Source organism: Urtica dioica, chromosome 9 (genome assembly GCF_054948205.1).
Source record: "Urtica dioica subsp. dioica isolate 48M chromosome 9, U.dioica_male_clone48M_v1_H2, whole genome shotgun sequence".
In the NCBI taxonomy this organism is placed as follows: domain Eukaryota; kingdom Viridiplantae; phylum Streptophyta; class Magnoliopsida; order Rosales; family Urticaceae; genus Urtica; species Urtica dioica.
This window is the reverse complement of record NC_142764.1, coordinates 11,561,991-11,706,169: the sequence shown is the minus strand read 5'-3', so window position 1 is coordinate 11,706,169 and position 144,179 is coordinate 11,561,991. Positions and strand designations below refer to the sequence as shown.

The window sequence follows — 144,179 nt, the reverse complement described above, 5'->3', positions numbered from 1 at the left end:
CGATTAGCACGACTTTATTGTGCGTGTCTTATTTTCTCGACTTACCAATGAAGGCGCGATCGATTAGCATGACTTTATTGTGCGCGTCTTATTTTCTCATCTTACCAATGAAGGCGTGATCGATTAGCACGACTTTATTGTGCGTGTCTTATTTTCTCGACTCACCAATGAAGGCGTGATCGATTAGCACGACTTTATTGTGCGTGTCTTATTTTCTCGACCTACCAATGAAAGCGTGATCGATTAGCACGACTTTATTGTGCGTGTCTTATTTTCTCGACCCACCAATGAAGGCGTGATCGATTAGCACGACTTTATTGTGCGTGTCTTATTTTCTCGACTTACCAATGAAGGCGTGATCGATTAGCACGACTTTATTGTGCGTGTCTTATTTTCTCGACCCACCAATGAAGGCGTGATTGATTAGCACGACTTTATTGTGCGTGTCTTATTTTCTCGACCTACCAATGAAGGCGTGATCGATTTGCACGACTTGGGCCTCGGGGGGCCTCGGTGTTACGTTTGTGTGACCGGGTTTTCCGTGGACGCTGGCTAGACCAGATACGTCCGGCGGGCGCGAGCCTTTGAAACCCATTTGAAACTTGCTGCCTTTCGGCTCACGAGCTGGGCGGCGAGCATGGATCCGTTACTTAACTCGAGGACTCATGTGGAGTCTGCACGAGGAGTTACGTGAAGAATCGGCACGAGGAGTATCGGTCGACTCGCGGATTCGAACTTGACTCGAGGAATGGACTCATCTCGAGGGGTTACGTGGAGAGTCGACACGAGGAGTATTAGTCAACTCGTGGACTCGGACTCAACTCGAGGACTCATGTAGAGCCTGCACGAGGAGTTACGTGATAAGTCTTTCCTTTGGACCTCCGGCCTAACCATCGGCCCCTTGAGACTTTGTTATATTATTATTTGTTTTCTGTTTCGAGAGAGTTGGCCCAACACGTTTGGGTGAGCTGACGAACCGAATCTAAAGACGTTTGGACGAAGTGATTAAGTCGCTCCAGATCGACTAGACGAAGTGGCGATCTCGACAGACGAGGCGACGAGCTCGACCATGCGAACTTGACCAGGCGAGGTGGCGAGTTCGATCGGGCGACGTGGCGAGCTCGACCAGGCGAGCTGGCGGGCTCGACTAGGCGAACTGACGAGCTCGACTAGGCGAAGTGGCGAGCTCGACTTGGCGAACTGACGAGCTCGACTTGGCGAAGGGGTGAGCTCGATTTGGCGAACTCACGAGCTCGACTAGGCGAGGTGGCGAGCTCGACTTGGCGAACTGACGAGCTCGACTTGGCAAAGGGGCGAGCTCGATTTGGCGAACTGACGAGCTCGACTAGGCGAGGTGGCGAGCTCGACTAGGAGCAGTGGCGAGCTCGGCTAGGAGCTCGACCAGGCGAAGCGACGAGCTCGACAAGAAGCATTGGCGAGCTCGACTAGGAGCTCGACCAGGCGCAGGGGCGAGCTCGACTAGGAGCCGTGGCGAGCTCGACTAGGAGCTCCACCAGGTGAAGTGGCGAGTTCGACTAGGAGCTCGACCAGGCGAAGTGGCGAGCTCGACTAAGAGTAGTGGCCAGCTCGACTAGGAGCTCCACCAGGCGAAGTGGCGAGCTCGACTAGGAGCTCGACCAGGTGAACTGGCAAGGCGAGCTCGGCTTAGGCGAACTGGCGAGCTCGGCCTAGGCGAACTGGCGAGCTCGGCCTAGGTGAACTGGCGAGCTCGACCTGGCGAACTGGCAAGGCGAGCTCAGCGTAGGCGAATTGGCGAGCTCGGCCTAGGCGAACTGCCGAGCTCAATTTGGCGAACTGACGAGCTCGACTAGGCGAGGTGGCGAGCTCGACTTGGCGAACTGACGAGCTCGACTTGGCGAAGGGGTGAGCTCAACTTGGCGAACTGACGGGCTCGACTTGGCGAACTGCCGAGCTCGATTTGGCGAACTGACGAGCTCGACTTGGCGAACTGCCGAGCTCGATTTGGCGAACTGACGAGCTCGACTAGGCGAGGTGGCGAGCTCGACTAGGAGCAGTGGCGAGCTCGGCTAGGAGCTCGACCAGGCGAAGCGACGAGCTCGACAAGGAGCAGTGGCGAGCTCGACTAGGAGCTCGACCAGGCGAAGGGGCGAGCTCGACTAGGAGCCGTGGCGAGCTCGACTAGGAGCTCCACCAGGCGAAGTGGCGAGTTCGACTAGGAGCTCGACCAGGCGAAGTGGGGAGCTCGACTAGGAGTAGTGGCGAGCTCGACTAGGAGCTCCACCAGGCGAAGTGGCGAGCTTTACTAGGAGCTCGACCAGGCGAACTGGCAAGGCGAGCTCGGCTTAGGCGAACTGGCGAGCTCGGCCTAGGCGAACTGGCGAGCTCGGCCTAGGCGAACTGGCGAGCTCGACCTGGCGAACTGGCAAGGCGAGTTCGGTTTAGGCGAATTGGCGAGCTCGGCCTAGGCGAACTGCCGAGCTCGGCCTAGGCGAACTGGCGAGCTCGACCTGGCGAACTGCCGAGCTCGATTTGGCGAACTGACGAGCTCGACTAGGCGAGGTGGCGAGCTCGACTAGGAGCAGTGGCGAGCTCGGCTAGGAGCTCGACCAGGCGAAGCGATGAGCTCGACAAGGAACAGTGGCGAGCTCGACTAGGAGCTCGACCAGGCGAAGGGGCGAGCTCGATTGGGAGCCGTGGCGAGCTCGACTAGGAGCTCCACCAGGCGAAGTGGCGAGCTCGACTAGGAGCTCGACCAGGTGAAGTGGCGAGCTCGACTAGGAGCAGTGGCGAGCTTGACTAGGAGCTCCACCAGGCGAAGTGGCGAGCTCGACTAGGAGCTCGACCAGGCGAAGTGGCGAGCTCGACTAGGAGCTTGACCAGGCGAAGTGGCGAGCTCGACTAGGAGCAGTGGCGAGCTCGACTAGGAGCTCCACCAGGCGAAGTGGCGAGCTCGACTAGGAGCTCGACCAGGCGAAGTGGCGAGCTCGACTAGGAGCAGTGGCGAGCTCGACTAGGCGAACTGGCAAGGCGAGCTCGGCTTAGGCGAACTGGCGAGCTCGGCCTAGGCGAACTGGCGAGCTCGACCTAGCGAACTGGCAAGGCGAGCTCGGCTTAGGCGAATCGGCGAGCTCGGCCTAGGCGAACTGGCGAGCTCGGCCTAGGCGAACTGGCGAGCTCGGCCTAGGCGAACTAACGAGCTCGACTAGGCGAACTGTCGAGCTCGACTTGGCGAACTGACGAGCTCGAAATCCCAACAATCCGTTACTCAAATCGAGGACTCGTGGAGTCTGCACGAGGAGTTACGTGAAGAATCGGCACGAGGAGTATCGGTCAACTCGTGGACTCGGACTCAACTCGAGGACCCACGTAGAGCCTGCACGAGGAGTTACGTGATAAGTCTTTCCTTGGGACCTCCGGCCTAACCATCGGCCCCTCGAGACTTTGTTATACTTTTGTTTTTGTTTTTGAGTTGTTTTTGATTGAGCATTGATCCCTGTTATCCCCCCGAGTTTCTTGCGTTTGTGAGACGAAGGCCAAGAAACTCTCGTGTTGGAGGTATACAATAGTGTGCGTTACAACAACTATTTATTGCAATAAAGGGGATCGTTACAGGTAGTCATGGCACTTGGCCTTCTTTTAAGAAAAAGAAAATTATATTTTTGAAATAAAAGCGATCACGAGGTCGATCGAGTTCGGTTGTGAGTTTAAGGGTCGAAGTAACGACAATCATAGCTTGCTAGCAGATGCGACGAATTCCTTGAGATCCCCACCTCGAATTAGGGAATCAATTTGCTTCCTAAGTTGGTAGCATTCAGTGGTTGCGTGTCCGTGATCTTGGTGATAGTCGTATTGCTTGCTTCTGTCCCACGTCGCGGGACCCGTCTTCAGCGGGGCCGGGGATCCTAGCTTTTCCTGGTGTAAGCTCAGGATCCGGTCGGGCGTTGCGTTGAGAGGGACGAAGGATCGCTTCGGGATTGGGATGGGAAGGCCATTAGGGGCTCGACCTTTTCTACGTCTCTTCCTTCGCGAGCTGGGAGCGGCGGCCGATGCGGTGAGTGTGGCGGCGCGTTTCACTTTGGGTGCCTCGCTCGCGATCTCGCGTCGGTCGTTGAGCTTTTCTCTCAAGTCGAACTTGTGACCTTCTCTTTGAGAATTGAGGCGGTCTCTCAAGTCTCCGGAGGCCGTCCCTATCACCCTTGGTAATGGCGTGTCATTCAGGCGACGCCCTTGATGGAGGCCGCGACCATCGACGTTGTCATCTTCACAAGGGTTTTGGACGCGGACGGTGAGCTTGGAGCGTCCCTTTCGGGACCTCGAGACTGAGCGTCCTCGGGTATTGCGTGAGTTTTGATGCCTTGGCGTGGTCGCCCGAGGGTGTCCCCTCGAGGGCGCGTGCGCGTGCTCATCAGAAAGTTGACGTCTCGGCGCGGTCGCCCGAGGGTGTCCCCTTGGAAGCGTGCACGAGCGTCCCCTTTTGTGAACAGCGTGGTCGAGGTTGGCCTCGTGGTTGACGTCGTCGACGTCGTTGGAGTCGAGGAGGTCGGAGACGAGCGCGCCGGTGATGCTGTGGCGGTCTAGGAGCTCGGCGAGCCTCCGAGCCGCGTCCTCTCGGACTGCGGCCTCGGGGTCATTCGCCGGGTCTCGGGGCTGGCTCTCATAATCATGAGGTTGCCCTTCGAGACGGCGCGCAGAACTTTGGGGGTTGTGCCTCGAGCTAGTCGCTCGGGCGCCCATGGAGGTGACGGGCAATTGACTCATCTCTCGAGAGTTTTGCCGTTGAAGGATGAAGAAGAGTGGTAGAGGGAATGCGTCGCCAAGGTCGAGAGATCCCCTCCTTCTAGCGCCAAAATGTTGTCGCCGTTTTTCGGACAACGATTTAGGAGCCGCGGGCGGTTAGACCCAAGGTCGGACCGAGTGGTCTCGCCCGGGCTCGAGCGTGTCGGACTTGATGGCCCAAGTCGTCCCTTAGCTGTTGGAAACGTCCACTTCGCCCAAGCACCTGAAAAACAAGCGGGGAGGCGTGAACTACAAAGGGAAAACAGGGGGGGTGCCCCTGTTTTCCTCTCCGACGCTCAACATTAGTCGGGTTGAGATGGATAAAAAGGGGTTTGAGTGTTTAGGGGCCAAGACTTGAGAGAAACGAGCAGGAGGTGAGTTCGGCAGCGTTTTTGCACTCAAGAAATGGAATTACCTCTTTGAAGAGGGATGGCCTCTTGTATATATAGGCGGCCAAGGGACCATTGGCCGAGAATAGCATGGGTTCGGTCCTTGGCCGAGGATAGCCTAGGCTTGGCCGAGTATAGCCCAGGCTTGGCCTAGTATAGCCCTTGGCAAGGGATAATGCAGGTTGACGTCAGTGGCATGTCCTTGGCAGAGGATAATGTAGATCGGTGTCAGCAGTATGTCCTTTGGCAGAGGATAATGTAGGCTGGCGTCATTGGCGTGTTCCTTCGCCGAGGATGGGCCTCTGACACCGAGGTCGAGCTCGACCAAGGGCGAGCTGACGAACTCGACTACGGGCGAAGTGACGAGCTCGACCAAGGGCGAGCTAACGAGCTCGACCGAGCGAAGTGACGAGCTCGACCAAGGGCGAGCTGACGAGCTCGACCGAGCGAAGTGACGAGCTCGACCGAGGGCGAGCTGACGAGCTCGACCGAGCGAAGGGACGAGCTCGACCGAGGGCGAGCTGACGAGCTCGACCGAGCGAAGTGACGAGCTCGACCGAGGGCGAGCTGGCGAGCTCGACCGAGCGAAGTGACGAGCTCGACCAAGGGCGAGCTGACGAGCTCGACTAAGGGCGAGCTGACGAGCTCGACTAAGGGCGAGCTGAGGGACGAGCTCGACCAAGCGAAGGGGCGAGCTCGACCAGTCAAAGTGGCGAGCTCGACCAAGCGAAAGGCGAGCTTGACCGAGTGAAGTGACGAGCTCGACCAAGGGCGAGCTGACGAGCTAGACTAAGGGCGAAGGGACGAGCTCGACTAAGGGCGAAGGGGCGAGCTCGACCAAGGGCGAGCTGACGAGCTCGACTAAGGGCGAAGTGATGAGCTCGACCAAGGGCGAAGGGACGAGCTCGACCACGGGCGAGCTGACGAGCTCGACCAAGGGCGAGCGGACGAGCTCGACTAAGCGGAGCGAAGTGACGAGCTCGACCAAAGGCGAGCTGACGAGCTCGACCAGGGGCGAAGGGACGAGCTCGACCAAGGGCGAGCTGACGAGCTCGACCAAGCGAAGGGGCGAGCTCGACCAGGCGAGCTCGACCAAGCGCAAGGGCGAGCTGAGGCCGAGGTCGGCCTCGCGGGGCCGAGCTCGGTTTTTGGGCCGAGGCTGTCGGGCCGGCCCTTGTCCGAACAGGCCCACTGGTCGATCAATGGCCAGGGCAAGTCTGACCGCTTTTTCCCCTATGATTGGTCGCGATTGGGGCTGGGCCGATAACACTTCTCATATTTTCTTGATATTCTAGCTAAGTAGAACGGCTGTCCATTTATTTTTCAAATTTTATCATTTTAATATTCATAGCAACCATTGATCCCCTACGACGGATTTAATGAAAAGAAGAAGAGATTTCTCATTAAATTCCATCAAAGGGAACAATTTCGTGACTGGTATGTCTCGAAAACGTACCGTTTCGTGACACGAAATCCCCATTTTTCGTGATAGGAACGTCATGAAATCCCCATTTTTCGTGACAGGAACGTCACGAAATCCCCATTTTTCGTGACAGGAACGTCACAAAGTCCCCATTTTTCGTGATAGGAACGTCACGAAGTGCACAATTTTCGTGACAGGAACGTCACGAGATCACAATTTTCGTGACAGGAACGTCACGAGATGCGTACCAATTAACCGAACTCATGATCTACTTCGCTCATTTGATCTCGTTTGGTTCTCATAAATTTCCTTCTAGACTCTTAAATGAGTTGTTTTGGGAGGACTACCAACGCTATTAATAAAAAAATTCCAACATTAAGGAGAAACTAGAGTTGAAAACGACATGTCGGACGACATGACGTTCAACCTCATTCACCTATGTTCATATGTTTAGAGTACTTTAAATTCTGTCCCTTTGAGATGATGAAATGAAATGGGACAAATGAAGTATGTCAACAACATTTCACGATACAAAACACATTAGTTCGTCAAGATGTTCTAGGTAAGTAGAACTCACTTACCATTTATCCTTCTCATATTTTTTTGATATTCTAGGTAAGTAGAACGGTTGTCCATTTATTTTTCAAATTTTATCATTTTAATATTCATAGCAACCATTGATCCCCTTCGACGGATTTAATGAAAAGAAGAAGAGATTTCTCATTAAATTCCATCAAAGGGATCAATTTCGTGACTGGTATGTCACGAAAATGGTAATTTCGTGACACGAAATTCCCATTTTTCGTGACAGTAACGTCACGAAGTCCCCATTTTTCGTGACAGGAACGTCACGAAGTGCACAATTTTCATGACAGGAACGCCACGAGATCACAATTTTCGTGACAGGAACGTCACGAGATGCGTACCAATTAACCGAACTCATGATCTACTTCGCTCATTTGATCTCGTTTGGTCCTCATAAATTTCCTTCTAGACTCTTAAATGAGTTGTTTTGGGAGGACTACCAACGCTATTAATAAAAAAATTCCAACATTAAAGAGAAATTAGAGTTGAAAACGACATGTTGGACGACATAACGTTCAACCTTATTCACCTATGTTCATATGTTTAGAGTACTTTAAATTCTGTACCTTTGAGATGATGAAATGAAATGGGACAAATGAATGTATGTCAACAACACTTCACGATAACAAATACATTAGTTCGTCAAGATGTTCTAGGTAAGTAGAACTCACTTACCATTTATCCTTCTCATATTTTCTTGATATTCTAGGTAAGTAGAACGGCTGTCCATTTATTTTTCAAATTTTATCATTTTAATATTCATAGCAACCATTGATCCCCTACGACGGATTTAATGAAAAGAAGAAGAGATTTCTCATTAAATTCCATTAAAGGGAACAATTTCGTGACTGGTATGTCACGAAAACGTACCCACCTATGTTCATATGTTTAGAGTACTTTAAATTCTGTACCTTTGAGATGATGAAATGAAATGGGACAAATGAATGTATGTGAACAACACTTCACGATACAAAACACATTAGTTCGTCAAGATGTTCTAGGTAAGTAGAACTCACTTACCATTTATCCTTCTCATATTTTCTTGATATTCTAGGTAAGTAGAACGGCTGTCCATTTATTTTTCAAATTTTATCATTTTAATATTCATAGCAACCATTGATCCCATACGACGGATTTAATGAAAAGAAGAAGAGATTTCTCATTAAATTCCATCAAAGGGAACAATTTCGTGACTGGTATGTCACGAAAACGTACCGTTTCGTGACACGAAATCCCCATTTTTCGTGACACGAAATCCCCATTTTTCGTGACAGGAACGTCACGAAATCCCCATTTTTCGTGACAGGAACGTCACGAAGTCCCCGTTTTTCATGACAGGAACGTCACGAGATGCGTACCAATTAACCGAACTCATGATCTACTTCGCTCATTTGATCTCGTTTGGTCCTCATAAATTTCCTTCTAGACTCTTAAATTAGTTGTTTTGGGAGGACTACCAACGCTATTAATAAAAAAATTCCAACATTAAAGAGAAATTAGAGTTGAAAACGACATGTTGGACGACATAACGTTCAACCTTATTCACCTATGTTCATATGTTTAGAGTACTTTAAATTCTGTACCTTTGAGATGATGAAATGAAATGGGACAAATGAATGTATGTCAACAACACTTCACGATAACAAATACATTAGTTCGTCAAGATGTTCTAGGTAAGTAGAACTCACTTACCATTTATCCTTCTCATATTTTCTTGATATTCTAGGTAAGTAGAACGGCTGTCCATTTATTTTTCAAATTTTATCATTTTAATATTCATAGCAACCATTGATCCCCTACGACGGATTTAATGAAAAGAAGAAGAGATTTCTCATTAAATTCCATCAAAGGGAACAAATTCGTGACTGGTATGTCACGAAAACGTACCGTTTCGTGACACGAAATCCCCATTTTTCGTGACAGGAACGTCACGAAGTCCCCATTTTTCGTGACAGGAATGTCACGAAGTGCACAATTTTCGTGATAGGAACGTCACGAGATCATAATTTTCATGACAGGAACGTCTTGAGATGCGTACCAATTAACCGAACTCATGATCTACTTCGCTCATTTGATCTCGTTTGGTCCTCATAAATTTCCTTCTAGACTCTTAAATGAGTTGTTTTGGGAGGACTACCAACGCTATTAATAAAAAAATTCCAACATTAAGGAGAAATTAGAGTTGAAAACGACATGTCGGACGACATAACGTTCAACCTCATTCACCTATGTTCATATGTTTAGAGTACTTTAAATTCTGTCCATTTGAGATGATGAAATGAAATGGGACAAATGAATGTATGTCAACAACACTTCACGATACAAAACACATTAGTTCGTCAAGATGTTCTAGGTAAGTAGAACTCACTTACCATTTATCATTCTCATATTTTCTTGATATTCTAGGTAAGTAGAACGGCTGTCCATTTACTTTTCAAATTTTATCATTTTAATATTCATAGCAACCATTGATCCCCTACGACAGATTTAATGAAAAGAAGAAGAGATTTCTCATTAAATTCCATCAAAGGGAACAATTTCGTGACTGGTATGTTACGAAAACGTACCGTTTCGTGACACGAAATCCCCATTTTTTGTGATAGGAACGTCATGAAATCCCCATTTTTCGTGACAGGAACGTCACGAAATCCCCATTTTTCGTGACAGGAACGTCACGAAGTCCCCATTTTTCGTGATAGGAACGTCACGAAGTGCACAATTTTCATGACAGGAACGTCGCGAGATCACAATTTTCGTGACAGGAACGTCACGAGATGCGTACCAATTAACCGAACTCATGATCTACTTCGCTCATTTGATCTCGTTTGGTTCTCATAAATTTCCTTCTAGACTCTTAAATGAGTTGTTTTGGGAGGACTACCAACACTATTAATAAAAAAATTCCGACATTAAGGAGAAATTATAGTTGAAAACGACATGTCGGACGACATGACTATCAACCTCATTCACCTATGTTCATATGTTTAGAGTACTTTAAATTCTGCCCCTTTAAGATGATGAAATGAAATGGGACAAATGAATGTATGTCAACAACACTTCACGATACAAAACACATTAGTTCGTCAAGATGTTCTAGGTAAGTAGAACTCACTTACGATTTATCCTTCTCATATTTTCTTGATATTCTAGGTAAGTAGAACGGCTGTCCATTTATTTTTCAAATTTTATCATTTTAATATTCATAGCAACCATTGATCCCCTACGACGGATTTAATGAAAAGAAGAAGAGATTTCTCATTAAATTCCATCAAAGGGAACAATTTCGTGACTGGTATGTCACGAAAACGTACCGTTTCGTGACACGAAGTCCCCATTTTTCGTTACAAAGAAGTAACGAAATCCCCATTTTTCTTGAGAGGAACGTCACGAATTCCCCATTTTTTGTGACAGGAACGTCACGAGATTACTATTTTTCGTGACAGGAACGTCACGAAGTCCCCATGTTTCGTGACAGGAACGTCACGAGATCACTATTTTTCGTGTCAGGAATGTCACGAAGTCCCCATTTTTCGTGACAGTAATGTCACGAGATGCGTACCAATTAAGTGACATCAAGAATCTATTTGGCGTTGTTATGAAATCATATGAATTGTATTTCATATAGTCACATCCAAAAGAGTATAGAGTTACTTATTTAATAATTTATTGGCTCCTATACGTACGTATAAAACATAGACCATGTCTTCGTGACGACCTTGTTACACAAATTCTACAAAGGAGAATTAAGAGTCACACCGCCATCACAAAGACATTCCAAAAGAATACACTTCACCCTATTTATAAGATTTGGATCATTAATCACTTCTCATACTTTCAATTCTCTTCGTCTGACTCAACATTGTTTGCGATCTTTAATGCCCCGTGCTTGTACAACTCGGTTGCCATCTTCTTTCTATACATGGAAATATTGTCTTGATGCAAACTACTCACCGGAATCCCATGGATCATAAATTCGGCGGCCTTTACGCAAAACATGCCACAGTCTCCCCTGTTCATGGTTGCTTACTAGTATTAAATATACATCAAAATAGAACATGATAAACAATTATGAGAAGAGATCTTACCCATTGGATTGTTGTGGCATAGGCGCTATTACTATTTTAAATGGCTCCGAGTTGCCATCTGCCAGACCGACGACGCCGAACACAATAGGGATAAAATCCGCCATCATCCGTATGCTATCACGAACATTGCGTGCATACTTCGAGTCCATAGAGTCGTATATTGTTAGCGCTCTACGGCTTAGGGAAATTACGATAAGGAGCCAGTGGTCCGGCACATGGACAGGGACGTAGATAGTGTTAACATCTGCCCATGGAGTGTTTGCAAAACCTGTTTTTTTTTTCGGCAGTTATGTAGTCAAGCACAACTAAATGGTCCGTCCAATCAAACGCGTCCTTGTTCTTCGCTTTGGACCAAGCATCATGGCATCGGGTGAGCATTGGTAGAAAGTACGAGTTGGTTGTCGTAAACGGCTTTCGGACATTTCCATACTTCCCCTTCTTTCTCAAGTAGTAGAAAATGACGTCCATATGCTGCAAAATAAAAAAAAATTCACAGAAATCAGTGACATATAAGTGTTCACTTCGTGATAATATTGTCACCAGATTCTTATCTTCATGTGGTGACAACAACACAGTTTCTGGTAACAATGTTGTCATGTAGTAAATATTAACAACAAACAAATAAATGCAGTTGACTATTGAGTATGTAGAATAACAAGCGATATCCAAGTGAATTCATTCAGGAATCCAGGTTCAGAAATTCATTGTCACGACATATAGAATTTATTACATGAAGTTCAAAAAACCAAATAAAAAACACGTCACAAAAAATCTAGAAAAACCATGGTTTTATCTATTTACATTCACACAAACAAAAAACAATCCGAAGTGCAGTGGTGTTTGTCATCCTTGGCTCTAAAAAACCTGCTTGGTTGGACGTACCTCTCCCGTAAGCCACTCAACCGGGGTACACAAAGAGTAAAACCAAGTCTTCGATGTAATCTCAACCACCGTAAAATGGAACGAGGGAGATAAATCCTCTTCTGGTGACTTGTACTTCGGACTGCTGAAAAATCACAAGTATTAGATCTCATTTTTATTTAAAATTACCAAACAATATATGTAAGAAGGAGAAAGATAATTACGCATTTTTGTGATTCGATTTAAGACCAACTTTAATCCATTTAGCCATTGCTGAAATATCTCCTTCAGAAATCTCGTCTTTAGGGTAGGAGAATGGATAGACTGACGGTGGCCGAAGTGGTCGTGTGAACCTCGTAAACACAGCCGGCGCGGGTGTCGGTGTGAAGACCGCTGGCGCCCTCCTATGGCGAGTAGGCTTTTCATCTGATGATGAAATCATTATGAGCTTTCCAGAAATCTTCAACAACGAGGAATAGACCTCATCAGCCGCCTCTGGACGTGGCATAGGCGTTTTAGACTCCTGGGTCTCTTCGGCTGGGGTTTGGTCCTCGCCGCCATCAGCTTGCGTCTGGTTCCCGTCTACTTCTTTTGGCCCTTCATCTTCGTCGTCTTCACCATCATCTTTTTTCTTCTGAAGATCATCTTCTTTGCAGTTGCCTCCATCGGATGGTTGATGTTCAACATTTTTCTCGGTTTCTTCGTCGTTGTTCAAATCTTGCTTGTCCTTATCATCTTCCTTGTTCTCTCTTTCTTCTTCTTCTTTTCCTTGTTGCTCTTCAACATCGCCGTCCTTCATGGGAACATCTGTCCCATTGTTCTCGGGCTCTTCCTCTTCGTTCATATTCTCTACCTCCTTCACCTCCTTTTCATATTTTTGGAGGTTGACAAAATCATCTTCCTGAGAGACTTGTACTTCTTGCTTGTCCACAACCTCTTTCAAGGTTGCCGAAATGGCACGCATTTCCGTGGACAACTGTTTCTTCCACTTCACAAACTCAAATCTGAAATCTTACAGATCATTTTCCAAGGCAGATAAGCGAATCTACGATGTACACAAATAGTTTTGTATTAGTGAGAATAGATTCACAAATTAAAGTTTTTTCGTCACAGTAAAGTCACGAAATCAAGTATGTTCGTGAGAATAAAGTCACGAAATCAAATATTTTCGTGACATTGATGTCACGAAATCAATTATGTTCGTGAGATTAATGTCACGAAATCAAGTATATTCGTGAGATGAAAGTCATGAAATCAAATATTTTCGTGACATTGATGTCACGAAATCAAGTATGTTCGTGAGAATAAAGTCACGAAATCAAATATTTTCGTGACATTGATGTCACAAAATCAAGTATGTTCGTGAGATTAATGTCACGAAATCAAGTATATTCGTGAGATGAAATTCACGAAATCAAATACTTGAATTCCTGACTTTCATGTCACGACTATACTTGATTTCGTGACATTAGTCTCACGAATATACTTGATTTCGTGACTTTACTGTCACGAATCTATTTTATTTCGTTTGTTAAATGTCACAACAACATTACCTCGGTTGTTGATGTGGGGCATCCATACACTTTCTTCTTCCCTTTCTTCTCAGAAGGGCTCACAGCAGTCATCGCTGACTCGATTTCACCACCAATCGGCTCGAATTCAATCTGGAAAACAGATTAATGTGAATAATAAAAAAAAAATAGAAGTTAGTTAAATGTGCATGTTCTTATCAATCCATACCTCTTGAAATTGAATTTTTTGGAGTTGAGACTCCAAGACCTTCCCTGATTTAGTAGCCCAACGCCTCATCAACGGCCTTGCATGGGCATCCAGTATCGTGGCAAAGTCCAGGGCCACGAATCGTGGTATGCACTCATAGCTCCAAATTTGGAGTGGGAGCACAAAACCCGATAAGTGGAGTTTTGGGTTCTTACCATCCTTGATGGTCTTGGCCTTGCTCACAAAGCCCTTGACAGAATCTAGAAAGAAGTCCCACGTGTCGTTTCCCCATGGGTAGTTGTTGAAAACCACCGGGTCGTCCACCATTTTTATGTAGCTATCGCATGGGAGGTTGACGGTCTTCTCGGCCGCCAAGAGTACGTTGTAAAGAAAGTGGAGGAGAAGTAGGCTCACTCTCCTCTCATCTGACCACTTCTTGCTGGTCTCAAGGACTGCAGCAATGTTGGCCCTTTTTCGGCCAAGCGCACCATTGCAGAAGGTGTCTTGGTATAGCCCTCCCTCAACCATGTTGGCGTATCGTGGCTGCTCTGCGCAGTCGTCGCTGAATTTTAATCCTGTGATCAAAGAAAAGTGCTCTTTGGTGAACTTCCGGGGTTTCCCACCAATCTCCATGACCAGAGATTCGTCTGATGGACAGGCCCCGTCATTAAATCTCGATATCAACACTAAGTGACTGATTATTTTGGATGATTTTGTGATACAGGGCATGTCCAGGAACTGCCCAAAACACGTTTTCTTGAATAGCTCTTTTTGGTTCGAGGTCATGCCCGTCTCCCTCTCGAACGCGTCAAAGTTTCCATGGAAGTTGAATGAATACCCTTCTTCTATGTCCTCTTCTTTTGTCTTGCGTATGAAACCCTAGAAATTAGAAAATATAAAAGTTAGAACATTAAACAAAATATATACACTCAGCTTTGTGATAACACAGTCACGAAACCCATGAATTTGGTGACATTTATGTCACGAAACTTCGTGGTTTCGTGACACAATTGTCACGAAACTTCGTGGTTTTGTGACACAATTGTCACGAACTTCATGGTTATCGTGACTTGACTTGACTATCACTTTATAACTATCAATAATTTCGTGACATAGGTGTCACAAAACCCTGAAATGTCGTGACACAATTGTCACGAAACCCAGAAATTTCATGACACAATTGTCACGAACTTCATGGGTATCGTGACTTGACTTGACTGTATCAATAATTTCGTGACATAGGTGTCACAAAACCCTGAAATTTCGTGACACAATTTTCACAAAACCCAGAAATTTCATGACACAATTATCACGATACCCAGAAATGTTTGACACAAAACAATTCACAGAACCTACATCTAATATGAGCAAGCCTAGAAAAATCTAATTTTATTACAAAATACACACAGAATCCCCAATAACATAAAAAAATGAACACTTTTGTCAAACTAACAGGAGACAATAAACATGCAAACCATGAATCAACACAAAATCAAAGTTCAAACACACAATGCAAACCATGAATCAACACAAAATCCACACAGAATCCCTAATAACATCAAACTAACAGTTTCATCAACACAAAATTAACATGCAAACCCAAAAGTTTTCATTTTTGTCACGAAATAAAAATTAAGGAACCAAAAAACTGAAATCACGAATTGCAAGTAAAAAAAATCTCACCTTGTGAGGTCTCTCGGATGTAGAAGGGACAAATGAGTCAGCATTTGAAGGCGACTCAACAACCACCTTCCTCTTCTTCTTCGGCGGCGCAAGAACCTTCTTCCATTTCTTCGCCAGGGAGTTCTCCGTTGGTGGCTCCGAGGCAAAAGCCACGCGCGGACTCCGACGCGGGGATGCATGGGTCACATGAGGTGGAGTTTCAGCCGACGATTGAGGAAGACTCATCTTTTTAGGGTTATGTTTTGGAAATTTTGGGGGGCGTTTGCTCGGCGAACTATTCTTCGTCTTCATTTCTTGGGCGAAGAATGGAATCGAGACGGTTTTAGGAGTGTTGGTTAAGGGAAGTTGGACGGTTTTTTTTTCGCTCGGTCGCTCTCTCTCTCTCTCTCTCTCTCTCTCTCTCTCCTGGTTACACTATCTCGGTCAATGAAGAAGAGGAAGGTGACGTGGGTAAGTGAGAATTGGCTTGCGTTTTTTTATTTAAATTTTAATGTTCACGGGGGTAAAAGGGTAATTACATAAATCCAAATTAATTCCCAAGTCCTATTTGTGACTTTTTTGAAAAAAATCCAAAAAAGTAAAAACCCTTTTTTTTACTCCTATTTAGGGCAATTATTCTTGTATAAATGTAATATACAACCTTTGTGTTACGTGGGAAATTCGGCAATCAATAACTACGTAATGGTTATACAATGGACACTCTAAAAATTAAGTAAATAAATTCTAATAATACCAAGAATTTAATTCCAAGCTTTCAGTGGAATAACCACATGATTTGATAAAACAAAAGATAGATAAATCGGTATTCGATCTAATTCGTGTTTATCTAGGATTTGAGTTAAGTAACATTTAATCACTTAAATATAAGTGGGCTTGAGAGAACATTTTAAATTAGTCCACAATGTGTAGTGGGCCTTGTGTTGGATGTCTTGGTTGACAAAGACAGAGACTGAAATTTTATTTTATGTACAACCTTGAACGTTGAATATTTGTTGAATAAAATATATAGTCCTACAAAATCAGATTTGATAGATATAATATTTTTTTACTCAAATAAACTATGGGAAATTGCCCTAAATAGGAGTAAAAAAAAGGGTTTTGACTTTTTTGGACCTTTTTTCAAAAAGGTCACAAATAGGACCTTAGCCATTTTTTTTAATTTATGTAACTACAATTTTACCCTTACTTTTACTTTTTAATTACAGTTCCCTATGTTTTATTTCATTTTTTTTTCTTTCCTTTTATTCATTCTTACTGTCTCACTTTCTCTCTCTCTCCACCATCTTTGTTTCCACTGAGTTTGTTTCCACTCAAGTCTTGCAGAGCAAGTTGGAGGCAGCCTATATGCAAATAAATCAAATCAACCACTATACAACTCTGTATGTACAAGATTGCCTACACTCTCTTTGCTCGCCCATCTCCAACCGTCCGATCAAAGGCTTTGTCCAAACATCTGGCTACCGTGACGGTGTTCCCATCGGACAACCGGTAATATATACATCTCACTTTCTCTCTTTCTCTATATATATACACACACAGATATATATATATATATATATATATATATATTCATCTATATATGATTAAGTTATACAACTTAATGTTGAAAAATTATAATCTCATTGACGAGATAAAAGATTTTGTTCCTGTAAGAACTTGGACTACTTTTGTGGCATCAGTGTGTGAGTGTCAATAAGACAAATTTATATATTATTTTTAAATTGATTTATTATAATTGCCAATGATGTATTCATTATATTTCTCTTCCAAAAATTAAAGAGTTTGAAACTCTAAATATATTTTAGTGGGTGAGTTTTTAACAAGTAATTTTTTTAGCTGGTGCGTGTTATTTTTTTTACCCATTTTTGTTTCTACGGTTTATTTGATTTATTTGCATATAGGTGAGTCGATTGGTGAGTTGATAAATAATCCTCAAAGAGTAGATCCGAGCCCGAGGAACCCAATAACGCGCCGGCGAGCTGGTCAGAGGGGTGTGCCGCGACCAAGTTGGAGGCAGCCTCGTCACGCGAACCGGAGAAGACATTTTCGTGTTCTATGTTTTTTGTTTTTGTTGGGAATGTTTGATGTACTTTGTCTTGGCAGTGGCTTGCTGCGAGACAAAGAGTTGAAGAAACTCGTGGTTAAAACAACTGCGAACCAAGTAATACCTCGGGGTTTATCGCGATCTGATGCTATCATTTTTTATTTTATTTTATATATTTCCGGAGCTGTTTTCATGTTTTTGGATGTTCCCACTCTTGTTTGAAGTTTCCAAACATGTGCAAGAGGACTAATCTTTCTCGGATTATAAAATTATTATATTAATTTTATTCTTTCATGGTTCATAATAGGACCCACTGGTCACGAAAGGAGCAACTTTAGTTCCATTGCTTGGTATAGATGTTTGCGAGCATGCATATTATTTGCAGGTAAATAATTTGAAATTTATCTACTCAATTTGCTGTATATTCTCTCTGGTAGTTGCTACAATGCCGCTGAAATGTATATTTCTATGCTTGCATAAAAGAGAGATTTGTCATTAAATTCCATCAAAGTATCCCATTTCGTGACTGGTATGTCACGAAAACGTACTGTTTCGTGACTTAAAGAGCTTTGTTTCGTGACAGATAAGTCACGAAATCCTTATTTTTCGTGACAAATAAGTCACGAAATCCCAATATTTTGTGACGTAGAAGTCACAAAATTCCTATTTTTTGTGACATAAAAGTCACGAATTTCCTTTTTTTTTTCGTGACAAAGACGTCACGAATTCTCAGTCAATTACGTGAAACATGCTCTCTTTTGCTCTTTTGATCTCGTTTGTTCCTCATAAACTTGCTTCTAGACTGTTAAATGAGTTGATTTGGAGGACTAACAACGCTAATACATGTGTTATCAATAAATCCCCACATTAAGGAGAAGTTGGAGGGGAAAACGACATGCCAGACGACATGACAGTAAATCTCATTTACCTATGTTCATTTGTTTTGGACTACTTGGCACTTTGTCCCATTAATTTGAAATGATGAAATGGGACAAATAAATGTATGTCAACCACACTTCACAATACAAGACACATTAGTTCCTCAATATCTACTAGGTAAGTAGAGCTTGACTAACTATGTATTTTTTCAAATTTTTTATTTTTATATTTATAACAAATATTGGTCACCTAAGACGTATTTAATAAAATAAAAGAGAGATTTGTCATTAAATTCCATCAAAGTATCCCATTTCGTGACTGGTATGTCACGAAAACGTACTGTTTCATGACTTAAAGAGCTTTGCTTCGTGACAGATAAGTCACGAAATCCTTATTTTTCGTGACAAATAAGTAACAAAATCCCAATATTTTGCAACGTAGAAGTCACGAAATACCTATTTTTCGTGACATAAGAGTCACGAATTTCCTTTTTTTCGTGACAAAGACGTCACGAATTTCCTTTTTTTTCGTGACAAAGACGTCACGAATTCTCAGTCAATTACGTGAAACATGCTCTCTTTTGCTCTTTTGATCTCGTTTGTTCCTCATAAACTTGCTTCTAGACTGTTAAATGAGTTGATTTGGAGGACTAACAACGCTAATACATGTGTTATCAATAAATCCCCACATTAAGGAGAAGTTGGAGGGGAAAACGACATGCCAGACGACATGACAGTAAATCTCATTTACCTATGTTCATTTGTTTTAGACTACTTGACACTTTGTCCCATTAATTTGAAATGACGAAATGGGACAAATAAATGTATGTCAACCACATTTCACAATACAAGACACATTAGTTCCTCAATATCTTCTAGGTAATTAGAGCTTGACTAACTATGTATTTTTTCATCATGATCTTCTAAGTAAGTAGAGTTTGACTTACCATGTATTTTTTCAATTCTTTTATTTTTATATTTATAACAACTATTGGTCCCTTAAGACGTATTTAATGAAATAAAAGAGAGATTTCTCATTAAATTTCATCAAAGTATACAATTTCGTGATTGAAATGTCATGAAAACGTATTGTTTCGTGACTTGAAGAGTTTGTTTCGTGATAGATACGTCACGAAATCTCAATTTTTCGTGACAGGATAGTCACGACATCCCCATTTTTTGTGACAGGAAAGTCACGAAATCCCCATTTTTCGTGATAGGAAAGTCACGCAATCCCCATTTTTCGTGACAGATAAGTCACGAAATCCCCATTTTTCGTGACATAGAAGTCACGAAATTCTAATTTTTTGTGGCATAAAGGTAACAAATTCCCATTTTTCGTGACAAATACGTCACGAATTCTCAGAATTTCGTGGAAGAGAAGTCACGAGATCTGAGCCAATTATGAAACATGCCCTCTTTTGATCATATCACTACTACAAAATACCCTTTTAGAGTCGCTCAAAAAGCGACGCGCTATATTTTGGGCGTCGCTTTTTGAGCGACGCATATGTTAGTGACGCCCAAAAGTTTGGCGTCGCTTATGATCGAGCGACACTCCACGTAAGCGCCACGTTGGATTGGCGGGTTTTTTTAATTGGGTGTCGCTCTTTTTTTCTGTGTCGCTTAATAACCTGGCGGCGCTCAATTTTTGAGCGACTCCAAGCTGGCGTCGCTCAAAAATTGAGCGACTCCAGCCTGGAGTCGCTCAGTCGAGCGACGCCAGCCTGGAGTCGCTCAAAAATTGAGCGACTCTAAAGACCTGGCGTCACTCACCTCCAGGTTTTTAGAGTCGCTCAATTTTTGAGCGACTCCAGAATTTTTTTTTTTTTTTTTTTAATATTTCAAAACTACGTTTACCCAATTTTCCTGCAACAAAACATACGAAACAATACTCAAACCAAGCAGAAAAACATATAGCAGCTCAAATTTCTCTTGCTAAATTTCATAATCAAGTTTTTTAACATAACAAAATAACAGTTAATACCATTTTCACAATAATTCTAGATCAATATAAAGACATTTAGACTAATTCTAGTAACTTAACGCATCATAGTTCAGTATAAAGACATCAACATACCATCCACAATAATCCTAGCATAATCTTGTCGAAGTTCGTCCATGTTGGTATCACTGTAAGTTTGCAACGATCGCAACTGAAATCAAAATAAATAAGCATATGAATAAACATACATAACATATTAAGAAACTCTATTAATTAGATACTTACATGTGCGAGGGTATCACGGAATGATCTCCCTCTAAAAAAATCTCTCATCATTAGTAAGACAAAATATCCGCACTCCGTACTTGAAGGTTGTTTCGGGCCCTATGGTAAAATACATCATTTTTATGAACATGTTTATATTAAAATTATGTATGTTTTATAGTACCTTTTCCTTATGCCAAGCGACCTTCATTGGCACGTTAAAATATCTTCCAAACGCTCTACATAAGATAATTCTAATAAGTCTAAATGCACAATAGAATTGTAGTTGAAAAATGTCATATACGATAAAAAAAGTTACTACTTACGTTGAGAGGACGGATTTGAGATCACTCGGAATAGCATGATGAAGAGGATCAAAATGGTACACATGACCATCTCCGTCCATGACCAAAAGTATCCAATGCCTCCTAAATAAAAAAAATTCTTAACTTATAAACAATTTGAAAAAAAAATATAATAACTCATTAACGAACTTACGAATAGTTCCATGGCATAAGCAACATTTGTATTCCTCTCAAAGCATCCAACCGAGATGCAATATGATTCACTCGATCATCGAAGCTCTTAGGTCTAACATCGATTGCAACTTCCACCGGGTTCACAAATCGATATTCGGTTTGTTGATTATTCGCGTACAAGTCCCTAATCAATGAACAAGTTATATACGATTTTTCGTAATTAAAATAAATAGTTTTTTTAAGTATACATACCTCATGTATATCATAATAGTTGTGGCTCCAATCTCCTCGGATGCTAAGAACTGTTCAATATCTTCTTTTAAAACCATTAAATCCGCAGGAGTGCCAAATACTACAGGATCGGTGTCCATAGTGTATAAATGATCGTCTGTAGTGTTTGCCACAATATCCAACAACGTCGTAATTGGATTAGCAACATCTTGAGTGAGTGGGACAGTCGGAGGAGGAGGTGGGTGAGATTGTGGTTGCGTTCTAGGCGCGATCGGAGTTGATTTGCCTTTCTTCTTCGAGCTTCGCATGAGAACCTGCATACACTTTCAATTACATCTATAGTAATATAATATAACCAAAAACCAAAAACTAAAATATACTTACTTCTTCATCATCTGGTATAACTAGTCTCTTTGGCCATGCAACAATAGATTTTATCGCGTCGGATAGAATCACCATCTCGTCATCTACAGGAATGGGAAGTGGATCGTTCATGTGCTTGTCTTCTACAAACATCACTGCAACTCTGACATTTTCTGCATCTAGACGCCTCGTGTGCATCATGGGATTCGGGTTCTCATCGACCATTAAAATTCCCGATGCGACGATATTATCGATGTTCCCAATTGCAAGCAAACAAGTAGTTTCCTAAAAGACAATAAACAATAATTATATTCTATTTGACCGCTATTACGAACAAGTCACGACAAATGTACTAACCTTAGTAGATGGAGTACGTGTCGCATTTTCAGCAATTGGAGATGGCACGTACGGCTCGGCTCCATGTGGATTAACGGGTTTTTTGGGTCTCTTAATCTTAGATTTGCGTGGCGGCGGTTGTGGCGAGACACCTTCGGCGACCATAAAGTCTATTAACTCATCATCTGTGAAATCCGGAGGATTAGGAGAAACAAAAGGTGTGCGAGGTGATCCTTGTTCTTCGGATTCTGGATGTGGAACCTTCTTTTTCGATCCTTTGGTCGCCTTTTGTTTTCGCATCACTGAGGGACCGGGTTCTTCCGTACACGTCTCCTAGTTTAAACAAGATAAAATTTATATTTTTATTTGATCCATGATAGGAAGGATATACCAAAACTACTTGATTTTATTACCTGACGTGGTTGTGAAGTTTGTGGTGTTTGTGATGCAAACAATGGAGAACTAAAAGACGGAGGATTATGAGAAACATGAGGTGTGTGAGGTGGTCTCTGGTCCTTCTTTTTCGATCCTTTGCTTGCCTTTTGTCCGTGCCCGACTGAGGCTTCGGGTTCTTCCACAAACGTCTCCAAGTTTAACGATAGTAAAATTTATATTATTATTTGATATATAATAATATGATGTACCAAAACTACTTGATTTTATTACCTGATGAGGATGTGGAGTATCATGTTGTTGCGGCACCTGATGAGGATGTGGAGTATCATGTTGTTGGGGAGTATAGTGTGGTTGAGGCATATGAAACTGAGAACTGAAATCTCCATGATAGGAAGGAGCTTGTTGCCATTGTTGAAAAGGAGTACTAAAATCTGGGGGGAACTGAAAAGACGGTCCCCTGCTCCAACCTTCTTGCCTCTCTTGCTCTAAATTTCGTAGTCTCTCTTCAAAAATCTTTCTTTTTTCTGCGTATTGACGAACTTGCTCGGCGAGAAGCTTATTTTGCTCTAGAATCGCCATGTGATGTTTTTGACTTTGAAGTTCTGCTTCCTTTCTACTTTGTGAAGATTTTCCCCAATAGCTAGTCGGTGTTGTGGTTCCCCCGACACCTCGCACACGTCCGCTGTACTCGGGCTTGTTAATAGCCATTGACAAAATATCAGCCCTTCCAACTTCTTGTAAACCTCCTCCTTCTTTTAGTGCATTTAGCCGAGCCTACAAAACACATATTATTAACACATATTATCATTTCAATAAATCATTCGAACAAAGTTCACAGTTTACTCACAATTTCTTTTTGAACGGCTAGTGCATCATCTACAAGCTCTCCTTTGGCATTTCTGTGTGACTCTATCCAAACCAAGGCACGATCCGGTATAGTTCCCTCTGGATGCTTCTTCCTCTATGTTAAGAACATGAATTATAGTAAATATATAAAAAAATGGGACGATACATATACTATTTATGAGAAATAAGATACCATTTTCTCTCGTAACTCCGCGTATGATGTTTGCCCTAGTCGATGTGGAGTACTGTCTGTCTTCTTTCTCACTTGTTGCACTTTTCGAAGTTCCTAAGTCAAAATGTAAATTTTTAGAACTAGATTGTATTTAAGAAAAATGGTTACATAATAACTTACCGCAAATTCCGAACTTAGCCGCTTCTTCACATATTTGATCCAATCATCTTTTGGAATACCGTACTCATCTTCGTGAGACTCTGCAAAACTTTCCGGATTAATGTCTTCTTGAACGTTATCGTAGATCTCGCGTGTCAACCTATTCTTGAAATTACGCCACATTTTTCCAATTTGTTTCATTGCCTCATGTCGGTAAATATCGTCGATTTCAAAGGTTGTCTGAAAAATGAGTGTTAGATACTAAACAATTATGTAAACATCATATAAATAGTTTTATACTAAAAGAAAAACTTACATGAATATCGGTCCACATTATGTTCTTAAGGTGGAGAGGAACTTCGCGCCAATCATCGTAAAGAATGGACACTCTTCTAGCTTGAACACCCAAAAAGCTTGCAAAGCTTCTTGCCTTATCACCGATAGGCGCTCCATACTCATCCACGTCAACTTCGAGTATAGTTCCTTGACTCCTCGCATGTACTATTATTGCCGGGAGTTTTGTTGGACCTCTTTTTGCTCTCTCATTAGGCGTAGCATCATCGGATCCGGAAGCTTCATTGTCGGACATTTTAAACCTGCACAAACAATCAAATAATTATTAATCGATAATAATTCTATAATAACATCATACTGTTCACGATTCTCTTAAACAAATTAACTTACTTCATCATATTTTTAATCTACATAAATGCCCTCTCCATTCTCACGTAAATACAATAACTCCTCGTTGTCAACCAGGATATCAGAACATAGACCTTTGATAGGAGTTAACGTTTTAGCTAAAATATCATCATCATGCCCTTCATCCTGAAGTTCATTTGCGTAATCTTTACTCTGCGTAGCGAATACGTATGACCATCTTGACTTGCTATGACTACGAACATAGAACACTTGTTGTACGTGTGTCGCCATCACGAACGGTTCTTTACGATGACCGATTCTATTTAGATCTACCACTGTAAATCCATTCTTGTTCACTTTAACACCATTATTACTCTAAACCCAATCACACAAAAAACCGGCTGACGAAAGGACACGTAATCGATTTCCCATATCTCTTTGATAATTCCGTAGTATATCATGTCTGAATATATGGGATTTGTGTCTTTTGCACTCGATATCTGCATAGTCTTCGCAACCAAACTCACCCCGCTATTCTGTGTGACTCTCTTACGATCACGTTCCTCTGTGCTGAACCGTACACCATTAATGATGTAACCTGAATGCTTGATAACTTCTGTACTCGGTATTTTTGATAAACAACGAAGTGTACGAATAGCATCGTTCTTTGTCAAAACTCTCTCTTCTAACCATTTTGAAAATCTGCGCACGTGCTCGTTTTGTATCCATTTCGGAGTCTTATTTGTCGACGTATGTTGCAATAAATTCATGTGTTCTCTGTATTTTAAGATAAGAAGTTAATATATATATATATATATATATATATATATATATATATAGAAGACTAAAAATATATGAAAATATAAAGTATGATAACTTACTCGATAAATGGCTGAACTAAATCGGAGTTCTCTAAGATCATATGATGCGCTTGCAAAAGCTGTGTATAGGAAACCGAACAAACAACCCCATTGTTTAAGCCTTTACTTGTAACACTATCTCGAACAACATCAGTGCGAAGTCCAACAGCTTCCAAATCGTGCAAGTATTCAGAACAACATTCCACAGATTCTTCAGCCAAGTACCCTTCAACGATACATCCTTCAGGCCGATTTCGATTTCTTACATATCCTTTTAACACTTGGATGAATCTCTCAAAAGGATACATCCATCGAAGATACACAGGTCCGCACAATTGCAGTTCTCTCACCAAATGCACTGTAAGATGAATCATTACGTCGAAGAATGATGGCGGAAAATATTGCTCCAATTTACACAACGTGGTCACAATGTCAGATTGAAGCTCGTCAAGTATCGATGTATCAACAACCTTGGAACAAAGAATGTTAAAAAATGCACAGAGTCGTATAACGGCATCTCTCAATCCGTCTGGGAGCATCGACTCAATGGCCACGGGCAAAAGATGTTGCATCAAAACATGATAATCATGAGACTTGAGTCCAAAGACTTTCAACTCCTCCAAAGAAACATAACTTCGGATGTTAGCTGCATATCCCTCGGGCACCTTAATATCAAACAATGTTTGACAAAACTTCTTTTTCTCCTCTCTTGTTAGAGTAAAAGAACATGGTAGTAGATATGTACGATTTCCATTCTCCTTCGGAGCTAATTCAGTTCTAATTCCCATATGAACCAAGTCTCGCCGTGACGATATACCATCTTTTGTTTTTCCCGGAATGTTAAGCAGTGTAGAAATGACACTATCGCACACATTCTTTTCAATATGCATGACATCAAGATTATGACGCACAAGTAGATGCTTCCAATACTCTAACTCGAAGAATATCGATTTCTTCTTCCAACTTCCTTCGTCGTAGACTACTTTCTCCCCTCTTTTCCTCTTTACAGACGTATCACTCTTCGGCTTTTTCACAATTTTTCCCAGAGGCCTAAGTTTCATCTTCGACAACATATTAAAGGTTTCAACTCCTGACAATGGCTTTTTAACTGTATGAAACTCTTTTTTTCCATTAAACGCCGCTTGACATCTGCGAAAACGATGATTTAATGGTAAAAAGCGTCTATGATTCATATACACAACTTTTTGCCCATATTTCAGGTATTCACCTTCAGTATCGTCTGCACAAATCGTACATCCCTTAAAGCCTTTGACAGAATAACCAGATAAATTTCCATAAGCCGGGAAATCATTTATGGTCCATAACAGAACAGCCCGAAGTGTGAATTCCTCTTTAAGATGTCCATCAAAAGCTTGGACACCATTTTCCCACAACAACTTCAGTTCGTCTATCAATGGAGCCAAATACACATCAATGTCATTACCTGGTTGTTTGGGACCAGAGATAAGTAGAGATAACATCATGAATTTGCGTTTCATGCACAACCAAGGCGGGAGATTATACGTCACAAGAACCACGGGCCAACAACTGTATCTACTGCTTTGTAGACTATGTGGATTAATACCATCGGATGAGAGAGCGAGACGAAGATTTCTATACTCTTTGCCGAACGTCGGCCACTTTGAGTCAACATGTTTCCAGGCAGGCGAATCTGCGGGGTGTCGAAGCTTTCCATCATCGATCCTTTGGTTAGCATGCCAAGTCAAACTTTGAGCGTGCTTAGGATTTCGTAATAATCGACGAAAACGCGGAATGATTGGTAGGTGCCACAATAGTTTTACAGGGATTTTAGATTGCTTTTCTGTATCCTTTTTCTGCTTCCACCTAGAAGCTTCACACATGGGACACTGCTCAAGAGTTTCATACTCATTACGGTAAAGGATGCAATCATTTGGACATGCATGAATTTTCTTATATCCCAAATCAATAGCCGCTAGAGTTTTTTTTGCCACATATACAGACGAGGGTATCTGATTATTTCCTGGCAATATATCTCTTAGCAAGCCAAGAAGTTCTGAGAACATAACATCGCTCGATCCGTATTTGGCTTTTAAGTTGAATAACCTTATTAAGGTTGAAAGTTTGGTGAACTTGACACAACCAGGATATAGAGGAGTTTCGGCGTCACTTAAAAGAGAATAAAGCTCGTCGGGATTGTCTTGAAGTTCACCTTGCAAATCATTAACCATCTCAGCAATGTAAGGGGCGTCAACGTCTTCTTCATCAGAATTATCTTGAACGACAACATTATGTTCTGCCACATAATTTTCCCCATGGTGTATCCATATCTTATAGCTTTGATCGATACCCTTACATATCAAATGTTCTTTTAGGGTAGTAATGTTACCAAAGCTTAAATTCCCACATTTGACACACGGACATGGAATTCTCTCTATGTTTTCACATACACTAAGACAATGGTCCAAGAACTTTCTCACACCATCCACATATTGGTTTGAATCTCTACGAGCCGACATCCATAACTTATCCATAATAAAGCTATACACAAAAATAAAACCCAATTAAAAAAAAAGACATCTAAACTACATAACATATATGATCATCTCAACACAACAAAATCACACACAATTCACGTGCAAAAAAAAGCGACATCTAAAGTCTAACCTACTAGGAAACATAACTTATTTAATCATTACAAAACAACAAAATTCGCACACAATTCACACACAATTCATGTCCAACAAAGAAAAAACGACGTCTAAAGTCTATAAACTACTAGTAAACATAACATATCGATACATATATCAAAATCACAAAAAATAATCATTTTATATTATCTAGTGACACACAATTTTCAAGCGACGCCCAATATAATATGTACAAAAAAAAAATTGACATTTTATAAAATAAAATAAAAAACTTACTTGGATGCTAATACGGGCGGCGGCGGCGACGGCGAGTGAAAACCGGATTAAAGGCGTCCACAAACTAATGAGAGGCTGAAAATATGTAAAACAAATTTAATAAAATGTTTATTAAAAAAAAAAAAACTCTACCTAAGCTCGACCCGACGACGGCGACCGGACGAAAGAGGGGCGGAGGGACCGGCGGCGACTATGGGCGCGGGGACGGCGGTAAATAACAACAAATGCACATCCTTCACACCGAAATCAATAAAAAATAACCTAAGAATCTTAATATCATGAAATAAAAAAAAAACAAAAAAAACCTAAAAAAACCCTAAAACTAACCTCTTACCCGTGCGTCACGACCGAAAACGTTCACCAAAATCACGACGCCGGCCGGAGTAGAGTGCTAGAAATGTGTAATGGTGGTGGAGGTGGTCGGTGGAGATGTGTAATGGTGGTGGAGGTGGGTTTCAATGGAGGTATTTGGGGGTTTTGGAGAGAAAATGTCGAATGAGGAAGAAGAAGTGAGAAATAACTGTGTGCGAAATGTACTTATGCATTTTTTTTTTAAAGGGGGGCGTCGCTCGTTTTTTGAGCGACGCCAGGCCACGTGGCCCAATCAAATTAAAATGGCTTAATTTTAATCATTTCCACGTCAATCGAGCTCCAAAAAATTATGTTATGCGTCGCTCAAAAATGTACCCGACGCAAATATAGCGACTTCTAATAGGTATTTTGTAGTAGTGTATGATCTCATTTGGTCCTCATAAACTTGCTTCTAAACTGTTAAATGAATGGATTTGGGAGGACTAACAATCCTAATACATGCGTTATCAATAAAATCCACACATTAAAGAGAAGTTGGACGGAAAATCGACATAACGGACAACATGACGTTAAACATCATCACATATGTTCATATGTTTAGACTATTAACATTCTTTTCCCATTTGAAATGATGAAATGGTACAAATTATGTATGTCAACAACACTTCACAATACATGACACATTCTTTCATCATGATCTTCTAAGTAAGTAGAGTTTGACTTACCATGTATTTTTTCAAGTTTTTTATTTTTATATTTATAACAACCATTGGTCCCTTAAGACGTATTTAATGAAATAAAAAAGAGATTTCTCATTAAATTTCATCAAAGTATCCTATTTCGTGATTGAAATGTCAAGAAAACGTACTGTTTCGTGACTTGAAGAGTTTGTTTCATGATAGATACGTCACGAAATCTCAATTTTTCATGACAAGATAGTCACGAAATCCCCATTTTTCGTGACAGGAAAGTCACGAAATCCCCATTTTTCGTGACAGGAAAGTCACGCAATCCCCATTTTTCGTGACAAATATACACGAAATCCCCATTTTTCGTGACATAGAAGTCACGAAATTCTAATTTTTCATGACAGATATACGTGTCAATTACATGAAACATGCTCTCTTTTGTTCATTTGATCTCGTTTGGTCCTCATAAACTTGCTTCTAGAATGTTAGATGAGTTGATTTGGAGAACTAACAACGCTAATACATGAGTTATCAATCAATTTCCACGTTAAGGATAAGTTAGAGGGGAAAACGACATGTCGGACGACATGACGTTAAACCTCATTAACCTATGTTCATATGTTTAGACTACTTGACATTCTTTGTCCATTTGAAATGATGAAATTGTACAAATTAATGTGTGTCAACAACACTTCACACTTATGTCCTCATAATCTTCTAGGTAAGTAAACCTTATTCACCTGTGTTCATATGTTTAGAGTATTAACATTCTTTTCCCATTTAAAATTATGAAATTGTAATCTTCTAGGTAAGTAAACGTCATTCACAATGTACTGTTTCGTGACTTGAAGAGTTTTTTCGCGACATCTACGTCACGAAATCCCAATGTTTCGTGACATGAAATTCATGAAATCCCCATATTTTTCGTGACAGAAAAGTCACAAAATCCCCATTTTTCGTGACAGAAAAGTCACAAATCCATTTGTTTAGTGACATGAAAGTCACAAAATTTTATTGTTCCGTGTTATTATTTATTAAAAACTAATTTCATAAAAATAAAAAATGTGTCTATTTTATTAATTATTTATGTGTGTACTTTATTATTTTCATGAAAATTAACACAAAATTATTTTAAAAAATAAAAAATGTGTCTATTTTATTAATTATTTATTAAAAACTAATTTCATAAAAATAAAAAAATGTATCTATTTTATTAATTATTTATGTGTGTACTTTATTATTTTCAAATTTTTATTTGTATTATTATAGTAACCATTGGTCCTCTACGCCGTATTTAATGAAATAAACAAGAGTTTTATCATTAAATTCCATCAAAGTGTCACAAAATTCTAATTTTTTCGTGACATAAAGGTCACGAATTCCCATTTCTCGTGATAAATACGTCACGAATTCTCAGAATTTCGTGATAAAAAAATGTGTCTATTTTATTAATTATTTATGTGTATTTTATTATAATATATAAGGACAAATAATGGAGAGAGAGGTGAGTGGTACCTAGGATAGTCTAGTGGTAATTCCACATCACCTCCTGTGTGGAGGTCGTGTGTTCAATCACCACTGCAGCCTAGCTGCCTTCAAAAAAAAAAAAATGGAGAGAGAGGTGGGTAGGTGAGAGTGAGGTCCATGAGACATTGACATTTACAAAAAGTAAATACATAAGGATATAATGGTAATTACATAAATGAAAAAAGTGTCAGATGTCCTATTTGTGACCTTTTAAAAAAAAAATCCAAAAAAGTCATTTGCATTTTTTTTACTCCTATTTTGGAAAACTCCCATAAACTATTTGTTGTAAATTATTGTTAGTGATAGGTTAAAAATCAATTTTTTTTTTGTAAAAACCGTGAAGCATGTAGGTTTGAAAATAAATCGCTAGTGCCCTATTTAACCCGACTTAGAACAATTAATCCAAGAGACCACACAAATATCGCACAAACCCTCTGATTTTCGCATATTCCCAATATTTTAGGGTTTCACATATATTTTGTTTTCTTTTTGAAATTTCTAATGGATTTTTTTTAAAGATTTTATTTCGAGTTTATTGTGTTTGTTTAATTTAATATTTCATAGTTAATTTTTCATATTCCCAATTTAAATAGAATTTATTAAGTATTTTATTTTATTTTTATAAGGAATTCTTGATTCCAAGCTTTGATTTTGAGTTGATATAATTTTTTTGAGGGAGGGCTTTATAGTTGATTTTGAGTTGATATAATTGATGAAGAGTTAGTTTTTTTTTTTTGGAAGTGTCAAAGTGCACATATGCCTATTTTTGTTATCATGAGTTGATAGAAAAGACACGAATATGTGTTGTAATGAAATAAACAATATGCACATTAGTGTATAAGTGTTGTATGAGATTTCAATTTTATGTATGAAAACTTTTTATCAAGTTTTATGTTTATTTATGAATACCTCAATTTGTCTCTCATTTTGCAATCCATCTCTATGCACGAAGCCATGGGAGTGAGAGGGGGGCTCCTCAATTTTTCTTTTTTGCATTTTTGCCCATTTTTTATTTTATTTTTACATTTTTTCACCCTCAAAATTTACAAATCAACCCCCCTTTAATTTTTATGTTGCGAATTAACCCCCTTAATCTAGATTCCTGGCTTCGTCCCTGTCTATATATGAAATGATTTACTATATCGAAAAGTCAGCGAATATGTTGTGTAATGAAATAAACAAAGAGAAATTGCCTCATTTGCCATTAATTTTATAACATTTTCACATTTTTCACCAAAACACTAATTTGGCCCAAAATGCCACCGAGATGTCAACATTGTTGACATAGAGATGTCAACAATGTTGACATCTCATAATGAATGGAAAAAACAGATGTCAACATTGTTGACATAGATGGTGGTATTTTGGGATAAATTAGTGTTTTGGTGGAAACTGAGAAAATGTTATGAAATTAGTGGCAAATTGAGCAATTTCTCAATAAACAATATGCACATAAGTGTACAAGTGATTTTAATTATATGTATGAAATCAAGTTTTATGTTCATTTATGTATGCCTCGATTTTCTCTCATTTTACAATTTATCTCTATATAGTAAATGATTTACACATAGATAATGGTAACCCATCTTTTCTTATTCATTTGCGATATATCTTGTGTGATAAACGGTTTACCGATCAAATTAGAATTGTAACGAGCTTAAATATCAGGGCTTTGCTGCGGGGAGTTAGCTATTTCATTATTGATAAATAATAATAATAATTATTATATACTTATAAAAAATATGATAAGTATCATATTATATGGTTTATACATTAAAAAAATGCTAATGTATGCGTACATATACACAGGGTTTGCTTTTAGTTGCCAAAAAATCATGAAGTATTTCTTCACGAAATAATCAATCAAATAAGCTACAATTTAATAAATAAAAAATTAGAATGTTGATAATTTAAATTTAGATGGTATTTGAATGTATGATTATAAGTTACATCGTTTAAATTGTCTTTAATATACATGTTATGTATTTATATGTATTGTTTTTATAAATGAATATGGAATTACTAAAAGTGTACTGAGAATGTTCAACTATATCGGTTTAAGTAACTAGTTAAACAACTATTTGCTGGTGCAAGAATAATTAAGCAAGCAATCAAACAGCAGAAAAACAATAATGGACACAGAGATTTAGTAACCTTTTTCAGTGATAAAGCAACTACTCAGGAGGATTGAAACATCCGGTGGTGGAAAACAATTCACTATTATAAGTAGAGGTACAAGGACTCAGGTTTGCAGATTTCCTCTCAAATAGCTGTCTCCTACAATATCCGATGAACTGCAATCTAAGCTCCCCTTAGATCTGAAACTCACTCACTAGGACAAAAAGTACTTTTGGATGCGACATTCTCAGGCGACAAAAAGTTCTCAATCACTCCAAGTGCAAGTCTTCCTGTTATGGTCCATGTTGTCGGTCGTTTTCGGAAAACCCGAGACGCCAAGAAGACGCGCCGTTCAAAGGGCCGATGGTCAGGCCGGAGGTCCTGAAGGGCGGCAAGCCTTCTATCACGAGTCGACTGACAAGTCCTCGTGCCAAATCCTCACGTTCCTCGAGTCGAGCCTCGGTCGCTCCTCGAGTCGAGCCTTGAATTGTTCCTCGAGTCGTTCTCCTCGAGTCGAGCCTCGGGTCGCTCCTCGAGTCGCTCCTCGAGTCGAGCCTCGAGTCGTTCTCCTCAAGTGGAAACCTTCATATTTCACGTGGCAAGAATGGTATTCGAAGACCCCTAAAGGCCCGCAAGAGTCCGGCAAGACGAGCCATTCGCCGCGCGCACAGCACGCTGTGCCGGCCAGCCGCGCAGCAAGCAGCGCGCCGCGCCAAGACGCGCCCGCGCCGCGCGCTCCATGCGCCGCGCGTCCTGCGCCGCGTCCAGTGACACGCGCGCCGCGCCAGATGACCCGCGCGCCACGCGCCGCGCGCCGCGCGTTGTGCGCCGCGCGCGCCGTGCGCCTCCGCTTGATGCCACACGCGTTCCTAGTCCCACATGGACGAAAAAGAAGCCTTCTAAGGCCCTCAAACACCTATAAATACCCCCTCTCATTGAGGGGAAATCCATCCCATTCATTCTCAAGGAACTTGAGACTTCTCTCCGCTTCTCTAGATGCCATCCTTGGCCTGAAGCGGATTCTTCACGATTTCTCGCTCTCGGAGATTCTGAAGCGCTTTCCGGGGACTCCCGAGTGCCGCCTCTCTTGATCGAACGATTAATCTTGAGCCCACGAGCGCTCTAACGGTTTTCGACTAAAAATCGCCTACGCGTCTAGCACCCTAGACGCGTCCACCATTTCTGACAAGAAATCGCCTACGCATCCGGCATTTCCAACTAGGAATCGCCTACGCGTCCGGAATCTCCGCCACAACAAGGAACTCTTGACTTAGAGTCTTCCACGTCTCCAAAAGAGAGAAAACACACATTCTCTCTCGCATACGCGATCTCCGAAGTCCTGAGACGCCGCCGAGGACTCCCCGCACCCCGTCTCCTTCGTCGAGTACGCTTCTCCACCAAGGCTCCGCGCCTCACACAGCGTCCTACACGCTTGAACAACGTTCTGACCTGATCCCACGCACGGGTACGTAGGCAGCCGACAACCAAGGCACGGTCACTCCTCCTCCTCACCCCCTACCTCTCCCGAGGGGCGGGTTGATCGGAGAAAACCCTAGCTCGAGACTATCGAGTTCACACTCTTGGCCCGGGTGCGATCACTTGGTCCGGCCTTGGATCGAACCGCCCGAGGTTTTAAATAGTTGTTCATTTTTGTGCGACAACATTTTGGCGCTAGAAGGAGGGGACTTCCCGACCTATTCAGCCCGAAATCCCTTATGTTCATCTTCTTCTTTTCTTCTGCGAACTCAACTTTCTCGAACTTGAGAAACGATGAGTAGCCAACCGACCATACGTTCTAAGGGCGTTAACAACCCCGATAACGTCACTGGGACCAAGAAATACTTATTGCGCTCCCAAGCGCATGGTGACAAAGAGTCGCTCCACGAAGAGAGCTCGACCCCCTCACCATCTCCATCTCCTGATTGCAGGGACGACCGCATCATGGAGTTGGAGGAGAGTGTCCGCCAACTGAAGGCGAAGAACGCGAGGTACCGCAACTGACTGGCTGAGAAGTCGAGTCAAGCATCACTCCTCGAGTCGAGTCATTCCCCTCGAGTCGAGCCTTGCTCCCCGAGTCGAGTCACACTCCTCGAGTCGAGCCTTGCTCTTCGAGACGAGTCACACTCCTCGAGTCGAGCCTTGCTCCTAGAGACGAGTCATTCTCCTCGAATCGAGCTTGCTCCTCGAGACGAGTCATTCTCCTCGAATCGAGCTTGCTCCCCGAGTCGAGTCACACTCCTCAAGTCGAGCCTTATTCCTCGAGACAGGTCATTCTCCTCGGGTCGAGTCATTCTCCTCGAGTCGAGCTTCGCTCCTCTAGACAAGTCATTCTCCTCGAGTCGAGCCTTGCTCCTCGAGTCGAGTCATTCTCCTCGTGTCGAGCCTTGCTCCTCGAGATGAGTCATTCTCCTCGAGTCGAGCCTTGCTCCTCGAGACGAGTCATACTCCTCGAGCCGAGCCATGCTCTTCGAGACGAGTCGCACTCCTCGAGTCGAGCCTTTCTCCTTGAGTCGAGCCTTGCTCCTCGAGTCGAGTCATTCTCCTCGAGTCGAGCCTTGCTCCTCGAGACGAGTCATTCTCCTCGAGTCGAGCTTCGCTCCTCGAGACAAGTCATTCCCCTTGAGTCGAGCTTCGCTCCTCGAGTCAAGTACTTCTCCTCGAGTCGAGCCTTGCTCCTCGAGTCGAGTCATTCTCCTCGAGTCGAGCATCGCTCCTCGAGTCGAGTCATTCTCCTCGAGTCGAGCATCGCTCCTCGATTCAAGTCATTCTCCTCGAAGTCGAGCCTCGCTCCTCGAGTCGAGTCATTCTCCTCGAGTCGAGCCTCGCTCCTCGAGACGAGTCATTCTCTTCGAGTCGAGCTTCGCCCCTCGAGTCGAGTCATTCTCCTCGAGTTGAGCCTCGCTCCTCGAGTCAAGTCGTTCTCCTCGAGTCGAGCCATGCTTCTCGAGACGAGTTACTCTCCTCGAATCGGGCTTTGCTCCTCGAATCGAGCCTTAAACTTTACGCACGAAGAGCCTCCGTCCGTGTCTCACGAGGCGATTTACCAAGCGAGTTGTGCATCCGCACAATGACGCGATAGTTCTCAAAGCTCAAGTGGCTAACAACTTGGTGAAAAGAGTTCTCATCGACAACGGCAGTGCTGCCAACATAATTTTCAAGTCCACCCTAGAGCGCATGAAGCTCGGGGGGCTACGTCCAACTCCGACCCAAACGCCTCTATTCGGGTTCACTGGGGATAGAGTCATGACCGAAGGCATCATCGATTTGCCGGTCACCTTCGGAACTCCCGGAGGCATTGAAGTCGTTCACATGGTCCCATTCCTAGTGATCGATCAAGAGTCGCCCTACAATGTAATCATTGGGCGACCCACGCTGAACCGACTAAGGGCCATTACTTCAACATACCACCTACTGGTGAAGTTCCCCACCGAGGATGGAATCGGCACCATGGCTGGAGATCAATCCCAAGCCAGAATATGCTACATCCAAGGAATCGATGGAAAAACCGCTAGAAAGACGGTTAACACGATCTCCCGAATCAGAGATAGCATCGAGTCGACCAAGGTCCTCCGCGAAATCCACGAAGACCTCTGCATGACACTCAAGTGCAAGGCGCCGAAGTCTTTATCTCAAACAGGGAGGGACCCCACAAAGTCTGCCAAGTCATACATGACGAGACACACCACATCAAATACACAGACGAAACACTGATCTGTCGCCTGTGGAATGCGGAACACTTGAGGCAGTACTACCAGTAGCCAGCGCTTCCCCCCATTTAATTTCTTTGCTTTCCAACATTCAATAAGGCCTACGAGCCAACATTTTAGGATTTTAAATTTTTGCAATATTAATAAAGTTCGAGGTTTTTTCTTTCAAAATCCATTTTTTCAAAGATTATCGATCATCAAAATACGATTGTAAACCCAAAAACTCGGGGGGCTAGTGACATAGGCAACGGTAAGTACGCTCAAGAAAGTACGCTCCACCTAAAGAAAGTACGCTCCACCAAAACAAAACACCTGAACATAAACGGGAACGAGCGTTCAATAAAGACGTCTCCGCGGCGCGCCGTAAGACATCCCAGAGATGCAGGCTAAAGTCGTCCCCCGCGACGCACCCAAGACGCCTACATGGCGCAACGTAAGATGCCTACATGGCGCAACGTAAGACGCCTACATGGCGCGACCTAAGACGCCTACATGGCGCACTTAAGACGCCTACATGGCGCACGTAAGACGCGTAAAGGCGCAGCCCGTAAGACGCCTACATGGCGCAACCTAAGACGCCTACATGGCGCACGTAAGACGCGTAAAGGCGCAGCCCGTAAGACGCCTACATGGCGCAACCTAAGACGCCTACATGGCGCACGTAAGACGCGTAAAGGCGCAGCCCGTAAGACGCCTACATGGCGCAACTTAAGACGCCTACATGGCGCACGTAAGACGCGTAAAAGCGCAGCCCGTAAGACGCCTACATGGCGCAACCTAAGACGCCTACATGGCGCACGTAAGTCGCGTAAAGGCGCAGCCCGTAAGACGCCTACATGGCGCAACTTAAGACGCCTACATGGCGCACGTAAGTCGCGTAAAGGCGCAGCCCGTAAGACGCCTACATGGTGCAACCTAAGACGCCTACATGGCGCACGTAAGACGCGTAAAGGCGCAACCCGTAAGACGCCTACATGGCGCAACCTAAGACGCCTACATGGTGCACGTAAGACGCGTAAAGGCGCAACCCGTAAGACGCCTACATGGCGCAACCTAAGACGCCTACATGGCGCACGTAAGACGCGTAAAGGCGCAACCCGTAAGACGCCTACATGGTGCAACCTAAGACGCCTACATGGCGCACGTAAGACGCGTAAAGGCGCAACCTATAAGACGCCTACAGGGCGCGCTTAAGACGCCTACATGGCGCACGTAAGACGCCTACATGGCGCAGCCCAAGACGCCTACATGGCGCACGTAAGACGCCTACATGGCGCAACTCAAAACGCCTACATAGTGCATCTAAAACGCCTACATGGCGCAACCAAAATGCCTACATGGCTAATCTAAAACGCCTATACGGCACACCTAAGAAGCCTGCATGGTGCATCTTGGCCATCCCTTGCGATGTGCCTAAGACACCTAAACGACGCACAAAACCGTCTCTCACAACGCGCTCTGAGTCACCACGAGGCGTTGCATATGATGACTAAATCGCAATGCACCTGAACCGCCGTACGAGGCGCAGTTCATGCCATCTTCGCCATCGCCAACTAAACACGATCACACTCACCTTGGGAGAATCCTCGTTCCATGCGAGTTAATTGAAGCTGCTCGCAAAAACTCGCGAACCCCGCCTCCGAGCAAGAACCTCGCTCGGCCTGAACTAGCTGAGACTTCGCTCCTCGAGTCGAGCTTCGCTTCTCGAGTCGAGTCAGTCTTCTCGAGTTGAGCTTCGCTCCTCGAGTCGAGTCAGTCTCCTCGAGTCGAGCTTCGCTCCTCGAGTCGAGTTTCGCTCCTCGAGTCGAGTCAGTCTCCCCGAGTTGAGCTTCGCTCCTTGAGTCAAGTCATTCTCCTCGAGTCGAGCTTCGCTCCTCGAGTCGAGTCAGTCTCATCGAGTTGAGCTTCGCTCCTTGAGTCAAGTCATTATCCTCGAGTTGAGCTTCGCTCCTCGAGTCGAGTCAGTCTCCTCGAGTCGAGCTTCGCTCCTCGAGTCGAGTCATCCTCCTCGAGTCGAGTTTCGCTCCTCGAGTCGAGTCAGTCTCCCCGAGTTGAGCTTCGCTCCTCGAGTCAAGTCAGTCTCCTCGAGTAAAGCTTCGCTCCTCGAGTCGAGTCATCCTCCTCGAGTTGAGCTTCGCTCCTTGAGTCGAGTCATTCTCCTCGAAGTCGAGCTTCGCTCCTTGAGTCGAGTCATTATCCTCGAGTCAAGCTTAGCTCCTCGAGTCGAGTCATTCTCCTCGAGTCGAGCCTCGCTCCTCGAGTCGAGTCATTCTCCTCGAGTCGAGTCATTCTCCTCGAATCAAGTTTTGCTCCTCGAGTCAAGTCACTGTCCTCGAGTCGAGTTTCGCTCCTCGAGTCGAGTCATTCTCCTCGAGTCGAGTCATTCGCCTCGAGTCGAGTTTCGCTCCTCGAGTCGAGTCATTCTCCCCGTGTCGAGCTTCACTCCTTGAGTCGAGTCATTATCCTCGAAATCGAGCTTCGCTCCACGAGTCGAGTCATCCTCCTCGAGTCGAGCTTCGCTCCACGAGACAAGTCATTCTCCTCGAGTTGAGCTTCTCTCCTCGAGTCGAGTCATTCTCCTCGAACTGAACCATTCTCCTCGAGTCGAGCCCCGCTCCTCGGGTCGAGTCATTCTCCTCGAGTCGAGCTTCGCTCCTTGAGTCGAGTCATTCTCCTCGAAGTCAAGCTTCGCTCCTTGAATCGTGTCATTCTCCTCGAAGTCGAGCTTCGCTCCTCGAGTCGAGTCATTCTCCTCGAGTCGAGCCTCGCTCCTCGAGTCGAGTCATTCTCCTCGAGTCGAGTTTCGCTCCTTGAGTCGAGTCATTATCCTCGAGTCAAGCTTAGCTCCTCGAGTCGAGTCATTCTCCTCGAGTCGAGCTTCGCTCCTCGAGTCGAGTCATTCTCCTCGAGTCGAGTCATTCTCCTCGAATCAAGTTTTGCTCCTCGAGTCAAGTCACTGTCCTCGAGTCGAGTTTCGCTCCTCGAGTCGAGTCATTCTCCTCGAGTCAAGTCATTCGCCTCGAGTCGAGTTTCACTCCTCGAGTCGAGTCATTCTCCTCGAAGTCAAGCTTCGCTCCTTGAGTCGAGTCATTCTCCTCGAAGTCGAGCTTTGCTCCTCAAGTCGAGTCATTCTCCTCGAGTCGAGCTTCGCTCCTTGAGTCGAATCATTATCCTCAAAATCGAGCCTCGCTCCTCGAGTCGAGTCATTCTCCTCAAGTCGAGCTTTGCTCCACGAGTCGAGTCATTCTCCTCGAGTCGAGCTTCGCCCCTTGAGTCGAGTCATTCTCCTCGAGTCGAGCTTCGCTCCTTGAGTCGAATCATTCTCCTCAAGTCGAGCCTCGCCCCTCGAGTCGATTCATTCTCCTCGAGTCGAGCTTTGCTCCTTAAGTTGAGTCGTTCTCCTCGAGTCGAGTCCCGCTACTCGAACAAACAGCTGGAGCAACCTGAAGAACAGGTTAGCCAAAGTAGAGACCCGCGCTCGCGCCTGGGGAATAAGGGCCGATCTTCCGAACGCAGACGAAGAAGCGTCACCAAGGCGGGAATAGCGGATGCCCCGTGAGACCGACTTATGCTTGATGCGTGGTCAAACTTTTAGCGTTTATCCCCGAGCAGTCGAAGCCCTCCGGTGCGGCAGAGCCTTCCGCCAGGTGCCACTCCGTCTTCTCGAAGCATCAGCTCGCAGCATCAACCTCCGTCTTCGAGACCTTGGAATGAGCACGCCTTTGCAAAAAGCAAAAGTGCAGTCGCCTTCCAAGCTGGCCGAGACGGAAGCCGTGATCTTCCCCTAATAGGTCACGATTACACAATCGTCGCCCTGCTAGTCACCGTCGAGTCCCATGGACTTCGGATTGAGGGTATTATCAAGCAAAATGCCATCGAAGAAAGACGTGGCCGTGACTTCACCAAAAGATCAACAAGCCGCGACACGCCGGCCCGCCTCTACACAAATGCGTGTCCCGCTTGCCCACGCATGTCCCTTTTGCTCCGGGGCTAGAGCGACGGATGCAAACGCGTCTGCCTCGCCCACGTCAAGCTACGTCTCCTATCCGCTTGGATCCTCCTCCACGTGTCGATCACACACGCGTTTCGAGAGAGACGGAAAATCGAGAGAGAGCACTAGCAATTGTGAGAATATCCTTCATAACCACAAAAGCTTCGTGATAGTGAAGCTCTAGGAAGTCTATTTTCCTCAAACACCCGGCGGAAACAACTAAAAGTTCACCGCCCGGGGCCTCCCGAGCAATGAACTTGGGGGGCTAATGTTGTCGGTTGTTTTCGGAAAACCCGAGACGCCAAGAAGACGCGCCGTTCAAAGGGCCGATGGTCAGGCTGGAGGTCCTGAAGGGCGGCAAGCCTTCTATCACGAGTCGACTGACAAGTCCTCGTGCCAAATCCTCACGTTCCTCGAGTCGAGCCTCGGGTCGCTCCTCGAGTCGAGCCTTGAATTGTTCCTCGAGTCGAGCCTCGAGTCGTTCTCCTCGAGTCGAGCCTCGGGTCGCTCCTCGAGTCGCTCCTCGAGTCGAGCCTCGAGTCGTTCTCCTCAAGTGGAAACCTTCATATTTCACGTGGCAAGAATGGTATTCGAAGACCCCTAAAGGCCCGCAAGAGTCCGGCAAGACGAGCCATTCGCCGCGCGCACAGCACGCTGCGCCGGCCAGCCGCGCAGCAAGCAGCGCGCCGCGCCATCAGGTCAGCGCGCCGCGCCATGCAGGCGCGCGCCGCGCCAAGATGCGCCCGCGCCGCGCGCTCCATGCGCCGCGCGTCCTGCGCCGCGTCCAGTGACACGCGCGCCGCGCCAGATGACCCGCGCGCCGCGCCCCCTGCGCCGCGCGCCGCTCTTTGTGCGCCGCGCGCTCCATGCGCCGCGCGTCCTGCGCCGCGTCCAGTGACACGCGCGCCGCGCCAGATGACCCGCGCGCCGCGCCCCCTGCGCCGCGCGCCGCTCTTTGTGCGCCGTGCGCGCCGTGCGCCTCCGCTTGATGCCACACGCGTTCCTAGTCCCACATGGACGAAAAAGAAGCCTTCTAAGGCCCCCAAACACCTATAAATACCCCCTCTCATTGAGGGGAAATCCATCCCATTCATTCTCAAGGAACTTGAGACTTCTCTCCGCTTCTCTCGATGCCATCCTTGGCCTGAAGCGGATTCTCCACGATTTCTCGCTCTCGGAGATTCTGAAGCGCTTTCCGGGGACTCCCGAGTGCCGCCTCTCTTGATCGAACGATTAATCTTGAGCCCACGAGCGCTCTAACGGTTTTCGACTGAAAATCGCCTACGCGTCTAGCACCCTAGACGCGTCCACCATTTCTGACAAGAAATCGCCTACGCATCCGGCATTTCCAACTAGGAATCGCCTACGCATCCGGAATCTCCGCCACAACAAGGAACTCTTGACTTAGAGTCTTCCACGTCTCCAAAAGAGAGAAAACACACATTCTCTCTCGCATACGCGATCTCCGAAGTCCTGAGACGCCGCCGAGGACTCCCCGCACCCCGTCTCCTTCGTCGAGTACGCTTCTCCACCAAGGCTCCGCGCCTCACACAGCGTCCTACACGCTTGAACAACGTTCTGACCTTATCCCACGCACGGGTACGTAGGCAGCCGACAACCAAGGCACGGTCACTCCTCCTCCTCACCCCCTACCTCTCCCGAGGGGCGGGTTGATCGGAGAAAACCCTAGCTCGAGACTATCGAGTTCACACTCTTGGCCCGGGTGCGATCACTTGGTCCGGCCTTGGATCGAACCGCCCGAGGTTTTAAATAGTTGTTCATTTTCGTGCGACAACAGTCCATACCACCACATTTGTCACATTTTCGGTTAATAGCAATTTTTTCACCTTGACAGGGGTATCGATTGACCATTCACCTTCTTTGTTTACTTTTCTTCGACCGATCGGCTTGTTTCTTTTCAACTGGTACAACAATAACATATCAACAAAGTTATATAAAATTCTTAAAAAAATTATAATGACAAGCGTAGAGTTTTAGTTTTACCATTTCCCAGGAAATAATGCTCTGGCCCACCGATCAAAATTGACTTCCTCGAGATACTTTGCCATCTCGACATCTTTCTATCTCAATTACTGAAAATGAGCTTCGAAAGCTGTCTTATTGAAGGCATAAGCGGCGGCATTGAGTTCAATGCCACAATGATTAGTCTTGAATTTAAGTTGGACATTTAGTTTAGATGATGGTAGCATGCTTCGTGAGGGATACCAGGGAACACCACTTCGACACCATGTATGACGCTAGCATGTCGATCGGATATGAACGCCAAATCTTGTACGTCTTCACCGATAGCTTCTCTCAACTTTCTTAAAAACCAAATCCACAAAGCACGACACTCGCTGTCTACGACCCCGAATGCAAGTGGATATAACTGCGAATTCGCATCTTTAGCAATTACGCAGAGCAACTGTCCACCATATTTTGTCTTAAAAAATGAACCTCCAATGATATGACCGGTCGAAAAGACTTGAACCCTCTACGACACGCCCCAATAGAAAAGAACGCGTACTTGAATTTGTCACCATCTTTCACAAACTTAGTCAAAGTCCAAGGATTCCTTAGCTCCGACATGTATAGCTACGATATACCATGTGCACATAACATTTTTGCATATGATATACCATCTCCTTTTCGAAGAAGATTGCACTCTAAATTCGAAATTATTTTTAAGAGCATATATGTGGATCTCTTGTTTCCATTGTTTCTTGGACTCAGACTCCTTCCCAAGATATATATCTTCTGTGTTACCTATTACATTCAACGGTTAAAATTTTGATAACGTACCTTTTTCATTTGCGAAGTTAAGTACATCTCATTTATATTACATGTAGAAGATATTGGGTACAGACTTAGACATTCACTAGGTTCTTCCTTGACAACATCATCGGCTGTGAACTCAGGGACTTTCCATGAATAAGACACGCAATCCGTTGATGATACTACTATAGGAGGCTCACGTGACAGTAGACAGTATCCCGAGGGTATTGTAAAATGTTCCACAAGATCTTCATATTCTTCACCTTTGTCACTGATGTGTCCATCATCTCCGTCGCTGCTGTCTTCATCACCTCCGTCACTATTTAGTTCATCATCTCTGTCTGTATACTTCATAACCTTTATACAACTCATCTTCGATACCATTGTTTTGATGGATGATATGAACATATTGTCGATTGTTGAACATATGAACATCTTGTCGGTTGTTGATGATAGGAACATTGTGTCGATCATTGATAATAAGATTATTTCGTCTCTCGTTCGGTTCAACGTGAGGAAATTCTTCATTCATCACATTTTTCCCTTTATCAACTGCTCGATATGCACTTGACGCTATGATTTCTTTCGATACAAAGCTTACACAAAGTGGAAATCTTTTACGATTTTTGTGCTTCGTATAATATATAACGTCATCATCATCCTTCAACAGAGCAGGCTCCATCGGAATTGTACCCATTGCATATGGAACTTTAATTTTTAAGTCATTCTTGAATCTGTCTATATCGATTCTCTTGTAAACCTTATCCACTTACTCAATGTAGGTCATGTCTTTCGAAACCTCAATAGGAAATATTCTCGCTTTGAATACCCATAAGTGTTCTTTTATCTCTCACGTGCCGTTAAACAACACATAAACTGCAAAAAATACAAAAAAATACATTAAAATAAGAAGATAATCTCATTCAATCAGAACCTATCGGAAACTATTTCGGATTTGGTTGGAATTGGACGGATTTCATCGGAACTGGTCGGATTTCATCGGATATGGTCGGATCTGTTCGAATTTCATCGGAAATTGTCATCCCATCGGAATCCATCGGATCCCATCGAAAATTAGCCTTCTTTATTCTTGAATTTCATCGGAAAATGTTATCGGATTTCATCCTAAACTATCGGATTTCATCGGAAATAACGTAAAATTCCCGAAAGTCTAACCTACATCTACCTACTTCTTTGATTTTCCTCAAAATATATCACTAAGTCTATAAAAGATGAATAAAGAAGCATACCTATCCATTTTTGACCGAATTCAACCAATTGGAGATACGAAATGATGAGAGAATGTGAGAGAATGAGAGATTTGAGAAGAGAACGAGAGAGAATGAATGAAATAGGTTTATATGAACTGAAATATTATTTTTTTTCGAAATTGGGTCAAAAGTCTAATTTAAGATATTTTCATACTAGTGAGTCTAACTTTGATATTTTTATAACTTTGAAGCCTACAAAATGAAGTTTTTCAAATAATACTTAGAAAATATTAAAACTCTATTAAAAGTGTTATTGTTTCTGTTACAGTATTTAGGGGGTCCTTTTTATATATATAGGATAATATCGGTAGATTGTATCTCAGCCTTTGGACTTGACTCACTGGAGAGGATTAAATGAAATTCTTTACCCAATCTATAATCAACGATATATTATGTAAAATGGTCAATTGGATATTGATTACACTCTAAATGACAAACTAACAGCTAAATGATTAATAAATCAGAGACCTAAATGTTCACAGAGTGAGAGCCTAATTCCACTTGCTACGTACAGTCATCATTCATCTCAGCTTTTATAGCCTTGCATGAGGTTTCGTCAAAGAAAGTGTGCCTTTTTATACAACTATTTTATCTTCAAACAATAACACTTTTCCACCGATGAATAATGACAATGAAGAAACAAAAGAAAAGTAAAAAAAAAAGAAAGCAGCGCTGTTGCGAGATTCTATAAATTAGAGGGGCTTAGGGACCTACACATGTTTTTTTTTTTTTTTTGAAACGTGGTCGGTACTACGGGAAAATTTTATTAATAAGCCCTCACGTAAATGGCGGAAGAAAACCGTGGTTACATCAAGGACTAATACCACGAAGGTCGTTTTCGGCTTCGTGCAACACACACGGAGGAGCCGATTCCAACCAACTGGCGCCCGTATCAAAATTACACGCATAGTCAGCCAAAACATGAGCTGTCTTATTACAACCACGCGGGTGAAAAGTAAACGACAGATCCTCAAATCTAGACAAGAGCAAAAAGATATCATTCAGAACCGTACCTAGCTCCGTAGCAGACGCTCTACGTTTCTGGATAGCCGTGATTACCTCCAAACAGTCGGATTGGATGACGACCCGGGCCCATCCCTTGTCCAAAGCAAAAATCATACCATGAAAAACCGCCGACGCTTCCGCAACTTGAGGAGAGAGGCCGAGGTGAAGCAAAATAGTCTCCGCACCTATCACCACCCCCTCGGAGTCCCGAGCCACGATTCCCAACCCAATACGTCTAGCATCCTCACGGACCCCCGCATCCACCGAAATCGCCACCGCACCAGCCGGAGGAGGGCTCCACTTGCCATGCGGAGTCCCTGCCCGCTCCTGCTTGTTGTCGGCACCAGCTTTCCGGTAGTCACGCAGGAATCCGGCCGACCACTCAAGCAGTTCCCCGGGCTTCCAAGCCTTCTTACCCGAGCACATATTGTTCCTGTGATTCCAAAGTTCCCACATAATTATCATAAAAAGTTCGAAATCACTAACCTTGAGCCCCTTCGAGGTAAGAAGCAGCATGCCGATGATATCCCCGTCGAAGAGCTTCTTCACAATGGGTTTAAACCCCCCAATCTTCCACACTTTCTTGACCCACGAGCAGCCCCACATGGCATGGAAGATGGTCTCTCCCCCCGACTCGCACACCGGACAACTTGTATCCGAAATAACATGACGTTGACGAAGCATGGTACGCGTCGGAATCCATCCCCGACACAGCCTCCACACAAAGATCTTTACCTTAGGGGGGATCCTGAGACTCCACAACTTGCTCCACCACTCCACATTCCCGGACGGTCTCGAAGGGCCTTCACCGCCATGAGCCTCCGTCACCACTCTTCACTGTGTACTCTCCGTCCTTGGTAAAGTGCCACCGAAGCAAGTCCGGGCCTCCTCCCCGGCTCACCGGAATCTTCAGAATGGCATCAACATCCTCAAAAGGGAACATTGCCTCAATAAGAGGGATATTCCACTCCCCATTGAGCTCTTTAAGTTCAGAAACCCTCATATCCGCAGGAATCGGAGAAGGGTCGCTGAGCATAAACGTCGGAGGCCGGGGAATCCACCGATCAAGAGAGACAGAAGTGGACTCCCCGTCCCTAATCCTCCACCTGGAACCCTGCAAAATAATTTCCTTACCCCAAACCAGGCTCCTCCAGATGAACGAGGCCGACGATCCGCAGGTGGCGTTCAAAATGTCTCCGTTTGGGAAGTAGCTCTGCTGGAAAACCCGCCCAACGAGACTCTCCGGCCGTCGAATAAGCCCCCACATACTCTTAGCAAGCAGGGCCTGATTGAACTTGCCGATATCACGAAACCCGAGTCCCCCCTCGGACTTGTGGCGGGAAAGCTCCGACCACTTGCACCAATGGATCTTCTTCTCCTGTTCAGTGTCCCCCCACCAAAAACTCGCGATGGCTTTGTGGATCTCATCGACGAGTCCTTGGGGAAGGCGGAAGCAGCTCGCCACATAAGTCGGAATAGCCTGGAGCACCGCCTTGATCAACGTCTCTTTGCCTGCTTGCGAAAAGAAAATACCCCTCCATGAGGTAATTCTCTCCCAGACTCTTTCACGGATAAAGGCAAAAATATCCGCTTTCCTTCTTCTCACCGTCGTGGGCAGCCCCAGGTATCTGTTGTGGCAAGAAGTGACCGACACCTGAAGAGACTCGGCAAGCTCTACTCCGTACGCTTCGTCCACCTCTGAACCAAAACATATGTCAGATTTAGAAAAATTGATTACCTGGCCTGACGCCGCCGAGTAGGTATCAAGACACCGCGCCACCTCTCCACACTCTCTATCATTGGCCTGAAAAAACAAGATACTATCGTCTGCGAAAAAGAGGTGGGAGACAACAAGGTCATTCATCCCGAACCGAGCCCCCCGAATCAGCCCTTCAGTTTCCCGCCGCCGGATAAGACTCGAAAGACCCTCCGAGCAGAAAAGAAAGAGGAAAGGCGAGAGGGGATCTCCCTGACGCAGTCCGGCCTAATTCGTCCCCGAGTCTCCCCATTGACATTGAAGGAGAAGCTCACCGACGATACACAGCTCATCACTCTGTCAACCCAGCGGGCATCGTACCCGAGCTTCAGCATCATGAACTCAAGGAAGGACCACTCCACCCTATCATACGCCTTAGCCATGTCGATCTTGAGGGCCGCACAAGAACCGTTGCCAAACCTGCCTCTAGACATCGTATGTATAGCTTCATAGCAAACCATCACATTATCAAAGATTTGGCGTACCCCCACAAAGGCACTCTGGTTTTCAGAAATAGCGAAAGCCATCGTCCCTTTGAGGCGGTCCACCAAACATTTAGAAATAACCTTGTATAAAACATTGCAAAGACTTATGGGTCTAAAGTCCTTAACTCTGTCTGGTTTGTCAATTTTAGGAATAAGCGTAATAATCGTGTTGTTGATATCCTTAACCGGCTTACCATCATTCAGGACACCCAAACAGAAATCAACAACAAGCTTACCAACAATACCCCAATATTTCTGATAAAACAGCGCCGGAAAACCGTCTGCCCCCGGTGCTTTGATCGAGTCCATGTCGAACACCGCCCGCTTCACATCTTCGTCAGAGAAAGGGAGAAGGAGAGCCTCGTTCATGGCCGCAGAAATCTTTGGCGTCACAGCCTCACCCACCACCTCCAAAGCCTCTTGCGTGGGCTGCATAGAGGAAAAGATAGAAGAAAAATAAGAGGTAATAATTTTCTCAACATTATGATTACCTTCACCCCAGGTTCTGTTGTCGTCCCATAGCCCCTGGATCATGTTCCTCTTTCGTCGTGCCGAAGCCTTGCGGTGAAAAAACTTCGAATTCTTGTCCCCACACTTCAGCCACGACATCCTACTTCGCTGTCTCCAGTAAACCTTTTCCTTCTCGAGAAGAGCATCCAACTGCCTCTCCTCACGACGGACCTCCTCCACATTGTGGCCCTCCTCCCTTTCGCTTGCCTTCCGGAAGACCTCCTTTTGTCTAGCAATCCGATCTCCCATGGCCCGCAAGTTAGCTTTCCCCCACCGTTGGAGCATCGTCTGGCAATTTCGAAGAGACTCGGCTATGCGCATATCCGTAGTCTTGGCCGGGTCCGGATCCCAAGCCAACCGAATCGTCTCTTCACACCCATCCTCCAGAGACCACGCTTCCTCGAAGAAGAAACGGGTATGGCCTCTTTGATCTCTCCTTCTCGGGAGCCCCGACGTACACAGCAAGAGGGGCCTGTGATCAGACCCCCAAAACTCAAGATGGCGGATAGACGCTGAGGGGTACAAATTTAACCAACCCGCATTCCCAAGACACCTATCCAGCCGACCAGCACTACTCCCCGGAGAATCATTGCGCCGCCAAGTAAAAGGCCCCCCCTCGAACCCCAGGTCGCAGAGGCCACAATCTTCCATCATCCTACGAAACTCCTCCATCAAACCCGGCCCTCTCGTTCTCTGACCGCTGAGCTCCGCATTAGACACCACCTCATTTAGGTCCCCTCCGACAAGCCAAGGGAAGTCAGGCCACGGTTGAAGCCTACGAACCAGCTTCCACGACGCTTTCCTCTGAGCCGCCACCGGGTCCCCGTAAAGCCCCACAAAATTCCAGCACTTCCCCTCTTCATCCGTAACCACTCCCTCCACATGAAATCTAGAGAAAGACCGAACCGAGAACCCGACGGGCTTCCTCCATAGCACCATAAGACCCCCACTCCGGCCCACGCAATCCACCGTAAAACACCCCTCATACCCCAAAAACACTCGCACTCTCTCGGCCGCCGCACTCCTCATCCTCGTCTCCGAAAGGAAGATAAGCTCAGGACTATGCGTCAACGTGTGAGAACGGAGTGTCCTCCTCGTCCGGGGGCTTCCCAGCCCCTGGACGTTCCAGAAAACGCCTATCATTGTGTTCGGCGGCCCTCCACGTCGAGGGGCGCCGCTACAGCAATAGAAGAGTTTCCGGCCGAATCCAACATCGAGGAAACAGACGGAGACAGGGTGGGGGGCGAAGCAGGAGCAAGATTCTCCTGCGGGGGCTTCACTTCCACAGGAGGCAGCAATACTTCAGTGGTTCCGTCAGACCCGTCTTGGCGAGCTCTTTTCACCTTGGGCACGAAACTCCAATTAAGCCCGGTTTTCCTCTTCGCTCCCGGATCACAGTTCTCAGTGACCACCGAAGTAGCAGAGGTGTGATTATACTTCAGCTATCCTTTACCCCCCTTTTTCTTCTTTCGGGATTTAGAAGAGGCACCTTCGGCCTCGAAAACCAAGGGCATCTCAGAGACCATTCTCCTCTCCTCCCCCGGCGGTTGAGACACCATCCACGCCGCTCCCCGCGAAGAGAAAAGGTGCGCCCCTTCAGGCCCCGAGTCCACCCGAGCCAACTTTTTCCATTTAGTACCATCTCCCTTAACTCTAAGAGCCGAGAAAGGGTTCAGATCTGTCGACACCAAGCCCGACTCCGTCGGGGAAGGAACGCTGACCTCGGGCCTTAGCAGCGAGCCCCCCTTGGCCTTAGCCGGAATCGCCCCTCTAGAGAGCAACACGGTATCAGTGAGTTTAGATTCTCCAGACGAGGCCGAGGAGGAGACATAGGGAGAAGCCTGGGTCGCCAGACAAGACGCGGCCACAGAGGTGCTAGTACGTCTGCTTCCTAGCCCAGATATCCCCCCTTGGCCCAGCGCAATAGGGCTAATCTGCGGGCCCAGCGAAATGTTGTTGGGTGAGGAACCCGAACCTGGGCCATTTGGGCCCGTCCCAGTAGAAAGGCCCAACTGGGGAGAAGCCTTAGGGTTTAAAAAAGCGGCCGACACTTGCTTATTCCCAGGAGACACAGACTTTAAAGCGCCAACAGGAATAAAATCTCTTTTTTTTCTGAGGAAGAGATAGGGGGATCATGATTGTCCGACCCTTTCCGAGGCACCTGGGTAGGAGTACCCTTCCTTCGTCTGAATCCATTATTGGCCACAGGGCTCTGGTTCCCAGGAGAAGCAGCCGTCGCCAACGGGTCCTTCTCGTTACCGGCTGGCTTCTTCGACTTCTTGGATCGCCTATCCAATCGCTCTCCTCCACCACCGGCATGACCAGGAGACTGGGACGACCCCGACGAAGAAGAGAAGGCCGGCGAACCCGGCTGACTGCTATCTCTAGCGTGACCCGAGCCGCGCCCCTCACTGCCACCGGAACCTCTGATAATGAATGACGAGTTAAGAAACCTATTAGGGGCTTCTGCTCTCAGCCACGCTCCGAAGCGGTGAGACACCGGTTCCACCACTCCTTCCTCCGTCTCCGCCGCAATGCTAACGCCTCCCTCAGCGCACTGACGCCAGCTGTGGCCCATGCACCCACACGCGAAGCAGAAATCTGGGAGTTTTTCAAATTTTATGTCGATCCACAATTTGGGGGCATTAGATCCCAACCTCACGAAAACTCCACGCCTGAGAGGTTTAGAGATATCAATTTTCATTCTCACCCGGACAAAGTGGTCCCTGCTCCGACCCTCCTTATCGGCATCAACTCGCAGGACTTCCCCAAATTGTTTCCCGATGGTCTTCCCCATTTTGGCAGACCGAGCAAGAAGGGGTAGCCCATGGAGTTGGACCCAAAAGTCAGCACTGTCAAACGAAGGGCTTATATTTTCCCGGCCGCTGGGGTCAAACAGGACCAACATCATTCTATCGAAAAGCCAGGGTCCGGCATCCAAAATTTTCACTTTGTCAGACAACAGGTCAAAGGAAAAACAGAATACGTCCCCCTCAAGGTCAGATATTTTCACATTACCAGTGGTTCTCCACAAACCCCCTATGAAGGCTTTGAAAACCCTCTTATTAAAGGATTTAGTACACAGCAGTTTCCCCAACAGGATTTTGTCGCCTGAGAAGGAGTTCTGAGCAACCGCCTCATCGGCGAAGGCAATGACCCCTTCTTCCTCGTCGTCCAGGTCTAGGGACGACCCCTGATTACAAACTTCCTCCATCAGAACCCCGACGCGCAGGGAGAAGAACCAGCCCCCAACTCCTCAACTACCGGCAAATACGAGATCACACCTATCAGTACTTTCCGAGAAAGCGACAAAGATAGGGTCACTACGCAGCAGAGCAAAAGAGCGAGGGCAGTTCAGAGAGAAAACACGTTTCTTTTTAACATTTTAGTTGCTTTGTTAAAGTACACATGTTAGAAACTAAAATTATAAAGGAATTGTGTATAACTGTCAGCAGGGTCGGCCCAAAATATTACGTGATTTTAGGCAAAAATAAAATTTGAAGCTTTTATTTTAAAAATATATAAAATATATCATAAAAAAATTAGGTTTTATACATAATAATTTTATTTTTGAGACTTTTTAAAAAAAAAAAAAAATTTAGGGCTTTTTTTGGCCTATTTTTTCATGAAATATTTTAGGCCTTAGGCCATGACCTAAATGGTCAAAGGGTAAGGCCGGTCCTGATTGTCAGGCTTCAGTATTGTCACGCTACATATTATCATTTTTAAAATTTTGTGTTAAAAATGAAATATTAAATTAGAGATAAACATGTGATAGAAACTAAATTATAAAGTGTAAAAAACTGTATTTTAAAGATGTTTTAAGAGCATCTCCAATGCTAATATTATTAGAGGTCTAGGGATATAGACCCATATGAAAACTCAAATTTTGTCATATACTCAATTTTTGGTAAATTTTAAGTAAATAACCACAAAATTTTATTAACAAAGCCAAAAAGATATTTATAGTTGTAAATAATTATAAGTAAACCATTAGAGCAACTCCAATGAGGATTGCTCATGCTTAGGTGGAACTTAGATGGAAAACAACTCAAATTGCTATTGCATTGTGGGCAACTTGAAAGAGAAATTTCATTAATTGGACCTAAAAATTAATAAAATATCAAGATTAGAACTCCTGCTTCAAAAATATCTAAAAATAAGTTTTTTTTTTCCTATTTCGGATAAAAATACCCGTTTGACCATATAACATCATATGGCATCGTACGGGCATCGTATGGTATCGTACACATCATACATATCGTATGGCATCGTACGGCATCGTATGCCATTTGTATGTAACGATGGTTAAAAGGGTATTTTTGTCCGAAATAGGGGCAACATTCTATTTTTAGATATTTTTAAAAGAGGTTTAGTTTTGATATTTTATTAATTTTTAGGTCCAATTAATGAAATTTCTCACTTTTTTTTTTAGGAAACGTGGCCGGCACCACGGCGGAATTCATTAGAAAGCCTCACTTATGGCGGAGGAATACCGTGGTTACAACGGGAAATATCATTGATAACCTCATTCATCGCGCATGGCGGGACAAGCCCCAACCACCGCGACGCCGAGGAGAAATTAAGCGCAAACCGGGCCAAAGAATGGGCAACAACATTAAAAGAACATGGAAGGCAGGCAAACTCAAGAAGAGAAAAAAGAGACTTACAAACTTTGATATCCCCAAGGAGAGTGCCGAGTTCCGTAGCCGGGATAGATTCTCTCTTCACGGTTTGAACCACTTCAAGACAATCCGATTGCACCACCACCCGGTTATACCCAAGCTCCGCCGCCAACCGAAGGCCCCCCGCATGGCAAAAGCCTCCGCTAGGACCGGTGTGAAACCGACGTTCTTCACCAAGATCTCCGGCGTGATAACCCACCCTCGGTGGTCCCGAAGCACACATCCAGTACCAATTTTCCCCCCGCGGGAATCAAGAGCCGCATCAACACAAACACTAACCATACCGGGCCCCGGGGGCTGCCACTCCGACGCCGGTGGCACGTGGTACGCAGGGGACAGCGGCCTAGGGGGGTTAGCTCTCTGGTAAGCATCGAGAAAACCCCCGGTCCATTCCACAAGCTCCTCCGGAGTCCACTTTTCCTTCCCCGTTAAGACGTTGTTCCTATGATTCCAAATCTCCCAAACCAAAACAAGAAACAACTCCAAATTACTAACCTCGACGGATTCCATGGCAGTGATGAAGAAAGAGGTAACATCGTCTCCCCGGAAAGAACTCACCAAGTCCTCGAAGTTTGTGAGCTCCCAAACTTTCCGAGCCCACCGAAAACCCCAAAAAGCGTGGCCGATCGACTCCGGAGTTCCGAAGCAAACCGGGCATTTAGCGTCGAGACAAACTTTCCACCGAACAAGGATCGAGTTCACCGGGATCCAACTTTTGCAAACTCTCCACACGAAAAGCTTGACTTTAGGCGGGATTGAGAGCTTCCAAAGGGTCTTCCACCACGTTTCGGTAGACCCCGGAGCGGAAGCGGAGGCGAGGGCGCGCCGGGTCGGGTTAGAGGCCAAGCGGTAGCCATTCTTGACCGAGTATTCCCCGTCCTTAGAAAAGTGCCACCGGATAGTGTCGGGCAGCCGTCGTCGGTAGTAGGAATGGCAAGGATGTCATCCGCATCACGCCTAACAAACATCGCTCGGACCAAGGCTTCATTCCACTCTCCGTTGTGGTGTTTAAGTTCCGCCACGCGCATGTCCTCGGGGATAGGGGGAGGATCAGAGGGAGTAAATGAGGGGGGGCCGAGGGATCCAACAATCTCCAATTACGTAGGAACTCTCCCCATCCCCCACCTTCCACCTCCAACCTTTATCGATGATCTCCTTCCCCCACATCTAACCGCGCCACATCGAAGAGCTTTCGGACATACACTTAGCCTCAAAAAGTGAACCGTTAGGGTAGTAGCTAGCCTCAAAAACTCTCTCCACAAGGCTGCCCCAGTTCCGAAGAAGTCTCCACACGTTCTTAGCCACGAGCGCTTGATTAAAACGCTCCAAATCCCGTAAACCCAAACCCCCTTCCGACTTGTGCGCCGTTAACTCCGACCATTTGCACCAATGAACTTTCTTTTCGTCTCCACTATTCCCCCACCAAAACTTTGCTATGACCTTGTGAATGTTACCGATTAGAGTCTTCGGGAGGCAAAAACAACTCGCAACGTACCCGGGAATGGCTTGGAGGACCGTCTTAATGAGCACATCGCGACCGGCTTGAGAGAACTAAATCCCCCTCCAAGAATTGATTTTTTCCCACACCCGATCACGAGCGAAGGCAAACAACTCGCAAATACGGAGGCCGGTGAAGGTGGGCAGCCCTAAGTACTTCTTGTGGCAAGGGGTAATCGACACTCCAAGGCTAGCAGCGACCGCGAGTTTGGACTCCTCCGAGACCGATAGGCCAAAGCTAACATCGGACTTAGCGAAGTTGACGACTTGCCCCGAAACTGAGGAGTAGATGGAAAGACACCGAGTGACTTCCTCACTATCTTCAACGCACTCCCGAAAGAAGATAAGACTATCGTCGGCGAAGAGAAGGTGGGAGACCCGGAGCTTGCCTCGACCGAACTTGACCCCCGAGATGAGACCTCTCCTTTCCTTGTCCAAAAGGAGCCATGAAAGCCCCTCCGAACAAAAGAGGAAGAGGAAAGGAGAGAGTGGGTTCCCTTGGCGGAGACCCTTTTCTGGCTTGATAAGTCCCCGGGTCGCCCCGTTGATGTTGAAGGCAAACCAGACCGAGGTCACGCACCTCATGACTTTCTCAACCCAAACGCGATCAAAGCCCAACTTCAACATCACCGCTTCTAAGAAATACCACTCCACCTGGTCGTAGGCCTTAGCGATATCAATCTTTAAGGCGGCGTAATTTCCGTTCCCGAACCGGCCCCGCTTCATGGTATGGATCCCCTCAAAGCACACCATGACATTGTCGAAAATTTGGCGGCCCCCACGAACGCCCTTTGATTTTCCGAGATCACCTTCTCCATGTGGCCCTTTAAACGAGATACGAGACATTTATAAATCACTTTATAAGCAACGTTACAAAGGCTAATTGGACGAAATTCATTCACTTTGGTAGGCTTATCACTTAAAATGCCATAATCATTATGGCAATGTTGCTCATATATGGTATTAATGCTTACCAATATTTTATACAAATATAATATAAAGTGGATATAAAATATAAAAAAATGTTTTAAAATAATATTATAATTGGCAACTTTTATGGATGCTCACATTGGAGTATTTTGTCTAAACAATGTCCATTAGTAATATAAAAATAATATTTTTAATAATATATAGTATTTATGATGATGTATCATGAGTGAACATCTTTTAGCATTGAAGTTGCTCTTACACTCCCATGGTATAAATGGAATGTTAAAAACATTCAAATGATCCCACATCACTATAATGACTATTTCTTTACAAAATATTGGTTATTTAGCAAATCTCTAAATTTTGGTGGTTTAGTTACTTAATATTTTGATATATTTTTTTTAATGTCAATTTTACACCGAGCATAGTATAATTTTTACGCCATATTTTTAATTTTGTTAAAATAATACTGCACTATATTTACACCAAAGAGAATATTTTAAGCATATACATTTAGTTTATATAATTTATTTTAATTATCTACTAATTTATGTCTAATATAAATATGTACACTTTAATAATTTATTAGATAATAATAATGTTTAAATATTTGATATAATTTTTAGTAATTATATGTCTAATCTAATGTTTTTAACCATTTATAAAGTCTTATGAGCTCTCGATTAGAAATGGTCTAAAGTCTAAACATTAATATTCCCATGCTTTATTTAAACTTTGAAGTGGACCGGGAAGTGGGAACCAGGTTCCTGACTGGTTTCCGGTCCGGTTCCCCAAGAATCACCGAAATATTCCGGCTTTGCACCTTCCGGTGCCGGGGACTTTTCAAAAAAGGGGGAACCGGTCCGGTTCCCATCCGGTTCCCCCGGGATTTAAAACCTTGCGTAGCACCACACACGCTCCTATGCCATTTAAAAAAAAAAAACAAAAAACATAGCACCACATTTGAAAATCAAACCATACCCCTTAATTTCTAATTATCTTCTTTCTCTCCTTTATCTCATTCTCTCCCACGCCCAAAGACAATACTACAACCAAACACCATGGCAAATTCGAAATTCACTTACTTCAACCAAACATCGCGCTACTTTCATGAAACCCATCCAGAAACCCATCGCTCGCCTTCCTCCGTCGTCCCAGTTCATCTTCGTCTCCACTTGCTCTCAAGTAGAAAGCGACTCAAACCTTTCATGTTTTTTCTTATTTCAAGTAAGAATAAGTAAGTTTCGATCACTTAAGCACTTTAATTTATAAGAGGAGTTCGTTTTCGTGAATTTTTTTTTTTGGTGTTCATAAGATTTTCCCAAAAAAAATCTTCGAATTTTTTTATCTTCGTCTTCGAATATTTTAGTATTAATGTCAAATATTTTGAACTTTTAATTTTGAAGTAGGTGTTGACATTTCGAACAATTTAAACATAACATCTTACGATTTCAAACTTTTGAATACCATTTCGAACTTGTATCATGTCTCGCACAGATTTAACATTTTTTTTTATCTAATTTATATTTTCTAACTTCTTAACAGGTTTAAGTGTGAATATATGTTATTTATTCGATGGTATTTGGGTGAACAAAGTTAGAAAAGAAGAAGAGCAATAGAGGAAGGCGCAAGATCAAACGTTTGCCATCTCAAGGTGAACTAGTTGTTCACCGCAAATGTAGTATATGCGGCGGCTGTGGACATAATAGGAAGTCATGAACTTTTCGTGGTAGTCGATACTTGGTTGCTGTTTTCTTTATTGAATTTTAGACTTTTTCGCTATTTTGTTTGCTGAATTTCAGCCTTTTTCGCTGTTTTGTTTAATGAGTTTCAGATTTTTAGCTGTTAACTTTGTTGAATTTTAGAATTTTTAGTGGTTTTGTTTGCTGAATTTCAAACATTTAAGCAATTTTGTTTGCTGAATTTTCAGACTTGTTTTTGTTTAAATTTACAAATAATTCTGCAGAAAAACAAGATAAAAGTTCATTACATATAATCTGCTTGAAACAATTCAAATACACCGAAAATGTGTCATCAAATACCTTTACATATTAACGCTTGAAACATTGCAAATTATACGAAATGTGTCATCAAAGACATCCCAAAAAATCAGAGGCACAAAAAAGCCATTTGTCATCATCTATAGACAAGAAATCAGAAACACAAAAATAGGAAATAGACTACAGATTTCTAGGTGCGTTCATAGTCTTCAACTTTGTTGTGTTAAGTGGAGTCTAATCATCAATTTTTTTAGGTTCCTTTACCCCTCTCTTCGCTGAAAAATCCAACTTTGTTGTGTTAAGTGGAGTCTAATCATCAATTATTTTAGGTTCCTTTGCCCCTCTCTTCGCTGAAAAATCCAACAACATCAAATCAGTAGGAGTCAAAAGCTGAAAATAATTAAAACTTCAAAACAATTCACAAGATGTAATCAGATTCTTCAACATCACTATAAAAAAGAAGGCAAAAGCTTTGAAACGAAAAAGAACATACTGTAAAATATAATAGGTGTACGATATGCTCACTTAGCTTGGAAACTCAAGTTTCCCTATGTTTACTATATTTATTTTATTTTCCAGGAAACTTTATTTCATTTAATATAACGAATAGTATTAGGAAATAATTTCGGGATTTCAAAAATAAATGATGACATTACAGTAATTGTAGTTCAGGAGATATAATCGCTTTTACCAAAAGCTAGGAATCGTAGCTTTCATAATATACGTACAATCTGCAAAATCGTTTTTGAAGTTTCTAGAAAAAACTATTTTACAAAACGTCACATTGGCAGTTTAATTTTTTGTAAAATAAAAAAACAGGCTTTAAAAAACGGAACCAAATTGGACCATTATGTAAAATGGTCAATTGGATATTGATTACACTCTAAATGACAAACTAACAACTAAATGATTAATAAATCAGAGACCTAAATGTTCAAAGAATGAGAGCCTAATTCCACTTGCTGGGTACTGTCATATCATTCATCTCTGCTTTTATAGCCTTGCATGAGGTTTCGTCAAAGAAAGTGTGCCTTTTTATACAACTATTTTATCTTAAAACAATAACATTTTTCCACCAATGAATAATGACAATGAAGAAACAAAAGAAAAGTAAAAAAAGAAAGCAGCGCTGTTGCGAGATTCTATAAATTAGAGGGGCTTAGGGACCTACACATGTTAGAAACTAAAATTAGAAAGGAATTGTGTATACCTGTCAGCACGGCCAGCCCTATCACCGAGCTGATTGCAAAAATAAAATTTGAAGCCTTTATTTTAAAAATATATAAAATATATCATAAAAAAATTAGGTTTTATACATAATAATTTTATTTTTTAAGCTTTTTTTAAAAATAAAAATTTAGGGCTTTTTTAGGTCTATTTTTTCATGAAAAATTTGTGGCCTTAGGCCATGACCTAAATGGCCAAAGGGTAAGGCCGACCTTGATTGTCAGGCTTCAGTATTGTTACGCTACATATCATCATTTTAAAATTTTGTGTTAAAAAAGAAATATTAAATAATTAGAGATAAACATGTGACAGAAACTAAATTATAAAGTGTAAAAAACTGTATTTTAAAGATGTTTTAAGAGCATCTCCAATGCTAATATTGTTAGAGCTCTCTGGATATAGATCTATATGAAAAGTCAAATTTTGTCATATAATCAATTTTTGGAAAATTTGAAGTAAATAACCATGAAATTTTATTAACAAAGCCAAAAATACATTAATATTTGTAAATAATTATAAGTAAACCATTAGAGCAACTCCAATGAGGATTGTCCATGTTTAGGTGGAACTTAGATGGAAAACAACTCAAATTGCTATTGCATTGTGGGCAACTTATAAGAGAAATTTCATTAATTGGACCTAAAAATTAATAAAATATCGAGATTAGAACTCCTACTTCAAAAATATCTAAAAATAGGCTTTTTTTTTTCCTATTTCGGGTAAAAATACCCTTCTAACCATATAACATCATATGACATCGTACACATCATATGCATCATATGACATCGTATGACATCATACGACATCTGTATGTAACGATGATTAGAAGAGTATTTTGTCCGAAATATGGACAAAATTATATTTTTAGATATTTTTAAAGTAAGAAGTTTAGTCTTGATATTTTATTATTTTTTATGTCCGATTAATGAAATTTCTCACTTAAAATGCCATAATCATTATGCCAATGTTGCTCATATATGGCATTAATGCTCACCAATATTTTATACAAATATAATATAAAGTGGATATAAAATAAATAAAAAAGAAATAATATGTTTTAAAATAATATCATAGTTGACAACTTTTATGGATTCTCACATTGGAGTATTTTGTCTAAACAATGTACATTAGTAATATAAAAATAATATTTTTAATAATATATAGTATTTATGATGATGTGTCATGAGCGAACATCTTTTAGCATTGAAGTTGCTCTTACACTCCAATGGTATAAATGGAATGCTAAAAACATTCAAACGATCCCACATCACTACTACAAATACTATTTTTCGGTGCGGAAGGCATTCGGGTGCGACTTTTCGCACCCAAAACTCGCACCAAATGAGTCTTTCAGGTGCGACTTGTCGCACCCAAAACTCAAACAAGCATATAAAAATTTTCGCTGATTTTTTAAAATTTGGGTCCGACAAAACTTTTGGGTGCGACTTAGTCGCACCCAATGCTTTATCAAAACTATTAGGTGCGACTTAGTCGCACCTATACTCTTAAAACATTTGAGCGGTCAACTTTCCCCCTCTTTTTTGTGAAAAACTATTAGGTGTAACTTTTCGCACCCAAAAGTACTATTGGGTGCGACTTTCCGCACCCAATAGTACTTTTGGGTGCGACTTTTCGCACCCAATGTCTTAAATTTTATCGCGGTCAAATTTTCCCCATCTTTTTTTTTAAATACTATTAGGTGCGACTTTGTCGCACCCAAAGGTAATGACACGGATCATTGGGTGCGAAAAGTCGCACCCAAATTCTAGGTCATGATATAAAACAAATCAACCGAGCCTCTCTCTCTCTCTCTCTCCGAGTTCTCTCTTTTCCCATCTTCTTCTTCTCTTGTCCGTGCGCGAGCTGTGACCCCGAAGAAGCAAGGAGGCCGCGAGTTGGAGCGGTGTCACCGAGCTGAGCCCCCGCCGCCGCCGTCGGACCTCAGGTCAGTCTCCTCTTCTTCGCTCTTTTTCTCTCTGTCCGACTCTCTCTCTAACTTTGTCTCCCTCTATTTCTTGTTGTAGGTCTGTAGACTTGGTTCGCCTCTTGCACCCCCGTCGTCGGCTCCGATCCGACCACCGAGCACCGGCCGAGAAGAAATCGCCGACCCCTCGTCCACACGACCCAGCCAACCACCGAGACTCACCACTGGACGCGCGCGCGGACCGAGAAGGAATGGACCGAGAAGAAATGTGTTTTTTTGTGTGTGGGTGTGTATGTGTGTGTGTATGGTAATTGAGTGTGTGTGTGTGTGTGTGTGTATCCCTGGTTCGGAAGCTGTGGAGCCGGACGCAAGAGGAGCGGCAACGGAGATCCGGTCCCTCTCGAAGAGAAGCACCTAAATGTCACCATTTTTTTTGTGACTTTTTAGGTGCGACTTTAGGTGCGGAAAGTCGCACCTAAATGTCGCACCCGAAAGTCAAGACTTTTGGGTGCGACTTTTCGCACCCAAGACTTTTAGGTGCGGACTTTCGGGTGCGGAAAAGTCGCACATAATGATATCTTTGGGTGCGAAAATTGACTTTTGGGTGCGAAAATAGTCGCACTCAAAGGTCTTTTTTGTACTAGTGCATCACTATAAATTTTGGTGGTTTAGTTGCTTAATATTTTGATATATTTTTTTAATGTCAGTTTTACACCGGGCATAGTATAATTTTTACGCCAAATTTTTAATTTTGTTAAAATAATACTGCACTATATTTACACCAAAGAGAATATTTTAAGCATATATATACATTTAGTTTATATAATTTATTTTAATTATCTAATAATTTATGTCTAATATAAAATATGTACACTTTAATAATTTATTAGATAATAATCATGTTTAATTATTTGATATAGTTTTTAGTAATTATATGTCTAATCTAATGTTTTGAACAATTTATAAAGTCTTATGAGCTCTCGATTAGAAATGGTCTAAAGTCTAAACATAAATATTCTTCATGCTTTATTTAAACTTTGAAGTTTAATACACTCATCATAATCATTTGGGTCTACTATTCACGTTGAAAAATAATGAAAGAAAAGTAAAGTTCGGGAAAGTGGAGAACACAAAGCAATCAATCCATCCAGTGTTTTATTTTTGGTCCAAAAATATCCATACAGGAAGAAGAAAAAACATTATGATTCACGTGGATTAAAATGATTCCTCAGAGCGGAAAGCTTTATCATCAACAATGACAAATTCATGTCGCGCGTCTTTGCCCATAAAAATATATTCCCTCTTTTTCCAATATATTGAGCAGTGAGCACTAAGAAAAGAGAAGAAAAGTATACCCATTATAATATCCGTCTGCGTTGTCATGATTACTAGTAAGTCTTAGAGTGTATATGACTGGCTTATAAGAGCCTGCGGAGACTTCGTGCCCAGGAAAGCAGTTTGGACAAGCTTGTAGACATGACAACACGAAAGAGCCAACTACCTTCGATTCTTGTGGCTCAAATTTTCATCATACTTCACTTCTCTATACTTTCAGTCACTCTTGTTGAAGCCAAAACTAATGTAAGTAAGGAAAAAAAAAAATACACGAGTTCTGTTATGCGTTTATTTCATTATGAATACAAATACTAAGAAAACGTACATATATTTATGTCGTGTAGGTTCACATTGTGTACTTGGGGGCTAATAAGTATGACGATCCAGAAGCTACCAAAAAATCCCACCACAAATTTCTTTCAAATTTTTTCCTCAGGTAATATAAATGCGAGTCTCTTGTACTAGTATTATTTTGTACACCAACACTAGTAATGGGAATACTTTTCACTTTTTGTTTTTCATTTTCTTTACTGTAATGTCCAAGTGAAGCAAAGAAGTTGCCAAGAGGTCTCTTGTATACAGCTACAAACACGGCTTTTCCGGGTTTGCCGCAAGATTAACGGACAGCGAGGCTGAATCTATTGCAGGTACAGAGGTATTGTTGGAGTCACAGTTATTAATATAAGAATGCAAATCAATGATTGTGTGACATGTTTAAAAACAAAATTGCAGAGTTGCCTGAAGTAGTCCAAGTGATTCCAAACCACATTTACAAGCTCGACACAACCAGAAGCTGGGACTTCATCGGAATTAACAACCGGTCTCCGACTAACGCATTGATGAACAACATGGGAAGAGGAACCATTATCGGTCTAATTGACTCGGGTAATAAAAAGAGGAATATCACTTTATAGTATTCCAAGTTTAAAAATGCCGATAAAGTCCCAGCTCAGTTGTTCAACAAGTTGTTTTGGCGAAATTTCAAAACCCCTATAATAAGAGAGAGATCTCTTAAAAACAATCCGTTGTTCAACAAGTTGTTTGATCCAGTAGTCAGTAGTTGAACAACCATCTTTTGAAAGACGTGTGTAGTTAGTAATTTGAAGATGGAATCAGGAATTTGGCCGGAGTCAGAGAGCTTCAGCGAGGAAGGCATGGGTGCGGCGCCGGAAGGGTGGCAGGGAGTATGCCAGGGTGGAGAGCGGTTTCCGGGGTCGATCTGCAACAGGAAGATCGTGGGCGCTCGCTGGTTCGTCAAGGGGTTCCTGGCAGCGACCGCGAACGGGACGTGGCCGCGGGGGGAGTTCATGTCGGCCAGGGACGCCAACGGGCACGGGACCCACACGGCGTCCACGGCGGCGGGGCGCCTGGTGGCGCGCGCCAGCTACCGCGAGCTGGCGGCGGGGGTGGCCCGCGGGGGAGCCCCCATGGCCCACGTGGCGGTCTACAAGGCGTGCTGGGGCAGCGTGGGATGCGCCAGCGCGGACATCCTCAAGGCCTTCGACAAGGCAGTCCACGACGGCGTCCACGTCCTCTCCGTCTCCCTCGGCACTCGGATCCCGCTGTTTCCCTACGCCGACCCGCGAGAGGCCATCGCCATCGGCTCCTTCCACGCCGTGTCCGCCGGCATCCTCGTCGCCTCCTCCGCCGGCAACAGCGGGCCCGCCTCCCGCACCGTTGTCAACACTGCGCCCTGGCTCCTCACCGTCGCCGCCGCCACCATTGACAGAGCCTTTCCCACGCGCATCACGCTCGGGAATAACAACACTTTATGGGTATTGCACTTTGTCTTCCTTTTCATTGTAACCTTAAATCTTTCTCTTTTTATTAGTGGACATGTTTTTTTTATCACTAGAACACGTGTATCGATTAATTATGATTTTTTTTTTAAATGACGTGTCATTAAGTATAGCATGCTGCGACGTATTTTCACCAAGGTTTGAGATATATACCGTTATCGTAACGGGCCTCCTTACCGCAAAGGTTTATCGTGAATTTTCCGAAAAAGAAATCGGTAGATTTTTCTGAATTAATAAATATAAAATAAGTTTTCATAAATTTTATTTTTATTTAAATTTATTTTATTTGGAATTGCGGTAAACCCCGATTTTCTCGCGGTAAATCTCAATTTTTATGAGTTTGTAACTGAGTCGGGTCGGTTTTTTTTTGTATCACGGAATTCTCTACCGGTACCGACACGGTAAGCCCCGGTTTTACAGCTATTTCACGGTTTTGTGCATTTCGCTACTGGGATTTGACGGTAAGCGATATATCGACTACCTATCCCGGTAACTCAAACCTTGATTTTCACATTTTATTTACAATTGACTCCTTCCATATTCTTTTAATTTTATGTATATCAGTAGTTCTTATCATTAGTATTCAATATTCATATGATTGTTTTAGAAAATAAGTTTTTTTAAGGTTTTTTTTTTTTTGGTAAATTTTATAGTAAAAGCCTCTTTGGTCGATGTTTATTTAATAGTCCCTCCTAATTTTTGTTTACGTCATAAACTTTTATTTGTAATACATGGACATAGGGACAATCCATTGACTCTGGAAGTGAAAAGTACCATGAAATTACATACTCTCAGCGCATTTCGTTGGACCCGAGTGATTCTTCTGCGTAAGAGGCCTCCTCCCATTTGGTTGTAATAAAGAAAACATAAAATAGGAGTTCTATAACTCAACATTTAATCCTTCTCTTTCTAATAAACTAAAGCATAGAGTTGGTTGTAATGTGTTTTTCATGAAGGTCTTGTAAGGCCGGTTCATTAAATGCGACGTTGGCAGCGGGGAAAATAGTGTTGTGCTTATCGAGCATGCGAGATGAGCAAAGCATGTTTTCGGCTTCGAAAGCTGTACGAGAGGCAGGAGGCGTGGGGCTTATATTGGCTCAATCTCGCAGCGACGGCCTTTCCGCATGTCACATTCCATGTGTTAGAGTGGATTACGAAGTTGGTACGGAAATTCTAAACTACATTAGAAGAGCAAGGTAATATAAACAAAACACAATACTGATATATTTTTTTATTTTTATAAAAAAAAAGTGGCGTTTCATTTTTATAGTATTGTTTGAATGGAGGAAAAATAAAATGAGGGAAAAGGATATTGGGAAGCTGCATCATTATGAGGAGATTTCAATTTCATTTGAAAATTGTATTGCTTAAGAAATCCATCTAATATTATACATATGAGACTTATGTTTGTGTCTAATTTCTTCTTGCTATCTCTTTTCAAGTTTTTCATATTTTTCATGATTTTCAAATACAACATAAAATTTTGAATTTTCCTCTCATTTTCCTTTTTGTCCAATTTCAAGTTTTCTCGTATGTTTTTTGTTCCAAACAAATATATATATATATATATATATATATATATATATATATATGATTATTTGAAGCTAAAAAGAAGTATAATTATATTATAGTCCCACTGAATTATGTCACTTTTTATTTATTTATTTATTTATTTTTAGATTTTGACACATAAAAACTAGTGATATTTGTTAATCTGTCTCCCTCTCTCTCTCTCTCTCTCAACTCCAATTCAAAGGACTCCCATAGCAAAGCTGAGCTCTCCGAACACAATGATTGGAAATTTGATGTCGCCACGAGTTGCAACTTTCTCCTCCAGAGGACCTAGCTCCGTCACCCCAGCTATTCTTAAGGTATTGCTAGAAATCTCAAATTTTTTTTATTTACACCACATTAGGAAACAGATGACAAAGACTTTGCCAATTGAGAAGTTTAAAGCTTGTAGAAAAAGAGCGGACTTATACGAACCCATGGCATGAGGCGAATTAGTTTTTTTTTTTTTTTGTTGGGTTTATCCCATATGTTGGGCTTGACGACTAAGGGTATAACTGCTCAAGTTATCTAAAAATAAAAGTGAAAACATGACGTGTTGCATGTTGCAACAAGAATTACACGGAAGCTATGTTTATCGACAAACAAAGCAGAGAAAAAGAGAGGAGCAATGTGGAAGAATGAAAAGAATAAAGTTATGATTTTTTATTTGGAAAGAAATTCGGCTAGTCAATTGACATAGGATTTGTCTCAAGTTCGGGATGGAGATTCTTTGTGTCGTGTTCGTCATTCATAATAGAGTGTTTCTCATTTTTTTTAACTCTCTAGATACCCAATTTGGAGGTATTATACCATTTGTGAGATTGTTCATCTTTTTATGCCATCTTTATCTATATAGATAGTGATGCTTTTCACCTTACTACTGGTTGTCTTGATTGTGGTACGTTGTTTGCTTTACTTTGTGTTTTGATTTATTGTTTTTCCTTGATTGATTTAACTATATAAAAAAAATGTTAGGGAAAATCATATTCCAAGTTATTTTTCTCCCGATATTATTTAGTGTAGTAGTTTTATTTTTATGTGGTTTTATCTATTGTACTACTTAATGAAAACTAATAAATTGCATACATTTGTAGTTCAAGACACCATACCACTGCTTTTCAGCTCGGTCACTATTTTTAAATTTTAAATGCGTTTTATAAACATATAAAAAAAATAGTAAGAAAAAGTAATATTTTAAATTGCCAAATTATATTGTTACAAGTTCTAAATTTGCCAAGAGAATTTTTGTGTGAGTTACTTCATGTAATTTGTAAAATTAAGAGATGCTTTAATTACAAATTTGCCACACACTAGGAATATGAATCGTTATAGCCACATAAATTTGTAGTGCATATATTGTATACAATTATAAGTATAGGTTGTGGGTTGTTTATGTGTAGCCGGACATAGTTGCTCCAGGTGTGGACATATTGGCAGCGTATCCACCGAAAAAGAGGAAAGTGAGGAATAAGGCATCGAGTCACAAAAAAGAGAATCATAATCATTACAGACTTTTATCAGGGACTTCAATGGCGTGTCCTCATGTTGCTGCTATCGCCGCTCTTATCAAATCTCTCCATCCCAACTGGTCTCCTGCTGCGATCAGATCTGCTCTTGTCACCACCGGTATTTTCCTTCTCTCGCTTTCACTAAGTAATTTTTATTTGAATTTGTTTTTTCTATTTCCCAAACGAAATAATGCACAGGTCGTCTGATAATAAGCATTCATTCATCTGACTAGTGTCACTACACAAGTAATTTATATATATTTAAAATTTTAACGTATAGAAATATATTTACTCATTCCCTCAGCATAAACTAATTTTTTTCAGCGTCGCAAACCGGGACGGACGGAGATTACATATCGGCGGAGGGTCCGAGTCGCAGCCGAGCCAGTCCATTTGACATGGGAGGCGGCCACGTCAGCCCTAGCAGAGCAGTGGAACCAGGCCTCATCTACAACCTCACTACACACGACTACGTCCAATTCCTCTGCTCTTTCGCCTACAAACCCACGGCCTTGACTCGCTTGACCAAATCCCAGACCACATGCGCTAACGCAACCTCTTCCGCACTGGATCTCAACCTGCCCTCCATAACCATCCCAAGCCTAAGGAGCACATCGCCCGCGACCGCAACGAGGGCCGTCACGAACGTCGGAGATCCGGACTCGGTGTACACGGTCACAGTGCGGCGGCCTCGGGGCGTTGACGTGAGAGTTGACCCGGGGGTCTTGAGGTTCAATACGACGACGAGGGTGTTGTCGTTTAAGGTCACATTTTCATCGAGGCAGAAGGTTCACGGGGATTACAAGTTTGGGAGCTTGACGTGGAGTGATGGCAAGCATCGTGTCAGAAGTCCTCTCGCTGTGCGTGTTATTAGGTTTCTCTCTTACGCAGATGTGTAAGGTAAAGACAACTTGGAAATTATGTATTTTGTCTTCTTGGATTATTATATTTTTAATTGTACTTAAAGAACAAAGGTAGGTCTTACGTTATTTTTTTTTTGAGAATGCAACTTTGATCCACGACCTCCACCACATAGGAGGTGATGTGGAGTGATGGTAAGCATCGTGTGAGAAGTCCTCTCGCTGTGCGTGTTATTAGGTTTCTCTCTTACGCAGATGTGTAAGGTAAAGACAACTTGGAAATTATATATTTTGTCTTCTTGGATTATTATATTTTTAATTGTACTTAAAGAACAAAGGTAGGTCTTACCTTATTTTTTTTTTTAGAATGCAACTTTGATGCAGTGGGGATTGAACCCACGACCTCCACACAGGAGGTGATGTGGAATTACCACTAGACTATTTTAGGTACCACAGGTCTTACGTTATTAGATTTTTTTAAAACAAGAATTTGTTGCGATTAGCCATTCTCCTTTTTTTGTTTTTTTTTAAATATTCTAACCAAAGTTCTATTTTTTTTTAAAAATAATAATCCACCAAATCCTCAGTAAATTAATGAACTAAAATGGATTATATACATAAAGATAGAATTGTATGATCAGAAAATACGAGTCTGGATTGTTTGTGTCATCAAGTCGAAAATAAATTATGATGAGGTTTGTTTTGGTTGGAGAGACACGAAATCAAGACAAACGATTTGTAATCGTTTGTTATTTGTGGATAAATTAATAGAGAGTACAAATTTAAAAGTGCGATGATATGCCATGGTTTCAACTAGAGAGGCAGAGAGGGACACGAGGGTGTGAATTTGAAATTGTTGCTTGCTTCCTAATTGGATTGGAAAGAAATCCGGAGATGAAGGTATGAAAAAGATATCACTCTTCGAGTGGGAATCGAGAGTTGGAGAGAAAATAGAGCAAAAACTAGAGGCGGGCTAAACCATTTTCATTGGGTATTTTCTACCACGGAATCGAAGAATTGTTTTACATTTTGGAAACTATAGGAAAAATTCTATGATTATAATGTTCTTAGAGTTGATTCATTTTGGTAACATGTTTCGGAATTAAAAAACTAAAATAAAATAAAATATTAAATGTAGGTCGAAATACACAGACGATTGGGATCCGTTGCTCAGGTGCGATGGTGGTCATGTTCTCGTGGATGAGCTCCCAGGGACTTAATTTCACCCTAGTTTTATTTTTTGAAGTACATATAGGTCGTTAGTATTGGAGTGTATAGAGTTAGTTCTTGTACAGCCATTAGATCTAAGTGGTTGTAAATCTAATGTCTCACATAAAATTAACAAATAATTAGCTGTTTAGCCATCTAAATTGCTAGCAATTTGGTTTTAGCCAACCTTTCGTTAATTTCCCGTAAATAGCCATCTTGCTTACGTGACAGCTTATTAATTGAATTAGTTTTACCTTTTTGTCCTTACGCTATTTTAATTAGGCATTTTTTAAAAAAAAATTCGAATTAAATATTGAAACCGAAAAGGGAAGTTTTCAAATTTGAAATTTGAATTTTGAGCAGACTTTGAAAGATATCAGCCATTAATTGTTATGTATTTAGAAATTTTCAACATTGACTTTAGGTAATTAGTTTATATTTTCGTTGCAATTCATTAGGTAATTAATTTCGAATTAATTCTTCATTCATTGATATTATTTTGTCTTCCATATTCATGATTTCCAGAATTTTCGTGCTCAAAATATTTCCAGAATTTTTCAGTTTATTTACACGATTAACTGTAAATAGGCTTTGTATTTACAGTGAATATACTGTAAATAAGCTTCGTTTTTACACGAATATACATACTGTATTTAAAAAAAAAAAAAAAAAACAGCGTATCCAGCGTCGGCCATCGTATCCAGCGTCGTCTCTCCGGGAGCGCTTGTACGGAGGCGGAAGAGAGCGCCGGGAAGGGGAAGACTGTCTCCGGTCCCTGTATGGCGATCGTGGTAGTCTCCGCGGCGAGGTAAAGGATTGTCTTTCCTCCGGTCTCTCTCGTCCCGGTCGACGCGCCTCCTCGACAGCGCTTCCGGTGGAAAAGTTTACAGTGAGATCGGCGATGAGAGACAGAAACTTACAGATCGAGGATGGCTCTTCCTTCTTCTTCTCGACGGCTGCTTCGGGGGCAGCTACTGCGTTGGTAGGAGCGGCGACGGCGGCAGGAGCAGCTGATCCGGCGGAGAAGGCGTTGAGGATGAGATCTCCGACGTTCTTCTTCTCCGCGAGCTTCGAGTAAAGGCTAGGCCAGTACGATTCCACGTTCACATTTGCGGCTTGAACAAGGGAACGGATCTTCTCGGCGGTGATCGGAATTCCATCGTCGTGGAGGATGAGAGAAGCGTAGGCACAACCGAGCTCTGAGACGGCCATTGGAGTTCGAGGTTGGTTGCTGAGAGAGCGAGAGATAAAGATTCACGGCTGAGAAATGGCAATCAATGACATTAATGATCTTAATGACATTAATGGGCGGTTATATCAGAATATTTTGTATTAAATGTTTTATTTTCAGCATGTTAATGGGCGGGAACGGTTGTGAGGTTATTTTGGTATTTTTATCTATGTAAATAAATTGTTGTGGCTATTAACAGAAAATTAACTAAACGTTGGCCAAATCCAAAATCTCTATAGCCGTGTGGCTTATATAGCTATATAACCCTAAAATTAAGTATAATAAGTTGAAGAAAAAGAAGAAGAAAAATACCAGAAGAAAACGAGGCGATATACTTTTGCATAATACTCTTTTTGGATAAGCACTGATATATAAAACATATATGTATATATATCTACAACAACTTGATAAATTTTGATGCAAACTCAACCGCTTTGTACACACCACTCATGTATTTTTACTTCATTTTAAAAATTCATGTGTATATATAGAGAAAATGGCGGCAAAACTATTTAAAGTTTTTCTCTGGATACACTTGAATACTCAATCTTTTTTTTTCGACGGGTAAAATATCCAATGTTAAGGTTTAGTATCACCGTTACTACATTCGGTGTTAAGAATGTACGGAAATCCACGTGTCAACATCGTGTGTGTGTTTGCTATTTGAAATGAGCGTTTAATATATAGAAAAACAATTGTGTCATATAATTCTTTCAAAAAACAATTAATTATTTGCTATTTTAAAGAGATTTTAAATCCCAATTTAAACCCTAAATTCATAAATCAAATCTGAATGTTATCTTTCAAATCGCGAATTCGAGTCTTTGTCTGATATTTGAACCCCAATTCGAGTCTTCGCACAACAAATCCATTTCTTCAGCTAAGTCTTCGTCTTTATTCGTCCGAGTCTTTGTGTTCCTCCTCAAATCGCGAATTCGAACTCTCCGTCTTCCTCTAGCCATCACGAATTTGAACTCATGGACGATGATAGGGTGTGCGATTGTGGTGTGCCAGTTGTTGAGCTATCGTCGTGGACCAGTGGAATCCTGGGAGAAGGTTCTACATGTGCATCAAGAAGAAGGTAAGAGACGTAAGTGACTCGTGAATCCTTTGTAAGTGTAGCTTGACATTTTTTTTTTGCGTATGTTCTTTGTCTCAGAGCGAGGGTGGATGTAACTTTTTTCGTTGGAAAGACCAAAAAATATGTGGTAGAGCTAAACAAATACTTCCAGGTCTGATCAGGAAGAAGAATAAGCTGAAATCTGATATTGGCTCACTTCGTGTTCGGGTTTTGAAGCTGCAAATAGCCCTGCGTATTCTGATGATTGTAGCTATGTTTGTAATAATTTAAAATGTTGCAGTTGTTTGAGTAGTGGTGCAATGTTTGGAATGTTGTTTGAGTAGCCTGATGAAGTAATGGTGCAGTGTTGTGTGAGTAGTTGTTATTGAGTCTGTGTTGTAATGGGGCAGTATTGTTTGTTATTGACTTTGTGACTATGATGAAGTCTGAGAAATGGAAATGAGTATGTTTTGTTATGGTATTTTGACTCTTCTGTGTGCATAATATGTGGTCATAATCTATATTTGAAGAGTGCAATGTGAACACAAGTTTGCAACTAAAAGGCATTCAAAAATGCATACACATCATCTGAACATAAGAAGTTCTTCTTCATTCAATTGAACATCAATTTGGAACACAAAAATGCCTACATTTAGGACTTTTGATTGAACATTAGAATTTCTTTACACAAAAAGACCAAAATATGCTTACACAACAGAATTTCTAAACCCTTTGGCATAAAACACTTTGTGCCCACACGACATAATTTCCAAACTAAAAAAATGCCTACACAAAATATGCATTCACAGAATTTCCCAACACAACTTCAAGATCTTGCCTTTTGTCTCTTTTGTCGTTCATTTCCTTTAACAGCCTCTGGGACTGGGTTATCCTTTTTAGGTCTTCCTCTCTTATTTGGTTTGGTCTGTTGAATTTTCATATAGAATAAATCACTTGTGAGTACATGTCAAATAAATCACACAAAATTGAATTTGAATAAATCACAGAGAATTGGAATTTGAATAAATCACACAAAATTAGAATTTGAATAAATCACATAAACACTGAATTTGAATAAATCACACAGAATTTGAATAAAAACACAAACCTTAATCGCAGCGGGTTGAGTACATGTGAGCCTTGAATGTACTGCTTGTCCACAATTCTTGCAATGATTTACTTGTCCCCTCCTCGATTGTTTCTTAGAATGCGTTAGGTCAGGGCCAAATCCAGGCGTTGGTTTGTCATTGGACTTGTTCCTCTTCTTCTTGGGTCTGTCTGGAAAAGCTATTTATAGAGGTGGAAGTACTGGATTAATGGCATATGATATTTTACCTAGCATATTTTATTAGCATATTTTACCAGCTAGTGTTGATTAACAGTGCTTTGCAACATGCTTGTGTTTCTCAATGAGCGCCAATACTTGCTTACCCATTGGCTGCACCCACTTTTCAACTTCACGCCGTTTGTTACAAAACGACACATCAACCAGAACCGTATCTTCTCAAAGAGTGTCACTATTGGCCTGTCTCTTGTAGGCATTATGGCCGAGTTGAAACTTTCACATAAATTATTCAAGAGTATATCACATTTCACTGTGGTTCGGAAATGTGATTTGCTCTGCTCGCTAGGATTTTTCTTCTCAAGCCATATGTGTGCCTTCTCATCATCTTCTTTTAGTTTACTCATTTTGTGACAAAACTCAGCCCTAGTTGTTACTCGTGCATAATCCGACAACATTTGTTTCAGCGACAATCCGCTATGCTCCTTTTTTAAATTTGCGTGCAAATGCCGGACACAAAACCTTACTTCAGCTCCCGAGAATATCTCAGCTATGCCCTTCTCCAAACCTTTCTGCCTATCACTCGTAACGGTGAACCTACTTGGATTTTGAATTTTCAAGTCCTCGTGTAGATGCCTTATAAACCATGTCCATGTCTAAGTGTTTTCTTTCTCTACCACTGCAAACGCTACAGGATATTGAGAATTATTGGGATCTATTCCAATATCAGCCAAAAGCATACCTTTACAATATCCTTTTAGAAAGCATCCATAAAAACCGAACAGTGGTCTACAGCCTTTGTTGAACCCTTCCTTGCAGGCTTTGAAGCAAACATATATCCTTTCAAATACTCTCTTCCCGTGCTCAAGAGTGGTCTTCAACATTGTCGTGGTTCCTGTGCATATAAGAGTCTGATCAAAATCTGTGTATATACAAAATAATCAAGAGCTTGTATAATTTAAGCATACAGATCATACTTGGGTTAGTTGATGTGAGCTGTTTGCAATAGTCCTCTAAAATGGCATATTGATCCTTAACCGAACCCTCAAACGCTTCTCTTGCCTTTTTCTTGGCCCTGTAAAACATGGTCTTTGACTCATTGCTGAATTTTTGTGCACAAGCCATTTCCTTGAAGCTTTGGTAGTCTATGTTTGGATTGAGACGAAACTGCTCCATAAAATGCCTTGCTAACCAAGGGCTTGTGACATGCTTATTATCAAACACAATGTCACAATCATGATTATCTATGAGAGTGTTAATCCTCACTGTCTTCTTATCAGCATTGTTAACCCTAGCATAAACAACCCATTTACATCATTTGCCTCTACATCGAGCTCTTATTCTTGTACTATCATTAAATACATAATTGAAATCTCTACCTTCCTTAATGAAAATCTCTATCAGAATATGCCTAAAATGACTCATACTTGGAAATGACATACCCAGTCTGAATTTGAAATCTTCTACATTTGGGTGGATTGTATTCTGATATGCGCATCTTCTCAAACTGCTCTTCTTCGTCGCTCCAGAGACTCTCCAGCTCATTCTCATTCCCTAACCCGTCAGAGTTTTCATCGCCATCATCGAGGTCATTACAAACCTCGTTCATTGTTGACCACCATTGTTGTGGTTGAGTCATGTTTCAAAAATCAACCTCATGCTCTCCTTGTTTGTCGTACTCTTCCTCTACGAGCTCGAAATCTTCGTTGCCACTACTTTCGTCCATCGTTGTTGACTCGAGTAAGAGATTTCGTAATTATGTGTGATTTAGGGATTTCTAGTTCATCCTAATGCAGTGTAAATGCCTCTATAAATACCAAATCTTTATTCATTTGTATTTTATTTTGTTCGAATTTACTCATTTGTATTCATTTTAATTCATTTCATTTCAGACGTTAAATCTAGGCCGTTCTTTTTAATTAGGTAGTAACAGTGATACCATACTTTAACATTGGGTATTTTACCCATCGAAAAAAAAGATTGAGTATTTAAGTGTCCCCAGAGTAAAACTTTAGATAGTTTTGCCGCCATTTTCTCATATATATATATATATATATATATATATATATATATATATATGTATATATACATATTTGTTTTCTTATAAAAATCAACTTTATATAACATAAAAACTGCTTAGAGCTTGATGTTTAGTACCACTTTAAAAATATGTCTAACAAAAAAGTTACAATATAAAACCTGGCTACTTTCATTTGTCAACGTGTTTTATTTTTTCTAGATTTTTGTTGCTTGAATCAAATAATTTCTTAAGAGGAATACTAATAGATTTACTAATAGTGATAGATTGCGATTAATTTTTGCTATTCAGATTTACTACTTCATTGTAATTCAATATTGGACACAAAAAACAACTTAGTTTCAAACCATTGTTAATATATCTATTATCTATTAAAATAGAATAAGTGTAAATCCGAAATCACTGTTCATAAGGTTTTACCCAATTAAAACATGCCATGTCAGCCAACTCTTTATACAAACCGATTTTTTTTTTAAAGTCGCAACCGCTGGTTCGTGAGTTTGTTGTTAACGCGTCTCTTCTCTTTCTTCTATCATTTGTTCTTCTTCCCTCGCGGCCAGCGAAACACTCTGCCTAGCGCGACATCACCAGTGTTCATCGTCTCCGCTACTCTTCACGGTACGCTCTCTTTGTTTCATCATCTCGAGTCCCCGTTTATGTCTCGTCGTCGTCTTCTTCTATCTTGATTGGGGCTTTCATTCTGTACGGTTTTAAATTGGGGCTTTCATTCTTGCTATTGAAATATTATTGTGTTCGTTTCTCTTATTTATGTTTTATATAGGTTTTGCTCAAATTTGCTTTTAATTTGGGGTATCATTCGTTCTTCTTCCCTCGCCGCCAGCGAAACACTCTGCCTAGCGCGACATCACCGGTGTTCATCGTCTCCGCTACTCTTCACGGTACGCTCTCTTTGTTTCATCATCTCGAGTCCCCATTTATGTCTCGTTGTCGTCTTCTTCTATCTTGATTAGGGCTTTCATTCTGTACGGCTTTAAATTGGGGCTTTCATTCTTGCTCTTCAAATCTGAAATTAATTATTGTGTTCGTTTCTCTTATTTATGTTTTATATAGGTTTTGCTCAAATTTGCTTTTAATTTGGGGATTTCTTTCTTGTTCATTCGTGTTTAGTTGCTGTTTTTTTTTTAAATAAATAAGCTTTATACTGGGTTTGGAACTAAATAAATAGAGCTTTATGCCTGTAACAAAGGTCAATCAATTACAAACTCAAAGGACCCGAGTTTCTTCATGCAATTAATTGTTGGGCTTCACCTTAAAGCTTTCTACTTCCACTTACAAGGCTTCTGGGTTCTTTAGGCAAGGTGTAAGCCTTAAAATAGAGCCATAAGTAAACTTAAAAAAAAAACTATGGAATATAACACACCTATGAATAAAGAGCTGCTAAAGATGCCTTGGCTCTGTGAAATTTCATGTTATCCTTTAAACAAAAAAGTATTGACCCCGTCAATATTACTAAAGCATTCATATGAATCTCATCTTCATAACAAAAATGATGTCAGGCTAAATGTCTGTTGTGAAGCACAAGCCTTATATCCTAGGTTAAAATAGTGTATTCGTATTCAATCTTTCCTGTGTAAGCTAATTGAGAGAGGTGGTTTGTGTTTGGACTCTAGGAAAATAAATAATCATTTAGTTGTTAAGGAGAAGAATTAGTATTACTAAGAGTTGTTTGTTTATAGGGGTCAGAAATAATCATTATTGGAAGTTTGTCCAAGTCTTAGCCTTTTTGGGAGAGTTCCACAACTCTCGAAAAGTTTATGGTGTACTTCAATCGTTAAATTACTGGAGCTCAGTGGATCTTATCAGTTGGTTCATGCAAGTAGGATTTATGAATTCTTTGTTAGTTCAAAAGGTGGAAATATGTTAACTTTTAGCGCATATAAGATTATCAAGTTGTCATACTTCATGAGATGAAAGAACACAAAAAAAAAGTGAAAGAAAAAGTATGTTATGGCCTCGATTGCATATTTACAAAAGTTTGGCTAGCTGTTAAAAGAATAGGCCTGCCCTGTTTCTAAAGTGTCCGTTGTCATTGTGACACGTTATCAGTCATTAAGTCACAGCGAAGTCAAAGGCTTTACGGCGGTCAAAAATTTTGAACACTGCAAAGAGTCAATTTGTTTGAGTTTGTGTATTCAAGGAAGTGGGGAGTTTGGTTCTTTTTTTTTTTTTTAAACTATATACTGGGTTTGGAACTAAGTAATTCTACAATTTCTTGCAGGGAAGAACTGCAGAATCCTTGTCTCAATAATTTGTAGAAGATCCGACGCGGTGTCTTTTCAAACAAGGCAACAAGTGAGACGTCCGTGTGAAATAAACGAGGAGTAATTGTCATGCTTGTCTCGGTTAAGGTAAGTAATAGTTCGTTCTCTTCTTCTGCTAGAAATTTGCGGAATAAAATTTTTGGATACTGAATTGAAATATGAAATTAATTATTATGTTATCTTCTTCCCATTTTGAATGTGCTCTATTTATGTTCAAGGCCATAGATTGTGTAGTTTATTTTTAACAATTAATTCCAATAATTTTTACCATTCTTGTTTACTGAATGATAATGAGTATGAATTATAAAGTAGTTTATCAAAGTCATGGCATTTTCATGTAGGAATTTTATGGAATTTTATTTACACAAGATTTTTCGTAACGTAACGTAAATAAATCTACACAGGATATAGTCTGCGCTACCTATTGTAAGTTTGAAATACTCCTATGTTTTATCTATGCTGTAGAAATTTGAGATCAAATCCAATTCAGCTTGAATTTATTTAAGCTCTCAAGAATGTTGTCTAAGTTTTATCTAATTGTGCTTCTTTGAGATGCGTCTAGATTAACCGGTACAAATGAAGCAGCCTAAGAAACGGAAAATGTCTCGTTGAGAATCCTTGTCTGCTAACACTATGGCGTCCTCTTCCACCGATCAAGGCAGCGATTCAATCCCTTCTGAAACTCTGTTAGCTGACTTCATGAGTTGAACAAGAAAGAAGTTACAAAACGAGGTTCGGTTATGTTTTCGAATATAAATTTGTTAAAATTATCTTTAGTTATTAATTTCTAAAATGGATCTAATTTTAGATACAGGAAGTTGGTCACCGTAAGCCCAAGTACAGAAAGAGTAGGAGATTAGCGTTTTTTTCTGACCAAATCTCCGATGATGCTGTCGACCTCAATAATCCGTGTCCTGGTATTTCCAAATTTTCTTATCATTATTGCTCTTTTTAGACTCTGACTTTGTTTAATCGTTTGGGTAGTAATGTATTCGATGTTCTGTATTTGTGAAGCTACTACAAAGGTGCGAAACAATTTCAATTCTTTTTTGCCATAAGAAGTTTCCAAATACGTGCCAAAAAGCTGCAAACAAAGCGCCAAAGAGCTGCAACTAATACTCCAACGCCCAGATACTATGCTCGTTGACAACATTATTTAAGTGTAATTTTATAATCTAGAATTTTCCTAATTGTATTTATTGGGTGACATAAATTATGTTTGCCTGATCATTATCAATAAACGTTTCACATGCTAGAATTGTAAATCTGAAAAGAGCAAAGTTGCGTCGTGGTATGTGCTATGCATAGAATTTTTTAATCGTTGAACTCAAAATATGAAACAATTTCTCTCACATGCGTGTAAGCACTTTGTAGGTTACGTATTCATTTCATTTTGATGGATGGCTCAGAGAAATTCGAAGCTACGTGCTTTGGTTACACTGCTGAAAAGATCTTTTCATGCAAGGCTTCACAAATATCCAAAATTTTGGAGCAGGTTAATCAATAAATGGATATGTATATTGCTTATCTAAATAATTTTGAATAATTTACAAAACTAAATCACATTTGCTAAAACAGGGTGCGCCAAAAGATTCCTTGAAACCAATATTCAAGGCCAAAGAAGCTATCACTAAAGCGTTCTATGTTCAAGACACGAGATTTGTACCCTTTATATTTTATAATTTATAGATCAGAATATTATATTAACCAAAAGCTTATTAAACTGATCATGTAAAAAATATGTAAATTATTTCGGTATTTTTCAATTATCGACCGCTTGCCTCTTTTCTCCACTTCTTCTTCTTCTTCTTCTTCTTCTTCTTCTTCTTCTTCTTCTTCTTCTTCTTAATGCGTTTTTTTAACAACATTCAAGGAAACGTGGCATGTTGGTCACATGTCTAGTCTCAAAAGGCCCAAAAGACACGAGAAGTTGAAGAAAAATTAGGGTAAGAACCTGAATGACCGAGAATTCGGAATGCCTTAGAATCATGACAAAGGGGGAGGAATAAACTCCTTTTGAAGTCGAGAAAGAGAAAGCACTTTGGGGTCTAAACCCGAAACGTCCCTCAATCAATGGTTCTAAGGAGAGACTTGAGTGAGATGTTGAGATGATGAAAAATTCATCTTTTTAAGTGAAGAACATGAGAATTAGATGTCTCAACTTCTTGGATATTTTTAGAGAGTGAATGCAATTTTGATTGATTTTAACCTTTGATTGTGAAAGAAAATGTTTGAGAGAGAGAATATTTCTTCTCTCATTCTATAGAGAAATATGATGATGTAGGGGAGTATTTAAAGAGACTTGAGAATTGGACACAAACATTAGTGATGTCAAAGTTTTTGACCAAAATCAACCTATTCTTAAAATTTTATATGGGTTTTATATATATATCAGTAAAAAGAAATAATATTTTAAATTGCCAATTTTATAAGTTCTAAATTTGCCAAGAGAATTTTGGTATGAGTTAGTCATGTAATTTTCAAATTAAGAGATATCTTTAATTACATATTTGCCTAGCCCATTGAGATTTGTGATTAAAAGATCGAGGATGCTTATGAAAATTTTAACCAATTTTTATAACATTAATTTCACACACTAGGAATATGAATCGTTATAGCCACTTAAATCTGTAGTGCATAGATTGTATATAATTATAAGTGTTGTTACACGTGTTGTTGGTTTATTTTTTCGTGAAAGTCTGTGTGGCAAGATGTCTTGTAACATATTCCAGGATATGTTGAGACATCTTGAAGGCGCCTCTCATAAGCGTACTCCAACTGCTACTCATATCAAACTCTCTAAGGATGAGAAGGGAGTTGATGTTGATTAAAGCATGTCCGAAATTATGATTGGAGGCTTGCTTTACCTCACTGCAAGTCGCCCTGACACAAACCTTCTCTGTTGAAGTTTGTTCCCGTTATCAAGTAAACTCCAAGGTTAGTCACCTCATCCAGTTAAGCGAATAATAAAATATATTGTTGGTAGTGTTGATTTTGGCATTTTGTATTCTTTTGATACCAACTCCACTCTAGTTGGATATTGTGATGCTGATTGAGTTGGAAATGTCGAAGACAAAAAAAAGTACCTCGGGTAGTTGTTTCTTTCTTGTTAATAACCTAATCTCTTGGTTTAGCAAGAAATAAAATTGTGAGTCTTTGTCCACTGCAGAAGCAGAATATATTGCTACAGAAAGTACCTGCACTTAACTCTTGTGGATGAATATGCTTGTTGAGTATGATGTTCCTTAAGATGTCATGACATTGTTTCGCGAAAATATGAGGGCTGTCAATATTTCCAAGAATCCTGTTCAACATAGCAAGATTAAGCACATTGATATTCGCCACCATTTCATTCGTGAACTAGTGGAAGAAAAAAGGATAAGTCGTCAGCATATTCCTAAAGAAAAAAAACTTGCTGATATATTTACTAAAGCTCTTGAGGCTAATCCGTTTGAAGCTCTTCGATTTGTCCTTGCTCTATGTGTGATGAACTTATAGCAAATACTGGGTCTAGGCAAGTGTTGATGTTCATGGGCCCATTTATCTAGTTGGTCTATCAACTTTGCAGCACATATGTACTTATTCCTCTATTTTGTTCATGGGCGCATTGTTCTGGTTGACCCATTCAACGAAACGACTAAGTTTTGCTGTTGTTTGTACATTTCTCATGGGGCTTGTGTTCTAGTTGGCCTATTCAACCTACTTGTCAAAACTTGCCTTGGTTTCTCTTTTTGGTTTGGGCTTGTTCTTCTGTTTGGCCTAACTTCTTGTTTTGAGCATCATTAATTGTCAACTCACGCAAGAGCTGATTTATTTCTTGAGGAAGTTTAATGCAGTTTCCTTGTTTTAGAATTTTTGCAGTTCGAAATTTCCCAAATTTACGGTTCTTTTCTCTGTGAATTTTGTGCTTATAACATCGTGCTATCATGCCCTTTAGATTTTCTCTCTTAGATTGTTGAGTGGATTAAGAATAGTGGGTATAAGAAGTGGTGCTAGAATTTCTGTCCATGTGAAGAAAGCTCCAAAAAAGAAAATTATCGCGAAGAAAATTATGGAGAAAGAGACGAACAAACATGGTATTCGTGTTATGAGTATGACTTATGGGTAGAGTGCCGATGGTAAGGCCGGAGGTGCTCCTCTAGAAGGGTTTCCACTCACAAAGAAAATATTTTTGCATGAAAATCTTATGGAAAACTTGCGCCGAGGAATGTTGGACTGAGCATTGAAGGCATCACCGACAAGGTTGTCTCCAGTGATTCCTCTGATGAGGAAACTGCGTCCTCCCCCCCCCCCCCCCCCCCCCCCCCCCCCCCCCCCCAATCGACTGATGAAGAAGAGATTCCTCTTGTCTCAACTGAGGATCATTTCACCGTTTCTCTGATCGAAGCCCTTCATGTGATGGTCCAAGGTATTCATGCATCTAATATCTCTAATGGTGATATTGAAGAGAATGTCAAGGCTAGGGATTATGTTCTTAATGATATAGAGAACACATAGATTAGGATTGATGTTACTAAGAATTCCAACAACTTGGAATCTCTTTTGGACCCTATTGATCCCCTCAGTGCCTATGTGATTGGTGGAATTCTGGATCTTTCTGATATCGTGGTTGATCATGCTATTGAGAATCCTATCCAGCATACTGCTCCTAAAGTCGAGAAGAGTTGAACCCTCTACTTCTACTCCTTCTTAACATCTTATTGAACCTGAAAGGGTTTTTAAAGAAAGAAGTGCATATGCCCCCGTTGCTATGAAGGTTGTGCCTCATGTTTATGAGAATTCCTCTAAGAAGAGGAAATCTGGCACTGAATATGATGTGGTTCTTTCCTCCGTGTTGACCAAGAAGAAGAAGACTAGTGACAAGGGTAAGGAGAAAGTAGTGGAGAAGAAGAAAAAGAAGAAAGAAAAATGGGGTATGAACAAGAAGAATATCATGAAGAAGAAGCCTGCAAAGAAGGTTGTTGAGGAAAATGTTGTTGTCTTCTTGGGAGACATCTGGGAAGAATAAGATGGTGAGCTTACTGCTACGCTCCCTAAGTTTGGTAAACTCTCCATTGACGGGAAAAAGCTTCCAAAGAATGTGCCCTCTGCTCCTCTGGATAATGTGTCTTTCCACGTTGAAGAGAATGTGACCAAGTGAAAGTTTGCGTATCATTGGAAGATCTTCCATATGAGGGAATTGTATGAGGATGCTCATAAAATTTGTGAGATCATGGAACTGTTGAGTGGTGCTCAGTTGCTAAAAAGTGTCATTGGGATTGTCCCCCACTATCCCAAGTTGGTGAATGAGTTTATAGTCAACCTGCCCACCAGGCTCAACAAGTCTGTCAATCTATATTTCAAGAAAGTATTCGTGAGAGGTCAGGAATTTGACTTATCTCCTGCCGTGCTCAATGACTATCTGGGGCATGGTAGAATTATCGATGCTGACACGTTGCCTCCCATGAGAATTATCGTTCATGAGCTTTCTGGAAGTTAAGAGAATAGATGGCCTGAGAAGGGATTACTTCCCTCTGTCTATCTCACTTCCATCTGCCTATCTCCGTGCTAAGTACTTAGTCCTCTACAGGATTGAGTGCCAATTGGGCTCTTTCATATCATGGCTCCGGTGTCACTTTTGGCCTTCCCAAATGTATCAAATAGGTACTCACTATTCCTTTGATTTTGGTGAGTTTATATTTGAGCATAAGGTCAAGCACGCTGAATCCTATGATGTCAAGCTTCCCATAAGATCTCCATCTCTCATCTCTAGGTTCCTTCTTTCTCAAAAGAAGGACATTTTGCGTGACTACGATGTTGTGGGAGTTGTTCCTAGAAAGCTAACCTTCAGCCACAAGTTTTTCGAAGAGAAACATGCTCGTGTCATTGTTAGGCCATCTTCTGCGACACCTTATGGCTCTGCTAGTGAAACTCTCGATGTGGCCCCTCTGTCTTAGTCTTTGCCTAGTGACATTCTGAGAGCACTTGTTCAAGAGGTTTCAAAATATCCAAGAGATTATCTACACGTCTACTCTTCAAAAAGCAGTTTGTGAAGGGCTGATCAAGGTCGTGACCCCGGTGGCTCAAACTGATGGTGCATCTACTTCTCAGTATGCCCCTCTTTCTCAAGAAGAGGAAGCTGAAGATGAAGAAGATGTTGAGGGTGAATAGGGGGAATATGATAAAAATGTTGGTAATGATGATAGCTCATTTGTTTCTCTCTAGTATTTGATTTGTTCGTTATTGTGTACTGTATGGATATTCTTATTTGGTAATTGGTGTGTTTCTTCTAGTTACTTACTACTAGTTTGGCTTGTTTGAGACTCTGTTCTAAGGATGTATTGTTCTGATCATCCTTTCTTCTTACGATATCTGTGCTCAAACTATTTTATTTCGGATATGTGCGTTCTTTCTCCTGTATTTGTTCAGTACTCTCTTGTGTGTTTAATAGATTTGTGCCTCCCTCTATTTCGATCTATCATTGCCTTTGATCTGTTTTTGAGGCAATCAGGGGGAAATGTAATTAATATCACTTATTTAACTTTATCATCTAGTCTCGTATTTGGAATGTCAATTAATTTTTTACTGAGAATTTATCTGATGAATACTGCTCTAGAAGTGGTTGCCTAAAAAATAGCCAAAGGGAGAGTTTGGTGTTACATGTGTTGCTGACTTTTTTTTAGTGCAAGTCTATTTGGCTAGATGTCTTGCAACATGCTCCAAGATATGTTGAGGTATCCTGGCCAATGTGTGCAAAATTATATTTCTAGCAAGTTTCCGATTTTTCCAGAATGCTTCACGGAAGACCTTCTACATTTATCTTCTCCGCGTGAATCGTAACAAAACCCTAGTTTGACTTCCAGAGGTGTTGACTACTATAAAAGCCGAATGTTTTAACCTTATTGGTTTTGACACATTCATCATACATATAAGGTTCTTAGACATGCATGATTCGCGGACTGAGAAAGTAATTGTGTGATGTGTGTGGTGTTATTCTCTTGACACTATACCAGATCTATGAAATGTTAATGGATTGTGTGGTGTCTTTGATTTCGTGATTGAAGTGTTCACGAGCGTTGAAGAAGAAGAATATCAAACACTTGGGAGAAGTGTTTGAGAGTGGAAGTAATGGGATCTATGATTTAGGGGGAATCTGAGTTGGATTTAATATGTAGTAGTAGGAAAAGGGCCTTGAAGCGGGGATCGTTCGTATTAGTCCATTGTTGTACTATTGACTACTTTTCGTATAGTTATTTTCATTTCCACTGGGAATACTGCCCCCAAGAGTATGTGGCCTTTCACCGAGCAGGATTATCATTCTTTTGTATCATTTACTTTTACGCACGGTCTTTTGTTTATCCATCGATTGCATCATATTATCGCATACATTGAATCTACATTCTCTGCGACAGCTTGTGTCTGACTAAAACGATTTTCAATAAGTAAAGGTTGTGGTTTGTTTATGTGTAGCCGGACATTGTTGCTCCAGCTATGTACGTATTGGCAGCGTATCCACAGAAAAAAGGAGGAAAGTGAGGAATAAGTCATTGAGTAACAAAAAAAGGGAATCATAGTCATTACATAATTTAACTAGGAACTTCAATAGTGTGTCCTCATGTTGTTGCTATCGTTGCTGTTATCAAATCTCTCCATCCCAATTGATCTCCTCCTGCTATCAGATATGCTCTTGTCACAGCCGGTCTCTCTCATTTACATTTATCCCATTCTTGAAACATATCTCTTTAATGCATAGGCCGTCTCAGAATAAGCATTCATCTGACTACTGTCACTAGCTAGTCTTAAAACACACTACGTTTGATTGAATTTTATAAGTAATTTATATATTTTTAAAACGTAAACGTATAAAAATATATTTACTCATTTCCTTAGCATAAACTAGTGTTTTTTTGCATCGCAAACCGGGATGGACAGAGATTACATATATCGACGGACGGTCCGAGTCGTAGCCCGGCCAACCCATTTGAAATGGGAGGTGGCCACATCAACCCAAGCAGGGCAGTAGAGCCAAGCCTCATCTACAACCTTAGAACACATAACGAAGTTTGATTCATCTCCTCTTTCGCCTACAAACCCACGGCCTTGACTCGCTTGACCAAATCCCAGAACACCTACGCTCACGTAACCTCGGCCGCACTAGATCTCAACCTGCCATCCATAACCATTCCAAGCGTGAGGAGTGCATCATCCGCGACCACGAGAAGAGCTGTCACGAACGTCGATGATCTGGATTCGGGGTACACGATCAAAGTGCGGCGGTCTCAGGGTGTTGACGTGAAAGTTGACCTGGGGGTTTTGAGGTTTAATACGGCGACAAGGGTGTTGTCCTTTAAGGTCACATTTTTATGGGTAGATTTCCTTACACCAAACATCAGAACCAAGTGTACAAACCTATAGTAGTTAAGTGTGCTAAGCACAAGTATAGATCCACGAGAACTATTTAGTTCGAATCATAGATTTTATCAATTTCTACTATTGACGGATTTTCAAACAATTAAGTAAATGGGTTGGGGTTCAAAAGTATCAAGCAAGTGAAATTAGAATGGTATTCAAATAATATTAAACACGAGGGACACAATAAAAGAAAAAGCTAAGGGTTCTAATCTCACATCTCGGTACTAACCTCTCTCGAGTCGTTAGGGACCTAATAGATTGTCGAGCTTACACCTATCGGTTGGGGCTCTATTAAAATAACATATCGCACTAAGAATGAGGCTCAAATGATTACACCACTCCCCCAGTCTTTCTATATATCAAGATGGACTAATGATGGATTGGATAGTTCTCTCACATCTTTTACCTCTCGGTCTCAAAATATGGAACAACACTCACTAATTAGATAGCCATGCTAACTAGGAGAATGAAAAACACCCACAACCCATGGAACTCCTCTTTTGACATTTCTCTCTTGAATAACACTTCTATCCTAATCCATGAGCCAAACACACACCTATTCACCAACTACATCATGTCCCTACTCTAAATTTGGCTACTCATAGTAAAGAGCAATCAAATAAATATAGTTACAAGAGTAATCAACAAAGAAATTGAGTTAAATGACATCTTAAATAAGCAATCAAAATAAAAATTATATCAAGTATCAAATCTCCAAAAATACCAAAACCACAAGAATCTTAGAGAGCAATAAAGGTAGCAACAATGGAAGTAGAAAAGTTGGAGATAGAGAGATAACAAGAGGTGAGGTAGAGGAGAGTGTCACTTCTTCTTCTTCTTCTTCTTCTTCTTCTTCTTCTTCTTCTTCTTCTTCTTCTTCTTCTCTAAACTCAGCTCTTTCTCCTTCAATGGCTCTCAAAACTCACAAAACTTGATATTTTTCTAATGGGTCTCTCCACTTGTATTTGGACCAAATTAGAAACTTATGTCATTGGATTCCCTAATTTCGGACCCACCTAGACCATTGGATGAGATCTAAGGGTCCTCAATAGCTCAATCTGTCACCTTACGCAACATGCAAGGTCTTGGGCGCGTCGCATGGCCATTGCGCGCGTCTCATCCCAATCTGTGCGGACAATGCGCTAGACTGAGTAACTTTGGGTCCCTCGAAATGAATGGTTGCGCAATGCGTAAGCACTTCGCGCGTCTCACCAAAACCCTCCTATGCTCTCTTGAAACTGAAAACCACAAAAAACTACTAAAAACTATCAAGTAACCTAAGAAATAGCTTTGATTTTCGCATAAAAGAGTTATACTTCATATGAGTGAAACACACTCATCAGTTTTCATTGAGGAAGAGGGTTCAAGGTGATTACAAAATTGGGAGCTTGACGTGGACTGATGGCAAGCATCGTGTGAGAAGTCCTCTCGTTGTGCGTGTATTCGGTTTCTCTCTTACGCAGCTGTGCAAGGTATAGAAATCGTGGAAATTATAGATATTTTGTCTTCTTTGATTATTTTATTTTTAAGATTTGTTAATAACTAGCCTATAGTTAGAAGGGATATTAAAATAGTAGCCAATCTATTAGTTTATTTAGCCAATATTACACGTTGTACCAAAAATGCCCTTTTCTTTAACTTCACTTTCTCTGCCCGATCTCGCTGGGAGATCATGGGAAGGACAGCTTCATCAGCTCCAATGGATCGTAGTTTCGAATCAGGACGAACCCTCCCATGATCGCCGAGGCGATGTTGTCCGTGTAGTATCCCGACACTTTCTCCTCCGATTTCAGCCCCGCCGCCACCAGATCTTCCAGCCCTAGCTTTCCGCCGAACAGCTCATTGACGGCCACAGCGGTGGCGGCGGCGCTCGCGGCGCTAGATCCGAGGCCGCTTCCCAACAGGAGGCGTTTCTCGAGCGTCAGGGAGAGCCCCACAGAGTGGACGCCGAGTGACTTCATCACCTCGATGGCGGCGATTCCCGCGCAGTCCCACAGCGGGTTTCGGTTGAGATTGGCGGCGTGGTCGCCGCTGATTCTGGCTATGGAGACCTCACCGGGGTGGACCTTCGGGTCCACGGTGAGGGAGACGAAGTCGCCGAGGTAGTCCACGGTGCAGCCACCAAGTCCCCACTCTCCTCCAGGCGGCGTGCCTCCAAGCTCAAGCTCAAGATCGTCGCGCGCCTCGTCCTCGTGATTCCTAGATCTAGATCTAGGAATCGCGCCCGATCTGGTGCGCTCGCTCGTGGTCTCTCGGATCTGCACTTCCCAGCCCTCGCCGGACACAATCTCCTTTGCTCGCGCCACCAATCGCTCCGACGCGGCTTGCTCCCAGCCTTCGCCGATCATCGGTTCCGTCGTGCGCACTCCCGGTCGCCCCAGCGCGACTTGCTCGCGAGTTTCTCTCTCTGGCGCGGCTCGATCGCCGGTCTTCACTTCTGGCGGAATGGGGTGCTTGGCTTGTAGAACTCGCTCCACAGGTTTTGTGAGTTGGGCGAATTTCTCATCTGAAACACGTTGAAACTCCATCCCCACGCTCGGCGTCGCCTCTCCACCGCTTCGGCGGCGGCGATCGTCGTCGCTGCCTCCTCTGCCACCAACCTGGCGGCTCCGGAGCCGGAGCCAATGGTCAAGGCTCGGATAACCTCGTCAAGCTGCTGGCCGTGGCGATCGCCGGTGCGGTCGAAGCGCTCGTCGGCGGCGAATCTCGTGTTGTGGACGTCCGCCAAGATATGCGCCTCTGGAGTGGTCCCCGAAAGAATTGATCGATAGCGTGAGTGTTCAACTGTATTTTTATATAAATAATTTATCATTGACCTTTTTTTGGCACCGTCGATTTTCATGATAAAATTATGAGAAGAGCGATATAACAGTAAATCGGATTTACAGTTATATTTGATTTACTGTCGGATTTTTAGTCCTCGATTGTTCACGGAAATAATTAGTAAATCATATTTACTTTTAGATTAACTAGTCATATTTACGATAGAAACGAATGATTTACTCAATGGTTAATATGATTTACTGTCGGATTTTTAGTCCTCGATTGTTCACGGAAATAATTAGTAAATCGTATTTACTGTTAGATTAACTAGTACTCATCTCAGATATTTTTCCTGTTAGATTAACTACGAAATGTTACAGTAAATAAAATTTACTTTTGTTCTTGTTACGGTAAATAATATTTATTGTTCTTCTTATTACGGTAAATAAAATTTATTATTTTCTTGTTACGGTAAATAATATTTATTATTGTTCTTGTTACGGTAAATAAGATTTACTATTATTGTTGTTACGACAAATAAGATTTAATGTAGTTTTTGTTATTGTTAATTAGATTTACTAATTTTTTTGTTATGGATGATATTATTTACTATGATAGTTAATAATATTAACCTAAGGGTATAATTGGAATATTGGAATGTTGTCATGATAAATTGACTATTTTTCCTAAATATGTTAATAGTTTGGCTATAATTTTAAAGTAGGGGTGTCATTTTGGCTAGTTCTTTAGCCGGCCCTATTTTTAATTGTTCTTAAAGAATAAAGTAGGTCTCATGTTATTAGGTTTTTTAAAATAAGAATTTGTGTAACTAGCCATTCCCCTAGTTATTTTTTTTTTAAATTAGTTTTATTTTATTAGAAAATTAATTCACTAGTATATTTAATTTACTCTTGAGTTAATTAACTGATGGGCTATTTTTTTTAATAAAATGAAATTTTTACTAAAAAGAAGGGAGAATTTCATAACTAATATAAAATATGCGTCACTTTTCGTATTTCACTCACTTTTCAAAACATTTCAACAATAATCATTTCTCTATTTTCGGACAAAAATACTTTCATATTTCAGAAATTTAGTCAGCAATTATTGAAATCTGGTTAATTATTATTGAAGTTTGGTCAACAATTATTAAAATTTGGTTAACTATTATTGAAATGAAGTTAAATATTATTGAAAACAGTTATTTATGAAAAGTATAAAGTTAGCGGTTAATATTGAAAAAAGTTATGAATGCTTTTATTATTCGAAAGATGGGGAAAGAGTTAATGGGCTCATAATGTTGTTTGTATTTTGGTTCTCTTATATATGGTATCTTTTCTAAGTTGTCTTATCAGGATTTCATATATCATTAATCGTAGTTTAATGTATTTTTCTTCAATTCCTGTAATATTGTATTAGTTGTTTATTGTTGTCTTATCTGTGGTTATTGAGTAATACCAAGGATTGACTTTTCGGGGAAATCCACCGGAAACCGGCCGGAAACCGCCATATTGGAGAGTATCGGTACCGGTTCGACATTTACCGTTTTCGTTTTAATTTACTGGTGCTTTCCGGCGGTTTCCGATGCTTTCTGGTGGTTTTCAGTACTTTTCGGTGCTTTCCGGGGGGTTTTCGTTCGTCGCAAGCTTTTTATGTCAACTTTGGTTTTCGGTAGGTAAGTTTCGGGGATTTATCAAATTTTGGGATTTTTTTCATTTTTTTTTATCATTTTTTACTTCATGATTTCAAGGGTTTGAGCAATGAATATGAGTTTATTGGTTGTTTTGTATGGTTTTCTATGCATTATGTTTATTCTGAATTAAAATGTTGATTTTTAGTCCAAATCTGAGTTTTTTAATCTTGTAGATAATGATTTGATGATGATTATGATGTTCTTAAGTGCGTGTACTTGAGATGAATATGATGCTTATGATGTTTAATGATGATTAATGATGTTCTTGAGTCTAATATGATGATTTGATGATGAATATGATGATTTGTAATGATAAATTGATATCATGTATTCGTTGTATGAACTGCGAAGTTTGAACTATGAAAAATATGTTTATTTTTGTAAAATATTTGTCTGAATATCCCTCAGTTTTCTACATTTTTTTGTCGGTTTCCTCTACGGTCAACGGTTTCTTGGCGGTACCGATTTTTTTTTTGTCTGAATACCCATTGGTTTCTCCTCCGGTAAGCGGTTTACCCCCAAAATTGAAGTCCCGGTACGGTAAGGTAACGATAGGACGAACCTTAATACAATGCCGTGAGTTATTGTATCTGTTATTTATAGGTTTCTAAGGCTCATAGTGTTGAGTTCATTATTGTTTCATTGTCTACTTTTTCTACCATTTCCACTAAAGAGGAAGTGAACTATTAGCATACTGACTTAATTGCTCATTTTAAAAAATTTATGCATTTGATAAATATTTATGTTTCTTAAAACAATTTGCAATTGAATAAATATTATTTTACAACGTTGTGATTATTTATTGATTTACTTCTTAAATTGTTTACTTTCATTACAATTCTTTTGTTTCCATTTATTTGCATGTTTATATGTTCATAAAGCCTATGCATCGGAAGTGAAAGTTCGACTTCCAATGACCGAAAATTCCGGTCCTTAACGGAAAGAAGACTTTCGATTATTAAAGACCAGAATTCCAGCTTATTGAAAATAGAAGCTTCCCTCCAATAATTTCCGGTATTATTCACAGAAATAAAAAATGAAAGAAATTTAAACTTAAAATATATTCTGTTATCCAATTTTTTTTAATAATAAAAAATATAAAAAATTCGGATGAACTATATCAGAAGGTACCGAAATTAATCCTACTTCCATTAATCACGAAACCGTAATTTCCGATTTGTGAATAGCGACAGAAGGGAAAAGAAAATCTTCCATTCCATTTGTCCAAGTTTAGACTTTATTGGTTGAATTTGTTTCATCTCGAGTTTGACAAATTATTCAAAACAGTATACTTACTTTTATTTAAGTTATTTACTCTTAGTTGTTTCAAAGTGTATACAATTTCAGTAAATGTAAACGATTTCTATGTTTGTAAACATTTTTGTTTGACAAGATAACAATTATTCAAAAATAACATATAAAAAAGTAAAATCGTCTAAGATACAAGTAAACCCAGTAATTTTTCAAAACTTCCAATTTCCAAAACCGGCATTCGGGTTGTTGTCGTGTAAAAAAAAAGGAAATAACAGAAATAGTGCACAAATGACTGCAGTCGTGAAGAGATGAGAGGCATATAGCGTTGACTTCATTTTTTTTCTTTAATTTACAACATAACATATATCATTTCAATACATAATATTACTTTCATTAAATTGTTTTCAACTTCCAATGAGAAAGCAGTTATCTAAGCATAGCTCGTCCTCATTTTATGCAAGTGACAACATAAAATGGATATGAAACTACATTAAGAAAAGGAAAAAGAAAAAGAAAAAAGGGTACTTATATTTGAAATGTACCTATAAAATGTGAAAATAAAATGGAGTAATAGAGCGAGATACTCTTTATAGCTCCTCTGATAATAAAAAATAAAAAAAAATAAAAAAAAACTGTGATAAAAGCTTGAAAAGAGAGGTTATTTAATATTTACCATGCCCTTGATTTGATTTATTGAATGTAGTCTTCGTAGTAGGTGTCACTAATGACAGAAACGAATCTCTCCAACCAGGGAAGTTGGTGGAGATCCTTGATAGCGTCCACATAGGAATCGGTGCAGCGAGGCGGGTTATGGTTATCGGATTGGTAGGGATGGTGGTCGCTGAGGCTGAACCCTCCAGCGAGGAAGCGCTGGATGAGCGCCAGCTGTGATTTCTCTTGGTCGGAGTAGGCGTCCATGATCATGGGGAGAGAGTTGAATGTTTCCCATGCCCACTGCTCTGATTCCTGCAGGGACTGAGTCACGCGGTCCACCGAGTTGTCTTCTTCCCACAACTCGCACTCACACCTCTGCTGCCCTTCCCTGTACTCTGCACCGCACGAGTAGCAGAATTCCTGCCCGCACCTGACCAAACACACGCTGATTTCCGAAAACTATTCTGTGGGTGAGGCAAAAAAGATGTGAGAGTGAGAGTCTTACCGACAGGTCATGTGGTAGCAACCTTGAGTGAGCTCAATCATAGTACGGCACTGCTGGCAGCGCCTCCACCTTTTATTCTGGGCGAGGCGGTGCAGCGTGACGTCCGAGGAGTCTCTCTCCTCCAACGGAATACTTTGGTACTCCTCGCAGCTCATCGACAAATGCCACGGGACACCACAGTCCACGCACACGCACCTCCGGCAATCCGGGCACTCGATGCAGCTGTTGTCGGAGCCGCTCGACGAGCTCGCTCTCGCCGACAGACACTCCAGAGGGTCGATGAGCACGGAGCAGCCGGGGAACGGGCAGTAGATTCTGTTGGAATACGAGACCGTCCCTTCTCTCAGGGCCTTCTCGAAGGAATCGTGAGAGGCGGAGGTGAGGAAAGATTTGCACTCGGCGCTGGAGACGTAGTATTTGCACGTCTCTTGAGGGCACCGCATCGGGACTTGCGAAGATTGGATCTTCCCCTCGCCGTAACTCCTCATACAGCCGGAGCAGAACTTGTGAGAGCATTTCAAGGTGATCATCACGAGACACGGCTTGTCCTCGCAACAGATCGAACAGTTGTCAACAGAACTGTCTCCCTCTCCAGTGAAAGAGATGACGCCCATCGCCACTTGAGCCAGTTTCGACGGTGCGTCCACGTCACCACTTGGAACGCATTTCAGAACAAAGGCTTCCAGCTTGCTCGTGTGTTCGTGGATCCTTTCTTTTAGTGCTTCTACGAGTGGAATTTCAACTTCGTTATCATGACTTATCTGCAACGGAAAACACGTAATTAGGTGGCATTAGGCCTTGATGGACATTTTATCCAAAAATTTGGGTACTATTTTGTTAAAAATGGCATAAGAGGAAGTAAAACATGACATATGAAATTACGAGATGGGAAATCTATAATTTCGAAGATACAAAATTATCAACCCGGAAAAATTCAAATAGAAAAAGTTCAAAACTATGCCGACTAAAGAAATTTTTAAATAAATTATTCCTGCTCAACCACGCAGCATAGTATATTCATACAACATAGCAAGGTGACACAGTAAGAAGATATTGTACCCGGTAAAATTCTAAAAAAAAATAACACAAATGCTGACAAAGCAAGAAATCCACCAAAACAAAATTATAAGAAATGCAAAGTTTCCACTTTTTAATATAAGTTGGGGCGACTAAGCATAGAGAAATTAGAACATGATAGCGAACCTGACGGTAAAGCAGCTCGGAGTCTGTGAAGGCATAGACACGGCGAATATTATTCTGCAGACATTCCGTAAGACCATCCATTAGAGCTAAACAGTCCGCCACAGGCTCTTCGACGTAAAAGTCAAGCTTCTTCTGGACTTTGATCACAGGAAAAGCGGATGGTCGCTCGATGAACACCCCGATCCCCGAAACGCAGGATCCCAAGTCCCCGACCCCGTTGATTGAGAGTCCCTTGAAGAACATCTTCACCGAGAACTCATCAAGAAGATCCTCTGTTGACTCTTCCTTGATAACCAGTGGTTCATCGGTGTCCTTCCAACCCTCCTCGTCCTCGCAACAGCTTCGAAAATCATCATCCTCTTCTTCTCTAACTAATGTCACGCAAGTGCCGTGACTTATAACTTCCGTGCCTTCCATTTTTGTACAAACTTTCCAAGCAAACCCAGGGACAAAAAAAATCAAGCTTGAAGCTTCAAGCTCACAACTAGTGTCTCTACCAAGCTCTGTTTCCTCGTTTCCAAAAAAATGATGATTTATGATCGATCAATCTCTACAGCCTCAAAGATGGCGGAACCATCAAAGAATTACTCAAAAACTCCACATGATTCCTAAAAACATCACAAGAAAGAATGATAGTGTCAATTCAGGAAACACAGAAGATCAGGACCCAAAAAAAAAAAAAAAACCCAAAAAGTACAGTTATATTTCTCTTGACCCCTAAATTAACTAACAAATTGTGTAAATAAAACTAAATTAAACCCAGATACTAAATTCCTAAAGCCCGTTTGATCGTTCTTAAATAATTTTTTTTTTATATATAAACCTGAATATATATATATATATATATATATATATATTTGGTTAAAGAATGTGAAGGACAAGTCGAGAGATGAAGGTTCCATACCATGTTAGTTTCACCTTATCTGGAGGGAAATAAAATTGATGATAATGATTCCCTTGAGCCTCCAATTACGAATGCATTTTCAAGGACAATATAAAATATGAATTTTTATATATACGAAAGGAAGAACCCTAATCTGACAAGCTTCTTCCTTTGTCTACGATGACTATCTTCTACCAGATACTTTTTCTTTCTTTTTAATTTCTTTTGTTTTTGTTTTAGGTGAGTTGGTTGGATGTATTATTAATCAAAGGGGAGAGAGAGAGAGAGAGAGAGAGAGAGAGAGAGAGAGAGAGAGAAAAAAGGGAATCATAATTAATCATTCATCGGTTACTATAGGCGTGAAAGAAAAGGAACGACTCTCACTGCTCTGCTGGCATTCTTCTTTCTTTCAACGCATAAGTTAGATAGTTGGGTAATCGAGATAAATACAGTTGCACCAATTTGTTTTATATTAGATTACATACATTTTTTAATATTAATTATATTGAACCTTTAACCAACATTATTGTCATATATCATTCCTGAAATGAATAAGAATAAAGACCCTGACAATATTCTTGAGAGCTTGCTCAGATTACATTACATTCGTAAAAAATAAAAATAAATACTTTTCTACTTTTATTTTTGCCGAAACTAAAAGTCAAAACATCGGGGGTTTTCATAGGAATAGACGGAGACATATATTAATATGTTAGATTTACATGTGTTATGATTGGAATTTCTTGATAACAAATATCCACAAAACATCGAACAAAATATATTTTAAGGTATAATAACACGAGAAATAAGGAGGGGAGAAGTTCTCGGTATAATAAAAGATTAGTCGAACAAAAGCTTACAAACGGTACAAGACCTCAACAGAAGGAGGTTGGACACTGATTCACAAACGATACTTGCACCGCACAATTTTCCATTATTATTTTCACCTATATATTGATCTCTTGTAACAGTTGCTTCTTGTATTAAAATCTGTTCGGTATTTTCTAGCTTTCGTACCAAATGTAAATTGTTCAGTATATCCAAATTTGTAGCTAAAATTAGATCAATAACGAATAGTAGAGTGTGAAACAAGATCGATATATTTTCCACTGCTCATCATTTATACTACGAGTAAATACATGTTGACCGAATAATTTCGTATAGCTAATTAATTTTGGCTTTTAAAGTCGGGAACTTTGAGATCGCTCACAAGTCCAAATCGAGATTTTCCATCTTAAAGCGGTCCACAATTTCGACCTGACCTGCATAATAATATTTGGCCAATTTCTCCGAATACTCCTCTGGCTCCTTGAAAGTCTCAACCGCCTTCGCGATATCCGCGGCCATCTGAGTTTTGATAGCTTCGAATCTAACTTTCATCCTCTCTTTAGAAGACACTGCCGCCTCTGCTTTCCTTTCGGCCTCCTCACTGCTTGGCATTCTTGAGCAGCACCCTCGACTCGACATTTGAAGACTTAAGCTTCTTCACATCCTCGGAAAGCTTCTCATTGTCAAGAAATCCATTGATAAGCACGGGGCAAGGTCAGACAAGTCGGCAACAGCCTAGAAAGACAAATAAAAGTAAAACTTTATTTTCTCAAAACGACAAAATCGAGAGTCAAAGAAATGTTCCTTTTTCTACTCTTTACTTACCAAAGTAAGGCATTCAGCCAACGGAGCAGGGCGAGATACTTTAGAAAACTCAACCACGTTCTTCGCCTCAGTAAAATGATATATTTAAAGTTAATGGTAATTAATCTATATTATTTTTCAAATTTACTAACATAACATGTTATCTCGTGATCCAAATGTGTCCATGTCTTATGTGTATACGGATTTTATTTTATTTTTTCATTTTTTTTATTTAAGCTATCTACCAGTTGACATTATCTTGAAAACTATTAATCTTTCGCGGACCAACTTAATATGGTGCATTTTCTCTAGAAAATACAACATTTCGTTACCACAGTCATCATGAAACTGTTTTATTTTGTGACCACATGGTCACAAAAATTCAGCGTTTGGTGTTTTGTGACCAAGTTGTCACGATAATTATAAATTTCGTGAGCATTGTCGTCATGAATTGTGCATATTTCGTGACCACATCGTCATGCAACAGAGACTTCATGATCACGAAGTTTGCTGATTTCGTGAAATCCCTCTCGAAATTGATTTTTTTTCTTCAAAATTCGACTAGGATGACTTGATTCAATGAAAATTAATGGTTTCCAGCATTGGTGATGAGTGGGGGTTGAAATTTAAAAAACAAAATTACCTTATTACGAGATCATGAGATAGTGACTTGTACTATATTGTAGAAATATAATTCATCACAAGTGTTATCATATAAAAAATTCGGTAAGATTTTATATTTTAAGGTAATGATAACAAATCTATGTAATTTTTCAATTTACGTAACATAACGTGTTATCTCGTGATCCAAATGTGTCCATGTCTTATGTGTATAAGGATTTTTTTTTTTTTTGTTTAAGCTATCTACCAATTGATATTATCCTGAAAACTATTGTTCTTTCGCGGACCAACTTAATATGATGCATTTTTTTTTCTAGAAAATACAACATTTCATTACCACAGTCATCACGAAATTCTTCTATTTTGTGACCACTAGGTCACAACATTTCAGGGTTTCGTGGCCATAAGGTCATAAAATTTTGGTGTTTCGTGACCAAGTTGTCACGAAAATTATGGATTTCGTGATCAAGGTCGTCATGAATTCTGCATTTCGTGATCACATCATCACGAAACAGAGATAACATGGTCACAAAGCATGCTGATTTCGTGACATGGTCACTGAATTGTTATTATTTTTTTTAAAAATTTGACAAGAACGACTTGATTCGAAGAAAAATAGTGGTTGACAGGCAGGAGGCAAATAGGGGTTGAAATATAATTTTTTTATTTTTTATTATTTTTTGTTTTTTCTAAAAAAAAGTACCTTATGAACCATATAATCTAACATTGTTTGAGATTGTGACTTGTATTATATAGTAGAAATATAAATCCTCACAAATGTTATCATATAAAAAAATCGGTAAAATGATATATTTCAAGGTAATGGTAACCGATCTATGTTATTTTTCAAATTAACGTAACATAACATGTTATCTCGTGATCCAAAGATGTCCACGTCTAATGTGAATAAGGATTTTTGTTTTTGTTTAAGGTATCTACGAGTTGACTTAATCTTGAAAACCATTGTTCTTTCGCGGACCAACTTATTATGGTGCATTTTCTCTAAAAAAAATACAACATTTCGTGACAACAATCTTCACGAAAAGTCACAAAATTTTAGTGTTTCGTGACCAAAAAGTCATAAAATTTCCGTGTTTCGTAACCAAATTGTCACAAAATTACGGATTTCGTGACCACTTTTGTCACAAAATTCTGCATATTTTGTGACCACGTCGTCACGCAACAGAGACTACATGGTCAAGAAACTTGCTGATTTCGTGACATCCTGGTCATGAAATTTATTTATTTATTTTTTCAAAATTCGAACATTACGACATGATTCAAAGAAATGTAATGATTTTTAGCCTGGTGACGAGTGTGGGTTAAAATAAAAAAAATGACCTTATTATGAGATCATGAGATAGTGACTTGTACTATATTGTAGAAATATAATCCCTCACAAATGTTATGATATAAAAAATTTGGTAAAATGATATATTTCAAAGTAATTGGGAACCAATCTTTGTTATTTTTGAAATTTACATAACAAAACATGTTATCTCGTGATCCAAATGTGTCCACGTATTATGTGTATAAAGATTTTTGTTTTTGTTTTTGTTTTTGTTTTTTTGTATTTCGTTTAAGCTATCTACCAATTGACATTATCCTGAAAATCATTGTTCTTTCGTGGACCAATTTATTATGGTGCATTTTCTCTAGAAAATACATTATTTCGTGACCACAGTCATCACGAAACTGTTCTGTTTAGTGGCCACAAGGTCACAAAATTTCGGTTTTTCGTAACAAAATTGTCACAAAAATTATGGATTTCGTGACCTTATCGTCACAAAAAATAGACAACATGATCATGAAGGGTAATGATTTCGTGAAATCCTGGTCACGAAATTAATTTTTTTTCTTCAAAATTCGACAAGTACGACTTGATTCGAAAAAAAAGTAGTGGTTGACAGCGTGGTGGCGAGTGGGGGTTGAAATATAAAATGGTAACCGATTGATGTTATTATCCAAATTTACGTAGCAGAAGGGGTTATTTCGTTACCCAAATATGTCCACGTCTTATTTGGTTTTTTTTAAAGTTATCTACCAGTTGACATTATCCGTAAAACCATTTATCTTTTCGTGGGCCAAGTTATTATGGTGCATTTTCTCGAGAAAATAAAATATTTCGTGACCACAGTCATCACGAAGCTGTTTTGTTTAGTGACGATTTGTGACCACAGGGTAACGAAATTTCGGTGTTTCGTGATCAAGTTTTCACGAAAATTACAGATTTTGTGACCACTTCCGTCACGAGTTATGTATATTTCGTGACCACAACATCACGCAACAAAGACTACATGGTCACGAAGCTTGCTGATTTCGTGACATCTTGGTCACGAAATTGATTTTTTTTCTTTCAAAATTTGACCAATATGGCTTGATTCGAAGAAAAGTAATGGTTTCTTGCCAGGCCACGAGTTGGAGTTGAAATTAAAAAAAAAAAACTTTTTTATGAGATGGTGAGATAGTGACTTGTACAATCTTGTACAAATTTTCGGGATTTCATGGCAACAAGGTCATGGAATTTTTTGATTTCGTGACCACCCTAAACCCTAGACAATGTTGTGACGAAATTTAGCAGTTTCGTGACAACATGATCACGAAATTTAAGCTTAAATAAGATATGATCAAGACCGATTTTAAAAGAATGTAGTAACTGAGATATTCGCATTGACACTAAAATTTTATAAAACGGAAGTCGGAATCAAGAGTTATGGACTTTTCAAAATTTGAGTTTTTTCTTTCATTCTTTGTCCCTATTAAAATATATTCTATCGATGTAAGGGTAAAATTAGAATAAAAAAAATGATGTCTCCATATTAAAATATATTATATAAAATAAAGGTGGGAAAGATGAAGGGTAAAATTATTTTTACTTTATGGAAAAATAAGGGTAAATAAGAGAATAAAAAAGACTCTCTCTTATTGTGACCTCTTAAAAAAATATATAATTAGAAAAATTTCATTTTTTTGGTCCTAAAAGAGGAAAAATCCCTTTTAAAAAGGGATATGGCCTTAACTAATATGAATTTTGATATTTTGGACAAAAATAGTAGCAACTATGTTATTGGACACTTTTATTAGTAACTGTAGACATCAAAATATACAGTTGTCATAAACTGTAGACTTACAAGTCTACAATTAACAATAATTGTAAAAATATAAGTCTACAGATACTAATAAAAATGTTCAAAAACATAATTGTTACTATTTTGGTCAAAAGTATCAAAACTACTACTAGTTGAGGTCATATCCCTTTTTAAACAAGAGATTGGGCCTCAGTGCAAACATAGAAACTCAGCCCACGATCCCAAAAATAAAATGATGTCAGGTCTTTAGTGGATGTGAAGGTTGAGCTAGGCGGCCCAAATATGTTGAGCTCGGTTTGGAAGTTTTGATCCCAAACTCGAGCTTGGGATGCCGATTAGAAAGGAGCGAGCGAGTCTCACGCAAGAGTATACTTATTTAAACTCAGAGCCATTATAAACTATTTTGTACAATAGACCGAGGTTGACATGCATGAGCACCAACTATAGAAAGACCAATTTAATGGTTGTGTCTTCCAAAATACACGGGAGCTGAGAGATTCATTAAAGAGTATAATATGAAATAGATGCTTAAACTTTAGAAATTACCAACCATTCTATATATTACTAAAGCAGTCTTTAAAATTGAATTACGATTTTATCTCTAATAATTTCTACTTCTCTCTTATATATTTGGGATATTTTGGTCTATATATGAAAAAAAAAAGGTTTTGTCTTTTTATTGAAGACAAAGAATTGCTTTGTTCTATAACGTCGTGGAATTTCAAAAGTGGAAAGACTATTTTAACCCCACTATTTTGTTTAATTCCCACTTTGAATTGCTATGGAAGAAGTAAAAAAAAACACTCAAGTATCTATATATGTTACTTTTTTTTTTGTAATTTCCTTATCAATATTTCGTAGTCTCTCTCTCTCTCTCTCTCTCTCTCTCTAGATAATATCAGTTTAAAATTTCGAAAAATTGCGTAGAAATTACGACGAAATTGCGGAAATTTGAGAAGTCCGACACATTTACGACCATATGTGCATTTCGCCATTTTGTATCGCGGGTATTGCGTCGAAATTGCGTGACAATTTCCATGTCGTTGCGTCCATTAATGTCGTTTAGCCCATGATATAAAACACAAAAAATCGCATCATTTTCTCACAATTTTCGTCGCATTTCACGTCGCAATTTCGGCCGCGTCGTCCAAAAGCCGACCAAGCTAGTGCAAATTCAACAATATTTCAGGAAATTATATGGAAATTGCGTTTATTTATGTTTTTCATCATATAAATTATAATTTTTAAGGTTTTTTTTTCATTTTTTTCATTGGATGTTGTTTGTACTTGTTTCATGGTGAACATATTATTGTTTTAATATTTTTGGAGAGGTTACAAATTTTAAATTGATGTTAATTGGAAATTATATATATATATATATATATATATATATATATATTGACCTGTAAAATTAGTACAACAATATCTCATGAAAATACACAGGCTCCGAGTACGAGGACTCCGAGTATCGATATGATTCAGGCGAGACTTTCGCCTAACACTGACGAATCTAATATAAGAGAGCAATGTTTTACAAAGGGTTCTAAGTAAAAGAAAGCAAAAAAGGCATAAAATTCTCCTCCTTCTCTTTGTCTTCGAATCTCATATTTATATGCGTCTGGGGTCCCTCTCGTCACTATGTGGTCGTGGGTTTGGACGGTTATTCTTGTGAACGTGGGATGATCAGTCCCACGTTTTTTGGTAGTTTTGGTAACTGCCATCTTCCTTTTACAGTGGTGGGCGGTTACTACGCTGACGTGCGCGTTCTTAGAAGTTGAAACATGTTTTCTTTTGGTTTGACTAGTCTTTGACCTACGGTCTTCTCTTCTATCCAAAGTTCTGATCGGTAGATTTCGTTCTTATCTTATGAACGGATCGTTCCTTTTCAGTGGTTAACTCTTAGGTCTATTTTACCCGAGTTCGGTGCTGGACTTTGCATGCTGCTCGGGATTCCGACTACTATGCTCGGTGCTTGACCAAATTATACCGTAACAGCAGCCCTCCAGTTACTTAGTATTTTTAGCAAAAATGGTAAGGAACTATTTCGGTGGATTAAGAGGCCGTGTTCACTTTTGCTTCTCTGCTTGTCTTGGTGTGTTCTGAGTACAAGCCCTACATTCTTCTTTTGTTCGAGGCGTCGTACGACGTCATTTGGCTTTGCTCGTACTGAATCGTTACGTTGCTTTGCTTCGACGGTTAGATTTGAGTGGCTTATTGAGCATGCTTAATCTGAGCCGTTCGCGCTGTCTTTATATAAGGCTTTTCCCGAGTTTTTGGATTCATTCCACATTTCCTCCTAAATTTTACTCTCGGCACGTTCTCGGCTTGATCTGCCTATTCGGACTGTGCCTTCAACTTTTCGGGTAAGATTTCTTTGATATTAATCTGATATTTTCCCTGTCTATGGTCGTTGCTCACTGATCTTCATTTTTCTTCATATTATTTCTCGTATTCGGATACTCCGGACTTTGGGGATCATAGTTTCTCAACTTCTTTAGGGACATGGGAGGACTTGCACGTCCTGACCTGAGTTACGACCCTCGTGTTGTTCGGCGATTGGAGCCTGACCTCGATAATGTTATCTTGTCGGATGGGTCCAAATTTCCTTTCCTCAGGAGTCGCGTTTGGTATCATGTCCCAGAGATCGGATGGGACCATCCCGTAATTGCTTATGATGAATCATGCGTGTATCCCAGTCTCGAGTCCGAAGGGGTTAATAACGAAGAAAGAGTTTTTGACTCGTCTTCCCTGTCGTGTAGGGAGACCATGGTCTTGGAGATATCGTCATCGTCTGCTTCTTCGAGGGGAAGCGAGTCGGAGTCTCGTGATACGATGAGCCCTTCTCTTTCGCCGGTCCAAGAAGAAAGAGTTTCTCAAGGTGCTCCAGGTCCGAGCGGGAGGACTTTTGGGGTAGATCTTCCGGAAGAGGAAGATGAGGCCTTGGTTTTTGAACGGAAGGAAGGCCAGTTCTCGGCCAAAATTTGGACTTCTCGGGTTACCGAGAAATATATACAAGACTTGAGGGAGGAATTCGAGATCACGGAGGGGATCATCATCTCGGCCCCTTCAGAAGATGAGAGGCCTGATCAGCCCCCTGCCGGGAAGATAGCATTTAATAAGGCTATTTTGAATGTGATCGGAGGATTGCCGATGCATCCCCTTTTATCTCAGTTTGTCTCCGACCTGGGATGTTCTCCTACTCAGCTCGTCCCCAATGTGTATAAGATTTTTGTTGGGATGGCTGTGTTGTGGGTGAAAGTTTATGATCGCCCCGTCACTCTAGAGGATTTTTCTCAGTATTACTCACTTAAGTCGGCTCCGGGGCAACACGGTTACTACTATGCTCGGGCCCATGACGATCAATCTAGAGTTGTTACTCGTCTTCCTTCCAGCCAGAAACATTGGAAGGATTATTTCTTTTGGATTGAGGGGAACGTTTTCTACGAGAGATGCCCCATAAATGCTTCGTTCTCGGAACTGGGTGTGACCCTGGTTCAAAATTCTTGTTTGATAAGTAGGATCAGATTTCTTATATGGTTTCCTTATATATCTTATGTTTGGTTCCAGGTTCTCTTCTGCAATATCCCGAGGATGAGCGGCCACTTCATTCCGAGATATTTGACATTTCGGAGGCTGATCGGTCGACTTTTGTGTTGTCGGACCGGGATTTACTCGATCAGTATTATTATTATCCATATTCGAGTAAGCACTTTTTTTTTCTTATCAAATCATATACGTTCTAATCTTTTCTGGTTCTTACTTTTGTTTTCTTAATAGAGATTGCACAGATGGCGAAGAAGAGAGCTGCTCCCGACCAAGTCCCTCCTAACCCGAAACGTGCTAAGGCTTCTAAGACTTCAGCGGCGAGTAAGCGGGTGGCTCCGTCTTCCTCGAAGGTCTCGGAACATCCGAGCTCTCTCCGGGGAAAAACCTGATTGAGCCTTCTTCCGCTTCTGACCACCTGACTCCGATCGTCACCTTCCTTCACGAACATCTCCCTGCCGAGAAGGTCCAGGCGGTCCTGGAGTCTGAGCCTTTAGAGAGGCTTAACCAAGTTACCGACTCCGTGGTTTCGGTGCGTTTTTATTTATCTAGTCGGTATCTTTTTCCTTTCTTTTATTATTTTTGGAAGTTGACCTTTTTGATCACCACAGAGCTTGGTTGGTGTGGTCGGCCTCGTCGGACTACTAGGTTCCGAGCTCGCATCTTTGAGGCAACGGAATGATCGCTTTCTCAAGGAGAGGAACGCGGCTAGGGACGAGGTTGCGAAGGTTCGGTCGCAGCTTGCGCAGAAATTCCAAGCCGATCTCGAGGCTGCTTGCTTAGCGGCGGTGGAAGAGTACAAAGCTTCCGAGGATTATCGCAACATGCGCGATGATCTTTATACCGCTAGAATAAACGAAGCTGTTCGGATCCTTGGCCCGAAGAATCCTACTTTGGATACTACGGATCTTGATGAGGATTCGGAGTCAAGAGCAAGCGACGACTTGGAGGGAGGAGGCGACCAGGACTAGAGTTTTATTTTTCTTCTTTATTATTTTTTTTTGCTAACCCGTTTGGGTCTTGAACAATTGATCCGCGGTCGGATCCTTTTAATATGTAATTTTTTCCCTCTTGGGTTTTGAGATAATTTCTCCGTGGTCGGAGTTGATTTATTTGTGTTTCTGAATTTTGCAAGATAAAGTATAACTAAGTAATAAGAGTCAAGTATCTAAAACAATAGTTTACCAGTTTAAGTTTTCTAATCTAAAGAAGAAACTATTTAAGAAACTATTTGATAGCCTTCGCGCCGCCTAGTTTATTTTGCCGAAATTGTGTAAAAGTCATTTTACTAAGTACCGAGCAGAACGATATGAGTAAAAAAGGGATAATTACTTTTGAAAATCACAAGTACATGTGACCAAGCCGCTTTTTGAATTTGCAAATACAATACATGCGACCAAGCCGCTTTTTGAATTTTAAAACATAAATGTTTAAACAAAGAAATGGCGAAGGTGCTCGGCGTTCCAAGGGTTTTTCTCCATATCACCGCTCAACTGTTGTAATCGGTATGCCCCATTTTTGAAGTCTTCTCGGATGATGTAGGGTCCTTCCCAATTTGCGTTGAAGGCTCCCTCTTAGTGGATTTTGGTGTGGAGAAAAACTCTTCTGAGGACTTTATCGCCGATTTTGAACGATCTTGGTCGGACTTTCCTGTTGAAATACCGAGTAACTTTCTGTTGGTTAGCAAGATTTCTTAATTTGGCTTTTTCTCTTTTTTCTTCTAGCAAGTCTAGACTAATTTTCAAAATTTCGTTGTTTACCTCTGTGGAGTAGTTCTCTCTTCTCACTGTTGGTATCATAATGTTGGCCGGGATAACCGCGTCGGAACCGTATGCGAGAGAGAAAGGCGTTTCGCCAGTTGTGGAGTGCTCGGTGGTTCTGTATGACCAGAGGACTTCTTGGAGCATGTCTACCCACTCCGATTTCTGTTCGTCTAACTTCGTTTTCAGGCCGTGTTTTATGGTTTTGTTGGCGGCCTCCACCAATCTGTTGGACTGAGGTCTGACTGCATCCACCTCGGCCTGTTGGCAATGCTCCGATTAAATCTATTCCCCATTATGCGAATGGAATCGGGCATGAGAGGGAGATGAGAGGATTAGGAGGGAGCCTTGGGATGTTAGAGAATTTCTGGCACTTGATGCATCTTTGTGTCATGTGTTGAGCGTCGGCTTTCAATGTTGGCCAGTAGAGTCCTTGCCGGATAATCTTTTGTGCTAATGCCTCGCATCCGATGTGGCTTCCGCATATCCCTTCGTGGATTTCTTTGAGAGCGTACTCGGCTTCATCTTCGTCCAGACATTTGAGGAGGGCTTGGGAAAATCCTCTTTTGTATAGATTTTGGCCTTCTAAGAAATACCGAGCAGCTCTGAATTTCAAACTTCTGGCCTCATTCTTATCCTTGGGCAAAGCTCATGCTTCAAGTACTCCCTAATTGGAGTTTGCCATGACTTTCGTTGGTCGACCTGAAGCACGGGAGGGGCCTGCTCGATGCTAGACTGCCCAACTTTGATCACTGGGATTGACTCCGAGTCGGATCCTTGGGTTGCTAACTTTGCTAAAGCATCAGCCTCTTCATTCATAGCTCTGGGGATTTGGGTGATTTCGCAGAGCTCGAATTCGTTTGCTAGATTTCTGGCCTTCTTGGCATATAGCGACATTTTTTCGCCTTTTGCCTGAAATTCAAATTTCATTTGATTAACAATTAACTGAGAATCCGAGTATACTTTGAGTTTTTTGATTTCTAAATCTTTTGCTATTTGAAGTCCATGTATCATGGCTTCGTACTCGGCTTCATTATTTGATGCATTGAAATCGAATTTTAGAGCAAATTTTACCTTGTCTCCTTCTGGACTGGACAGCGCAATCCCGACTCCGGACCCCTTTTCGTTGGCTGCTCCATCTACGTACATTTCCTAAATCGGGAAATCAATCGGTCTGTACGTGAATTCTGTAATGAAGTCAGCCACTGCTTGTCCTTTAATTGCTGGTCGGGGGTGTTGGAATCGATCTAGGGTTTAAGAAAATAATTAACGCTTCGGTAAGCGGCGGAATTTTAAAAATTTTCTTTTACAAGTAAAAACGGTTTTTTACTAACCTAGACAAAAGAGCAAGTACATGTAATTAAAAACTATTATAAGCTAAGAAGTTTACTAACCTTTCTTGAAGCTTGATCTTTGAGAAGCTCTTAGAAAGTTGCAACGCTCGTCTCCCCTCGCTGCACGTCTCTCTTTCTTTCCTTGGCACCTCGAGCAACCACGAAAGTTTCTATCACTAAATCACTCGAGAGAAAAGGAATTAGTGTGTGGGCACTTTTAAACACTACGACTTAAGAACGAGTCTTGAAGTCGCAGAGCTAAACTCTAGGTCAAATGAGGACCTAGGTGCCAAGACAAAAATCGAAAATAAACTAGAGAGAGAGAGAGAGGAGTTCGGCCAAAGTTCTAGAGAGAGAGTCTCTCAAATCTCTTAAACTTGGATGAATGAAAAGTGAGGAATGGGGCTCCTATTTATAGGAGAGGTTTGACCTTCAATAAGGTAGTTTCCTCTTCTATAGAATATCACATATTCATGAGCAAAAATCCATTATTTCCCATTCCATTTTGGGCGCCCAAGGCAGCCTCCTAGAGGCTTGGATTTGTTTCCTTTTTTGTTCCTTGGCTTGCCTTTTTCTCACTTGGCTGATTACCCTAATGCATACACATGCAAATTTGTTTCCTCTTTTTCTTTTGGCAAGTATCTTGATACATTTATGCACAAAATATTCTCTCTATCTCTTGGGTGGTGGGCGCCTATTCTAATACTAGAAAGGCCTTCTAGAAGCTTTTCCACTTGTTCATGACAACATGAAAAATGCCCATTAAGAATTTTCAATAAAATTCTTATGAAATGAAATTAATCCACAAGGCCCAATAAATCTTATTTTGGCCGAGTGATGCATGTCATCAAATGACCATGTCAAAAAATTTATTGACATTCATTTCATCCTATGTCTCAAAAGACAAAAATACTCTTTTGACAATTTTCGTTCTTGTTTTGACTTAGCTTCCAGTTTAACTATTCCTACTCGATGTGATTCGTGACAGTGACCTCATGGACCCAAATGAACACATCTTGAGCTAAACACTTGGACTCAAAAGTTCACAAACCTTTTCCAAGTTTAGCTTAATGCCAACTGACTCCACTAAAGAGTTGACACTGAAAATCTCTCGGTTCAAATGAATTTATTTTCTACTCAAGAATTCAACCTAATTATGATGAGCGGATCCACTGAATATTATCTATGTTTACCCTTCATGAATGTCATCAGCTAGTCGGGATTTACTAAATTACCATTTTACCATTCTAGCTGTTATTTCCTCAACTCCTTTGTCGCTTGTGAATAAGTTAGAAACAATGTATTGACGAGGAGCTAACAAGTCACATTGTTTCATCCAAAAGAGTCAGGACTCAATTTGGACACTGGCCAGTTCATTTATTCACACTCCAAAGAACAAAGCATGAGGTGACATACATTGCATTTCAGCAATCTTGTACATGAATTCCATATCTATGAGAACTTCACAAAGTTACTCATGACATTCTCACAACTTAGTACTTCACCAATAGGCCCTGTTCGGAATCACATAGTGAGTCCGAACTCTGACTTTCTCAAATGAGAATACTAAGGTGTGAAATAACATGTCTCATTTCAGGATTAAGGTAAGCATGATGCAATTCATACATAGTGACTTCGAGACATAAGAGGTTAAATGGTTTGTTCTTATCTTGTCTCTAGAAGTGCACTGGTCAATTCAGTACCTTCGGAAGATACCTAGAAGAACTATAGAGTCTCCAACTCTCAATGCCTCATAACCAGACATCATCGATTCTTCTAACAATCATACTGAGGTCAATAGTCCTTTGACCCTTAGATTGCGAATATATCGTTTTAAGCAAACTACGAAGAGTTTGTTTATGCAAATCTACATTTGTCTCTTCGTAAGTTGTTAAGTTTGTTTATGGACTAAAAGACTATGGTTTTATCATAAAGCTTCAAACAAAGAAAGAAGGAATGAACGTTTCAACTTTATATTAATGAATAGGCAATTACAAGCAAGAGTCTTCATGAGACTTTATTACATCAAATGTACAAAATAAAGACTACAACTCTTCTTGTGGGCACCATTGACAACATGGGGCTGAAGTGTATATCGTATTGTGTCAGCTCGATCGACCATTTCATTAATCTTCCGGACACATCAGGTTTTTGCAACACTTGGCGGAGCGGGAAGTTGGTTAGGACTGTGATCGGATGTGCGAGGAAATAGTGCTTCAGCTTTCGAGATACGGTGATGAGGGCGAAGGCTAGCTTCTCGAGTTCCGGGTATCTTCCTTCCACCTCGTTGAGACGTCGCGAAGTATAATAAACCGGGACTTGGTTTTTTCCCTCATTTTTGATTAATGCTGAGCTGACTGCGTGCTCCGATACTGCTAAGTAAATTTCCAGGGGCTCTCCTTCCTGTACTTTTCTTAAAGTGGGAGGCCATGCCAAGTGCTCCTTCAGAGACTCGAAACTCTCGTTACATTGCTCCATTCAAATTCTTTGGAGCCTCTGAGCGCATTAAAGAAGTGAATGCTCCGATCGGTAGATCTTGAAATAAAACGACTTAGTGCAGCTATGCACCCTGTCAGCTTCTATACTTCTTTTATGTTTCACGGCGGTGTCATGTTCAATAAGGCGGTGATCTTCTCTGGATTTACCTCTATGCCTCGTTCATGAACGATGAAACCTAAGAATCTTCCTGCAGAAACACCAAATGTGCATTTTAGAGGATTAAGTTTCAAGCGATATTGTCTCAAAATTTTGAATGATCTTCTAAGATCATCTGTATGTTCGTTTATTTTTTGGCTTTTAACTAGTAAGTCATCAATGTATTCTTCCATCGTGATTCGGAGTAATTCAGCGAACATACGATTTACTAATCTCTGGTATGTTGCTCCCGCATTTTTTAATCCGAAAGGCATTACTGTGCAGCAGTATAGCCCTCGGTCGGTTATAAATGTTGTGTGGTCTTGGTCGGGACCATACATGGGGATTTGATTATACCAAGAGTAGGCATCCATGAAGCTTAAAATTTCATGACCTGTTGTGGCGTCTACTAATTAATCTATTCTCGGCATTGGGAAACTATCTTTTGGGCAAAGCCTTGTTCAGATTAGTAAAATCTACACAAGTTCTCCATTTTCCGTTAGGTTTTTTGACCAGGACGGGATTTGCTACCCATTTTGGATATTTAGTTTCTTTGATCGACTTGTTAGAGATTAGTTTGTCTACTTCTTCCTTTAAGGCTATATACCTTTCGGAGTTCAAAGCCCTTCTCTTTTTCCTAATAGGTTTTTCCTTAGGATCTATGTTCAACCTATGACATGCGACTTGAGGATCTATCCCTGTCATGTCGGACTGCGACCATGCAAATATGTCTAAGCTATTAGAAAAAAGAGAAATTAAATTATTTTTGGTACCTGATTCAAGATATTTTCCAATCTTGAGCTTCTTCTCAGGTTGTTTCGGATCCGGGGTGATCTCCTCAACTTCATCTCCTGGGCCAATTTCTTCTCGACTCGGAAGGCGTGGGTCGAAGTCTGAGTCGATCATCATAACTTTGTGGACATCTTTGTCCTGACTCTCTTTGAGATAATTTGCATAACTGCTTCTTGCGAGAGCCTGAGTTCCTACTGCTTCACCTACTCCGTGCTCGGTAGGGAACTTCATCTTCAAATACTCCACCGAAGCGATGGCTCCGAGGGATTGCAAAGTTGGCCTGCCAATGATCGCGTTGAATGAGGATTTTCCTGGAACCACTACCCATGGAGTGTTTGTGGTTTTACTTCTCGGGCTCTCTCCCACAGTTATTGGGATTGAGATTATTCCCTTGGGTTGGATTGAGTCCCCTGTGAAACCATAGAGATTTTCAGGGGAAGGAGTTAGTGAGTTTTTCTTAAGACCCATTTTGTTGAATGTGTCTTCGTAGAGCACATCAACAGCACTCCCGGTATCCACTAGTATTCAGTGTACATTCCTGTTTCCAATAAGGGCTGATATGACTAGCGGATCGTTGTGAGGAAACATTACCCACCGAGCATCTTCTGCTGTAAAGGTGATTGGCTCTGTGTTAGGCTTGACTATCTTGTTAGGTTGTACACAAGATTTGTCGAGGTCCCTCGTAGGCCTCTCTTACATAGCTCTTTTGAGCGCTCCTTGAATTTCCTCCCACATGAGGTCCTCCGACTATGAGTGAGATTTTAGCATATGCCTCACCTTTTTGATCCTCTTGATCCCCTTGCTCGGCCTTGAATTTCTTCAATGCTCCTCTTCGGATCAAAGCTTCTATAGCTTCTTTGAGGTTGAAACAGTCAGCAGTGCGGTGACCAATATCCGCATGGAAAGCACAATATTTTGTTTTATCTCTTTTTGAGATATCTTTCTTGATCGGCCTTGGCTTAGGGAAATCTTCTTTATCCTGGGTAAGACTAAATATCTCCTCTATTGGGGTATTGAGTTTATGATACTTGTCAAACTTACTGGAAAAAGGCTTCAGTGGTCCTGCTCCAGACCGGCTTTTCTTGGGTGGGCGGTTATCCTCAGACTGCCGCTCCCTATGCTCTTCTCAGTAACTCTTTGGCGGCTTCGCTTTTTCTTGCTGCCAACCTTGCTTCCACTGCGTTGATATATTTCTGAGCTCTCTTCAGGAAATCGTTGTAGTCTTTTGGACTAGTCTTCTGAAGTGACCACCAGAACTCTGATTCAGTTCGGACGCCGGAGGAGATCCCGAAGAGCTTAAAGTCTTCATTCAGATCGTCAACCTGCAGAGCTTGCTTCGAGTAGCGATTAATAAAATCCTTTAATGACTCATCATGTGCTTGTCTCACCGCTAATAGCCTTTCTTTGGGAGTTTTCCCCGAGCTGGAGCCGACAAACTGTTCCATGAATTTTCTGGATAACCGCTTCCAAGATCCTATAGAGTTTGGCTTAAGCTTTCTATACCACCTTTTGGCTGAGCCTGTTAGAGTGATAGAGAATGCCCTGCACATAACTTCTGGTCCTGCTCCTTGCAACAGCATCCAAGAAGAGAAAGTGTCTAGGTGGTCTCCTAGGTCGGTCTTTCCATCGTAAACTGGGATGCTTGGCATCCTGAAGCGATCAGGCAACGGGTGTTCTAACACCCGTCCCGTGAATGGGGAGACAACATCTCCAACTTTTGGGATAGACTCCTTCTGGCCAAGAGCCACTTCTTCAATTCGACGCTCCAATCTTTTGAAATTCGTTTTGTTAGTGCTCGCACTGTCTTTAGTTTCTGAGCTTCCTATGTTATTTCTGACAGTGCTTGAACGAATTTTATCCATAGAGGGCTGGTACCGATCAGGAATCTTTTCCTGACTGGACTGCTCCTTCTCGGAATCAGAGTCGTCTTCCATCCTCTCATATTGATCCTTAGCATGTTTCCGAGGTTTCTTAACCTGCGGATCCTGCCTAACGGGTTCTTTCCCTGATCGGTGTGAGGGTTCTTCATCTGGGATCACCACTGCACTTCGCAGTGTGACTTTCCTCGCCTGCAACCTTCTCTTCAATCTCTGTTACTCGCCTCTAGGACTGAAAGACGATCTTGCATCTGCCTGAACTGTTCTTCGAGGCTAGGTTCCGGGAGAAGTTCAGCCATTTCTTCCAAGGTGAGAGGCAAGGTGCGATTATGGTGCTCTATCTCCGTTTCCTGGTTGGAGACAGCGTTCATGTGTGTGGACGAACTAGCCATACTCTTCAGCTTCTACCCCTCCTTCTAGCGCCAACTGTTGACCTGTAAAATTAGTACAACAATATCTCACGAAAATACACAGACTCCGAGTACGAGGACTTCGAGTATCGATATGATTCAGGCGAGACTTTCTCCTAACACTGACGAATCTAATATAAGAGAGCAATGTTTTACAAAGGGTTCTAAGTAAAAGAAAGCAAAAAAGACATAAAATTCTCCTCCTTCTCTTTGTCTTCGAATCTCATATTTATATCCGTCTGGGGTCCCTCTCGTCACTATGTGGTCGTGGGTTTGGACGGTTATTCTTGTGAACGTGGGATGATCGGTCCCACGTTTTTTGGTAGTTTTGGTAATTGCCATCTTCCTTTTACAGTGGTGGGCGGTTACTACGCTGACGTGCGCGTTCTTAGAAGTTGAAACATGTTTTCTTTTGGTTTGACTAGTCTTTGACCTACGGTCTTCTCTTCTCTCCGAAGTTCTGATCGGTAGGTTTCGTTCTTATCTTATGAACGGATTGTTCCTTTTCAGTGGTTAACTCTTAGGTCTATTTTACCTAAGTTCGGTGTTGGACTTTGCATGCTGCTCGGGATTCCGACTACTATGCTCGGTGCTTGACCAAATTATCCCGTAACAATATATATATATATATATATATATATATATATATATATATATATATATATTCGTAAACAAGTATTTGAAAATATGAAAACCGATACATTGTTAGTGAATTTCATATATGGGGTAATACATGAAATTATGATGTGCTTAGAACTTATTATGTGTGTTTCTTATATTGTGCTTGACTTTGATATTTTTCAACTTATTACTTGTGTTGATTATATGTATTTAACTTTGAAGTTTGAACTTATTATGGTGTGTATTATGTATGTTTGTAATTGAAACTTATTATGTATGTTTTGAACTTCTTATATGTGTATGAAACTTATTTTTTGTATTTGAAATTTTGCAACATTCTTTTCGTCGCAATTTTCATGTTTTCTCGCAATTTTCGTCGGTCACTGCAATTTCCATCGATATAATTTTTTTTTTAAATTTCCACATTATTTCCGTCGAAATTTTCATCGACCACTGAAATTTTCGCTTTTTTGGACCATCGGCACAAAATCGGCAACCGACATTTCAAACCTTGGATAATATAATCCACTAAAAAAATTAAAACCAATATTAATGACCATAAATTGTTATAGTTACATATTTATTAACAACACCATCAACATTATATATATAAAAAATACAAAAATAAAAGATTACATAAACGAATTAGATAAAAATTAAATATTATAATAATATTATTATAATCACTTATTAAAATGAATGGATATTTATTCAAGGAAAATCTTTGTTTTTATTATGTAAAAAGTTTATACAGAAAAATAAATCAAAGATACCACACATATTTTCTCAAAAGCTCACTACTACAATAGTTTTTCGGTGCGAATGACATTTGGGTGCGACTTTTCGCACCCAAAAGTCACTGAAGTAACCAAAAAATTTCGCTGATTTTTTAAAATTTTGGTGCGAAAAGTCGCACCCAAAAGTTATCATACCTTTGGGTACGACAAAGTCGCACCCAAAAGTCCAAAACATTTGGTCTAAAAATTTAGCGGGATTTTGTTTCCTCTTATTTCACTTCTAAAATTCCGTTCCCTTCTTTTCAGCTTACTCTGCCAAATTCTATCCCATTAGCTCCTATTTGTTTTCACCAACACGAGAGAAAGAAAGAAACAGGAAAGGAAAAAAAAATAAGAAGAAAAGAAAAGAAAAGAAAGAAAGAAAGGAAATGAAAGAAAGAAAAGAAAGAAGAGAGAAAGGGAAAGAGAGAGACCAACAGAAGGAGAGAGAGAGAGCCGAGAGAAGGAGAGAGAGGAAGAGAGCGAGGGAGTGAGCGACGAGGGTGAGCTCACGGAGGAAGAGGAAGCTCGGCCAACAGCAAGCCACCGAGACCCGAAACCATCTCGAGCGCGCGCGCGCGGCCGAGAAAATGAGGACGCCGCGAGCCACCGAGGACACCGGCCGAGAAAGAAACGCCGGGAAAGTGAGGGGACACACCGAGGAGGCTGAAACTTACGAGAATTGGGTAAGAAAAACCAAATCCGAATTTAATTTGGCAGATTAGAGTTAAAATTGATTTTTAGGGCTTTTTGGATTCTGAGTTGGATTGGTGAAATTGATTGGCTTTTGATGATTGTGTAATCTCGGTTGTGATGTTTGTTACTCAGATTTGTGAATGGAAATTGTTGGTTGGATTCCTCTCATGATATTTTTTTTTGGCCGAAAATTAGAAGTTAGGGTGTATGAACGTGAATTTTGGGGCTTTTTGAATTATGAGATTGTTGGTGATTTGGAGTGTTCTCAGATTGACATTATGCTCAAAATTGTGTTTACAATGGATCGTTTTTTTTTTAATATTTGGATAATTGGTTTTGATTTTTGGGTTTGACCGTGTAAGTTCTTTTGGCCGCGTGAGTATAGGCTTGGCTATGAGTTTTGTTTGGCCGTGTGTGTACACCAACTTTGGCCGTGTGGTTGTGGTTTTGAAATTCAAATTGTGAGTTATTAATGACTTGAATATGGTTGTTGTGGGTTCGGGGTCGGAAAATTTTAAAGTTCATGAGGTTTCAGAATTTTTTTTTATGATATGTTAACGTATTTTGTCTTCGTTACGAGTTTTTGTCGAGGGTCTAGACTCGATTAGGCGGGCTACGTAGAGCCCACAGTGATGGTTCAGGACGTAGAGGATGTAACCGAAGAATGACAAAATGACTCTCCAAATTTTTTGCTCAACCGACGCAGCAAACTCATTCCTTTCACGACGACCCACTTTTTTGCCATGCCTCTGCCTGTCTTCCCACAGCTCCATCGCCGAGCAAGGTTTGCGACCTAATTTTCAATTTTTTTGGGTCTGTTCTTTGAAGTTTTAACTTTCTTCGATATTGAAAATCTGGATTCTCACTGATGCATTAGTGAGAATCAAAGACAAATTTGATGGCACGGGCAAATGGTGATGCTCATGGTAATGACCCGTCAAGATCTTATTTAGTCTACAATGGAACGCCAATGCCTTTTCTTGGAGATACAAAGGTAATTTTTTTATGGACATTTCCTCATCAATTTTTATGTCCTTTTAAATTAAATGATGTTTATTATGCCTCGGAGGAAATGGCGGCACAAGTGCCCAAAGTTATCGAATTTTTACACTTATGTACCCAAACTTTTTTTTTTTTTTTTTTCGCGGCATAAGTGTCCAAAGTCACTTCTCAGTTATTCTGTTGGTCTTTTGGACGTTAAATATAGATGGACTTAATGAACGGTTGTGACTGATTTAGTTAAATAAATTAATTTTGAAATGAAAAAAAAAAATAAAAAATAAAAGTCCTAAATCCCTAAATTCTCCTAAACCCTAAACCCTAAACCCATGGACGAAGCACCACTGCGGGTCGACGAAGCACCACCGCGGGTCGACGAAGCACCACCGCTGGTCGACGAAGCTTCGTCGTGGGTCGAGGAAGCATCAGCGCGGGTGGAGGCTGCAGCGTCGCAGGCCGAGGAAGCACCACCGCGGGTCGAGGAAGCACGGTGGAAGAAGGAAATGGCGAATATAAGGTTTTATTTTTCAATTTGTTATAATTTACTCTCATTTATTAACTCAGACATTGTAGGATGAAGACACGTGGCTCACCGTTTACATTTAACGTCCAAAACACCAACAGTGTAACCGAGAAGTGACTTTGGACACTTATGCCGCGAAAAAAAAAGTTTGGGTACATAAGTGTAAAAACCCGATAATTTTGGGCACTTGTGCCGTCATTTCCTCTTATGCCTCGTAGTAGTAAAGAATGTTGTTTTCAACTGTTTTCTTGTTTTCTGCTTATGGTGTCCAACCATAAGGTCGTTTCTATTTTATATATCCCTATACTTCAATATCAAATATACACATTTTTTTAATAGAAGTTGTCTAGGAATTTATGTTTTTTGTGTGTGTGTGTGTGTGTGTGTGCCATTTCGAGTTAGTGTCCTAATAAGAACCTCTGATTCCATTGATAAATGATAGAAAATACAAGATATATCTGAGTATTCAAGTGATCTGAAACTCTCCAAAATGGCTAAGCCTAAAACAAAACTATTTTTTCCTCCCAAATGATTATTTATCAGCTTATATTAGTTTCTAAAGGTGGTTGTCACTAGAGCTCCATTCTTGTTAAGGCAGGGTTTTGAAAAATTAGCCTTAATATTTCATTTAACTAATCATTTTAGTGCCTTCAGTCCTATCATGTTCTGGACTTTCTGTATGAGTGGTGATAAAGGGGCACTAATGATATATACATCAAATTTATTAACCTTGGATAATTGGAGAACGAATTTCCACTTGTATTGATCCATAGATGGCCACAATAAACTTTGAATATCTTCTATATTAAAAAAAAAAAAAAATTGGGCACGTTGAGGTAGACTTTTCTGGACCCGATGGCAAGGGAATAGATATCAAATTCGAAGGCGATGCAACAAGTCAGAAAGTTTTGCCACCGTGGATGATCAAGCAAGGCATGAACAAAGGAACAACGTGGAGAGACCAACCATGAAACGAAAGCTTCGAAACGAGGGGCGCGAATAGGAAAACCGACGGCCGATTCAAAAGATACGCCGCCTCAAAGTCGCCGCTTCTCCGACTGGTATTTTACTTCTTTTTTTGTGTGTGGGTGTATTTGTGTGTATGTTCTGTGTGGGTGTATTTGTGTTTGTGTGTGTATGTTTTGAGATACGAAATAGGAATTGAAGTCACTTTTAAATTAGCTGACATCCAACATACTGTCAATAAATATGTTTTTTTTTTATAGATTTAACGTCACTTTATAAACAAGCGCCGTCTAAAATACTGTTTTTTTACTCAACGACTATGGGGTGCGAAAAGTCGCACCCAAAATTTGGCGGGTAGAGCTTTGCTTGCGACTTTTCGCACCCAAAAGTCAATAATACCCGCCAACCGCCAATAAGGTGTTATTGGGTGCGATTTTGGATGCGAAAAGTCGCACCCGAAAGTCATGACTTTTGGGTGCGACTTTTCGCACCCAAGATCTTTAGGTGCGGATTTTCGGGTGCGGAAAAGTCGCACCCAAAATTGCACCAAAAAATATATTTGGGTGCGAAAATTGACTTTAGGTGCAAAAAATGTCGCACCCAAAAATCTTTTTTGTCCTAGTGGCTTTACATTGTATATTGAAATGCAAATTTGGTCATTTTAATGCATAATGTTAATGTTAATGAATTGTAGAGTTATATATATATATATATATATATATATATATATATATATATATATATATATATATATATATATATATATATATAGGACATTGTAGCGAAATAGCCAAAATGAAACTATAAAATTTATTTTTAGCCTATGTTTCACAACTTTTAGGTAAATAGCCAACATGATTATGTGTCAATAATTAAGGTCTTATTTACCCTTATTTATTAATAAATTCGTCATTTTCTCTCTCATATTTTTTTTCCTACATTTTTTTACATAAAAACTTCAAAAAACCGTATCTATCTCATATGAACTCGAAATTGAGTGATTCCAAATCCTACGGATTCGTGACGCCAAGATCTTAAAAAATAGATCCATTGTGTTTGATGAAATATAACATTTAATACCATAGATGTAGAAAAATCTACCTTAAATATGGAAATAACTGAAATTTTTTGAAATTATAAAAAAAAAAAATGGAAATGTAAATATGATGCATTAAAAATAAATTTTATCAAACACAATGGGTCTATTTTTGAAGATCTCGACGCCACGAATTTGTAGGATTTGAAATCACTCAATTTCGAGTTCGTATGAGAAAGATACAAACTTTTGAAGTTTTGATGCAAAAAAAATTATTTGAAAAAAAATAGGAGAGAGAAAGTGAAGAATTTATTAATAAATAAGGGCAAATAAGACTTTAATTATTACCACATAAGTCATTTGGCTATATCCCTAAAAATTGTCAAACATAGGCTAGATCCAAAATCACATGTTGAAAGTGGCCTAATTAGTTACAAATCTCTATATATAATTGAATCGTACAGTTTAGTTTAGTTTTATTAATTTTAATATTAATTTTAATTTTTTTTATTTTGCTGAATATGGTTTCTAATTATTTTAAAATTACTACATTTGCACAAAATATTAAAATAAATGCTATTAATTTAAATTATAAAACTTATGAACATTAAATTTAAGTTCATTAGATACAAAATATAAGTCACTTAAGGTTATTGATATAAATTAATTTTTTTTTTAATAATATACTATTTTTTTTACATAAACCAAAGGGTGCGTATAAAAAAGAAGGGTGCGTGTATATATATATATATATATATATATATATATATATATATATATATATATATATATATATATATAGACACACACATATGTGTGTTTATATTATAGATCTTTTATATGTTATTATTCTGTTCAGTTTAAAGTAAGTATCAATGCTTAAATACATAAGAAATAAATTAAAAATCATTAAATAAAATTTTATATATAAACCAAAAGACTATGAATATATATATATATATATATATATATATATATATATATATATACTAACTGATATGGTATATATATATATATATATATATATATATATATATATATATATATATATTACCTATAACTCACTATTATTGCCTTTTCATTTGAAGTAATTTTATTCTAATTCTTAAGACACTTATTTTCTCTATGCGATAATATAATCGTATTATTATTATTAATATTATTATTATTATTATTAGATTTTTCAATTTATTAGAATAATAATTAACAATGATTTGGATTTAATTCCTCTGTTTGATTATATATTGATTAAATATAATGATTTAATTTTTATTTTTCATAATATATATTAATTCTCATCTAATTCATCATTATCTTTACAAACATCTAGAGTTTCTGTAATACGATGAATTAACCCGCAATAACGGGCGGGCAAAAAAACCCCGTTCTAACTATATTCAAGTTTTTCTATTTATTATATTGTCATTTAATCTTCATTAAAATTCTTGTTCTTCCCAATTCTCGCAATTATTTCTACTTATTATCACCATAAATGCATTATGTGAAAATCTTTGCTTGACTGCATAATCAAGGGTAGCCATTGGGTCATTGGTCACATCAAGTACTTTATTAAGCGGGTGACGACCCGACTTTCCGGACTGTCATACTTATCTTAATTCTTTTACTTAGAAAAAAAATAGTGGATAATTTTTTTTTAAATGTCATTTCGTTTACATATGAAATTTAGACTTTAAAATAAAACAACTTTGAAAAAACCAACATTTGAAATCTTACAAAAACATTTGATGAAAATAAGAGAATTACTTAATTCGGAATTTCCAAACTAAAGTAGATGGTTGGAATATTCAACGGAAATAAAACCATAAAAATTCAATTTCTGTTTTGCAAAACTATTTAAACTTGGGAAGTTTCTTAAGCATAAAAATCTCAAACCGAGTGTTTAGAAAATTGCGTAACGGAAGTCTTTTAAATAAACGAGTGGAATCACAACCCATCCCCTTAGCCATCGAACGCCGCTGATTCACCCTATTCACTTGTTCATTTGTTGCTTACCTACAATACCGACGAAAACACATAATATGAGCTAACGCTCAGCGAGAATAACTATGACTCACAAAAAGATGAGTGATGCGATGCATGATCCGGTTATTAGTGTTTTAAATTCTAACAGTGTCATGATCGTATCATAAATCTTATCATATTTTATTCGGGATGTCCCTAAAGTAGTCGTACCAATTTCAGTGTACACTTTGGAAATGAACTACGAGGCTGTGACCTCCCATAGTTCGCACCATCTAATAAACATATTATATGAGAAAACTCCATTTATGAGCCCGTAGGTCGGCTCGAGAGAATTCTCTTAATACCTCCGTAGCTCGAGGCGGTAAGACTCTCTTACTTATCTTATCACTTGATTATTTGCGTTACAAACAAAGATGAAATATGACATAAACATAAATAAAACATGCTAATAATTAGAACATGTTATGCCAAAGTTATACTGAACCCATACATAAACTCGTCATAACAAGACATAACATAGTAATCACAATTCACTCAATAACCCATATACGCATATAAGAAATATCACACAATCAATCATAAAACACATATTAACCAATTCAGATCACACACTCATCGTAATTAATTTTTAAACTAATTCGTATTGTAGTGAGATTATTCTCACTTTGTTTCGGGAATGTGCGACTTTAAACTATCGAACGATCGGAAAAAGTATTTTGGTCGGGACTTAAACGAAAGAATGACAATTAGGTCCTAATAATCAATTCTGAACATAGCCATGTTTCTGGAAAAACACAAAGACGATACTCAGTAGTAAAAAGACGAAAATGCCATTCGCTCGAAGATTTCGGAAGAAAAATAATTTCCGACAAAAATTCTGGAAAACTTCCAGAGTATAGGAAATAAAAGTTTAAACATTTTCTTCTTCAGTGGCAGTGCCAAAATCAGAATCTAACATGACGAAAACTAATTTAAACGTATATTATCATAAAATTGAGGTTTAGAGAAAACGGGACAGATCTGAGCGCTGTTAAAATAAATACTAACAAAAATACTTCCGGCGACAGAAAACTCCTAATTATTTTTATATATAACAATATCTAATATATGTGTATTGTATAAAAATTTCATGCTAAAATAAGTTTTGCAAGTATTTTAAACAAATTACAAAACATGCTGTTTGAAACAGGAATAAAAAGTCTGCGCGCTGATCATAATTGATTTTGGGAAAAAACACAGTTCGTCCAAAAATTTCGAAATTTAAATTGCATTTTACTAACATCTTGAATATTTTGGTATAAAAATATCAAATAAAAATTCGTTTGAAGTTATTTTATTAAAATCAACACACGCTATTGGGATCATGAAAAACAAAAGTTCTACGTACCGATGGTAAACGATTTTTAGAATAATAACGGTTTTTCCAAAAATCATGAAATTTTAAACATATATCAATAACATCTAAAATATTCGTATATAAAAATATTGTCTCAAGGTAAAATTCTCAACTATCTAAAACAAACACGTTTTCTTTCTGCCCTGAAATTTGATGAAATCAAAGCGTTTTTACCTTTAAAATTCTTTAGAGATAAAAATAATCACTGAAAAGAAAATACTGAAAACGGTGTAAGATTAATATTTTTTAAAATACCTTGAGAGTTGTGAAAACGTTGCCGGAAATAGTCCCAAGGCCTTTGATAAAGGGTGGTGGAAGCTATAGTATGGTGGCTAAGTTTTTCTTTGAGTTTTGAGGGGGAGCAGAAAAAGGAGAGGAAAAGAATTAATTGGAGAGAAAAGGCTGTAGGGATGAGTGATTGAATTTTTTTTTTTGAAAACCCTCGGAAGAGGAAAAAAAAAACTGGTTGGGATATAAAACTTTCCCAAAAAGCTTGATACTCATTATTACCAAATATTCATTTCTCCACTTATTCCTTTGATTTACGGATTTCAAAAGCTCAGCCAAAGATAAAAATGGCAAACATTACACATGAGCAAATAATCAGCTTTTATTGTCATGGTGTGAATAGAAATCACACAGGCTCATGTCATGAATGCATGATTTGGAAAAAAAAAAGTCAAAAGCATTACTATACATATATAGGTATATACTTGTGTAATATTATTACAACCTATACGTGTATACCATATCAGTATATGTGCATGCATATGTCAAGCGGCAATTCAAATATACATATATAGTAAGTATACATAAGTCATTTAATAAAATAGGTATATAAAATGGGCGCTATAACACATATGCAATTGTCTAAGGCATTAAAATTATATTATGACTAAGAGGTAATAAAATAAAATAAAAACATTATTCATACCTAGCATTTAATCAAAGAAAACGCATTTGAAAAAAAAATTATACCCAAACTCTAATTTTCTAATTGATAGATTATATATATATATATATATATATATATATATATATGGGGTTTTACAGCAAGTGTCCAATGTTTTCGTTTTGTAACACTTATGTTCCCAAAGTTTAAATTTCGCGGGATAAGTACCTAATGTTATGAATTTGGTATACCGTTAGTAATCTCGACGTTAACTTTGGATGGTTTTTGAACATGTCGCAATCCTATTCTGACTCTATTATTTAATTGTTTAAAAACCGAAAATTAATTACATTATTTAAACATTTCTTCTCTTTCTCCCTGTCGACATAAATCCCTAAATACTCGTTCTTCTAACCCTAAATCTCCAAATCAGTAAATCACCAATTTCGCCATCCTTCTTCTTCTACCACGAATCAAGCTTATGGACGGAACAAGCTCTTCCTTTATTAGTCGATGTAGCAGCAAGAGTCGCCGTCCGATCCGGGGATCTAGAGAATCGACGAGCAGAGGATTTCGGACTCGTATCTATTCTTGTGGCGTAGAAGTGGTGCAGAGGACTTCATGGACAGATTTGAATCCCGGGAGGAGATTCCTAGGCTGCTATAAGTCACAAGTAAGTTAGAAAATAAAGGAAAATATCGTATATTTGGACTGATTGTCTTCATGGACTAACTAGCTTAATTTCACATTCAGGCTGAGGAGCAATGCTCATTTTTTTAGTGGGTAGACCCTGAAATTTGCCCAAGGTCAAAGGAAATCATACTCGGTTTGCTTAGAAGACTAAACCAGTTGGAATTCAAAATTTCTAGGAGTTGCACTGGCAAACAAGAAGAGGAAGCCATTGGAAAATGTAAACGCTTGAAGATTAGAGCAATTTTTGTAGGTTTTGTAATTGGAATTGTATTTGGTATTCTTGTTGGTTGGTTAATGTAAAATAAATTGTTGGTGTTGTTTCATGGTTAATTGTTTCAGATTTGTATAATGAATTGTTGGCAATGGAAAATGAGTTGGTATTATTGATGGTTGTTTATTGTTGGTTGTTGGCATTGAGTGATATGTGTAAGTCGAGTCATTTATGCTTTACTATTGATTCCATAGCTTGCAAACAGAGATGTCATGTTTGAGTTATCATGTCAGTCTTTTATCCATAGGTTGATAGTTGATTAAAGTATACATGAATATTAAAGATCAAGTATATTTACACCCCGACGAAACCTGGAATAGTTTCCGTTGTCAATGCACATGTCGTTTCCCAGGTTTTGGAGCTCGATTTAGTTCTATGAAAAATTAGTGAGGCATCGTAATTTGAATTAACTGTATTATAACCTGTACTTCCTTTAGTGGAAAAAGATTTAGTTGCAGTAGTGATTTCATTGCTTGATAGTTGATAATCATTCTTGATAGTTGATAATCATTCTAGGTATTTGAATTAACTGTATTATAACCTGTACTTCCTGTATTATGACCTGAGACTTACACATATCACTCAATAATCCTTCATCAACCAGTAAGTACATCATACCAATATCTCCCAAAAAACATGTCCCTCAAAACATCAAAACATCAGTCCTATCACCCAAAACAGTGTTCTTTACGTCACCTAAATCCCTAAAAATATCACACCTATCACGCCACAACAAGCTCCCTTTCTTTTTGCTTCTTGCGCCTTTCAGCCCGTTTGATCGTTTCAGTTGTCGGGTTTGTTTTGAAAGGTCTTCCTTTCTTTTTTGGAGCCGAGTCCTATCAGAAAGAAAGAAGCATAAGTTCATTTACACTTAACACATAAAAACTTATCAAAGACACCAAAGTATACCTGAACGGCTTTTTCATTTTGACAGGTTCGTTTCGAGTGTCCTATTTGTTTGCAATTGCTACAACGATTGGTTTGTCCTTTTCGAGTGGAAGCCTATTTTGTTCCCGGTGTAGGTTCATCGTTGTGTCTGTTTTGTTTCTTCTTTGGGCGACCGAGTAGGCGTTGCTGAAGAGGAGGCTGAATCGGATTGAGACCAGAGTCTGGCCACTTGTCTGGACTGGTCATAGGCCCGATGATTCCTGGATAAGCAGCCACAATCGACTCTTTTTTGTAGCATGGATCAACGTAATCAAATATCTGTAACCCCGATGACCATATACACGCCAAAGCATGTGGACACGGGATTCTAGTCAACTCAAAGAGTCGACATGTACATGTCTTCCCTATTAAGTCCACAACAAAGCTCTTGGACCAGTGAAATACGACCTGCCAAATAAAACCTTCAATATCAAATAAAAACTACAAAATAATTCTAAAATCAGATCAAATCAAATAATTCAATTACCTGAAATTTTCCATTCCCAGCATTTGTTGGCATACAATGCTTTGCGATGTGTTTGCTCTATAATTCGCATAATTCTATTACCAACAACGTTGAGCCATTTTTTAGCATCATTCCTCTTTGTAGCATTCCATGGGTATAACCCTTGAGGAAGCAGCCATCTAAGCCGAGCAAAGGCCTGCACCCACTTCTGAAACCTTCCTTGTAAGCCTTGAGGCATATATAATCTCTCTCAAACACTCTCTTACCATCAATGAGAGCAGTTTTGAGAATAGCGGTTGAACCTACAAAATTGTACAAAGTCAATTAGAAAATTCACAGTAATGGTCAAACAAAATGCTAAATGAAAGTGCTCATACTTGGGTTAGTTCTCATCAGTTGGTTTCCTCTAAGGTCTCTCTAGCCAATTTCCGGGTCCGATAATACACATGACAAGTGACATTCACGAACTTAGTCGACGAAGCAATCTCTTTGAAAGTGTTGTAATTCATGCTCGATTGAGTCTGAAATCTTCAAGAAGTTGTTCAGCTAGCCATCGACTTGTGACATGTTTATTATTAAAAACTATGCCATAAATATGAGTATCTTCTAATGTATTTATCCTAACAGTAGTACCCAACGGATCCTTAAGGCGAGCACATAGAATCCATGGACAACCCAGTCCCTCGAATCTTACCCTCAACTTTGTCTTGTTTTTAAAGATGTATTCAAATTGCCTATCGGCCTTTACGAACTCTTCAACAATTACATATCTTAAATCAGTCATGCTCGGGAATTCCATACAGATTTTGAACTTAAAATCAGAGGGATAAGATCGAGGGTTGTACGTTGTGTTCTTCGTCTTTGCCAGTTGCTCTTCGTTACTGCCGTAGAGGTTGTCGAGGTCGCTCTTAGAACCCACACCTTCTGATTATTCATCAGCCTGCTGGTCATCGTTGCAGACGTCGTTAATGTCCGACCACCACTGAGATTGACGCCTAGCTTCTTCGTTCTCAGCCTCCTCGTTCTCAACCTCCTCGTTCTCTCCGATCTCATTCTCCGACTCCTCGTTCTCGTACTCCTCTTCGTGGAGCTCAAAAGATGTAGCAGCGAGATCCTCGTCGGGCGGACTCTTCTGCGTTTCTTCATCACTTCCATCGGCCGTTTCCATCGTCGTCACAAATCTTCAGCGGTTGAGAAGTCTGGGTTTAGTGATTTAAAGTTTCAATTTGAGGCTTTATCGTGCGTTTGAATAGAGAAAGAGACCCGACATTTTACTTCTCTTTCTTTTATATCACAAATCAATCTCAGCCGTTGATTCAAAATCCATCCAAAGTTAACGTTGAGAGTACTAACGGTATACCAAATTCGTAACATTGGGTACTTATCCCGCGAAATTTAAACTTTGGGAACATAAGCGTTACAAAACGAAAACATTGGGAACTTATGCCGCAGTTATCTCTTTTTAATAAATCCATGTTTGACTGGTTAATCAAGGGTAACCGTTGGGCTCTTTCTAGGGCCGGTTTAACCTCTAGTGAGATATGTTCTAAAACTACGACTTGTCATTTTATGTAATTATATTTTTATCTTTTTTTCTTTATTTCTATTTTCCACTCTTTTCTCATTTAATTTAATTTCATTAATTCTCACTCCTCTCATTAAACTGCTCCCTTTTATTGCATAAACAAAGTGAAATCGAGATGTTAAGTTGATAAAGTTCACATTTTATATTTTTAAAAGGGCACTCTAGCCAACTTTTTATTTTGAAATATTATAATTTCAATATGACCAACGTTTTGAAAGTTTTAATTAACTATCCTCGACATGCTAGTCTTTTACCCAAATGCCATTTAGTGTTTATTTTAAAAAATTAAAAAAAGAAAAGTAATTAGAATCTCACAAATTAATTAAAGATTTTTACATTATTTTGAAATGCAATTAAAAGGGCACTCTAGCCAAATACTTATTTTGAAATGTTGTAATTTGAATATGGCCAACGTTTTGAAAGTTTTAATTAACTATCTACTGGATGTTAGTCTTTTACCCAAATACCATATAGTAGGGCTGTACAAAACCGAACCGAAAATCGGATAAAACCGATATCCAAACTGAACCGAAACCGAAATTTGGAGCCACGTCAGCTAACCGAATTTCGGATTCGGATAACCGATCCGGTTTACAAAACTGGACTGGATATCGGATTTGATTTTGGGAAAATCTGGATATCGGTTATTTAACCGATTTTTTTTTAATTAAAAATAAATATATATTAAAAAAAAACTTGAATATGGACAACTACTTTGATCTTTTGGGATGGTGGAAGATCAATTCCATCAAGTATCCAAATTTGTCGCGTATGGCTAGAGATATTCTTGCCGCTCCGGTGTCAACAGTTGCTTCCTAATCGGCTTTCTCCACAAGTGGCCGCATTCCAGATCCTTTTTGAAGTTCTTTGTCTTCGAGAATGGTGGAAGCATTGATTTGCACTAAAAGTTGGTTGAGCTCGTACAAAGATCCTGTTGTATTGTGAGAATACATGGATGAAGTGGAAGCACTAAATGATTCTAAGCAAGTTGTTTCGGGTAAGATAATTAATTTGATATTTTATTTGACATATTCATTTGTAGTTTGTTTATTAAAACAAATTTATTTTAAATTTATGTCATTATGATTAACAGATGATGGTCAAGTTGCCATAGATTAACAAACTTCTCATATATCAACTACTACTGCTACTACAACTTGATTATATGGTTTATAAAGGTAACATACAAATTCAGTTGTTGTATGGTTTATTATGATCATTAGGGTTATAATTTTAATTTTATATTATGATATTTACATGTGCATGTAGTTGGAGACGAGTGTCCTTTTGAATTTTATTTTTTTTTACTCAGTTTTAGATATGTATTGTCATTTTGGAGCTTTATAAGAGTCGTTTGTACTCGTTTTTTTGAATTTTTACAAACCGGATTTGGATTTTAGAAACTGGATATCCATTTTATAAAACTGGATATTAAACTGGATCTGAAATTTTACAAACCGGATAACCGAATTTTAAATATTGGATACTGGACTGGATACTGGATTTAAGAAACCAGATAACCGTATATTCGGATAACCGAATTTCGGTTTTAGACTAAATTGGACCGGATACTGGACCGAGTTTTTAAAAACCGAAAATTCGGATTCGGATACTAAAAATGTCAAAAACCGAACCGAACCGATCCAGTTTAACCCCTACCATATAGTGTTTATTTTCAAAAATTAAAAAAAGAAAAAGAAAAGTAGTGACCCCAATTATAACGCTTGTAACGGCTCATCCCCCAAAATCCTAGCTGCATTAGTGAAATTGTACTCCTTCTGTTAACTCTTCCTAACGGCCATCCGATTGCTGATCACATTTTCGTGATGTGACCACTTTTTTGTGATATTACCTAAACTTTGGACTCCCATAATTAAGATAGAAGCCGACTACCAACTCCATTTCATATAAAAGAAATTTTGAATTTAAAATATTTAAAGCAAGAATAATATATATATATATATATATATATATCTCTCTCTCTCTCTTCTCTTTCCCCGCTCGACTCTACCTAGGAAACATTGGAGACGGCGAGAAACCCATTCTCCGGCGAAATATGTGCATGTATATGCATGAGATTTCGGGGGACCTGAAGCAATGAGCTGGGCGGAAATTATCCTCAAACTCTCTCAAAACTTAAATCACCAGCTGCAGAGATGAACATACCAGCGATGCTGTGACATTCTTTGCAGATGAAGAGATGTCAAAGGAGCTTCTTACTTCCCAAACAGATCTTCCTACATCTCGCTGGTTTATCAAATGCAAGAAAAGTACTTCAAATTGTTGATTTATCGCCAGAGATGGTGGCAGAGTCATTTTGTGCATCATCTTCAACAACATATTCGAGGTCAGCCAAGTACACTTTGGTGATGTGCTCGATGGGATTCTTTACAAACAGAATCACCAAAGAATCCGAAAATAGATTGGGTCAATCGTAATCTGCGAAGAAGTGCGTGATTATGAGAAGTGAAGCTGAGACCCATCGACTATCCCTATCATGAAGCTGAGAAAGCTATTAAACAAGTCTACGGTAGTTTAAAACTGGAATTTTCACAATATCGTGAAATGGCCGCCTTTAGGGCAATAAGTATCCATCTTCCCATCGAGATTGAAGGCATGGCTGACTCGCTGAAAACCCTAGGAATTCGGGGGGGGGGGGGGGGGGGGGGGGGGGGGGGTTAATGAAAATTTACCGAAGATTTAGAACTAAAAAACCTGCAAAAAAAATCACATATTAACGATAATTAATAAAAATTTACTTACAGTTAAAAAATATTAAACTTGAAAACCATACAAAATCTGCTCAAATTTCCTCTCATAAAAAAGAAACTCCCTTATTTTGAACTTCGTGCTTAAACTATATATATATATATATATATATATATATATATATAGAGAGAGAGAGAGAGAGAGAGAGAGAGAGAGAGAGAGAGAGAGATAATGTGAGACCATATTAATTTGGGATTTTGAATAATAAATTTGGTTTTTTATCCTAAAAATAAAATCCTAAGTAATTAATTAATAAGGGTAACAAAAGTATAAATGATATGCCACGTCAACGCGTTGGTTATTAGTTTAATATTTTTAAATTTTGACTGTATTAAAATTCTCACGTTTGAAATGCCTTAGTTGGTGATAATTTTTTTTAACACAATATGAATTTTTTTGAAAAAAGTAAACAAATTATCAGATGAATTTATTTACGTAGTTGTTACAAATCTTTTGTAGAAATTTAATACCGGAATAACATAAATATATATTAAGTAAGATGTGCAACTCAAATCAGTACATACAAATGTCTTAAAATTATTGAAAAACTAAAACCGGCCTATCAGATCTAAACTGTGGTCTAAACTGTTCAAACCGTACCGGACCATTTTAGACCGGCTCAAAAAACTGGACCGGACAAGGTTAGACAAAAATTGTTTTTAAACCGGACCAACGATTTAAGAAACCGGTGGTCTGGTCTAGTTTACGATTTTTTTTGCACACTCTTAAGATTAGATGTGAGAAGTATAAGTCTTGGGTGGTAGACAAGCAACAATGACAATGATGGTTGGTGGCATACGAGCAAATTAGATGGCGGGCGACAATAAAACGATGGACTAGGAGGAGAACGAGGAGCTTAGCGGCCGGGATAGGGTGGCCCATGATGGTGATGGGGTCAAGGAGGCAGGCGTCGAGAGGAACATGTAGGTGGAGGAAGAGGGAGAGGGCGGTGGCAATGAAGGGGTAGAAGATGTGGCCAAAGAGCATTAACTCAACCGCAAGGTGGCAGCAAGGTGGAGGGCGGAGTCCGGACCAGGGAGCGTACAAAGGGGAGAGCTTAACATAGTCGAAGTTAGACCGTGAGGGCGGCAGAGTTCTTTCCATAAAAATTATTTTGAACATCACATTGTAAATATTATATAAAATTTTCCACGTAAGTAAAGTGATAATAATTTTAGATCTTGCATAAGGTAACGTGAGATTAGCACTATAGCAAAGATTAAAAGGAGGTAACGTGTTAGGAAAATAAAACTGGTATATTGCACTTTCAACTTGTACATAATCTATCACCGATTTAGGAATGTCGAGGATACAGATTTATATAATATTGGTCATTTTCAACTTTACATGTTCTAATTTGTATGTATGTTTGTGCGTGAGAGAGAGAGAGAGAGAGAGAGAGAGAGAGAGAGAGAGAGAGGCAACATCCATGCAATGCAGGCCAAAAAATCATTTCGTACAATTCAGTACCTCTGTAATCAGCTCATAATGTCCAGATTCTGCCATTCAATTTATAAAATAATAATTAAAAAAAAAAAAACAATTGCTGTATTAGTCAATAAAATAAGTTATTTGGAAAAATGAATTGACCAGGACAACAAACTCTTTTTTATTTTTAATGTTTTCTGTTATTCGTCTCAAGTCATTCCTTTTCATACCGCTGAATATGCATTTACTTATATGTCCAGTTGAAATCAAAATATACTATTTTTCATTGACTATGCATTTCTTTATAATATAAAAGAAAAGTTGTACAAAATAGCTGTTGGAAACTTATTGATTAGTTAAATAGTCAAAGTTTCAACTTTTCAGCAAATTAGCCAAATTTACGTTTTCAAAATTTTTTGACAGTCAATATTAAATTTTTTTGATGATTATTATAAACAATTTCTCAATTTTAAAAAATTACTCTTGGGGTCATTTTTTTTTTTTTTTGAAATCAGATTACTATACATTTTGGCTATTTCATTAAATTAAGACAAATCTTGGCTATTTTGCAAATTCATAGCTTTAAATTGACTATTTAGCTACATCACCCAAAATATGTTGACAAAGAATAGATTAGGCACCGTCATATAAATTGTTGAATAGACATTTGATAGAAATATATTTTAATTCTTCACACTGTAGTGTTGTAATAATGTCGTTTTTAGTATGGGAAAAACGACACTACAAAAGACATTTTAGTAAAAGAAACTTGTCAATATGAAAAAAAATCATACATCTTAAGCGAAAACCAATTTGTCTAAAGTCCAACTAACTAGAGATGAGAACGACCTAACTCAACTCGCTTAAATCTTTTGCCCGGGCATCCCCACACAAGAAAAGTCCTATCGCACTTGCGCTCTCACAATTTTCCCTTCCATGACTCACAAACTCATCCTTCAGCTTCATCGAGCCATGTCCTTTGTGAGTGGGGATGTTTACCTGTTGTTGTTGCTTGTTTTTGGACGACGATTTAGTGGAGTGAGCAGTGCGATCCAAGGTCGGACCAAGTGATCGTGATCGAGCCAAATGTGTTTCGGACCAGAGGGTTTGAATTCCTCTTCATGGACAGTAAAAAAACCTGTTTGTCGGATAGCCTGAAACATAGAAGAACAATGATGAGCTACAAAGTGACTCAAAGACAGTGCCTCTGATTACCTCTTCGACGCTCAACATTAGTAGGGTTGAGATGGATCAGTTGTGAAGTTTTGGGTTGCCTAGAGTGGATTTCGAGGGAAACAAGTTTCAGTAGACCTTCAGAGAGCATTTTGGTACTCGAATATTCGTTAACTTTGGTTATGAGCTGATTGTCATATTTATAGACCTCGGAGACCGTACAAATGAGGAAACTTCCCAAATTTGCGCGTCATTGTATCCTAGATGGGACCTCTGCGCAAGCGACAAAATCTCGGGGACCGACACCCTGGCGGTCGAGACCTCTCGATAGGGACATTCGGCCAGGACCTCATCATGCGGGACCCTTGGCCGAGACCTCGCCGGGTTACGTTGAGTGAGACATCCAGTTGGGACCTCTCCGAGGGGCGCTAGACGAGACCTCATGAGGAGAGGCGACTGAACCTCCCGGTTGGGACCTTCGGCCGAGACCTCACCAGGCGGGACCCTCGGCCGAGACCTTCTTGGTCGAAGGCTGCGACCGGTCCAAAACTCCTAGTCTGGTCCATGGTTCCGGGTGTCTTCGTGGTGTGGGTACATGGGCCAATCGGTGCGCCCTATGCGGATCCATGGCTGTAATTTTGCACCTGGCCAAAATAGCCTCGTAACTCCCTCGACCTTAAGTGAAGCCTTCGCCCTTCGGCCTTCGCTGGGGCGGGTCTTTTCCAAAGGAGATTTTGCCTGGGGAATGGAATGGACTGTCACCCTCGGAACGAGACTATAATTAAACTGAATATTAAACGGTTTCATCGTTACATGAAATTTATTGTCGCGTTTATTAAATTGTTTTTAAACCATCTTGTCGTGACACATAATTTTTATTCGCAAAGAGATGTCGCTATTCGACGAAGGATATATATCAATTTTGGTCACGACATGAGATATTATCGCCACATCAAGATGGGAAGAAAATAATTTCTTAATTTTGAATTCTCCAACCCGACGGGTATTGATTCCCATTGTGGAGCCAGTCTACGTCTCAGGTATTGATTCTCGTTGTAGAAGCACTCTACGTCACAATGCGAAACATTCTTGCCGTGACGAGATCATGGGTACATCACGACGGGAATCTCTTCCATCGTGAAAATACTCGTCATGGTACAATTTATTTTTTTCTCGCAACGAGATTAAAAAACACACTTATTCCACGAAGAAATATATTTTCGTCGTAGAAAGATGTTTTCGTTATGAAGAAACAAATTTCTTCGCGGCGAAATATAACAGCGTTATTTTTTTACGTCGGGATAAATTTTTTCGTTGAAGCCAGTATTTCCACGATGGAATTAAACTTCTATCGTTGAATATTAATAATAACTCATTCTTCCGAGTATTAGCTCCTTAATTTCTTTGTAAGCTTGTTACTCGCTCTCTTAGTGTATGTGAGACTCGAGTTGTGATAAAAACATATTGGTGGTGCTTTTGTTATCAAATGATTCAACTTGCTATATAACTAGGGGGATTATTGCATTTGTTCTGATATGATATCATTGATATCTGTTGAAATTTTGTTTAGTCAGAGAAAAAACGTCGCACACAATGTAGTCAATAGACTTATATGAAAAAAATCTGTTTAAAAACAATGCGTAAATAGCCTTATATAAATTTTATTACAGTCAATATATGCGACAATCTGTTCTGATGAAATAGATCGATAAATAAAAAAACAATGTGTAAAAGTAAATAACACAAAAACTGGTAATACAGTTCGGTGCAATGTCAACTTCCTTGGAGGGGAGTGTGCCAAGTGGAAAGATAATTCACTATATGAAAAGTAGTCAATAATACAACAATAGACTTATATGAACGATCTCCGCTTCAAGACCATTTTCTTATTACTACCCTGAATTCCAGATCAGGCTCCCTCTAAATTTGAGATCCCTTCAATTCCACTCTCAAACACTCTCCCAGTGTTTGGTATTCTTCGATGTCAACGCTCGTGAAAACTTCAATCACAAAATTACAGGATCCAAAAGAAATTCTAACGCTTAATAAGATGATGAATAGCGTACATAGTATTACATCACAGCCACCAGATAATTAGTTTCTTAGTCCGTCGGTCTTGCACGTCAAAGAACCCTAATGGTGTGGCTGTGATTCCTATTTTTTTTATTATGGTGATATCCTTGTCAGTAGAGATCATGTGGTCAAAGATGTGCTATTAGTGTCGGATTTCGAATTTAATTTGATTTCAGTCCCCTGCTTGGCACAAGATCCTTTTATTGTTATATCTTTCTCACACGATATGTTTGATATTTAGGACATCTCAAAGAAGAAGACAATTGGAAGGGGTAAGAAACATGGAGGCTTGTATATGCTCTCAGACAAGTCAGAGTTTCAGATCAACAATGTCACAACTCGAATTTGGCACAACATGCTTGGACATAATACAAGTTTATTAGGCCCAAACCCATACCTTTTAGTTTAAGCATGTTTAATCAAGGCGCCAGCGCGTCGAACGGGATTGATCCTCAACTCGATCATTAACAAAAGATAACGAGATCAGCAAGATCAATTCGCAACCACCCCTCGCACAGATAGATCTCTTGCGTGATCATTAACATCCTCATCAGTTTTAGAGTATACCTGCTCTCCGTGATCAGCATCAATATTCTTGAAAGCCACCCATTTTCTCTACTTAAATAGCAGTCATATCAAATCTCTTGGGAAGAGACCTTAAAAATTTTCGCACAAACATTTCTTGAGACACTTCTTCTCCGAAAGAAAAATATTTATTCGCAATATCACAGACACCAACATTAAACTCAGAGATAGTCTCATCTTCAAGCATCTCATAGCTTCAAATTTGGTGGTGAGAAGCTGGAGTCTAGACATACGCGCTTTGGATGCTCCTCATGAGCAACTTCAAAGATATTCCAAGCCTCCTTGGCACTCTTACATGTATTAATAAACATAAAAATATTATTGTCAACACCGTTGTAGATAAAATTAAGAGCACGAGAGTTACCGAGAGCAGTCCCTTCTTTTGCATCATCCCACAGGGTGGGAGGAGACCACCCTTTTATAATAGATTTCCAACTGTTACTGTGAAAAAAAAAACTTGAGAAAGGTGCACATGCGAGCTTTCTAGTAGGCATAGTTTGTCCCATCAAGCATCGATGGCGATAAATTGAGCCACCATTACTGGTATTATCCATCAAAAATAAAAAATGATCAATAACACAAAGAACACACTGTTGCCGACGAAAATCGGCAACGTCGAAAGCTTTAGGGGGTTCGACCTAAGACCGGACCAAGTGGCCGCACCCGAGCCAAGTGTGTAAACTGGAAAGTCTCGAGCAGTCGGTACTATAGCCCGAAGGCATTCTCTGAGGAGAATATGGGGTAAATTGGGGTAATTGTGCATCCTGTGAGCTGCATACGTAACCGTGTTACGAGATCAAGTCATGACGTAGTTCAATGCGTGTGTGTACGCTATTGGGGGCGTGGAGACTGAAGGGTGTGCTCGATAGACGAAACAGAGAGTGGAGAAGTCCTCGGCGATGTTTCGAGACTCTATAATCGAGTAACCCGAGAGAGAATGTGTGTTTTCTCTTGGAGATGAGGGAGATTCTCAGTAGAGAATTCCGGACGCAGCCGTGTGCGTTAAAAATAAGGGAGATTCTCAGTAGAGAATCCCAGGCGCTTCCGTTTCTGGGAGATTAAACGCTCTATTAGAGAAACTGTGTGCAGAAACTTCTGGTAGCATTTCAGAACTCTAAGTTGAGGGAATATGTCTCTGATAGCACAAATGAGGATGAATGAATGTGTCTCTGGTCCTCTATGAGGGGTTGCGGGTATTTATAGTGGTTGTGGAGGCCTAGGAGGGTATCTGGACGCACTTTCAGGAGCGCGCGGTGGAATTTGGCAAGCGCAGGAGTAGGTCGTGCCCGTGACTTCTGCTCTATGGCGCGCCATGCCATTCATGGAGCGCGGCGCACTAGTCTTTTTGGTGCGTGCGCGGAAAGTTTCTAGGAGCGCACTCCCCGCGCATGCCTGCGCGGCGTACAAGGCACGTGACACGCAGCCTACATTATGCGTGGCTGCAATGCGAGCGAGTGCTGGCTCACTTCGGTCCGGTTTCAAGTGAGCCATAGCTTTCGTGGGATTTGATGGGCTTTTTCGTGGCTCAGCTCGTTGGACCTCCGAATTCGGGATTCGACACAAATTCTTCGTAAGTCACAATTAATTTAATAATTTTTGAAAACCAACGACAACATTAGTCCCCATGTTTGTTGCTTGGAGGACTCCGAGCGGCGGACTTTCAGAATCTTCCCGGCTGTTTGAGGTAATTTTACTTTCTTGAGTCTTTGTCTTTTGGCGAGCGTGTCGCCTTACGTGTCGTCGCTAGGCATCTTTGTTGCGCCACTTGGAGTGCCTTTAGTTAGAGTAGCGTAGACCGTACAAGCTCACACACTAGATTGGTTAGGTGTTCGGGCCAAGAAGTGCAGTCGCTTAGGACAAGAAGCGCAATCGCTTAGTCGTCTGTGACAATAAGCATCATCGCGGGATAGAGTAGCGCATGGCGTACAAGATAACTCGCGGGATCGCTTAGGCATTTATGCCAATAAGCGAAATAGCTTAGTCGTTTGAGACAAGAAGTGTCATTGTTGATAGAGTGGCGCGGGGCGTACAAGCTAACGTACGGGATCGCTTAGGCACTCGGGCCAAGAAGCGCAATCGCTTAGTCGTTTTGGACAAGAAGTGTCATCGGGGATAGAGTAACACGGGGTGTACAAGCTACCCGCGGGCTCGCTTAGGCATTCGGGCCAAAAAGTGCAATTGCTTAGTCGCTTGGGACAAGAAGCATCATCGCGGATAGAGTAGCGCAAGGCGTACAAACTAACCCATGGGCTCACTTAGGTATTTGGGCCAAGAAGCACAATTGCTTAGTCGTTTGAGATAAGAAGCGTCATCGCATAATAGAGTAGGGCGAGGCTACAAGCTAGCACGCTGGCTCGCTTAGGCACTCGAGCCAAGAAGCACAATCTCGTAGTCGTTTGGGACAAGAAACGTCGTCACGGGGTAGAGTAGTGCGGGGCATACAAGCTGACGCACGAGCTTGCTTAAGCGTTTGGGCCAAGAAGTGCAATCGCTTAGTCATTTGGGATAATAAGCGTCATCGCGGATAGAATAGCGCAAGGCGTACAAGCTAACACGCGATAACGTTTCTACATCTATCTTTAAAACGGGGAATTCGATATTTATTAATCCGTATGGATTTCACTTAACACAGACTCTTCAGTTCCTATCACGGACTCTCAAGCTATTTGCATTCAGATGTTAAGTGAACGTGCTCCTTATGGAACACATAGTACTTGCTCATATCTTGGTGCGCGTCGGCTTCCACCGGAGTGGGATTGTGAAATTTCTTGCGTCTTGGGGTGAGAATCCTTTTGGCTGCGTATTCAGCGGCATACAGTGCGCGTAGTTGTGGAACTTGTCTCGAAGTTGGCTCGAAGGTGTGTGAGGGTGTCATCAGTCTTATCTCTCTTTCTCCGCAAGTAGCGGTTGTTAGAGTCTTCATCTTCCTTACGACGGTTGTTGTGCAATTTTTGGATTTGAATGAAGTCCTCCAAGGACATATACTTTTCTACGCGGGTTGAGAGTTCAACCATCGTTCGCGGCCATTTGACGAGTGAGCTGAGGAAGTTCCCCATTTACAGCCCCTCGAGGATAGCCATGATGACGTCTCCGTCCTCAAAGTAGTTTACTTTGTTAGAGTCTTCTATGAATCTAACAAGGTATGCGTAGATGGATTCTTCTTTTCTTTGCTTAAAGGATCGCAAATGAGCTTTCCCAAGCATTCTCTCGCGGGAGCCGCTGAAGTGAGTGAGAAAAGATCTCTGCAGCTCCTCGAATGAGTTAATCGAACCGAACTTTATTTTTGGAACCATTTAAAGGTGGGTCCGCCGGGTGAGGTTGAATGCCTGACACAAGATCCAGCATACAAAAGTCGGCTGAGAATTCCTCGTTGAGGATGTCAGCCGTGAACGGGAAAGCTGTAAGTTCCATCATGTGTCCCTGAATGGGAGGGAGATGTATGCGATGCAGCTGTAGGGCTTTGGGATTCACGGCGAACAACGCATCTGTTGGTGCCTTCCCCAGCGTCGGGGATGTCGTGATCAACGCCCCAAGCATTGGAGTCGGGTGTGTCCTCACACTTGTCCATGCGAGAGTGAGTGCAACCACCATCGTCTTCGTTTGCGTGAATGTTCGTGTGTCCATCTTCGGAGCCCCCCGAGTGGGAGAAGCTATGAGCCCGCCCTGTCAGGCTGATGAATCCCTCGATTGTGGCTCTATTGTTTTCTTTTCTTGTGAGTGTTAGGAATAATATTGCCCACTTGAAGATAATGAATAAATTATTACTAAATTCGATAATAAGATTACTTTATTAGCATTATATGATTAGTGGGTTGAGTTCTAAACAATTAGAATCAATAACAACTATCTTCCATAGCCTCCGTATTAAACTGAGTCACGTGCTGGGCACCTGAGTTCGGGCGGTGAGCTAAAACGAGGTCGATGACTGATATACGCCTGGAAAGCTATATCTAAAGTCATATATGTGGAACACATAAGTGAAGGCTGATCACTATGTTGGAGCATTTTACACTTGTGGTAAGTGTACGACTTGGACAGGTCTTGGTGTAGATGTGTCGTTTAAGGACCGTTACGACACACTAACCGAGGTCACTATGATGGTCACAGTGAGATTTGATCTAAATCCTGAAGTGATCATGGACACTGGATTATGTTACTGAGCTCTTTGACTCATTCGCTAAAAGGCTATTCATGCTAATCACAACTTATGTCTTGGGAGTTTTCTCAGAGCATAATTCGAGTGGGAAATGATTTAAAGATACGGAATCCAGCCTTCCTGAAAGAAGGTTAATGTTCTCTCAAACCATGCAATGGTGCAACCTGTTTTGGCACCAAAGGGATGTACACCTTGATAGGGAGACTTGTTATCTTTAGATATAAAGTCTGGTGTATAATCTAAAGGTATGCGAAGTGTTAATTTGTTCTAAAGTAAATTTATTTACTATGAACAATTCGACTTGACCTTAAATGGTAAGTCAAAGATCACTTGCAAAAATGCATGAACTAGAATAATATGAAAATGGGACATATGTCAGATCGACATAAATGATAGAGTATAGATAAAAGTGGGAATCCATATGATGATAATCTCAATCCTGGGTCAAGGTCTAAACCGTCTATAATGATGGCAAAGAATCAAATTGGCTGAAGGAAACTTATCTTCTATGGTCAAAGTGGGAGATTGTTAGGAATAATATTGCCCACTTGAAGATAATGAATAAATGATTACTAAATTCGATAATACGATTACTTTATTAGCATTATATGATTAGTGGATTGAGTTCTAAACAATTAGAATCAATAACAACTATCTTCCATAGCCTCCGTATCTAACTGAGTCACGTGCTGGGCACCTGAGTTCGGGCGGTGAGCTAAAACGAGGTCGATGACTGATATACGCCTGGAAAGCTATATCTAAAGTCATATATGTGGAACACATAGGTGAAGGCTGATCACTATGTTGGAGCATTTTACACTTGTGGTAAGTGTACGACTTGGACAGGTCTTGGTGTAGATGTGTCGTTTAAGGACCGTTACGACACACTAATCGAGGTCACTATGATGGTCACAGTGAGACTTGATCTAAATCCTGAAGTGATCATGGACACTGGGTTATGTTACTGAGCTCTTTGACTCATTCGCTAAAAGGCTATTCATGCTAATCACAACTTATGTCTTGGGAGTTTTCTCAGAGCATAATTCGAGTGGGAAATGATTTACAGATACGGAATCCAGCCTTCCTGAAAGAAGGTTAATGTTCTCTCACCTAAGGGTTGATTCCATAACCGATAGATTGCTAGCACTTTCAAAGTAAGTAACGTTCGAAAGAATCTTTCGCTGGGGAAGCAACAATGCTTAGGGCTGATATGTATCAAGAGAAGTATAACGGAAAAATTGACTTCTCTTGACACGGGTTGAACCTGGAGGATCTTGATCACGAACTGACTATAACAGTGGACACTCGTCATGATGAGTAAATATAATTGTAGTATAAAGGAGAGTTCAGTCTTGGCTTACAAGGTGGAGTATTTGACCAAGATTAGACGAATCGATGGAAAAAGAGAAAAGACTATTTCGTCTTTTTCACCGGATTTGTTAAGCTTCTATTACTAGGTCCATAGTCCCCGATTCGGCTCTGATAAAGGCGGATAAGAACTTTCGTATAATAATGTTTATCATTATTAATCTCACTTGCTGTAATTGTGATTGACAGCATTAATCTGGAAAACGGGTATTCGCAAAATTAAATAAATATTTATGGTAGAATTGTTTATTTATTGTTTGATCAAGTAAATAAACAATTATTAATTATTTGTTTATTGTCGGAGCAAGTAAATAAATGATTAATTGGGTTTTAAGCAATTGGGCCTTGCACACATGGAAAAGTCGAATTAGGATTTTTGGCACTAGGGTTTGCGCAAATCTCCTTGGCCGTGTGCCATCAAGTTCGAAAATTCAAAATTGGTATTTACCAATATTTTCTCTTTAGTTGTTTAAATAAAGGAGAGAGAATAATATAAGATATTGTCCTATATTTTCTCCTTATTTAAATGAAAGTATTTAGGAGAATATATGAGAATATATTTAAAGGGAAATAATATATTCTCCTTTATTATCTCACTAAATAATATATTATCTATTTAAATAGAGAATAATATCCCACAGATATTGATCTGATGGATCAGAGAAAAGTAGGATTCACTTGTTGAGATCCAACGGCCTAGATTTAATCCACCAGTGTGAACACAATAAAAGGAAATAAAATATTCTGGAAGATTCCATGAATATCTCCTTTTTTCTACTATAAATAGGAGTTCATGATAAGGCAAAAATAAGCAATTTTTGAGAAAAATTTCGTGCACCCTAGCCTACCTTGGCCGTGCACTTCTGCCTCTCCCTCCCCTCGGAATTTCGTTTTCATTCTTAGTAAAATAAGAGCGAGATCTCGAAACACCTAGTTTCGTGATCTAGTGAGATAAAGACTGTGCCCACTCATCTTTCTTATTCGTCTCGGAGATTACGTTTCGGAAGACTAAGGTGTCATCCTCGAGTCCTTCATCAAGACGACACAAGGAGTGCGCGATTGGTTTAGGAGCGTTCTGTAGCTGAACCGAAAATCAATGTAAGTATTCGTTTTTCGCTCAAATCGGTTGCTTGATAAATATGCTCTCGTGAATTAAATTAATTAAACATAACTAGATCTTGTTAATTATAACCATAATTTAATTAGCTTATGATCAGCGTAATTAATTATTTTTCCGCATTAATATGGTTATATGGTGGAATCATCTCAAACGAGTAGCATCAGAATGATTGTTCGTGTCTGATACGCGCCCGATTCACCGACAGTGAGGTGGTCCGTCAGTCAACAAACGTTTTCCTCAAGTCGAGAATGCGGGAGTCTCGTTGATCCTGCTCCGGGATTGGATTTCTAATCTCGTTTGGAAGCAAGTTATGATTCCTCTGCTCCATTCGGCGTAGGTTGTACCGGGAAATTTCAGTGCAAGAGTTCTCGCTTTTGTCAGATGTGTTGCGAGTTTGATTGTTCATGTTTTCTTAGGTCTGAGAAAATTGAATTTTTTTTAGAAAATAAAAGAAGGTGATTGGAAGGGATTTCGGGCCGTTTAAATCGGAAAGTGCCCTTCCTTCTAGCGCCAAAATGTTGTCGACAAAAATCGACATCATTGAAAGATTTGGACGGTTCGACCCAAGGTCGGACCAAGTCACCGCACCCGAGCCAAGTGTGCAAACTCGAAAGTCTCGAGCTGTCAGTCCTCTAGCCCGGAGGCGTTGTATGAGGAGAATATGGGGTGAATGGGGATGTTTACGCTTCTTGTGAGCTGCCCACATACCCGAGTTGCGGGATCAAGTCATGACGTAGTTCAATGCGTATGTGTACGCTATTGGGGGCGTAGAGCCTAAAAGGTGCGCCCGACAGGTGAAACAGAGAGCAGAGAAGAACTCGGCGATGTTTCGAGACTCTATAATCGAGTGACCCGAGATAGAATGTATTTTTCTCTCTTTGAGATGAGGGGATTCTCAGCGTAGTATTCCGAGCGCAACCGTGTCCATTGAAGATGAGAGAGATTCTTAGTAGAGAATCCCAAGTGCAGCCGTGCGCGGGAGATTAAGCGCTCTATTAGAGAAACTGCGTGCAAAATGTCTCTGGCAACATTTTTGAACACTAAGAGTGAGTAATCTTGAAGAGGAATGAATGTGTCTCTGACGCTTTCTGAGTGGGGGATGGGGAGGGTGTTAGAATTGATCTAGGGTTAAGAAAAAGTTTAACGCTTCGAGCAAGCGGCGGAATTTAAAAATTTTCTTTCAAACAAGTAAAACAATTTTACTAACCTAGACAAATAGCAAGTACATGTAAATAAAAACTGTTATGAGCATTAAATAATTTACTAATCTTTGAGAAGCTTGAACGTTGATGAGCCTTCGGAAGGTTGAAACGTTCGTCTCCCCTCGCAGCACGTCTCTCTTCTTTCCTCGGGAACTCGAGCAACCACGAAAGTTTCTATCACAAGAATCGCTCGAGAAAGAAAGGAATTAGTGTGTGGGCACTTTTAAACACGACGACTCAAGAACAAGTCTTAAAGTCAAAGAGCTAAAACACTAGGTCAATTGTGGACCTAGATGCCAAAACAAAAATGAAAAGAAAACTAGAGAGAGAGAGGGAAGGGGCGGCAACCACAAGTTCTAGAGAGAGAAGCTCTCAATATCTAACTTATGTGCAATGAATAAAATGAGAGGAATGAGGCCTCTATTTATATGGGAGGGATTACCTTCAATAAGGTAGTTTCCGCTTCTATAGAATATCACATATTCATGAGAAAAATTTGCTCATTACACCATAGAGTCACACGGCCAAGCATGATCCAAGCAAGTCCTTAGATTTGTTTCCTCTTTTATTTTGCTCTCTCCTTGCCTCTTATTGCCACCCACTATGCTTTCCTTCTAGAGGAAATTTTTTTCCTCTTTTTCTTTTGGCAAGTATCTTCATACATTAATGCACAAAAACTCTCTATTTTTCTCCTTCGGTTGGGTGGCCAAGAACTTCTAGAAGGGCCTCCTAGATTTTTCTTCACTTGTTCATGACAACATAAGAAAAGCCCATTAAGAATTTTCAAGTAAAATTCTATGAAATGAAATTAATCCATAAAGCCCAATAAACTTATCATGGCCGAAAATTAATATGTCATCACATGACATTGTCAAAAAATTTATTGACATTCATTTCATCTTATGTCCAAAAAGACAAAAATACCCTTTTGACAATTTTCGTAAAACTTTTCTCGTTCTTGTTTTGAAATAGCTTCTAGTTTAACTATTCCTACTCGATATGATTTGTGAGAGTGACTTCATGGATCCAAATGAACAAAGCTTGAGCTAAATACTTGGACTCAAAAGTTCACAAACCTTTTCCAAGTTTAGCTTAATGTCAACTGACTCCACTAAAGAGTTGACACTGAAAATCTCTCGGTTCAAATGAATTTATTTTCTACTCAAGAATTCAACTAAAGGATGATGAGTTGATCCACTGAATATTATCTATGGATACCCTTCATGAATATCATCAGCTAGTCGGGATTTACAAAATTACCATTTTACCCTTCTAGCTGTTATTTCCTCAACTCCTTTGTCGCTTGTGAATAAGTTAGAAACAATGTATTGATGATGAGTTAACAAGTCACATTGTTTCATCCAAAAGAATCAAGAGTCAATTTGGACACTGGCCAGTTCATTTATTCACATTCCAAGGAACAAAGCATGAGGTGATATACATTGCATTTCAGTAATCTTGTACATAAATTCCATATCAATGAGAAGTTCACAAAGTTACTCATGACATCTTCACAACTTAGTACTTCACCAATAGGTCATGTTCAGAATCACATAGTGAGTCCGAACTCTGACTTTCTCAAATGAGAATACGTAAGCTATGAAATGGCATGTCTCATTTCAGGATTAAGGTAAGCATGATGCAATGTATACGTAGTGACTTCGAGACATAAGAGGTTAAATGGTTTGTTCTTATCTTGTCTCTAGAAGTGCACTGGTCAATTCAGTACCTCCGGAAGATACCTAGAAGAACTATAGAGTCTCCAACGCACAATGCCTTATAACCAGACATCATAGATTCTCCTAACAAGCGTAATGAGGTCAATAGTCCTTTGACCCTTAGATGGCGAATATATCGTTTTAAGCAAACCATGAAGAGTTTGTTCATGAAAATCTACATTTGTCTCTTCATGTGTTGTTAGGTTTGTTTATGGACTAAAAGACTAAGGTTTTATCATAAAGCTTCACACAAGGAATAACGAATGAACGTTTTAACTTTTATTAATAAATAGGCAATTATAAGCAAGAGTCTTTGTGAGACTTTATTACATCAAATGTACAAAAGTAAAGACTACAAATCTTCTTGTAGGCACCATTGACAACAAACTCCCACTTGACTCAAAGAAGATGTGTGTAGTCCTTCATGCCTAATCCCTCTCGATGTTGGTCGAAGACCTTGTTCGCTAGGGCCTTGGTGAATGGATCTGCCAGGTTGTCCACCGTTGAGATCTTTTTTACTTCCACGTCTCCGCGCCGCACGATCTCTCGAATCAAATAGTATTTCCTCTCAATATGCTTAGAGAGCTTAAGGCTTCGAGGTTCCTCTGAGTTAGCGACAGCCCCACTATTATCACAATAAAGGGTCATGGGCTCGTCGACTTTTGGAACAACTTCCAAATACTTAAGGAATTTTCTAAGCCATACAGCCTCTTTGGATGCTTCACAAGCAGCCACATATTCTCCTTCCATTGTGGAGTCAGCAATGCAAGATTGCTTAATATTCCTCCACACAACAGCTCCACCATTAAGGATGAACACAGATCCCGAAGTGGATTTCCTGGAATCCTTATCCGCTTGAAAATCGGAGTCGGTATATCCCGTCATAGTCGGGTCAGTACCTGAGTATGTAAGCATCAAGTTCCTAGTTCTTCGAAGATACTTGAGAACATGCTTAACAGCAATCCAGTGCTCGGGTCCAGGGTTGGATTGAAAACGGCTAACTACGACAACTGCGAAGCAGATATCAGGTCTAGTGCAAAGCATAGCATACATGAGACTTCCTACGGCTGAGTTATAAGGAATTTTTCTCATGTCCTCAATCTCTTGTGCAGTCTTGGGATACTGGTCCTT

The 144,179-nt window shown here is 40.3% G+C and overlaps 5 protein-coding genes and 2 long non-coding RNA genes across 9 annotated transcripts; 3 read left to right on the top strand and 4 right to left on the bottom strand.

Annotated features, from left to right (window-relative positions):
* Window positions 1-25,135: 25,135 nt before the first annotated feature.
* LOC149384941 (uncharacterized) lies at window positions 25,136-27,514 on the bottom strand. The gene has a single exon (XM_089624856.1). The coding sequence runs from the start codon at window positions 27,326-27,328 to the stop codon at window positions 25,136-25,138; it is 2,193 nt and encodes a 730-aa protein (XP_089480982.1). The 5' UTR covers window positions 27,329-27,514.
* Window positions 27,515-45,224: 17,710 nt separating this feature from the next.
* Window positions 45,225-46,103, bottom strand: LOC149384940 (uncharacterized). Its single transcript, XM_089626209.1, has one exon. The coding sequence runs from the start codon at window positions 46,101-46,103 to the stop codon at window positions 45,225-45,227; it is 879 nt and encodes a 292-aa protein (XP_089482335.1).
* A 15,477-nt stretch (window positions 46,104-61,580) lies between these two features.
* LOC149384939 (subtilisin-like protease SBT3.5) lies at window positions 61,581-67,800 on the top strand. Of its 2 annotated transcripts, XM_089625258.1 has the most exons (10): window positions 61,581-62,014; window positions 62,113-62,204; window positions 62,318-62,415; window positions 62,501-62,653; window positions 62,885-63,543; window positions 64,309-64,394; window positions 64,524-64,763; window positions 65,324-65,438; window positions 66,519-66,744; window positions 66,951-67,800. In XM_089625258.1, the coding sequence occupies exons 1-10, from the start codon at window positions 61,910-61,912 to the stop codon at window positions 67,523-67,525; spliced, it is 2,349 nt and encodes a 782-aa protein (XP_089481384.1). In that variant the 5' UTR covers window positions 61,581-61,909; the 3' UTR covers window positions 67,526-67,800. The 2 variants fall into 2 exon arrangements, with proteins under 2 accessions (XP_089481384.1, XP_089481385.1); XM_089625259.1 differs by lacking the exon at window positions 61,581-62,014 and having other exon boundaries at window positions 62,318-62,423.
* Window positions 67,801-68,719: 919 nt separating this feature from the next.
* LOC149384938 (uncharacterized) lies at window positions 68,720-69,966 on the bottom strand. The gene is made up of 3 exons (XM_089626207.1): window positions 69,616-69,966; window positions 69,370-69,563; window positions 68,720-68,806 (listed from the first exon to the last, which is right to left on the bottom strand). The coding sequence occupies exons 1-3, from the start codon at window positions 69,905-69,907 to the stop codon at window positions 68,720-68,722; spliced, it is 573 nt and encodes a 190-aa protein (XP_089482333.1). The 5' UTR covers window positions 69,908-69,966.
* A 4,833-nt stretch (window positions 69,967-74,799) lies between these two features.
* LOC149384937 (uncharacterized) lies at window positions 74,800-76,605 on the top strand. Of its 2 annotated transcripts, none has more exons than XR_016301141.1 (3): window positions 74,800-74,924; window positions 75,088-75,205; window positions 76,546-76,605. It is a non-coding gene; the product is annotated as an uncharacterized LOC149384937 (long non-coding RNA). The 2 variants fall into 2 exon arrangements; XR_016301140.1 differs by having other exon boundaries at window positions 74,821-75,008.
* A 425-nt stretch (window positions 76,606-77,030) lies between these two features.
* Window positions 77,031-77,776, top strand: LOC149384936 (uncharacterized). The gene is made up of 3 exons (XR_016301489.1): window positions 77,031-77,320; window positions 77,397-77,505; window positions 77,603-77,776. It is a non-coding gene; the product is annotated as an uncharacterized LOC149384936 (long non-coding RNA).
* A 13,418-nt stretch (window positions 77,777-91,194) lies between these two features.
* On the bottom strand, window positions 91,195-94,241 carry LOC149384935 (RING/U-box superfamily protein). Its single transcript, XM_089626743.1, has 4 exons — window positions 93,956-94,241; window positions 93,052-93,659; window positions 91,849-92,609; window positions 91,195-91,773 (listed from the first exon to the last, which is right to left on the bottom strand). Exons 2-4 carry the CDS (start codon window positions 93,466-93,468, stop codon window positions 91,380-91,382), a joined length of 1,572 nt encoding a protein of 523 aa, XP_089482869.1. The 5' UTR covers window positions 93,469-93,659; window positions 93,956-94,241; the 3' UTR covers window positions 91,195-91,379.
* Window positions 94,242-144,179: the final 49,938 nt, after the last annotated feature.

Coding starts and splice junctions, on each gene's coding strand:
- LOC149384938 (XM_089626207.1), bottom strand. CDS start 69,907: ATGGCCGTCTCAGAGCTCGGTTGTGCCTACGCTTCTCTCATCCTCCAC. Junction 69,564..69,615: donor GGAAGAGCCATCCTCGATCT/GTAAGTTTCTGT, acceptor TTCCACCGGAAG/CGCTGTCGAGGAGGCGCGTC. Junction 68,807..69,369: donor TGGCCGACGCTGGATACGCT/GTTTTTTTTTTT, acceptor GTGAGACATTAG/ATTTACAACCACTTAGATCT.
- LOC149384941 (XM_089624856.1), bottom strand. CDS start 27,328: ATGGTTAATGATTTGCAAGGTGAACTTCAAGACAATCCCGACGAGCTT.
- LOC149384935 (XM_089626743.1), bottom strand. CDS start 93,468: ATGGAAGGCACGGAAGTTATAAGTCACGGCACTTGCGTGACATTAGTT. Junction 92,610..93,051: donor CCGAGCTGCTTTACCGTCAG/GTTCGCTATCAT, acceptor TTTCCGTTGCAG/ATAAGTCATGATAACGAAGT. Junction 91,774..91,848: donor TGCTACCACATGACCTGTCG/GTAAGACTCTCA, acceptor GTGTTTGGTCAG/GTGCGGGCAGGAATTCTGCT.
- LOC149384939 (XM_089625258.1), top strand. CDS start 61,910: ATGACAACACGAAAGAGCCAACTACCTTCGATTCTTGTGGCTCAAATT. Junction 62,015..62,112: donor TTGTTGAAGCCAAAACTAAT/GTAAGTAAGGAA, acceptor TATGTCGTGTAG/GTTCACATTGTGTACTTGGG. Junction 62,654..62,884: donor TATCGGTCTAATTGACTCGG/GTAATAAAAAGA, acceptor AGATGGAATCAG/GAATTTGGCCGGAGTCAGAG.
- LOC149384940 (XM_089626209.1), bottom strand. CDS start 46,103: ATGCTTCGTCAACGTCATGTTATTTCGGATACAAGTTGTCCGGTGTGC.